This window comes from Arachis ipaensis, chromosome B2 (assembly GCF_059453495.1).
Source record: "Arachis ipaensis isolate K30076 ecotype BB chromosome B2, ASM5945349v1, whole genome shotgun sequence".
Lineage (NCBI taxonomy): Eukaryota > Viridiplantae > Streptophyta > Magnoliopsida > Fabales > Fabaceae > Arachis > Arachis ipaensis.
Genome location: NC_142437.1, coordinates 24038864 through 24163534, shown reverse-complemented (window position 1 = coordinate 24163534; position 124671 = coordinate 24038864). Strand labels below are relative to the sequence as shown.

Genomic DNA, 124671 nt, shown 5'->3' with positions numbered 1-124671 from the left:
ATGTTGTACATGGGTTACGTGGTGATCGTTATTAGGTCACTCGAATTGTAGAGGAGGTTTTAAATCGGGTTGGACTAAGTGTTGGTTTTATGAATCAACCACATTTTGTGTTCGCTTTTCTCCAAGTGGTTCAAATGGCTGAAGTGCCAAGAGGGGGTGAAAATCCCAAAATAACCACAAAATTTGCTGGTGAAGTTGGGGAATCAACTACTGAACATGTTGCTCGTTATTTGGTCGAGATGGGGAACTTGGCTAATGATGAAAATTTGAAAATTAAATTTTTTCCTTCGTCATTGATGAAGAATGCATTTACCTGGTTTTCGAATCTTAGACCAAATTCGATTACAACATAGAATCAGTTAGAAACTGCTTTCTACGCTCAGTTTTATCGAGGGAAAATGAACGTAGCAGTTACTGATTTAGTGGTTTTGAAACGTAAAGATGGTGAGACCATTGATGATTATTTAATACGTTTCAAAAATGCTAGAAGTAGATGCTATGTGTCATTACCTGAGAATGAGATAGTGAAGATAGCGATTATGGGCTTGGGATTTTATATGCGTAGAAAATTACTTAATGTGCATATTCCTGATTTGGCCCATCTGGCTGAAAAGGTTCGACAGACCAAACTTATGAAAAGAGAAAAAAGAGAAATACAGGAGTGACCAGAGATCGAAGAGTAAACCTTTTACTCGAAAAGAAAAGGTTGCTTATGTAACTATGAAATCCTCAGAAGAGGAATTCGATTTCGAAACAGAAGTCGATTTGGCTGAACTTAAGAAAGGCCCTCCGTATTTTTTCTCTTTACTGAAAAAACTCCCTGGTAATGAGAAGTTGAATGATTCAAAACTTAAAAGTGGAAAGAAGTATATTTTTGATATTTCGAAATCTGATCAGATTTTCGTGCTTAAAGATAAACAATTGGTTTTGCCTGAGGGTAGAACTTTACTTTCCATAAAAGATTTGAAAGGAAAGCTTTATTGTAAGTTTCATTAAGCAACAAGTCATTCGACTAATAGTTGTATCCGTTTCAGGGATTTGATTCAAGAAGCAATCATGGAAGGACGCTTGAAATTTGATGATGGCAAGAAGGAGATGAAGGTTGATGTAGATCCATTCGAAGTGGATGCCAGTTATGTTGAGCCTTACTTAGGGGTGAATATGGTTGGTGTATCTTATGATTTTGATGTGGCTCTTGATAATTTCGAGTCACAGGTGAGGTCTGTATATCCCAGAACAGGGGATGGCTTGCTGGATTTCTTGGTTCAGCAAAAGATTAAAGACCAGGACGTATCTCTGTGTCCGCGGTGCAATGCTGTCTTTGATGTTGAAGCAGCAGCAATCTTTGAAAAGGAGAGGATGAAGAAAGAACTGGCTCATAGGGAAGAGCAAGCACGTCAGAGGCAACCAATTCGACGTGTGGAAGGTTCTGGTTCAAAAATCCTTCAACATGATGTGACTGCACCTTTAAGTCGATCTCAGGTTGTAGGTGTTCAGTGGATTAGAAACTATCAAGAGTTCCAGAGACGTGATCACCTGCATTGACGCAATCCTCAATGGGACGTCGAGCACTGTCTCGAAATCAATATGCTTCCTATCGAGGAAGAGCCAGAGGATACCCACGTGGAAGAGGTGGAAGAAGAAGTTTCAATTAAAATAAGAAACTTCAAATTGAGACAAGTAAGGAAGCAAGCAAGGGGGCAACTCCCTCTGTCCATTCTCGAATTGTCTTTCCTTCTGATGGAGAGACTTATCCTAAGGAAATTCCATCACCAGCAAAGATGGAAAAAGGGAAGGCAGTTGTTCAATCCTCTGGGATCGATAAACATAAAGATGTTGATGTCGATGAGGAATACTTTGATGAAGGAGATGATGACATGGTAGGGACGATTTCAATAATTCCCATTGAGTACTTTGGAGAATGTGAAAGTAATCCAGATGAGGATTATGATCAATAAGATGAAGAGGCTTTCTCTTTCATTCGCATAGAAGATGAGCCAGGTTTCTTTCCTCGACCTACTGAGAGACAAATGTCTCATCTGTGTCCCTTTCATATTGTTGCTGTTGTGAATGGGTTCAAAATAAACAAGGTGCTAATTGATGGTGGGACAGCAATTAGCCTCTTACCTGAAAGGATGTTGGGAAAAGTAGGGAAACATGTTGATGAGTTCGTCCCTACAAACATTGCTGTGACTGATTTTAGTGGGAATTCTATGCCAGTGAGAGGGCTGGTTACCTTGACTGTGAAGGTGGGGTCTTCAGAGAGACACTCTGTGTTTGTGGTAATGCCATCGAAGGCTAGTTATAACGCCTTACTTGGGAGAGATTGGATTCATGGAGTAGGTGGTGTACCATCTACAGTGCATCAGAGCGTGCTTCTGTGGACTAATGAGGACAAACCTGAAATTGTCAAAGTAGATTCAAGTCTTTACGTCGAACAAATATATGTCGATTTTAGGATATATAATCGTAAATTGAAGCCTTTTAATGTTGATCGATCTCTGAATCCTTACAATTGTGAAAGGTGTTATTTGACTTCAGAAGGACTTTCGGCGAAGTTGCGTTACCCAGCGACTAGTTAGGATTGTCGTTCTTGAAGACCTCGAAGGCTGAACTATGGACCAGGTTGAGGAAGTATCCAACTACCTGGTAAATTTGCATAATTATTTAAATAATTTCCAAGTATTAGAAAATAAAGATGATTCTTCTGATGAAGTTAAATCTAATAGGATTAATAAGTCTACTAGTTGTAGTATGTTTGATTCGACACCTCCAGCCGAGTGTAGTTATGATTTTTCTATTACTTGTAATGAAATTAATAATGTGAGTTAGACTACCGATTTAATAGCAGAGGCTCATTGTGTGGAAAATAAATGTAGTAATGAATTAATCAAAGATCGAGTTTCTTTGATTCCTAAAAAATCCATTGATTTTACTTTCGATTGTATTTATGATTTGGAGCCTCTGGGGTTTGAAAAATATTCAGTCGAAGATGATTATTATAAGGGGTTCGAGTCTCAAGATCCTTTAGAAGAAATTAATTTGGGGACTCATGATGATGTTTGAATTACATATATTTGTAAAGATCTTGTTGATCCTTTTCGAACTAAGCTTTTTGATTTGTTACATGAGTTTAAGGATTGTTTTGCATGGGATTATCATGAAATGCCCGGTCTCGATCGTTCATTAGTAGAACATCGATTAGCATTGAAACCCAATGCTCGACCTGTGAAACAAACCCCAAGACGTTTTGCCCCTGAAATCAATGTGAAAATTAAAGAAGAAATAGAACGCTTGATCAAAGTAAAATTTATTCGAACTGCTTGTTATGTAGAGTGGGTGTCGAATATTGTTCTATTGATGAAGAAAAATAGAAAATTGAGGGTATGTATCGATTTTCGAGATTTAAATAATGCCACTCCAAAGGATAAATATTTTATGCCGATTGCAGACATGTTAATTGATTTTGCGGCGGGAAACAAAATTCTTAGTTTCATGGATGGTTATTCTGGATATAACCAAATTTTTATTGCGGAAGATGACGTGGCTAAAACTGCCTTTCGCTGTCCTGGGGCGTTAGGTACATACGAGTGGGTGGTTATGCCTTTTGGTTTGAAAAATGCTGGTGCAACGTATCCACGAGCAACGAATGCTATTTTCCATGAGTTTATTGGAAAATTTATGGAGGTGTACATTGATGATGTAATGGTAAAATCGATTTCTGTAAGTCAACATATAGACCATTTAAGAAAGGCATTCTTGACTATGAGAAAGAAAGGATTAAAAATGAATCCTTTGAAGTGTGCGTTTGGGGTATCAGCTGAAAATTTTTTAGGCTTTGTTGTTCATAAAAAGGGAATAGCCATTGATAAGAACAAAGCAGATGCAATATTAGCTTTGTCTGCTCCCAAATCGAAGAAGGAAGTGCAATCTTTTTGGGAAAAATAAATTATCTTCGAAGATTCATTTCGAATCTGTCGGATCGAACTAGGGCATTTGCACCTTTAGTGAAATCAAAGAATGGTTCGAAATTTGAATGGACCACAGAACATCAATTGGCGTTTGACTCGATTAAGTCATATTTATCAAAAGCTCCAATTATGGCAAATGTGCGTCCATCTGAACCTTTAAAGTTATATATTGCAGCATCTGAAAACACTATAGGGTGTATGTTAGCCCAAGATGATGAAAATGGGCGTGAACGGCCAGTTTATTACCTTAGTCGAGTTTTGACTGATATCGAAACAAGGTATTCCCCGATTGAAAAATTATGTTTGTCATTATATTATGCTTGTATGAAGTTAAAGTGTTATATGGTGGCTAAATCGGTGAAAGTTATAGCACAGACCGATCTTGTTAAATACATGCTAAGTTTTCCTATGTTAAGGGGACGTTTGGAGTAATGGATGTTGGCATTAATGGAATTCGATTTACAGTATGTCCCAACAAAGGCTGTTAAAGGACAGATCATTGCAGATTTTCTTGTAGACAATTCGAAAGATCTGAATGACCAGGGAGCAAATATAGTTGATGTAGAAGTCAACTATTGAAAATTGTATTTTGATGGATCTAAGCACAAAGATGGTGCGGGGGTTGGAATCCTCATTATCTCGCCAGAAGGTATTCCATCAAAATTCTTGTTTGAATTAAAGTATCCTTGCTCCAATAATGTAGCCGAATATGAGGCCTTGATTTTGGGTCTAGAAATTTTAATCGACAAAGGAGTTTTAGAAGTTCAAATTCTGGGGGATTCGCAGTTAGTTTTAAAGCAGTTGTCAAAGGAGTTTAAATGTAATAATGAGATGTTACAAAAATATTTCATAACTGCTTGGGAGTTATTGACGTCTTTTCGAAAAGTCTCTTTGGTGCATATCCCTCGAATTCATAATGAGATTGCTAATGAATTAGCCCAGATTGCTTCGAAGTATCGAATTGGTCCGGAAACTATTAAAAAATTATCTAGTATCCATCAAATTTTAATACCAGCAAATGAGAGAGGTGTTATGCATAGATGAATGGGAAGATTCTGATTGGAGGAAACCTATTGCTCGGTATTTGAAAGATCCCAATATTGCAGTTGATAGAAAACTAAAGTTGCAAGCAATGATGAACTTTGTTTTATTGGATGATGAGTTATACAAAAAGGGGATCGATGGAAGTTTGTTGAGATGTTTAAGTCGAGAAGATCAAAACATTGCTTTAGGTGAAGTTCATAATGGAATATGTGGTGCTCATTAGGCAGGAAGGAAAATGAGATGGGTGTTATATCGCAATCATGTATTTTGGCCATCTATGATAAAAGATTGTATTGATTATGCAAAGGCATGTCAAGAATGTCAGAAACATGGTTCGATACAATAGATTCATGCAGCTGAATTGCATTCGATAATAAAGTCGTGGCCATTTAGAGGTTGGACTTTAGATTTAATTGGATTGATTCATCCTCCTTCATCGAAGCAGCACAAATTTATTTTAGTGGCTATTGATTATTTCACGAAATGGGTTGAAGCAGTTCCTTTGGTAGAAGTTGGTCAAATGGAGATAATTGATTTTGTCGAGGAAAACATTATTCATCGATTTGGAATTCCTCAGACGTTAAGTACTGACCAAAGAACTATGTTTACTAGCCAGCGAACTAAAAATTTTGCGGCTTCAAGGAACATTAGTATGGTTACTTCAACTCCTTATTATGCACAGGCTAATGGGCAAGTGGAGGCAGCAAACAAGATATTGATTGGTTTGATTAAAAAGTATATCGGAAATAAGCCTCAAACATGGCATGAGACTTTAAGTCAAGTGTTATGGACTTATCGAAACTCACCAAGAGGATCGACAGAAACTTCACCTTATAAACTGGTATATGGCCATGATGCAGTATTACCATTGAAAATTAATTTGAATACTCTAAGAGTATCAAAACAAAATGAGTTGCCAGTCGATGACTATTGGAATGCCATGTTTGATGAATTGAATGAGTTAGATTCAGAGCGAGTTCTAGCACTTGATAATATAATTTGATAAAAATAAAGTATTGCTCGAAGTTATAATCGTCAAATTAAGGAGAAATCTTTCAAAATAGGTGAATTAGTTTTGGAAGTTATTTTACCAATGGAAAAGAAATCGAAATTTTTTGGTAAATGGTCCCACAATTGGGAAGGTCCTTTTCAAGTGATAGGGGTATTTTCTGGAAATGCCTATCAGATTAAAGACATCGAATAAGAGAAAATAGTTAATTCGATTAATGAAAAATATTTGAAATATTTATATTGATGGCAAATATAGAAATTCAACAGGCATAAATTCAGAAAGAAAATAGTCATTACAAAAGTAAAAAGAAGTTCAAGATGCCAATAACTTCGCCAAGTCGGAGCACAGCTTTGTCCTTTTATTTTCCAGAACCATAAGCATCTTAATTTGCTTGAACTTGTCAGTTTGAATCTTTTCGAGCTGTTTCTCATATTTTTCCCGCTCAGTGTCGATTGAGACAAGTTTCTGGATAAGGAGGTGTTGTTCCTGTTGGGCTGCAGCCAGAGATTTGGCTAAGGTGGTTCTATCTTGGCGTATGGTGGTAAGTTGTTGTTGAAGTTGAGCCAATTCTGCTTTGATTCTTGCTTCTTCTTGATCATAAAAATCCTGGATGGAGATAGCATGAGAGATTCTCGCATCAAACTCCTCACGAGAGGATTGGATTGGTTGATCAGTTGCAAGACAGCTTTCTATTTTTGATTTGGCTGTAGCCTCTTCATTTTCAGTTTCCTGAAGTTGAAACTGAGATGTAACGCTATCGTTAAGAAGTTGTTTGAATTCTTGGATTGAAGTAGAATATGGTATGTTGTTTGGGAATTCAAAAGAAGAATTCAAACAGTCCTCCAGGAGTTTGTTGAGGATTGGATCATTGATCCATGAAGTAGGTGGATGATCCAAAAGTTTGATGAGCAATCGAAGTTGTTTCCGAGTGTTAGGCTCTAATTCGATTGGAGGTCTTGGTGTGGTAGACCTTGAGATTTCTGGAATAGGGACTGGTACTTTCTTTTCTTGGATAATTTTGTTTAAAACTAAAATCAGATCATCCAAGGGGGCACTACCTGGGGTGGAAAGAATATTCGATGTTCCTGGTCTTGGTCCTGGAGGGATTTTTAAGTGAAGGATCATGTTGTAATTCTGGAGGGGTCTCAAAAACTTTGGAACGGGAAGAATCAGAATTGGTGGTGTCAGCTGCTTTAGAAGCAGAATCGAAGTCTGGAATCATTTGGTTCTCTTCAATTAGTGCAGCTTGATTGTTTGGTGAAGTTGATTCAAGTCTATGTGTCTCCTCTGGAGAATGATGCAGAGGATTTTCTATTAAATCGATCACTTGTGTTGTGTGAAAAAGAGGTGGATGAGTAGCAGGAATCGTTTGTAGGGACCCAGTGAATTGGATTGAGTTATGTGATGTGGAGTGCTCTAGGTCGATTTGTTGTTGAGGAATTAACTGATCGAGAGCTCCAATGAAAGAAGCCGCCTGAGCAACATTAATGGGCTAATATAAAAGGTACACAATTATAAGTTTAAGATCTATTTTGATTTAAACTAAGTGAGAGGTATATATTGATGAGTGTGTCCTGAGGAATTCTGGACCTAAGTATTAGCTGAGAGCCAGGATCAGAATCGGCCACATCTTCTGATTGAGAAGAAGCAGCGAGAGACTCCTTGGTGGTTGGTTCATTTTCATCATCACTTTCGCTTGATGATTGCAAGATTAGCTGTTGAAAGTTCAGGGTCGAATAAGTTTTTTAAATGTATAATAGTAATATTCGAAGAACATTTCGAATTTGAGAGTGGAGTTATGAATAAAAGAATTACTCTGCGAGAAACTCTAGTAGGAGTCCTTCTGAGCTTCTGTGGTGGTGGCCGAGCAGCTTCAACTTTTCTTTTGTGAGTGCAATCAAGTGAGGAGCATACAAGGTTATTTTAAACCTTTCCTTCTTGTATTGTGGCAATCCTATTGGTATCACTTGAACAGCCAGTAGGTGTGCCCAAGTTCGATTTGCAAGTTCACTTTCCTCATTAGTGTTTGGAAAGAGGAAACAATCAAGCCAGGCAGGGCCGCAGTTGCGACACAAGAAAGGAGTGAAATTGAGTTGATCATTATCAAAATTTTTGCAGGAATGGAAAAGAGAAAAGACAGCCTAAAATTTTTCTTCATCTGATTGAGTGTTTGGAAAATTGGGCTTGTAATCAGATAAGCGAAAACCCTTGATGTGCTGCTTATCAGTACTGCCCCCTACAGGCTTTATCATGTAGTTTTCAAAAATGGCATTTAGCCATAATTGAAGAAGCCAAAGTGGACTTCCTGTGTTGATTATTTTGTTGTCTCGGAGGTCACAGACAAGTAGGCTAAGTTCTTCGAAGATGTGTCCAAGGAGAAGCTTGGCCAGATTAAGAGCTTTTCCTTCATGCAAGAGAGCTGCTAGAGGAAGTAAAAGTTTTGACATTTGAACACTTCGAGATCAGAACAAAATTGCATTTAGCCAGTAGAATAAAAAGGCTACATGTTCATCATTAGTGATTTCTGTATCATCTTCGCCCATATTATGAGCGATGAAGTCACTATAAGGGGCACTGAAAGTGATGTTGTATTGATGCTGAGGTTGCATATCAGGAGTACAATCTGGAGATTTATCGGGAGTCCTGTGATAGCGGCTACATCAAGAAGGGACATTCCGATCATCCCACAAGGAAGGTGAAAATTATTGGTAGTTCTGTTCCAGAAACAGGTCACTGTCCCAATCATCCAAGGATGAGTAGTGAGTGAAAAGTGAGAAAGCCTTAACAGTTATTGTATTCCTAGGGCTCCTCAGGAAGCACCCTTTGTGGGTTAGTTCGAGGCATTGATACCAAGTTGTAAAGTCAGATCCTCGAAGTTTAATTTTTGGGTTGTTTCGAAAAGGTTTCTGGTTGATGAAGTGGGAAATGTTAAAAGCTTGATTTATTAGTAAATCTTCTCCTTCAGCGTTAGGGAAGAACGAAAGCTTTTTGTTTGCCCTTTCGAGAGTTTCAATCGGTCCAAAGAAGCAGTGTGTATCTGAACCGATTGTGAAAGGGATTAGAATTCTGGTGTCATTGGCTTGTAGATAGGGATCATCAATGATTTCATCATTGATTTGATTAAGGATGCGAACAGCTGGCGGAGATGGCGGTACTGTTGCATGGCCTTTGCCTTTATCTTGAGTAGTGGCACGAGAGGAGGAACCAGCCATTATCAAAGAGAATTGAAGGTTGGAGATTTTTGTGAGAAAAGTTTGGATGCGAAAGAAGTTCAGAGAGTAATGGATGCAAGAGATTCGAATAAAGAAAGATGAGTGAAATTTAAAAATATCACTGTAGCCGTTACTGTGGAAGAAATACAGATAGAGTTAACTTCATGTAGAAGGTGAAGTGGTAGAAAGAGAAAGCGTCAGTCTCAGAAGACGTGTCAAGTGGATCAATAATAATGAGGAGTTTGAATGATAATTATTATTGGTTTAAAAACTGACGTCTTTTGGATTAAGTGTTTTATTGATTCGATAATAGTATCGAATCCAACCACATTAATCCAATAGGGCAATTTGTTGATCGAAAAAAGTATTTTCGACAAAAGTGGGTCAGATTGAAATAAGCAAAGTATGGTGTTTTAAGAAGACGCGTGTGCGCGAGCTTGAAGTGAGGCAATCAGTGCTGGTGTGGAGTTCGATTATGTTGTCAATCGAATAAGCTAGAATCGAAGAGAGGATTTGATTCGAAGGATTGAAGAAGGTTTTCGAAAAATTGATCGAATAGTTATGGAAGCGGAAAAGTTTGTGGTTTTTATCACACGAGGAAAATATTGGAAATATCTACAATCACGTATTGGGAACAGTTATCAAGAGTGGTTGTGTTTCAAATTTATAATTCCTCATTTAATTGTAATTAATTGTAATCAAATTAACCATTATATAAGATAGTCTATAAATACTGTGAAGTGTTAGGGAATGGTTGGAACTTTTACTCAGAAAAACACTTTAGCACTCTCACATCCCAGCGTATCCCTGAGTTTGCGATCGAGTTTTCTTTTTTCTGTAAGGTTCCTTCCACCTTCTTCTTTCTTTTAATTTCAATTATGTTTGTAAACTTCATATTTTATCTAATTTTATTCACCAAGTGTTATTCATATTATTTACTTTCTCTGTTAAGTTTATCTTTCAGAATTTTATCATTTACTTCGAAGTTCTTTGATTTAATTTAAGGCATTTTACTGTTTTTTTTTTATTTTGATTCAAGTCTTTCCACTTACCATGTCTTTACTTTTTGAAAACTTTGATTCCCTAATTATATTTAATATTCTACAAATTTATTTTTTTGTTTGTCAAAATTTGTCTAATCGAAGACGTTTTGATGCACTTCTAAAAAACTGGTACTCGCACAGAGGAGTAGGTTTCGCTCCCAGATCACTAGATATTGAACTACCATCGATTTACTAAAAATCGACAAAACAATTGGTATGCTTTATTTAATAGAGGTTACATTAACACGTATGAGTAAGGTAACAATAAGTTAGAAAATTTGTCAGGATCTACACTTTAATTTGCGTCAACATAGGTTCAGGTTCACATTATTTTAAAAACCTAAATTTATTAATAGATTAATTTAAGCTCACAAATTAAATTACTCTAATTAGATTGTCTGGACTTATTAAAATATAAATAAGTATATATAAATATTTTTTTATTAAAAAGTTATTAGTTTTTTATATTTTATTATAAATATTTTTTCATAATTTAAATATTATAAGAATTTATATATTCTCCTAAATATTGAATTTAGTGTATTGTATATAAGTAATTTGAGATAATATTCAATTTGGTTCATGAATTTATACGCGAGTCTCAATTTAGTCTCTGAGGTTTTAATTGTCTCTATTTAGTCTCCAAAATTTATAAACGTGCTTCATATTAGTCTCTGAGATGATTTTTAGTATAAAAAGGTTAATGGAGCGCTGTTATAGACTATTAGATGTCACTTTAAAACTTGTAAAATGATGCAGTTTTGGTTTTGGCATTTAAATAGTTCAAAAACGTCATCGTATCACTTATTTTGTTAGGTAAAATTTTAATAAACACCTTTTACGATGCTGTTTTTGGGTTATTTGAGTGCCAAAACTAAAACGACATCATTTTACAAAGTTTAGCGTGGCATCCAGCTGTTCACGACAGTGTTCCGTTAACATTTATACGTTGAAAATTATTTTAAGGACTAACATGAGTTATATTCACAAAATTTGGGGACTAAATAAAGGCAATTGAAACTTTAGAGACTAAATTGAGGTTTGCATGCAAATTCAGGGACCAAATTAACTATTATCTCTAAGTAATTTATTAAAAAAATATTTTTAGATATTATTTTTTATATATTTCTTTTTTAAAATAAATAATAATTTTTTTAACAAATTTGACGTTAGGTCATATTTAATGACAAATTAGTTTTAGTATTTGGATGTAAAAAAGAAAATTTACTTGGAGGACGAAAACTCAAGTTAGTAGACTTGATAGAATATGTTTTGATCTCTCATGATTGCAAAAATTTTCAGAATCAAGAATAGAAGTGATAAAATGTTTAAAATGTGATTATGTACTGTTATATTTGTTGACAGATACACAAAATGGGGGACCAAAGTCGTTCTGATCTCTTGACCTTTGGCTCACTAATCCAAAATTTTTTACCAATGTTGGATGAAGAATATAAAAAATGATGTGTCTATGCATGAAAAATTGAAGCTGATTAAGAAAAACATCTCAAACTGGAATAGAGATGTCTTCGTCAACATAGATGATAAGATTAGGAGTCTTAAAGAAAAAAATACAAAAGTGGAATTACAATTACAAGAAAATCTGGAAGTGGATATAAATTTAAGTAGGAGGAAGGCATTGGCGACTCAACTTGAATTGTGGTATAAACGAAAAGGTGAGTATTAAAAACAAATGTCAAGAGAGAAGTACATTATGTAAGTGGATAAGAACTTTAAGAAATAAGGGAGACTGAGATTGGCAATCGAAGATTCAAGGAAAAAATAAAACAAATAAATTTTTCAAAAGATTTTACCATAAAAAAAGAATGCCGGAGATAAGAATTCAGGATGGGTTGGTGAATATATTTTTCATTAAGAATGCTTGGGGAATAATTGGAACTAAATTTTCTGAGTCAGTGCTGAATTTTTTCATATCAAGATTCCTTCCTTACTTCAAAGATTGATACTCCAGAAGAGATGAAGAATTCTAGACCGATAAGCATGATTGGGAGTATATATAAAATGATATCTATTTAGTTTTCAGAATAAAAAAGGTAATGAGTACATTGGTAGGAAAGGTACAATATGCGTTCATTCAAGATAGACAAATTTTAAATGATGCCTTAATTGCATGCAAAATAGTGGCTTACGAAAAGTAAGAGTGGAATTATTGTTAAAGTTGACTTAAAAGCAGCTTATAATATAATTAGATGGTCATTTGTGGATTAGGTACTAAAAACCATGGTTCTGAAAACCGGACCGGACCGACCGGTTCAACCGGGAACCGGACACCTAACCGGTCCGGGTAATGCTAATAACCGCCTGGCAAAAAATCGGCCAAAAAACCGGTCGAACCGGCAGTTAACCGGCGAATCGGAAGAACCGTCCGATTTTTTAGCGGTTCAATGGTTTGCAAATTCATATGCCAAACGACGTCGTTTTGGCATTTTAAAAAAAAAAAAAAAAAGGATTACGTTCGCGAAATGTATCCCTAACCCTAATCTGATACTCCCCCCCCTTTCTTCCCCTTTCTTCCCCAGTTCCCTTTCTTCCCCAGATTCGGCGCCAGCGTCCATAGCCACCGGCCACCCACAGCGCGCCAGCGTCCATCCCTTTCTTCCCCTTTCTTCCCCAGTTTCCTTTCTTCCCCAGATTCGGCGCCAGCGTCCATAGCCACCGGCCACCCACAGCGCGCCAGCGTCCATAGCCACCCACAGCCATCAAGGCCACCAAGGCCACCACAGCCGAGCCCGTGACCACCACTGGCCGAGCCCGCCTCCTCGTCGCCACCCACAACCATCGAGCGCAACAGCTACCACCACCGGCCGAGCCCGCCTCCTCGTCGCCACCTACAACCATCGAGAGCAACAGCGACCACCACCGGCCGAGCCCGCCTCCTCGTCGCCACCCACAACCATCGACAGCAGTCGACGACCACCGGCCGAGCTCGCCTCCTTCCGAATTAGGTAAGACTCTGTTCTTTCACCTATGCTTCTTGAGTTTGATTTTCTGAGGTTCTGATCTTGTTCTGTGCTCGCCTGTTCTATGCTTGATTTTGGATTTTGATTTTCTGAGCCCCCTTGATTTTCAGGATTGATGTTTTTTATTTTGAATATGTTTTGCATTGCTGCTTCTGTTAGCTCGCTGCTTCATGAATCATGATGAATATTTTTTGCTGCTTCTGGTAGCTGCTTCTGTTTTGCATTGCTGCTTCTGTTACCTGCTTCTGTTTTGCATTGCTGCTTCTGTTATGGGATTGATATTTTGAATTGCTGCTGCTTGTTTGAGTTAATTTTGTTGATGGTTAGTTTCTGAATTGCTGCTTTTTGTTTGAGTTAATTGTGTTTGAGTTAGTATAATACTATTGTTTGAGACTAATTGATTATGGAGGTTGATTTGGTTGAATTTGTGTAAATTGTGTTGTTTTGTTTTGTTTTGTTTGGATGGTGCAGGCTGAAATTCAAGGAGCATATGCAGTACTGGAGTAGATAAGCAAGCTTGCCAAGGTTCAGAAAAAGGTCTCTGAAGTTAAGGGTGTCATGATCTAGAATATTGAAAAGGCTGTAGAAACGTGAGAACTTTGTTTCAATTAGATATGCAATTTTATTTTTCCCATAGTATTTATTGATTTGCCAGATTTGGTTTTGAAACTTTAATCAAAATAAAACAGGAAATTTTAGTTTTGCATGTAGCTTAGCCAACTAATTTAGAAAAAAAGGAAGCCTTTGGAGGAACAGGGCCAGGTGGAGCAAGAAATATTGCAATTATTTATTGATGGTTAGTTTCTGAATTGCTGCTTTTTGTTTGAGTTAATTTTGTTTGAGTTAGTATAATACTATTGTTTGAGACTAATTGATATTATAGCTTAGCCAATCATTTTTTAGTATAATACTATTGTTTGAGTTAGTATAATACTATTGTTTGAGACTAATTTAGTATATTTAAAATTATATATTGAATTTTTATATAATTTTAGTGTATATTTAATTAAACCGGTTCGACCACGGTTCGACCCCGGTCGGACCATTGAACCATTGAACCAGTTGTTTGACCGGTTCAATGACCGGTCCGGTTTTCATAACCTTGCTAAAAACACATGAGTTTTGGAGAAACTTGAAATAAATGGATTAATAATTTGCTTAATACAGCAGCAACATTGGTTATTGTAAACGGATATCTCCTACAGAATCTTTTGCTGTGGAGAGAGGATTGCATCAACTTGATCCAATATCACCGTTCTTGTTTATATTGGTGGCTGATGATGAATGATGAATGTCGCTTTAGAAAATTCGTAAGTTTAAAAGCTTAAGTTTCATTGTAATTCTAAATTGAAATGTAATACTTTTTAAAGTTTAGTAAAAATATCACAAATTTAAAAAAACACCGAGAGTTTAATATCAGATCGTTCTCCTTTAGAATCACAATCAAATGCTCAATCATTGACTACGAAAAAAATTGGGAGATTTTGAGTGCTATAAACGAAAATTAAATTGACTAAAAATTAAAGAAGCAATTAAGAATTAATTGAAATTAGATTGAGACCTACGCCGATGTGCAGGGTGGTAAATTAATGATAGTATAAAATATATTTTAATAAATATTATATTATTTAAAAATTAATTAAAATGTATATAAATTAATATTAAATTTGATGTATTTTTTATTTAAAATATTTTATAATACAATTTTATTTTATACTGAGGTTGTACAAAGTTACATCTTTATTTGTTATTTTTATTTTTGCATTGTTTTAATTGACGGGCTTAGTCTTCTTATGTAGTATTTGTTCTTTTTTTTTTAGTTGTTGTTAGACTTGTTTCTTTTTTTCATATGTTTTTGAGAAGACATGTACTTTCTAAACTGTTAGCTTGTATACATTTTTTATTGTATTTTTTGTTCTATCTTTATATGTATGTTCTTCATCTGAAGATGTGCCTTGGATTCATTTACTTTTCTTTTTTATTAATTTCTTGATTGGTATGTCATCTAGATCTGATGATACTGGTGTTGGTGAAGTTGGTTCTTATAATCAATAAAAAAATATAAATGAGCAATATAAATGATGTTTTGAATAAATAAAATTTTTGTAGTATTATCTGTTAAATTTGTTGTAAAAAGAGTTGAGTTTTAGTATTTTTTATTGGGATAAATATCTTAGTAACAATATATTGTTGAGAACCTTTTTTGAAGTTAAAATCATTTACTTTAACTTCTAATATAAATGTGAGGTTGTATAAATTTCTTAATTAAAATGATGCTTCAGTGTCATTGGTGATTTGGAGTGTAATTAGATTTAAAACTGTTGTATTCAATAATTTTTTTTATTTTATTTTATCAAATAGTACAAAAGTTATTGTAGTACTTTGATTTGTAACTTTTAATTTAATTTTGAATATGTAATAATTATTGAGTTAGTAATTTATAATTTGATGAAAGTTTTTATGATAAGTATAATTTAATGGAATTTGATAGAATTTTTTATAATTTGAATTTGCAATAATTTTTTATGTTGTAGCACAAAACTTTATTTTTTGTATTTTTTTTGTAGATTTTTCTTTGACGTTTACTTATTTTTCTTATCCTAGTACGTACAGATTTTCAATAACATATAGTAATAAGAATAATAGAATTTTTTATAATTTGAATTTGTAATTATTTTTTTATGTTGTAGCACAAAAATTTTATTTTTCATAATTTTTGTAGATTTTTTTTTAACATTTACTTATTTTTTTTCTCCTAGTACATATAGGCTTTCAACGATATCTATAATAGTAAGAATAAAATATTTTAAAATATTTATTGGCATATATATATATATATATATATTTATTTATTTTGAATAAGTTATTTTTAATAAAAATAATTTAAATAGCATAAAATAAAAATACCTATTAATATTTTTTTTAAACTCATTCTATTAGACAATATTTCGAGTGATACAAATTCAAAATAATATTGAAAAATGATCAAAAATAAATTTTTAATTTAAATAACATATTAAAATAAATATAATTATAAGGATCTTCAAATATAATTATATGTAAAGTATTATAAAAACTTATAAAAAATGCAAATAGTAAAAGTAATAAGAACTTTTTTCGTAAATTTGTTTTAAAATATAATAAATATTTTTATTTTGTAATCATCTAATAAAATCATTTCTAAGTAGATAAGCTCCTCTTTATTTGTTGGTGTAAATATTTTTTTTAAGCGAATTACGAATTATATGAAATGAAGTAATAATATTAAAAGTCTTATATATGATATATAAGTAGGTCAAATAAGATGAAATTTGAATATTTTGTAACTTAAAATTTATTATGATAATATTATTATTATGATACTTTTAATGTAGATGTTTATTACATTTAATTTGAGTATATATATATATATATAATATACATATATATATTGAATAATTTATTTTTAATAAAAATAATTTAAATAGTATAAAGTAAAAATACCTATTAATATTTTTTTAAACCCACTTTAGTAGACAATATCTCGAGTGATACAAACTCAAAATAATATTAAAAAATGATCAAAATTAGTTTTTTAATTTAAATAACATATTAAAATAAATATAATTATAAGGATCTTCAAATATAACTATATGTAAAGTATTACAAAAACTTTAAAAAAAAATTATAAATAGTAAAAGTAATAAGAACTTTTTTTGTAAATTTGTTTTTAAAATATAATAAATATTTTTATTTTGTAATAATCTAATAGAATCATTTCTAAGTAGATAAGCTCCTCTTCATTTGTTCGTATAAATATTTTTTGTAGGCGAATTACGAATTATGAAATGAAGTAATTATATTAAAAGTTTTATGTTTGATATATAAGTAGGTCAAATAAGATGAAATTTGAATATTTTGTAACTTAAAATTTATTATGATAATATTATTATTATGATACTTTTAATGTAGATGTTTATTATATTTAATTAATGATTTATATTTCTATTGAATAATAATATGTAATAAATTAATTAATTAATTAATTATGCATGGGAGTTATGGTTTTAATTTTTTAATATTTTTTTAAAAATTGATTGGTTAATTTCTAAAATTTTGCTAAGTAATTAAAATTGATGACGTGACATTATTAGAAGAAAAAATATGGCTTAAATCTAATGTACAAATAGTTGGTATCAACTTTTATATGATAAGAATAAAAATGATAAGGCTAAGAGTAATTAATACCATTAACTAGTAAAAGAAAGTAAATTTAAGTGCTAAAAAGATATTGACAAAGGTTGAGAGTTAAGAATTGCTATCTTTGTCACTAACCACAATATGATAATTATAAGAGCAAACCCAATTCGTCAATCTCTACAAATTGAGGATTGTCAATTAGCCTTAATTAATCCTAATCCACAAGTTCTAGCTAACTTACTAATTTAATTAGTAAAATATTAGCTAGTGAAAACAAGATTAATAAATATCTCTAGATTATCAATCAACGTGGACATCAATGACTCAAATTCACCCAAGTTTTCCAACTCCAAGCCAAGAAGGAGAAAATCTACTCTATAACTAATTCAAGCATTTTATCAAACATTTGGTGTGCATAAAAATAAAGCATCATAAATTACAAGAATTAGTAAAATCTATAATTATCCAATTCAAGGAAGCAATAATAACAACTCAATTAAGCATGAATATGTTGTAAAATAAATAATTAAGGAAGATATAATATAAAATTAAAAAGTGTAAATAGAAATATAATTAGATCAATAAAGATGATTCGTATATGTGTTTACTTAATATTATATGAAGTAATGTTTTTATATATATATATATATATATATATATATAAAAGTGAGAGAGATATATATTATAGTAGAGAGAGATATTGCTCAGTAAAGAAAGAGAGAATTATTATTGCTTGCTTGTTGTACATCAATTCTTTCAGACTTCTTTATTTATAGAGAAAAAGTATTGACTATTCCAAACGTCATTTAATTACAGTTTAGCTTGGGAGGTTCATTTCTACATAGGGAAAATCAGCCGCCCGTATAATAAATGGGCATCCACATCCTTTGAACTTATCACAACACTCTCCATTGGATGACCATTTAGAATTATTGCCTCGTTAAGACCTTACTAAAGAAAAACCCAGTGGGAAAAAACCTTAGTGAAGGAAAAAGAGTACAATATCCTTTAGTGATAGGGATTGCCTCATTAAAAACCTTGTCAAGAAAAACCCAATGGGAAAAAACCTAACCAAGGAAAAAAGAGTACAGTCTCCCCCTCTTGTCGACATCAATTGATGTCTCGAAATCGGCACATCCCAATCTCATGTACCAATCTTTCAAAGGAGGATTTTGGGAGTGACTTTGTAAATAAATCTGCCAGATTGTCACTTGAGTGGATCTGTTGGATATCAATTGTCCCTTGATTTTGAAGATCATGAGTGAAGAAGAATTTGGGAGAAATATGCTTTGTTCTATCACCTTTGATATATCCGCCTTTAAGTTGAGCAATACATGCTACATTATCTTCAAACAGGATAGTTGGAGCTATCTTCTGATCAATCATCCACATGATGACAGAATATATTGGATCAAACTCCTCAGCCAAAAACACTCACGACTAGCTTCATGTATCGCTAGTATTTCAGCATGATTAGAGGATGTTGCTGCAATCGTCCGTTTCGTGGACTTCCATGATATAGCTGTACCACCATATGTGAATAGGTATCCTGTTTGAGATCTTCTTTATGTGGATCAGACAAGTATCCATCATCTGCATAGCCAACTAGTTGTGACTTGGATCCATAGGGATAAAACAATCCCATATCAACCGTTCCATGAAGATATCGAAAGATTTGTTTGATTCCACTCCAATGTCTTCTGGTTGGAGAGAAACTATATCTTGCTAGTAAATTCATAGCAAATGATATATTGGATCGTGTATTATTAGCAAGATACATTAGCGCTCCAATGGCACTAAGATATGGTGCTTCAGGACCAAGGATATCTTTATTTTCTTCTTTAGGATGGAATTGATCCTTTTTCACATCCAAAGATCTTATGATCATTGGGGTACTCAAGGGATGTGATTTATCCATATAAAATCTTTTCAAGATCTTCTCTGTATATGTTGTTTGATGAATAAAGATCCTATTTTTTATATGTTCGATCTGCAAGCCGAGACAAAATTGAGTCCTTCCAAGATCTTTCATCTCAAACTCTTCTTTTAGAGTTTTTATAATTGTTGGAATCTCTTCAGGAGTTCCAATGATATTTAAATCATCAACGTACACAGCAATTATAATGAATCCAGATGCAGATTTCTTTATGAAAACACATAGACAGATATCATCATTCTTGAATCCATTTTTGGCCAGATACTCAGTAAGACGATTATACCACATTCGTCCAGATTGCTTTAGACCATATAAAGATCTTTGCAATTTAACTGAGTATAACCCCTTCAAATATTCATTGGATGATTTAGATATCTTCAGTCCTTCAGGAACTTTCATATAGATATCACGATCTAATGAGCCGTATAAATAGGCTGTTACCACATCCATTAAATGCACATGCAGTTTATGATATGCAGATAAACTAACCAAATAACGCAATGTTATCGCATCTACTACAGGGGAATACGTTTCTTCATAATCTATACCGGGCCTTTGTGAAAAACCTTGTGCCACAAGTCAGGCTTTGTAGCACACAACTTCATTTTTCTCATTTCGTTTTCTCACAAATACCCATCGGTATCCAACAGGTTTTGCATCTTCTGGCGTACGGACTATAGGTCCAAAAACTTCACGTTTTACAAGTGAGTCTAGTTCAGCCTTCATGGCTTCTTCCCATTTTGGCCAATCATTTCTTTGTCGACATTCTTCGACTGATCTTGGCTCAAGATCCTTACTTTCATGCATGATATTTAATGCCACATTATATGCAAATATTTCATTGACAATTGTCTTATTTCGGTCCCATTTCTCTCTTGTAAAGACATAATTTATCGAGATCTCGTCATTTTCACAATTTTCAAGTACCTGAACGTCTTCTGGCGTTAAAACTATATCAGAATTTTGGACAACTGCAGGTGTCTTTACTATGTCTTTTTCAACAGGGATAGTATTTACCTCTTTTCTCTTTCGAGAATTTTTGTCTTTGGAACCGACAGGCCTGCCACGCTTCTGGCGTGAATTTGTTTCAGTGGCTATTTGTCCTACTAGGACATCAATTCGAATTGGGGCATTTTCCGCTAGTATATACGACTTGGTTATCCTCTTTGTATCGGAAAATGCATCAGGCAATTCATTTGCTATTCTTTGTAAATGTATAATCTTTTGAACTTCTAGTTCACATTGTCCTGATCAAGGATCTAAATGCATCAACGATGATGTATTCCAATTTAGTTTCTTTTCAGGAAGCTTATTCTCTCCCCCTAATGTTGGAAATTTTGATTCATCAAAATGACAATCCGCAAACCGGGCTTTAAATACATCTTCAGTTTGTATCTCAAGATACCTCACTATAGAGGGAGAATCATATCCAACATATATCCCCAATTTTCTTTGGGGTCACATTTTGGTGCGATTAGGTGGTGCAATGGGAATATATATCGCACACCCAAATATTCTTAAATGGAAAACATTTGGCTGCTGGCTAAAAGCTAATTGCATAGGAGAGAACTGATGGTAACTCGTTGGCCTCAAACGAATAAGTGCTGCGGCATGTAAAATAGCATGCCCCCAAACCGAGGTTGGGAGATTTGTTCTCATAAGTAAGGGTCTAGCAATTAATTGGAGGCGTTTAATAAGTGATTCTGCTAACCCATTTTGTGTGTGAACATAAGCTACTGGATGTTCAACACTTATTCCATTAGCCATACAATAAGCATCAAAAGCTTGGGAAGTAAATTCACCAACATTATCAAGACGAATTACTTTGATTGGATTTTCTGGAAATTGTGCTTTTAATCGAATAATTTGAGCCAGTAATATCGCAAACGCCAGGTTGCGAGAAGACAATAAGCACACATGTGACCATCTCGAAGATGCGTCTATCAGGACCATAAAATATCTAAAAGATCCACATGGTGGATGAATAGGTCCACATATATCACCTTGAATCCTTTCTAGGAATTCAGGGGACTCAAATCCAATCTTTACTGGTGATGGCATTAAAATTTAACTTCCCTTGAGAACATCCAGCACAACAAAATTCACTAGTTTTAAGAATCTTCTGGTTCCTTAGTGAATGTTCATGTGAGTTTTCAATAATTCTCCTCATCATGGTTGTTCCCGGATGACCCAATTTATCATGCCAAGTTATGAATTCATTTGGGCTAGTAAACTTCTGGTTTACAATGGCATGTGATTCAATTGCACTAATTTTGGTATAATACAACCCAGATGAAAGTGAAGGTAATTTTTCTAATATAACTTTCTTATTTGAATCATGAGTTGTGATACATAAATACTCATGATTTCCCTCATTCATTGTCTCAACATGATATCCATTTCGGCGAATATCTTTGAAACTCAACAAGTTCCTCAGGGACTTGGTAGATAATAGTGCATTATTTATTATAAATTTTGTTCCTCCAGGAAATAAAATTATAGCTCTTCCGGAGCCTTTTATTACATTGCCTGAACCAATAATAGTATTAACATATTCCTCTTTTGGCACAAGATGGGTAAAATATATATTACTTTTGAGAATGGTGTGCGAACTTGCACTATCCGCAAGGCATACATCTTCATTATATATCCTTGCCATTTTCTTCAAAGACAAATAATAATAATAAAATGAGTAGTATGCACAGTTAAATTGAATACTTGATCGGAATTATTTTTCTAAGAAACACTACATAAAAATAATGTCATATACTAAAATTTTATTTTAAAACTTGACACATTTAATGATTTCAAAATTCATAAACATTAATATTTCATTATTTATATACATCACATTTGAAACTTAAATACATAGAAAATAAAACTTAACAATAAGTTCTTTACATTATTTATTTACATAGATACTTAACAATCCCACATATTAAACTATTCCATCATTAATCAAATGACCAATATTTCCTTCAGGGTCCTCAAAGAAATCAGATACATCATAATGAGTGGTGGAGTTTTCAGCAACATCATTTGAAACGAAATTCGTCTCCTTTCCTTTGTCGTCTTTCTTCAAAGATGCCTGATAAAGATCGACTAGGTGCCTTGGAGTACGACAGGTACGTGACCAATGACCCTTTCCACCACAACGGAAACACTTATCCTCTGTTAATTTATTTTGTCCAATATTTCTTTCTTTATCCCACTTCTGGTGAGATCCTCTCTTTTGAATATAATTCCTTTTCCTTCCATAATTTTTCTTGTTATTAAAACCTTGCCATTTACCTCTTCTGGGATAATTTGCCGCATTTACTTCAGGAAATGGAGCGGCGCCAGCTGGGTGCGCTTCATGATTTTTCAAGAGCAATTCATTGTTGCGTTCAGCAATAAGAAGGCAAGAAATTAACTCAAAATATTTTTTAAACCCTTTTTCTCGATACTACTGTTGGAGGAGCACATTCAAGGCATGGAAGGTTGAGAAAGTTTTCTCCAACATATCATGATCAGTTATCTTTTCCCCACATAATTTCATTCGTGAAGTGATTCGAAACATTGCAGAATTATATTCATTTATGGATTTAAAATCCTGTAGATGCAAGTGCGTCTATTCATATCAAGCTTGAGGAAGTATCACCATTTTTTTATGATTGTCCCTTTCTTCAAGGTCTTTCCAAAGATCTACAGGATCTTTTAATGTGAGATATTCATTTTTCAATCCTTCATCAAGATGACGACAAAGAAAAATCATGGCTTTGGCTTTTTCCTTCTGGGATGCATTATTTTCAGCCGTAATGGTATCTCCAAGATCCATTGAATCAAGATGAATTTCAGCATCTAGTATCCATGATAAATAATTGTTTCTAGATATATCAAGAGCATTGAATTCAAGATGAGAGAGCTTCGACATAATAAAAATTTGTTACCTGAGTCTTCCTAAAAATTTGATTAGAGTCTCGTGCTGATAACGTGTTGTAAAATAAATAATTAAGGAAGATATAATATAAAATTAGAAAGTGTAAATAGAAATATAATTAGCTCAATAAAGATGATTCATATATGTGTTTACTTAATATTATATGAAGTAATGTGTATATATATATATATATATAAGTGAAAGAGATATATATTATAGTAGAGAGAGATATTTCTCAATAAAGAAAGAGAGAATTATTATTGCTTGCTTGTTGTACATCAATTCTTTTAGACTTCTCTATTTATAGAGAAAAAGTATTGACTATTCCAAACGTCATTTAATTTCAGTTTGGCTTGCGAGCTTCATTTCTACATAGGGAAAATCAGCCGCCCGTATAATAAATGGGCATCCACATCCTTTGAACTTATCACAACACTCCCCTTGGATGATCATTTAGGATTATTGCCTCGTTAAAACCTTACAAAAGAAAAACCCAGTAGAAAAAAATCTTAGTGAAGGAAAAAGAGTATAATATCCTTTAGTGATGGGGACTGCCTCATTAAAAACCTTGTCAAGAAAAATCCAATGGGAAAAAAATCTAACCAAGGAAAAAAGAGTACAGTAGTAGAATAAAACATAAAATATCATATTACATTAATAGAAAATTGAGAATTCAACAATGGTTCATAAACTAAAATGATAAAAATAAGAAAAACTAACAAGAGAATTCTATCAAATTAATATAGTAGAATGAGAAAAAGTAATTAAAACTAAACTAAAACAAGATTAAAAACTAAAATTAGAGAGAATTAAAGTAGAAAATCTAAGAATTCTAGAGAGAAGTTGGAGTTTCTCTCTAGAATTCACTAAAACATACTAAAAGAACTAAGCCTAAAAACTACTTAGTGTTTTCCTTACATTTTCTCCTTAAATACTTCAAAAATCTTATGCCTGGGGACTTTTTGGGCCCAAATCGTGAGCCTATGAGCATTTTTTTTAATGAATCATGTGAAGTTGTCTCGCGCCCACTAAAAAAGCTCACACGCGAGAATCTCGCGTATTCTCGTGTAGGCGAGGAAGCATTGCTTGCGCGAAAATCTCACTCATGCGAAGAAAATCCGCCCACGCGAGGAAGATTTGCTCACGCGAGCTGCCAGAAAGCTTCACTCCCGAATCGCTTCCCGAATTTGTTTCTTCGCTCCATTCTTTTTTATCCTTAAAGGCCATTGATGTACCTAAATTATGAAACACTTAAATAAATTTGATTATGGCATTGAATTGCATAAAAAGAGATTAAGAAATTAATGATTAAGGGCACAGAAAGTATATTTTTTACACAACTTAATCGAAAGTAAGATTTGAAAAATTCAATTAATTGAGTCGAAATTGTGTAAGATAATTGATAAATTCTATATTTTTTGATACAATTTAAAATGAAAAAATAGGATTTATTTGCTGAGACTTTGAATCAAATACAAATAAGAGCTAAGAAGATGGAGCACATCCCGGACCTAGATTGAGGATCAAGCAATTTCTCTAGCTGAAGTGTTGGGCTATCTGGTTGGTAAAATGTCAATCAAATATTTGGGGATATCATTAGAAGTGAATCCCAAGCAGGTGAAAATGAGAAATCTGGTCATTGAAAAGATAGAGAATAAACTTTCTACATGAAAGTAGGATTTGTTATCTAGAGCAGGGAGATTAACAATCATTAGGCCGGTCATAAACAATTAATGTACTATTTGAGTCTGTTCAAAATTTCCAAGGGTGTGGCAAAAAAGATAATCATCAATAAAAATGTTTTTGGGATCAAAGAATGGGAGAACAAAATTACCAACAGTTAGCTGGAGTACAATTTAGAAGCCTAAAGAGTATGGAGGATTAGGTGTTAAAGACATTATCATAAAAAATACAGGCTTATTATTTAAATAGTGGTGGAGGTACCCCTATGAAGATAAATCAATATGGAAGAGAATTGTAGCTTCATGGAATGGGGTCCCTTTAATCGATTCATTTCATGAACATAATACATCAAAGTCTGTTGGCCCATGGAAGGACATCATAAATAGAGATCGAAATAACTAGTTTCATAAGGAGTCACTACAACAAACAAGGCTTTTCGCAACGGTCAAAAACCGTTGCCATAGATTGAAAAACCGTTCCCTAAACTTTAGGCAACGTTTTGGCAACAGTTTTTGACCTGTGGTATATGCGGCCGTTGCCAATGCTCAAAGGCAACGGTTTTTTACCTAAGGCAACGGTAACCAAAAACCGTTGCCAAAGTTATTGGTATAGGCAACGGTTTTGAAACAAAATTTTAAACAACGGTTTCAAACCGTTACTCGAAATGCAACGGTTTTAAACCGTTCTTTTTCATGATACAACGGTTTAAAACCGTACATGAATAGGCAACGATTTTAAACTGTGGTAGTTTTGTTATCCACAACAGCAACGGTTTTAAAGCATTACCGTTGGTACCATTTTTTGGTAACGGTTTTTGAACCGTTGCCATTTTATAGTTGTCTAAGACAACGGTTTAAAAACGTTACCATTGGTGTCATTTTTTGGCAACGGTTTTAACACTATTGTCCTTTGTAACTTTTGACAACGGTTTTTTGTAATATATAATTTTTTTATTTCCAATAGTAGTTTTCTCGTGAATCAAATTAATTTCATTTTTTTAATTATTTAGAGTCAATAAATAATCTAAACTATTTGAATAAAGTCACTAAAGAAAAATAATTGAACATTTTCCATCAAATTTGACTTATAAAAATTGTTGTAAGATCCACAATCACATTCAAAATACCACAATATATATACTATCATGACAACCTCGAACTATATCATCTAATGCTGCAAAAAATATAACAAAGAAGAGTTGAACTAGCTAAGTAGCAAATAGATTTATCATCATGTCCGATCCACAAGTTCATGACTTTTACTCTGTAACATTTGCTCTTAAAAGTTTGACCTTAATGAAGTTCGATTTCCCCTTCAACATAGTTTTCCTGTAAAAAAAGAAAAAAAAAATCAAATATAAAACTACTAATAATGTCTACTAAAATTAGCATAATAAGGCCATCATCATCATTGCTCAACCAAAACAAGACATGAAATCAGCCATTAACAAGGATAAAACAGCACTCTACAATTTGAAACCGTTCATTCCAGGCATCAGCAGCAACCAAAAAGTTTAACCTAAATCCACTACAAATCAGATATAACTTCCTAATCACCTATAATCCACTAAGCATGTATAACTAAACTGACTAATTTAACAAAAACTTAACAAACTAATTAAACTAAGAAAATGTAAACAGGGAAATAAATTGAGAACCTGCAGAAGAAGCAGAAACAGAAAATGGCAAGAGGAGGGAGAATGGAGGCAGAGCAGTGTCGACCCAGAGGCGGCTACTGGTGGCGCACGGTGGAGGATGAGCGCAGAAACAGGGGAACAGTGGCGTTTTTGTTCTGTTTCCGAAGACAGGGGAGGGCAAAAATGGAAGAAGAAGAAAAGAGGAGAAAGGGAAAGAAGGAGGTGTTTTCTTCACTATTGTCTCTATACAAAGATACTAATTATATACCATCCCTATTATTGATTTAATTTATAAGATATTTAATTGAAAAAAAAAGAACAAATTAAAGTAACCTATTGAGTTGAATTTGGTCATGAAACAAAACTAAAGTAACAAATTACCAAATTCAATTCACAAATTGGAATTCAATTAACACAAATTTTTAGAAATTTCGGCAGCATTCTAGCAGTAAATAGGACATTTCTGAATTTAAACAAACAGCAAAATCAACCCATATGAACTCACTAGAATCAAATCAGCACTAATCAGCACTAAAATCAAACGGCAGCAAGCGAAAATGGCAATCAGTAGCAATATAAAAATTAGCATAATAAGGCCATCATCATCATTGCTCAATCAAAATAAGGCATGAAATCAGCCATTAACAAGGATAAAACAGTACTATGTCAACTAAAATAAAAGACATGGACATATATTTTAGACTAACTATAAATGATTTTTTTCAATCAAGAGCTTATTGCATCTAAAGAATTTCTAGAAGTCAACCACTGCACACATATTCAAAAGAGAACATCTCAACTAATCATGAGACTAACAATTTGTATCTAACAAACTATGCAAAGAAGCTTAGGCAATCAATTAATCAGTAAATTTTCTTCACTATTATCTCTTTTTCTAATTTTAAAGAGACAAACTAAAATAGCAACAAAGAATAAAAATATAAGTAATTCATAACCAGATTTTTTAACAAAAAATTCACTTTTAAAACCAATTTTTAGAAAAATGGATAAGCAGTTAAGCACAATAGAAAGAAGGAAACTATTACTAAATCCCCCTTTTAAGCACTAAAAAAATAGAAAGAAAAATCCCTTTAGTCCTTTACTACATGTTATCATGCATATTGCCACATCCTTTTAAATCCCTATTTTCTTTTTCTAGGTAGAATAATACTATTGAAACCACACAGAAATATAATGTAAGGAAATCAATCAAGTTTAGCAACACAGAAATCCAGAACACAATGCACTAACAAAACGTGTTCATCTTCAAATAGACAGCATCATCATATGTTTCTTCTACTACACTCTATCCCCAAGAAAAAATCTAAAACAATTAGTACAATGATGAGTTTTGCTAACTAGAACTCAAATTAATGAACAATGCACAAATAGTTTTGAACAATACAAATTTGAACAATGCACAAACGGCCAAATACAAATTTTCCTTTCTATCTAATTAGCCAAATAAAGCCTCAAAACAGTTTTTGAACAATGCACAAAATAGTCAATGCAATGAAATAATTAAAAAAATATCTTAACTCTTTTATTCAATATTTTTAGAACATTTTTTAGCTGAATCCATTAGTCAGGGTTAGTGTTAATCAACACAGTAATCAAGAAAGTGCTTGTGCTTGCTGGTGCCAGCACTGATAACCTTTTTTATTAAATGCAAAGTAAAAGGGATTATTAATTCTCACTAATGACATGGTTGACAAAATTCTTTGCTGTGTTTTGAATTAAATTGTTGATCTTTTGATTGAATGCATGCCACGTCATTGATATTATTTTCTTTATGTTAACACTTTAGACTTGTTGCCTAATCTATCATAATTGTTATTGTAGAACTAAACACTGTTTTAAAATTGTGCTTCTTGTTGTTGTTATTATTGTTATTTAGATAACCATTCTTCTAGAGGATTCATTGAAACATTCAGTTACTCTTTAGCATATGTTGGGTAATTTAGGCAGCACATACATATAATTAATTTTATTTCTTCTTGTGGTCTAAATAAAAATAAAGTGGAATTAGCCCCTGCTATATTTCTATCTAATCTTATAATCTTCATATACAGATACTGATATATTATAGTTTTAGATGGAAATAAATTTGCTACAGGGAATGCTAAATGTGGCAGAAGATTAGGCATTCATGATGAGTTTTGCTAACTTCATATCCCTAAGAAAAAATAAAAAACAATTGAAGGTCTTTTATATAAAATTTAGTTCTGATGAAGTTTCAGAACAGAACCCATGACCAAAATAAAAGTTTTGCTACCTTAAATAACAGATTAACCTAAGCCCCAGGTTCATTTCACAAGTACGCAGTCCAAATTCAAACCAGAGCAGAAACTCCGTCAATATTCAACACTCATCTTGCTCATGTTCACAAACATCACCACTTTCCACAGCCAACAAAAATACCCAACAGAATAAATGAAATTCTAAGATAAAGTTGTGCTGGAGGTACTTAAATTCAATGGAAGATGTAAAGCTCACTGCTCACCAAAGAATCAACAATCTGTTCCATTGTGTCATGGCAAAAGTATTTATCTACAATTTCAATCCTGAAGAAAAGGAAACGTAGAAAAAAGGGCTATCTTAAACTGTGAATCAGAATATAAGAAACAAAGTTAGTAAAGAGAGCATCTAAACAGCTATAGGAATTTTTCATTTTCAGAGAACCAGTTTCCAAATCAAAATCAGAACAACATTAGACATGTATCTTCTCAACACACTCTTGCAGACTACAGCATACACATATCAACATGTTCTACCTTACTATCGTAAAATCAAGAAGAGGCACAACCAGTCACACATTTAATCTACAACCAAAATCTATTACATATGAAGCATTCAACTATTCGTAACAATCCAGTAAACTTTTCAGGCATTCAAAGTTTAAAATATTTAATTTAATAAAATATTCCCTACCTCGATGTCACAACTCGTGAAAATCACTAAACACAGCAGCTCCATCAGTGGTTCTAATACCAGCTCCCATGAGAGCAGCAGTAGTGATTCTGGGCAGCTCCAGTGCTGGTTCCCGGCGGCTGAGGACTCTGGCAACTTGCAGAACCTAGAGGCGAGGCAGAACAGAGCCGTTTTCCTCAAATCCCAAGTAGCAGCTTCCCTGTTTCCTTTTCCATTCACGTTCCTCTCCTGCGGGGTTGGCGCGGCTTCTCTTCACCGTCCCTCACTCTCCCTTTGCGGACTCTCTTTCTCCTTCGAGCTTGGCAACGACGGCGACGGCGGCACCTAACCCGCCGACGCCGTCCTCTTCTCCTTCCTCCTCTCTTGTCTCTGTGTGTGTATGTGTTACGCTTATGAGTGGGGGGTTGTGTGCTCAGTGAGGGGGGTGTTTAGGATTTTGGAATTTGGAAATTAGGGTTTTTTATTTAATTTGGGAATTTAGAATTAGGAATGAGAGATTTTATAAAAGGATATAGATAAAATACATATTTTGATAAAAATGGGTGGATAGAAATATAGAATAATAATTTTAAAATCTAATATACTATATTAAAATTATTTAAAAATATTATTTATCAATTTATTGCTGAATTCAAATAATTATTTCTAACAAAAAATATATATTTGTTATAACAAAATAATTATTTATAATAAAAATATATAATATTTATTATAAATTTATTTTAATTTTATTTTTCCAAAAATAATATTTGCTATATATTTGCTATATAATAATCAATAATAGATATATAATATTTATTTTAAAATTATTTTAATTTTATTTCTTTATATTAATATTTATTATATATTTATAATAAAAATATATAATATTTATTATAAATTTATTTTAGCTTTATGTGTTCAAAATATAATATTTTTTATATATTTATAATAATATATAATATTTATAATAAATTTATTTTATTTTTATTTTTTTAAAATAATATTTGTTATTTATTTATAACAATAGTTTTTGAGTATTTTATAAACTCAGTATTTATAGAAAAAATAGTTTCAATTTATATAATTATTTGAAATTATTTTTATTAGTATTGTTTAATTTGTATAATTATTTAAATAATATTAGAAAATGGTTGTTTCATAAATAATTGTTGTAATGGTTGTAAAACCGTTCTTTAAAATAGTCAAAGAGAACGGTTTTATTTTGTTACTATAGCATAATGAAAAAATGAACTTCAACAACACTGTAAAAACCGTTGTCTAAGATCATCTAATGGAACGGTTTTAAAGTGTAGCATTTCGGCAACGGTTTTAAAGCGTTTCTTTTGTACAATTCTTTAAACAACAATAAAAAATCGTTGCTTAAAGCCAAATCATGGTAACGGTTATAAAACTGTTCTTTAAAATAGTCAAAGAGAACGGTTTTAATTTGTTGCTAGAAATTGATGAAAAACTGAATTCAACAGTAACACTTTAAAAAACCGTTGTCTAAACCTATCTAAGAGAACGGTTTTAAGGCGTTGCAAAATTTGGCATTGCTAAAGGCCATATTTGTTGTAGTGAGTTAAGCACGGAAGGGTTGAGATTATGTGTAGAAAATGGTGAAATAACCAGATTTTGGGAGGATAAGTGGTTGGGAGAAGTAAGCCTAAAAAAAAATTTACAAGACTCTACATTGTATTTACCCCAACATTCAGAATCTATTGCAAACTGTGGCTTTTTGAATGAATTTTGATTATTTTGGAACCTGATATCGAAAAGGTATTTTTTTTAAGGATTTGGCTCCTCTGAAGTTGTTTACTTACTTTAGAGAAAAAAGTAGCGTAATATGAATCCTTGATAATATAAATAGTTCTAATCATCTTAAATAAATAAATAGTAAATAAATGCATTAAAAGAGAATCAAAATGTCAACTATTAAAAAATTAAAAAGAAAAAAACGCGCCACTTTACAAAGATTATGCGCAGAGTTGAATTTTTGCAAAACTGAATGCGTACAACAATAAAATTTGTATTGGGTAAAAAATAATGAAGAGGACCATACAAACATTCAAGAAGACAGTGTCACTGAACAAAAAAAATGGTAGTTACAAAGATGACAGAATTACCAAGTGAAACGAGTATGCTGGTTCCATCTATGGACACTACGATGATGGTGTCTCCAATGGAGATGAGCATTGTGTTGTTATTAAACCATCAAGGTTCTAAAAACCGGACCGGTTCAACTAGAAACCGGTGACGCAAGCGGTCCGGTCCTCCTCCTATAACCGCTTGGGTCTTGGCTCCTGTTTTGCTGTTTTGTTAATGCTGAAAACTTACTCTTCTTGGGTCTTGGCTCCTGTTTTTAATTGCTGATGGCTCCTAACTTGTTATTATTCATTGTGTTGTGGGGTTGTTCTTAATTTCATATCTGTTTTTCATTGTGTTGTAGTTGCTAGTTTTGCTTTGATTTGTAGTTGCTGGTTGTGTTGGTTTTGCTAGCTTTGTTTGTAATTGCTGGGTGAAGGTTTAGTGTTTTGTAATTGCTGGCTTTGTTTTCTAATTGTTGGTTTTGCTGATGGCTCCTAATTTTTTTGTTCAAATTTGCTAATGGCTTTGATTTGTAGTTGCTGGTTGTGCTAGTTTTGTTGGCTTTGTTTGTAATTGCTGGGTAAAGATTTAGTGTTTTGAATATCTGATACTCTGATTTGTGATTTCTGAATCTGAAATTAATTAAATCATTGATTTTGTGTTGTTGAAATTGTTGATTAAAATGGATTTGTTATGCTGTTGTTGCCGTTTTTTAATTTTTAAGTATGATGTTTTTGAATTTTTGTTGAAATAGTTATTGATTTCAGGATTTAGAGTGATTATTTGTTGCTGGTATTTAACTTTTGTTGCTGTTAAGTTCTGTTAAGTTGCTACATTCAAACTTGTGCATTGGCCTATTCATCTTCACTTGCAATAACAAAAAGCTTTTCATTTGATGATCCATTAACTACCTCATTTTCTGGTACCATTCCTTTTGTTATGGCTTTAGCTGAAGAAATTAGAGGGGCTGGATGAGGAGACATTGATGCCTCAGAAGACACCACCACCATCAACATATCCTTGTTACTTGAAGGTTTCTTTAGCACAATAGTTGAAATCACAATCATAATTACATAATATGTTTAAATAATTATCCAAAAAAAAAAAAGAAACTCACAAGAACATCTTGAGGTTTTGATGATTGATAAATCTTTATGTTGACACTTAATATTTGAAATTTCTTTATACTATTTAACTTGAGTTTGTATATTAATAAGATTATATGAATTTGATTGATGACATTTAATGTAGTTTTTTTAAATTTAAAAACTATTTTAATATTTATATTATACTATAATTATATTTTAGGATGTTTATTTATAATTTATTTATTATTTTATTTTAAAACAGTTTTTCTGGTTGAACCACCGGTTAGACCGGTTGGACCAGTGAACCAGTGAACCAGTAGCTAGAGCGGTTTGATGACTGGTCCGGTTTTCCGAACCTTGTAAACCATTCTTCTACCTTACCATGACAACAATAAAGAAGTCTCACGGCCCACAAATTCAGCCCAACAATAATTTATCTTATCTTATCTTTATGTTACCTTCTTATCTCATCTTTGCTTTTATCTTTCGTAAGCAATACTCTATATATTTAGTTTTACTTTATAATTCAATCAATCAAGAAATACATAACAAAGCATTCTTTATCTTTGCGTACTCTTTATGTACTCTTTCAATTTTATTATGGTATCAGAGCCTGGTTGAGCTATGCTGACATCCATGGATAAACCAACTGATTCCGATCCTAAAACCCCTCTCCCCCTCCCACCATGAATAATCAACCTTCCAATTTAGCTCAGGATACAACCAATCCCTATTATATTCATCCAAGTGAAAATCTTACCTCAGTCTTGGTTACCCCTATTCTCACATGAAACAACTACCATTCATGGAATAAATCTTTCACTATAGCTATGATTTCCAAAAATAAATATGAATTTCTTACCGGTTCTATCTCCTCTCCTCTGTCTGATGATCCTCTTTTCTCGGCTTGGGAAGGTTGCAACAACTTGGTCATATCTTGGTTGTTCCATTCTTTAACCCCTTCTATAACCCAAAGTGTCATCCATTTTGCGACTACCTCCTCTGTCTGGACCGATTTAAAAGAACGATTTGCTCAGAGCGATCTTCTCCAAATTGTTGAGTTGCAAGAAGAAATCTATGCACTCAAGCAGGGCACTCTGTCTGTCACCAAGTTCAACATGTCATTGAAGTCTCTTTGGGAGGAACTTGTCAGTTCTCGCCCTCTCCCAGTCTGTTCATGTCCAGCAACATCACACAGATCACAAGATTTCATAATTCCCTTTCTTAAGGGATTGGATGAACGATTCTCGATGGTGCGATCTCAAGTACTTCTCCTAGACCCATTACCTCAAGTAACCAGAGTTTTTGCATTGATCATCCAACATGAACGACAGCTACAAGTCGCCACTGGAATTCTAGACAATCCACGTTCTATCACCTCCGCCGTCGATTCGCGGCACCCCTCACAAGGTCGCGGTCGCAGTGGTTTTTCCTCCGGCAAGGGTCGCGGTGGTTTTTCCTCCGGCGCGGAATGCGGTGGTTCTTCTAAGTTCTACACGCATTGCGGTCATAATGGCCACACGATTGAAGTCTGCTATTCGAAACACGGGTACCCACCAGGGCATCCACGTCATCTTGGTAGTCCACATCACTCTGCTGCCTCTGCCAATGCTGTCGTTGCCACTCCTCCTTTAATTGCCCTTCTAGTTCATGATGAGATGGCAGCCCTATGTCATGTTGAAGGGCATACCCAGCAGTCCAATTCAAACCCAATTTTGGACCTCTCACTAGCCTAACAACAAGCTTTTATAGCACTTCTCAAAAAGCCCGAGTTTCCCTCTCCAGAATATAGAGATAATGTTTCATCAAATCAAAATGAGTTTTTGCCTAGTCCGAGTACTCATTATCTTTGTTCTTTAAATACATTTTCTATTTTAAATAATTTTTCCAACAAAAATACATTTTTAAATTCTTGGATTATTGATTCTGGTACCACAGACCATATTGCATCAAATTTATATTGGTTGATTTCATATTACAAAGTCTCTCCCGTTATCATTCACTTACCAAATAACACTAAAGTCACTGCTTCCTATAAGGGTGTTGTGCAATTTTCTTCATCCTTAATCCTTCATGATGTTCTTTATCTGCCTTAATTCAATTTTAACATTATTTCCATATCTAAAATTACTTCTAATCTTCAATGTCAACTCACTTTTTCATCTTCTTCTTATACTTTACAGGCCAACACTTTGAGGACGATTGGTTTGGGTAGAATGAGAGAAGGCTAGTATGTTGTTGAAAGTACTCTCACTCACACTCCATCAACTTCACATTCCATTCATACTATCAAAACAAAATCAGTCATTACACCATCCGACCTATGGCATTTCCGTTTGGGTCATCTTTCTGAACAAAGACTTAATTATTTACATAAGCAATTTCCTTTTATTTCTATGCATCATGATAAAACTTATGATATTTGTCATTTTTCTAAATAGAAGAAACTTTCATTTTCCCAAAGCTTTAATAAAGCTAATGCAATTTTTTATTTATTATATTTTGTATTTGGGGCCCGTTTCGACAAAATTCTATTCATAATCATAAATATTTCTTAACTATCGTTGATGATTTTAGTCGCTTTACATGGGTTGTTTTGTTAAAATCAAAAGGAGAAGTGCAAAATCGTGTAAAGAATTTTATTGCTTTAGTTGAAACACAATTCAACTCTAAAGTCAAAACTGTCCATTCCGATAATGGACTAGAATTTATTTTACATGATTTTTATGCTTCAAAGGGCATTATTCATCAACGTAGTTGTGTTGAAACCCCTCAACAAAATAGACGGGTAGAATGCAAGCATCAACATATTTTAAATATAGCTCGTGCTCTTATGTTTCAATCTAATTTACCATTATCTTTTTGGTCTTATGCTGTTAAACATGCTGTTTATTTGCTTAATAGAGTTCCATCATCTGCAATTAATTTTCAAACACCATTTAAAATTTTATTTAATCATCCACCAAATTATCATGACCTTAAAGTTTTTGGATGTTTATGTTTTGTTTCTACCCTAATGACAAATAGATCAAAATTTGATCCAAGAGCCAAAAAGGGTATTTTCATTGGTTTTCAAAATGGTTTTAAAGGATATATCATTTATCTTTTGGATGACAAAAAGATTGAAATTTCTTGAAATGTTATATTTTATGAATTAGTCTTTCCTTTGGTCCACACAAATGGCCCAATTTCTCCTTCCAACCTAACAGCAAATGCTGAACCAAATAATTTTTCTGTCAACACACATAACCCAAAAATACCAATCCTTCCAATTGAACCCTCACCCATACCCATTGACCCAACTCCATCTAATTCTTTATTTTCTCCAACAACCTTTCCTTCTTCCTCACCGTCGTGTCCTAACCAACTTGAACCCATGACAACTGAATCTTTTTCGAGTCCCACACCCTCCTCTCCTTTCGCACTAGACACTAGTCTACCATCACCTCCTCATCCCCCGTCACCTTCCTCACCACCTGAGCAACCCCATCCTCGTCATTCTGACCGACCTCACCGACCTTCAGCATATCTCTCTGATTACTTGTGCAATTCCTCCTTCACCTCTACAAATCAATCTCCCTCAAAGTGCAGGTATCCTTTATCTTCAGTCATGTCTTTTTCTTCTCTTTCATCTTCACATAAAAGGTTTATTTTATCTCTACATTCTGACATTGAGCCAAAGTTCTTTAAGGATTCCAATCAACACCCTAATTGGTGTAGTGCTATGAAAGATGAGTTGGATGCTCTTGAGTTGAACAAAATTTGGCGTCTTGTTGATTGTCCTACAGGTGTTAAGCCGGTTGGCTGTAAATAGGTCTATCACATCAAACGCAAGCCTGATGGTTCAGTTGATCGATATAAGGCTCGCCTTGTGGCCAAAGAATTTACCTAGACTGAAGATGTTGATTTTTTGGAAACCTTCTCTCTTGTTGTCAAGCCTACCACCATCATATTAGTTTTAGCATTGGCCTCTATGAAGCATTGGCCCATACATCAGTTAGATGTCAATAATGCTTTCATACAAGCGGATCTTTTTGAAGATGTTTACATGACTCTGCCACCCGGGTTTACATCTCCTCGGCCAAATCAATGCTGCAAGATACTAAAGTCATTGTATGGTTTATGACTAGTGGTATGACAAACTTTCTCATCTCTTGCTATCTCATGGATATCAGTAGACCTTATTTGAGTATAGTCTATTTGTTAAATTTACTGGTGTTCAAATTTCTACACTTCTAGTCTATGTTGACGATATCGTTCTCACTGGTAATTCCATTTCTGAACTTACTGCCATTAAGTCTATTTTACACCAACACTTCCGAATTAAAGACTTGGGCCCATCAAAATATTTTTTGGTCATTGAAGTAGCTCAATCAGCAAAGGGAATTTGCTTATCTTAGAGAAAATATTGTCATGATCTTTTAGAGGATTCTGGTTTATTAGGTGCTAAACCTGTCTCTATTCCAATGGATAGTTCCACAAGACTATATCAACACAAAAGTCCCCTACTATCTGACCCTTCTGTGTATCGCCGTTTGGTTGGACGTCTTATCTACCTTACCACTACACATCATGTATGACACTCAACAATTAAGTCAATTAATGGAATCTCCTACTGAATCTCATCTTCAAGCTGCCAAGCATGTGTTACGATATCTGAAAACTAGCCCTGGCAAAGAACTTATTTTCCAAGAGAATCAGAAATTCAGCTCCTCGGCTTCAGTGACTCTGATTGGGCCAGATGTCCTGACACTCGGCGATCTTTAACAGGCTATTGTTTCTTCTTAGGCAACTCTTTAGTTTCTTGGAAGACCAAGAAACAAACCACCGTTGTCCACTCATCCACTGAAGCAGAATATCGTACACTTGCCAACACAACTTGTGAACTTCAATGGATACTAAATGTGTTACACTTTTTATGCATCTCTCCTATCCGCCCACTAGTTTTATATTGTGATAATCAAAGTGCTCTTCATATTGCTGCTAATACGGTTTTTCATGAACGGACCAAACATTTAGAGATTGATTGTCACTTGGTTTGACAAAAAACTCAAGCTGGAGTGATGGAACTTCTCCCCATTCCTTCTTCTGAGTAGTTATTAGCTGACATCTGCACCAAACCTTTGTCTCCTCAACCCTTCCTTCTTAATTTGAATAAGCTTGGTGTTCTTGACATCTTTCATCCTCCAGCTTGTGGGGCGTATTAAACCATTCTTCTACCTTAGCCCATGACAACAATAAAGAAGTCTCACGGTCCACAAATTCAGTCCAACAATAATTTATCTTATCTTGTTTTTATGTTAACTTCTTATCTTATCTTTACTTTTATCTTTTATAGGCAATACTCTATATATTTAGTTTTACTTTCATCATTCAATCAATCAAGAATACATAACAAAGCGTTCTTTATCTTTGCGTACTCTTTATGTACTCTTTCAATTTTATTAGTTGTCCCCTACTAGAGTTACGACCAAAGGATTGCCTAGCAAGCTAAACATGGAGGTGTTGCTTCGTGAAACTAAAATGGTAGATTTATCAGAAGAAATAAATGAGTTGATGATCACAATGATACCACCATGGAAAAGTAATTTTTTCATTGAATAATTTCAAATTTCACCGCAATATATTTGATCAAATTTACTCAATATATTATTTGTTTTATATTTGCAAAAGATTGTCAATTGATTTCTCAAAACATGAAAAAAACTCAAATTGCACAACACAATTCTACATTAATTACTTTTTTCAGGTATGTTTATAACAATTATATTTAGTACTCTTGTAACACCCTAAGTTCTTATACTATCGTGGAGGTTTTTAAAATAAGGTGCCACACTTGATCCAAGAAAAAGAATGACTTAATCGTTACGCGAGGCAGGAGTAAATACGTGTAGAGCGAAAAACGAGTAGCGCTAAAACGTTGGAATTTGAATTAGAGTGAAATAAACATCTTAACCATGAGTACGTTTCAAAATACTTATAGGGAACTAAAACAGGAAAAGAAGCTAACTACGTCCTAAACTAATCTCGTCGAAGAGGCTCCCCTACTTGCATCCTATCCTATCCTTGATCAGGAGTCTTTAGTTATTCACGAATCGAGGTACCAGGGGTCTCCCTCCAACACCCTTTTGCGCAGTGAAGACCTGGTTCCGTTGCGTGGGATGAACCAAAACTCGACGGGGTGCCGAAATGGGGGAGTAGGGCACGTATTCCACCTTTGGGCCTCCACAAGGGGTCAACTTCTCCTCTGGGTCCTCCTCCATGGTGTCTTCCTTCTGGCCAGGGTTGTCAGATTTCTCTTCTTCGGTCTCGGGGTCGGACTCAAGGTGTACCACCTTGGATGACCGCTTCATAGATGTTGAAGCATCCCTATCTAGGAAGGTTATGACGGGCAGCTGGGGTTCTTCTTCCACGAGTTCTCGACCTAAGTAGATAGTTTGGAGCACGGTAGTAGTGGTCGCAACTACCCACGCGTGCTTCGAGGGGTCATACTCAGAAGTTACCCTCGAGGGGGCACTGCGTCGTCTCTATCCGCTGTGCCATGTTCCTCTGGAGATAGTATGGGAAAAGAAAGGGAGTGAGAACCTAACGTCTCAGTAGGAGTGCTATGTAACACCTCCATATCCATCTCCAGCCCACGTGCGGGATTTTAAAAACAAGCGTATAACATGGCATGTAATATGCATCTTCTTTTTTTTTGTAAAACATGTGTGTAAAAGAAAGAGGAAACATATAGGAAAATAGAAGAATAACATCAACATAATCATAATTAAATCTAAGGAAAACATAGAACTCAAGCTTTCATTCGTGCCTTCTTTCTTTCTTAATTTATAACTTATATGGAAGGTATTGAGCTCAAACCGGTATAAGTGGGAGTCCCCTTCCCTTACCGAAGGTTCTTATCCCAAACGTTTTGGCGATCACCTTCCCTTACCGAAGGATCATATCGATATCTTGTCTTTGGGGGTCACCTTCCCTTACCGAAGGATCATTCCCTCAGTTTAATTTACAACCAAAGGTTATTTAGACATACACAAGAAGGGAGTCATATAAAAAGATATATTATTATATAAAATTGATGGGATAGTCCCCTTCCCTTACCGAAGGTTCTTATCCCAAACGTTTTGGCGATCACCTTCCCTTACCGAAGGATCATCTCGATCGATCACCCTCCCTTACCGAGGGATCATCTCGATATCTTGTCTTTGGGGGTCACCTTCCCTTACCGAAGGATCATCTCGATCGATCACCCTCCTTTACCGAGGGATCATCTCGATATCTTGTCTTTGGGGGTCACCTTCCCTTACCGAAGGATCATTCCCTCAGTTCTTTAACAAGTACGGTTATTTAGGCATATACAAGAATGAATCATGCGAGAGGAGAGGCATATATCATGATAAAATAAGCATGTTTGAATAAGATTTTATACGAAAGTAGGTACTCTCGTCCCTAGAGGGGTATAAAATAAATGTACATTATAAAAAAAAATAGGATATTAATTAGCTGAATAAAACAATTATAAGAAAACATGTACTCTTGACCCTAAGAAGATATTGATGATATAATGTAAAAAGTATAATCTAAGTGCATATAGTAAGAAAGTGAGTATTTGAAATACTTGGATTAGATATTATAAGAATTATGTACCCTTGATCTTTAAAATAAAGGAGCAATAATGATATAAGGGGTCTTTTAGTTGCATATAATAAAATATGGTTCCTTGAACAAGATATAAAAAGGAGCATGTACTCTCAATATTAAAGGAATAATAATAATGTAACGGTATCAAAGGTCATGTAAGGGCACATAGTAAAATTAGGGAATGTTAAATAATTTAATAAAACGTTATAAAGGGGCATGTACTCTCAACATAAAAGGAATAATAATAATGTAACGGTATCAAAGGTCATGTAAGGGCACATAGTAAAATTAGGAAATGTTAAACAATTTAATAAAACGTTATAAAGGGGCATGTACTCTCAACATAAAAGGAATAGTGATTAAAGGGTCATGTAAATGCACATAGAAAAGATATGGGATACATATTAATGGATTCAAGAGGGTATAATTGACAAAATAGATAATCATGCTCAATGTAGATGAGAGATAAGCAAAGAATAATTCATGCCATAAAATACATGAAAGGTGGTAGCCATGCATGGATGGAAGAAAACAAAATAAAGCATACTACATGCCAACATAAGTAAGAAAGGCATAATTCCCTATCTTCTTTTCTAACGCTTCTTTGAGCTTGCCTCTTGTGTTTGCCCACAGAATGTTATTTCTTTGTAGAGAGAGAAGGGAGAGGATAAGTGTCTGAGAGAAGTGATTTTCTACCTATGGGTGCTCCCCTATTTATATACATTTGGGGATGGGGTGGTTGCGATATTTTAAATTTCAAACTGAGGGTGGTTACCAGGTTCCTATCCAAAATTTCAAAATTCTAAACTTATCTCCTAACTGATTTTCAAACTTTAAATTTAATTTTGTTTCTAGAAGGGGCGGTTGTTACATTATCACCCCCATAAGAAAAGAATTTGTCCCCAAATTCCATGTCTGAACTTGGTCGATAAGGGTCGTTTAACTAACTTAGGGGTCCTACTGAAATTTCCTTACTGTTGGGGAGAAAAGGAGATTCTCACCACGATTGTTACCTGTAAATAAGTCCGGGAGCTTCTGTCTCATGTCTGCCTCTTTTTCCTATGTGTAGTTTCTGAAATTGCCGCTACCCCATGCCACCTTTACCAGTCGTATCGTCTTGCTCCTTAGTTGCTTCGTACTTCTGTCTACAATCTCTATGGCTGGTAGTTCAAAAGTCAGGTCGTCCTTGAGTGTTACATCTTCTTGCTGCAACACATGGCTTGGATCGTGCTGGTATTTTCGGAGTTGGGACACATGGAACACGTCATGTAGTCTTGATAGATTTGGTGGTAGGGCAAGATGGTATGCCGACTTTCCTATACGTCGGAGGATTTGGAATGGACCCAGGTACCGGGGGCTTAGTTTTTGTACCTTAAGAGCCCTCCCTACCCCGGTGGTGGGGGTGATTTTTAGGAATACGTGATCGCCTTCCTGAAATTCGAGGGGTTTCCTTCGTTGATCTGCATAACTCTTTTGTTGACTTTGGGCAGTGCGCATTCTTTCTCTTATCCTCTTGATATCTTCCGTGGTCTGTCTTACTAACTCCGGTCCTAAGTAGCCTTTCTCTTCTGGCCCGTACCAGCATAAAGGAGATTGGCATCTTTGCCCGTACAGTGCCTCATATGGTGCCATCCCGATGCTACCATGGTAACTGTTGTTATAAGCAAACTCGATCAGTGGTAGGTGACTCTCCCACTTTCCTGGTCTGTCTAGGACACAAGCTCGTAACATGTCTTCCAACGTCTGGATGGTCCTCTCCGTTTGTCCATCTGTTTGCGGGTGGTATGACGTGCTTAGGCACAATTTCGTCCCGAATGCCTTCTGCAATGCGTTCCAAAACCTCGAGGTGAATCTTGGGTCTCTATCCGAGACTATGGTCGTTGGTACCCCATGTAACCTCACGATCTCTCTGATATATAGCGTGGCTAGTCTTTCCAATGAGTCGGTCGCCTTAACTGGTAGAAAATGGGCAGTCTTTGTAAGCCGGTCCACGATGACCCATATAGCGTCACGCCTTGCTTGAGTACGGGGTAGTCCCATGATGAAATCCATCGATATGTCTTCCCATTTCCACTTCGGGATGCCAAGGGGTTGCAATACCCCTGATGGTTTCTGATGTTCGATTTTTACCTTCTGACAAACCAGGCATTTATTCACGATCGTGGCTAAATCCTTTTTCATCCCTGGCCACCAGAACATCTTCTTCAAATCATGGTACATCTTCGTCATGCCAGGATGAATGGTAAAATCTCCTCTGTGGGCTTCTTCCGCAATCTTGCTTTGAAGGTCTCCTTCCCTTGGGACACAGATTCGACCTTGGTATCTCCATACCTTGTCCTCTCCTTCGGTGAAGCCCTTCAATCTTCCTTCTTTGACAAGGTGCAGGGTTTCTTGAAAGTTGGGATCGGAACTCTGTGCCTTAGTTATTTGTTCTTTGAATTGACTTGCCACTGTTAGGTGGTTCATACGTATGCTTTTTGGAGCGAGGGTGACTTGTAAGTTCATGTCTCTGAAATTCCTTATCAACTCTGCCTCTTTTATCATCAGCCATGATGCCTTGAGTACCTTCCGACTCAGAGCGTCAGCCACCAAGTTAGCCTTTCCTGGGTGGTAATTTAGAACAAAGTCATAATCTTTAAGAAACTCCATCCACCTCCTTTGTCGCATGTTGAGTTCCTTCTGGTCGAACAGGTACTTTAAGCTCTTATGATCGGAGAATACTTGAAACCCTAACTCCGTACAAATGATGCCTCCATGTCTTCAGGGCAAATACTATCGCGGCTAGTTCGAGGTCGTGAGTTGGATAGTTGGCTTCGTGGGTCTTCAGTTGTCTTGATGCATACGCCACTACCTTTTTGCATTGCATTAGTACGCAACCCAATCCTTGTCCTGAGGCGTCACAGTAAACTTCGAAGGCCATGTCGGGGTTAGGTAAGGCTAGTACTGGGGCGGATGTCAAGCGACACTTTAACTCTTGGAAGCTTCTTTCGCAGTCTGGCGTCCAAGCAAACGGGGTATCCTTCATGGTTAAACGGGTTAACGGCAGGGCTAGTTGAGAAAACCCTCTTATGAACCTTCTATAGTAGCCCGCCAATCCTAAAAAAACTCCTTATTTCTGTGACTGACGTCGGCCTTTCCCAGTTTAGTACCGAGTCTATCTTACTGGGATCCACTGATATTCCGTCGCCGGAAACCATGTGTCTAAGAAATTGTACCTCCTTCATCCAAAACTTACACTTGGATAGTTTTGCGTACAACTTTTTCTCTCGAAGGGTTCCCAGTATTACACGCAAGTGCTCCCTGTGTTCTTCTTCTGTCTTGGAGAAAATCAAAATATCATCTATGAATACCACCACGAAACTGTCGAGGTAAGGTCGAAAAATTCTATTCATGTAGTCCATAAAGACGGCGGGGGCATTGGTCAACCCAAAAGACATTACTGTGAACTCGTAGTGTCCGTATCTCGTTCGAAATGCTGTCTTTGGAATGTCTTCCTCTCTTACCCTTATTTGATGATACTTTGATCTCAGGTCGATTTTTGAGAACACTGTTGCACCTTGTAGTTGGTCCATTAAGTCCTCTATTCTTGGGAGGGGATACTTGTTCTTCACCGTGATTTTGTTGAGTTGCCTATAGTCCACGCAGAGACGCATTCTGCCGTCCTTTTTCCTTCACAAACAATACTGGAGCTCCCCAGGGAGAGACGCTTGGTCTGATGCATCCTTTTTGCAGCAGCTCCTCTAGTTGGTTCTTTAGTTCAGTGAGCTCCACTGGAGTCATCCGGTAAGGGGCTCTGGAGATTGGCCCTGTCCCAGGTATCAATTCTATGGAGAACTCAACCTCTCGTGTTGGGGGAAACGAGGGTATATCTTCGGGAAAGACATCTGAAAAGTCGTGTACTACTGGTATCTCACAGAACTCCTGATGGGAGTCTGCTTTTACCGAATTTAGCAAGGCATATTCTTGCCTCGTACTGGTGTCTTCGGAGGATCTTGGAAGGTCACGTGTGTCTCGTATGGATTGAGAAGGGAAGATGGATTTTCTCTTAAAACAATCTAACAAGACTCGGTTTTCGTTGAGCCAGTCCATTCCTAGGATGATGTCTAATCCTACTAAAGGGAGGCACACTAGGTTAGCAAGGTATGATCTACCTGAAATGAGGATGCACACCCTCTGACAGACCTGCTGAGGGCAAAGACTCGTCCTTGACGTTGGGGTGCATCGGCAGAGGGTGGGGGAACTGCTGGACATTCCCTATTTATGGATAACCATAGGAAGAGGCTTCATTAGTCATATCTCCTAGGATCGACTTTGCTCTGATACCAATAATGTAACACCCTAAGTTCTTATACTATCGTGGAGGTTTTTAAAATAAGGTGCCACACTTGATCCAAGAAAAAGAATGACTTAATTGTTACGCGAGGCAGGAGTAAATACGTGTAGAGCGAAAAACGAGTAGCGCTAAAACGTTGGAATTTGAATTAGAGTGAAATAAACATCTTAACCATGAGTACGTTTCAAAATACTTATAGGGAACTAAAACAGGAAAAGAAGCTAACTACGTCCTAAACTAATCTCGTCGAAGAGGCTCCCCTACTTGCATCCTATCCTATCCTTGATCAGGAGTCTTTAGTTATTCACGAATCGAGGTACCAGGGGTCTCCCTCCAACACCCTTTCGTGCAGTGAAGACCTGGTTCCGTTGCGTGGGATGAACCAAAACTCGACGGGGTGCCAAAATGGGGGAGTAGGGCACGTATTCCACCTTTGGGCCTCCACAAGGGTTCAACTTCTCCTCTGGGTCCTCCTCCATGGTGTCTTCCTTCTGGCCAGGGTTGTCGGATTTCTCTTCTTCGGTCTCGGAGTCGGACTCAAGGTGTACCACCTTGGATGACCGCTTCATAGATGTTGAAGCATCCCTATCTAGGAAGGTTATGACGGGCAGCTGGGGTTCTTCTTCCACGAGTTCTCGACCTAAGTAGATAGTTTGGAGCACGGTAGTAGTGGTCGCAACTACCCACGCGTGCTTCGAGGGGTCATACTCAGAAGTTACCCTCGAGGGGGCACTGCGTCGTCTCTATCCGCTGTGCCATGTTCCTCTGGAGATAGTATGGGAAAAGAAAGGGAGTGAGAACCTAACGTCTCAGTAGGAGTGCTATGTAACACCTCCATATCCATCTCCAGCCCACGTGCAGGATTTTAAAAACAAGCGTATAACATGGCATGTAATATGCATCTTCTTTTTTTTTGTAAAACATGTGTGTAAAAGAAAGAGGAAACATATAGGAAAATAGAAGAATAACATCAACATAATCATAATTAAATCTAAGGAAAACATAGAACTCAAGCTTTCATTCGTGCCTTCTTTCTTTCTTAATTTATAACTTATATGGAAGGTATTGAGCTCAAACCGGTATAAGTGGGAGTCCCCTTCCCTTACCGAAGGTTCTTATCCCAAACGTTTTGGCGATCACCTTCCCTTACCGAAGGATCATCTCGATCGATCACCTTCCCTTATCGAAGGATCATATCGATATCTTGTCTTTGGGGGTCACTTTCCCTTACCGAAGGATCATTCCCTCAGTTTAATTTACAACCAAAGGTTATTTAGACATACACAAGAAGGGAGTCATATAAAAAGATATATTATTATATAAAATTGATGGGATAGTCCCCTTCCCTTACCGAAGGTTCTTATCCCAAACGTTTTGGCGATCACCTTCCCTTACCGAAGGATCATCTCGATCGATCACCCTCCCTTACCGAGGGATCATCTCGATATCTTGTCTTTGGGGGTCACCTTCCCTTACCGAAGGATCATCTCGATCGATCACCCTCCTTTACCGAGGGATCATTTCGATATCTTGTCTTTGGGGGTCACCTTCCCTTACCGAAGGATCATTCCCTCAGTTCTTTAACAAGTACGGTTATTTAGGCATATACAAGAATGAATCATGCGAGAGGAGAGGCATATATCATGATAAAATAAGCATGTTTGAATAAGATTTTATACGAAAGTAGGTACTCTCGTCCCTAGAGGGGTATAAAATAAATGTACATTATAAAAAAAAATAGGATATTAATTAGCTGAATAAAACAATTATAAGAAAACATGTACTCTTGACCCTAAGAAGATATTGATGATATAATGTAAAAAGTATAATCTAAGTGCATATAGTAAGAAAGTGAGTATTTGAAATACTTGGATTAGATATTATAAGAATTATGTACCCTTGATCTTTAAAATAAAGGAGCAATAATGATATAAGGGGTCTTTTAGTTGCATATAATAAAATATGGTTCCTTGAACAAGATATAAAAAGGAGCATGTACTCTCAATATTAAAGGAATAATAATAATGTAACGGTATCAAAGGTCATGTAAGGGCACATAGTAAAATTAGGGAATGTTAAATAATTTAATAAAACGTTATAAAGGGGCATGTACTCTCAACATAAAAGGAATAATAATAATGTAACGGTATCAAAGGTCATGTAAGGGCACATAGTAAAATTAGGAAATGTTAAACAATTTAATAAAACGTTATAAAGGGGCATGTACTCTCAACATAAAAGGAATAGTGATTAAAGGGTCATGTAAATGCACATAGAAAAGATATGGGATACATATTAATGGATTCAAGAGGGTATAATTGACAAAATAGATAATCATGCTCAATGTAGATGAGAGATAAGCAAAGAATAATTCATGCCATAAAATACATGAAAGGTGGTAGCCATGCATGGATGGAAGAAAACAAAATAAAGCATACTACATGCCAACATAAGTAAGAAAGGCATAATTCCCTACCTTCTTTTCTAACGCTTCTTTGAGCTTGCCTCTTGTGTTTGCCCACAGAATGTTATTTCTTTGTAGAGAGAGAAGGGAGAGGATAAGTGTTTGAGAGAAGTGATTTTCTACCTATGGGTGCTCCCCTATTTATATACATTTGGGGATGGGGTGGTTGGGATATTTTAAATTTCAAACTGAGGGTGGTTACCAGGTTCCTATCCAAAATTTCAAAATTCTAAACTTATCTCCTAACTGATTTTCAAACTTTAAATTTAATTTTGTTTCTAGAAGGGGCGGTTGTTACAACTCTTATTTTAGTACTCTTATTTTTGTATGTTTATAATAATTATATTTAGAATTTTATTATTTATTTTGTTCAGGCCAATTATAGCAAAAAAAATACCAAAATTAGGCATGAAATTTGACACGGTACTAGAAGCTAAAGACTTCTAACAAAATTATGGTAGAATGATTGGTTTTGATGTTTGATAATTGTATGAAAATAAATGCAAGGTTGATAATTCTGTGAATAGTTTTAGACTTGTTTGTGCAAAGGAAGGCCAACGAAGATCAGATAAATGAGATCATTTAACAAAGCAACATCACGCCGAGACTAGAATAAGTTGCCAAATAAGAATGTCACTCAAGTCTAGTTGAGATATAAAAAAATATGTAATTTGTGACCTTGAGTTAAATCACCATATTTTGCAAATTTTGAAAATTAGTCATATGATGCCATCACAAAGAAAGATTTCAGAAGTACAAGCATTGCAAATAGATTTGGCAGATGAAGTTGATATAAGACCAAAGGAAACACATGAACTAACAAGTTTATAAGCTGGTGGTAAAGATGTTCTTGGATATACCAAACAAGACCAAAAGAACTATCTTCGAAGCAAACAAAAGTGAGACTTGGCCTATGATGAAGCAGGTAGTTTATTAAAGTATTTTCATCGACAACTACTTGATAATCCCTCGTTTTAATATGCTATACAGTTAGATAATAAAGAGAAAATAACAAATATTTTTTGGGCTGATGCAAGAATGGTTATTGATTATGCTATCTTTGGTGATATAATCATATTTGACACTACATACTGCACAAACAAAGAAAATAGACCATTGGATATTTTTTGTGGATTCAATCACTATTGAGAAATAGTAATATTTGGGGCTGCTCTTTTGTATGACGAATCAAAAGAATCTTTTATGTGGTTATTTAAATCATTTTTGGAAGCTCACATGCAAAAAAAAAGCCTAAAACTATTTTCAAATCCTGTTTGATAGAAAAAATGCATGAAACATATCATGAATTATGTGTCTGGCATATTATGCAAAATGCTATTAGATATTTAGGAAATAAATTGAAAGATGGTTCTTTTATCGTGAAAGATTTCAAAACTTGTATGTATAATTCTGAAGATCAGTTTCAATTTTAAGAGGCATGGAATGCATTGCTTCAAAGATACAAAGTGAAAGACAATCCTTGGTTGAAGAGTATTTATAAAGTGAAGAAAAATTGGCTCATTGCTACATTAAGAAGGTATATACTATTGAATGCGAAGTATTCAACTTAGTAAAAGTTTTAATAGTGATTTGAAAGATTTTATACAATCAAGTTTAGACATAATACATTTTCTCAAACAATTTGAGCGAGTTGTTGGTGGTAAGCGATATAAGGAGCTACAAGCTGAATACAATGCAAGACAAAAGTTTTGTGAACTTAAATGATTCACTCGCCATCATTAAAGTATGATGCACAAGTATATACTCCTAGTGCATTTGATTTATTTCAAAATGAGTTTGATTGGAGTTTTGTTGCTTATATTGTTTCTTGTAAAGAGAATAATCAAATGTCTGAATATCAAGTTGCCATTTTATGAAAAAGATGGAGAATACACCGTATCTGGCAATGTGAAAGATATGATAATTACTTATAGTTGTAGAATGTTTGAAACAATGGGATTCTTATGTTGTCATAGTTTAAAAGTTTTAAATGTTTGGGATGTGAAACAAATTCCGGATCAATACATTATGAAGAGATGGACCAGAGAAACAAGAGAGATGATTGTTCATTATTCATATGAAAAAGTTGTTCAAAGTGATACTAGAGTGGATGCTACAACACGGTATAAGAATATAGGTTCTAAAGCAATCAAATTAGCTGCTCGATCATCAGATTTTGAAGTAACATCTAATTTTGTTGAGCAAGTTATAGACGAAGCATATAAGAAGATAGATTCTTTTTGTAGACACAATCAAGATGATGATGTTTTAAATATTTTGAATGCAAAAGAAATCGTTAATAGCTATTCAGATGGAGATGCGTTAGAAAGATTACTTAAAAATATGAAAGGATTGAAAAAAGGAAGGACGAAAAAGCAGAAAAAGACTCAAGAATTGGGTTGAAAAACAATCAAATAAGAGAATGACATTAACAAAGAAGCATTCCACCCAAAATTGTCAGGTTGTAATATTTTTTATTCCTTACTATTATTTTTTTAACATTTTTAAAACTTATTGAAGGTCTTCTATATTATTATTTTTTTAATAGTGTTTATATTGCAGGCTGAAATTTTCACTTCAAATCTTGAAAATCAAGCTGTTTTGCCACTTTATTCATGCCAACACATTACTAATCAATCATGGAATCAAGTTACAGAACCAAATGGAGTCAAGTTACAACACCAAATTTAAATAACTAAATGATAGAATGAAAAGTTATTTATTTGAACTTTGCAATTTTTCTTTTCGAATTTATAATGAATGACTTTAAGGAATTTGAGATGATTGTTTTGTTTATATTTTTTATTATTTGTCTATTCTGATCATAATATAATTTCTTTAACCTTATCATATTTATCGTTCTATATCAATATAATGAGAATGATAAGTATAGGATACTTAAATTAGGATTAACAAGTCACACATTCAAGCTTAAACTACAACATTAGATATGAAACAAGCATCATAAACACATAAAATCACATAAAAATATAAATAAATTAATTTAATTTATATCAATATAAATTTAGTAGAGATCTATTAAACCAGCATCACATCATTAGTTACTCTAAACACCCTTTAATTTGTTCTCAGTTACATTCGTATTTCAAGTATAAACAAAAAAAATTTGAGTACATTTATCTAAAAGAGATTGAGTACATTTATATGAGTATTTTTTTATATTAAAATAAAAAATAAAAAAAATATTTCTTGACCCATTTTAAATTAATTTATTTTGTTTTTTTACCAGACTTTTCAAAAAATGTTAAGGATTTAAAAAAGATGAAAAATCACTAGTGGTCACCATTAATATCTTTCATGATAAAACTTTAAATGTGAGTTACAAGACAAAAATAAAGAAGAATAACAAAGAGAACAACAATATTATGGAAGAACATGATTATAAAACATAAAAAGAGAAAAAAATGTGAAAAATAGAACCGAAAATAATTTTTTTCTTGAAGAAAAAGAAAGAAAAAACAAAATAAAAGAGAAAGAAGATGCAATAAAAAGAAGAAATCATGCGGTCTTGGAAGCTACTGCAGTTGTCGCACGATCTCCAAGAAACCCTATTAAAAAATCTTCTTTTAACTTCTTTTAATGTATTTATTTACTGTTTATTTATTTAAGATTATCAGAACCATTAATATTATCAAGAGTTTAGATTAGGTTACTTTTTCTATAAAATAAATGAACAAAAATCTTTTTTTAAGTGAGAGTGTAAACACAACAAAAAACTATACATTTTATTACAAAATATTATTTTAAATGCAAGGACTCAAGATAAGCTTATATGGAGCTATTCAGTGGATGGAAGCTCTTTGGTCAAATCGTTTATAGAGTCTATGGCATCAAAATTATTGGGTTTTCCAGAATCATATCATTCCTTTAAAAGTATCCGAAGAGGAGCAGTACTATCGAGAGTTGAGATGATAAGTTGGGCAAGCTTAATAACATAAAGAGGCTAGCTTGAGTCAACATCTTAGTCGCAAATGAAGTAACTTGTATTATGTTCAATATGCCACAAAAAAAAAGGAGTATAGCTACTTCAACAATTAGGTGAAAATTACAAATGACAAAACTACTAATAGAGTCATTTGGTATTAATTAATCTTTGAGGTTGTTTTAGATGGTGAGTTATAGCATGCACCTGTCCAATTGAGGAGATTGGTGCACCATGTCCTTTCTGTATTGGTGTCCAGCTTGAGAGAGTGCCATGCGAACATGAGGTACAGTGAGGTGGCATGTGTCAGGTGGAAAGTTCACCGGTGAAGGGAGGGAGGGGTTAATGGGTGGAGTTTCAATTTGGCCTCCATTGGGACTGCTTTGTAAATGGCAAAAAATTATGGGGTGAGACTGAAACCTATTTTTTGGTTGGCTGGTGAAATTGTTTGGTCCAGCTTGGGCCTATATTGTGTTAAAATTTGTGGGCTTACATTTTTTTATTCCAAAAATAAAACAAACTTCAAGGGAACGGCAAAAAAAAATTCTAGGGAGGAATTGAACTTCATAAATCTGACAAAACATTAATAATCATGTGTGACAAAAAAAAAAAGGTTAACAACGAAGCACCTAACTTCGAATGGAGAATAAATGTTTATATATAGGTGCAACTTCAGTATGAAGGATAGGAGAGGGTAGGAGAGATGGAGGAGAATATGCAACGATTCTTGTTCATTGCCGTTACGAAGGGGCACAAGCCCGGGGTATACACCAGTTGGGAGGAGGCGAACCAGCAAGTTCTGGATTATACGTTTCCTGAGTTTCACGGATTCAATATCTTTGAACACGCATGCTCGTGCTTCAAAGCGAGGATGTCGTTGATTTGTGCTGAGAAAGGTCGTAGTGGTGAAACTGGTCGAGTGACGCCGGATGGAGGTGGCGGCAAGAAATTGGCTATCTCTGGCGGAGGCTATCCTTGCCGGCCAATTGTTTCATGTAAGACTTGTGAAACGACATTCGCTTTTTAAAAGTTAGTGTATTTATGAAGCTCTGCTTTGCAGTGATGAAATGTGATTTTATTCGATTTGGAGTTTGGTTAGTGCTGTTTATTCTGGTCATTTTATGTCCGGTTATTAAAATTATTAATTTATGCGATTTTTGTTGTTCGATGACTGTGAAAAAGGGCTTCCTGTAATTCCGACGGAGGAGCTTAACGCAAATTTCGCAGTTGTGAGCAGCATGGAGGAGTGGTTGCTGAAAGTTTCCCTGGAGGCAGAGATCCCTTGCCCCTGTTTTTTCAAGGTGGAACGATTTGTCGGAGAGCAAGGCCCGTTCTTTGGCTTCACGGTTGTTATTCCTGGGCATCCATTTGAGATAGAGCTATTTGTCAATGGTCATTTCTCGATGGTTGAAAAAGCTGCAAGAGAGGATGTTGCTTATGAGATGTTGTGCGTGTTGCTTGATGTAACTGGAAAAGAGATTCGGGATTATAACTACAAAAAGGCGAAGCTTCTTGGCGACTCAAATAACGCGCTTCGAGCCAGGGTAGGTCAACTGGAAGAATCTTACGAGAAGCTGAAGGCCAGTTACGATTCCCTTGTAAGACGCCATGTCGAAGGAGAAAGAGTTTGATGTGTGTGTTCTGAATGTGTCGTTGGTGTTTGGTTATGTTGTATTTGTTCAGTTATTGTTGTATGTCGTTTATTTTTGGTGATTAAACTGCAAAGTAGTATGTAATGTGTTTTAGTTTGTTGTTGAATCAGAAGGCTTAGTAGATAATGTGGGAAAAATTGTGTTAATTAGTGATGATCATGTTATGATTAACGACGTTACCTTATAATACAACGAAGTACGATTCGGGTGGAATCCCGTTTGTATACCCTCAAATTTGTTTTGTCGTTATTGTGCAGTGGTTGTTTTAAATGTTGGCAGAGATATCCCAGCAAAACAGACCTTTCTCCACAAAGGCCCTTACTTTCGAGCGAGCACTCTTGGACCAATGATCCAGAACAAGACTGTCTGGTATGTCAGTCATCTCCAAATGTACCAGCACTGCTACAATGGGATCACACGGTATACCAAGGGACTCCATTCGCAAGCAAGAGCACTTGAAATTGTTACTGTCACCATAGTGACACACTTGCCACTCCCTACGCGCATTAGCTGACCTAGACAAAGTGAATGTATCAGAAGTCTGGCTCCATGTGTGTGTTCGTACCTTCAATGTGCAAGCGCGGAAAAGCATCGGCCTGAAGTTGAAGAAAATTGCCCTTGTGAGCTTCTTTGCAGCTGACCTCTCCAAATCATGAAATGGACTCTGTAGCACTGGTTCCCCAACCATGGATAACAGATCAGAGTGTGCTTCCCTGGACCTCATTTGGGATATGCAACGCATAAACTGCTCAACAAAGTCCCTCAAATTATGACGAGACTGGACAAATTTACCCAGCATTGAGTGCAATCCTTCACACCTTGACATTGTACGAAAACCCCCAAAGAAGTTGCCCCTTATATGTGCAGTTGCCCACATCCTTCTCCTAGAGTAAAGGTCAGAAACCCATTGATTATCAGACAGACCAAGCGCATCCACCATATAATGCCAATGATCTTCAAACTCCCACACCTTATAATCGAACAGCATGCATTTCTTAAATTCAGAAGTAAATCTGGGGTTGCTTAGGTTAGAAGTGGCATTCCTCAGCAGATGCCACGCACACAAACGGTGATAGGCCCCAGGAGACACCGCTTCGATTGCCTTTTTCATCGCTCTATGCCCATCTGTTATCACACACCCAGGTGCTTTACCCTTCATGGCGTCCAGGAACTGTTGCAGCAACCAGGTGTAAGTCTGCTCATTCTCATTTGCAACTAGCGCAGCGGCAAACACAATTGTTTGGTTATGATTCACTCCAGAAAACACAAACCAGTGGACACATATACTTATTCTTCCGATATGTCGCATCAAATGCCATGACATCCCCAAACAAACCATAATCCAGCTGACTGCAATTATCCGACCAAAACAGGTGCACCAAACGACCATCCTTGTCCGCCAAATAACGCACAAACATTCCAGGATTAGCCTGCGTCGTTGATTCCAGGAACTTAAGGCAAGCCGTCGCATCCCCACCAATGAGCCTCCAATACTTCCCTATCTGGTTATACATATCCCTCTTTAGAAACGAAAGGTTTTGGAATCCCCTGGCAGTCTGCACAAAAGATGAATAAATCTGTGGCGTTTTAATCCCAACTCTAGGCATCATGTTCATTTGTTCCAGGGTGGCTGCATCCATTTTCCTATGGCCCGATAGCATGAAAGTCAGTCTATCGTCCAGCAACTTGTGGTTGTGAACGTCTTGAAAGTATGATATTATCCATCTACCACTTTCGAAGTGCACGTGGACGCACATCTCTACCTCACAGCCGCATCTGGTCTCCGCCTTTGGCTCACGTTTCCGTTGCATGCCGTCGTTAACGGACCCCATTCCTCTGAACCCCTACCGAAAACATACAAATTCTTGTTGAGTAACCTCATTCCTCACATTTCGCCAAATCTTATTCTTCCTCACAGCGAAACCATTCATCTTCGCATACAAACTGTAAAACAAGAATGCCACCGATCGATCCAGAAAATGACACATTAAAATCTCCTTTGCAGTTATTTCCTTGAAATTTATACACCCCAGCTCTGCAATGCTGTCCACTGCTCTCTCTTCCCACTTGTCAAAGAAGCTATCCCCGAAATTATCCTCTGCATCCGACTCCACCCCTAATTCCCCATCCTCAAATTCGTCACCGAATTCGTCGCCACCTGGGCCGAAGGCATCGCTTCCATCGCCTCCCTCTTCTTCAGCAGACAACGGCCGGTAACATTCGTCCGCCACGGATTCTTCCTCCATGCAGTCCTGCGCAGAAAATGGCGTTCACGGATTAACATCACATTACATCAGACAGAATACTCTATAACCAAAAATTGCCAAAACTCTACCGTGCTATGTCCCACCAAGTTTGCCAAAACTCTAGGGCGTCGCCGTCACTTGAGCTGTGGAGTTAATGACAGCCCCTCTTCATCTCCTCGCTCTACCAAATGGGCTAAAACTCAGTCAACAGCCCATTCATACAGGGGGGTTCGAATGCAAACATGTATGAATTAAGGGGTCATAACACAATATACAAAACTATATAGCCAATCTTGTAAAATACAAAAAGACCTGCCACCAAAGCAGAAACTTGTGTCAGAGGTGACAGGTGCACCAATCTCCTCATTTGGACCGGTGCAGGCTATAACTCGCCGTTTTAGATATAGTTTTGTTAATTGAGTCTTTTTTTGTTTATAGACAAATTAGGCGCTCCTTGATGGCAAAAAAGAAAGAAACATGAAGAAAAATACATAATTCACGTATTCGTTATGTGAGTTATTTTTGTTGAGTTTGGGTCACCTTAGTTTGACTTAATTGATAAAAACACTTAAATGTGTAACGACCAAGGTTCAGAAAACCGGACCGGTCATCAAACCGCTCTAGTTACTGGTTCACTGGTTTATTGGTCTAACCGGTTCAACCGGTGGTCCAACCGGAAAAACCGTTTTAGAGTAAAATAATAAATAAATTATAAATACACATCCTAAAATATAATTATAGTCTGATACAAATCTTAAAATATCTTCGAAATTAAAAACACTACATAAAATATCATCAACCAAATACATATGATCTTATCAAAATCTAAACTCAAAAGTTAAATAGTAATAAAAGCATATCTAAATGTTAAATCCCAACATCATGGTTTATCAATTATCAAAATCTACAAGAACTTGTTGCAAATCTGCTTCGGTGGGATGATCTTCACCTTCATTCCCACCCTGATCAGCAGAAGAAAGAGATGCAGCATAAAGACCACTACTACCACCGCCACTTGGATAACTGAAATTAGTAAAACATGTATGAAATTAAACAACACAAGACAACACAACACAATGAACATACCCAGAAATTGAACAGTTCACAGATGAAGTTCCAGAAATTGAACAGTTCACTGAGCAAGTTCACAAAGCAAGTTCACAGAAATTGAACAGTTCACAAATGAAGTTAAGCTGCAAAATAGAAGACCAGCCAGCTTAACATTCAGATTTTGACCAAACACAAATTGACCAACAAATAGAAATTGTGCAACAAAGAGGAATTAAGCTGCAAAATAGAGCAGAAATTGAGCAAAGGACCAAACACAGCCACTTACATTGAACAGTTCACAAATGAAATTGACAGAAAATTAGAAGACCATCCAGCTTAACATTCAGATTTTTTATTTCTTATGCTCAGCAGCAAACAGAAATTGAGGTAAGATAAGGAAAATGTCAAAGCAGCATATACATATACCTAAAAATGAGGTAAGATCCTAATCTCCTTTCATCCCATTTTCTCAACTACAGAGACAGAAACATAGTTCAGAATGGAAAAACACACCTGATCAAATCTCTCTCTTCGTCTTTTAGATGACCGGTAAAATTGTGACTCCACTTCACGCCGATATGCCTGCACAGCAGCTCGAAGTGCTGGTCAGGGCAGTCAGCAGTTCAGCACAGGACCCACAAGAAATCAAGGAACAAAATTAGGATTGTTAAAAAGGATATCACTAGTTATAAACTTATAATACATTTATTTGTCTTCACAAAATGAAGGTATCGTATATCCAGTATTTTGCATTTTCAATATATAAACATTTTACATGAAAGGTTTGCTTAGATTTTGCTTAGTAAATGAAAGCATTGAGAGAAGGGGAGTGTGTGTAATTAGCAACTTAGCACACTGCAAATACAGAAAGGAAGGTTTAGAAATCCTTTCAACTCTTCCTAGCCCATTTTCATTATAGTACTTTTCCTTTTTGTGTACATTACATACAAGCAACATGAAAGCAAAAATAAAGGAGAAATTGAGCAGAGGACCAAACACAGCCACGTACATTTCAGATTATTAATTTCTGATGCTAATTGCTAACCAACAAACAGCCAAACAGAAATTGATCATATTCATATTTCTTATGCTAATTGCTAACCAACAAACAGCCAAACAAAAATAGATGAGCACTGAAATTCACAAATGAAGTTCACAGAAAATTAAGCCTAGGTCTAAGTTCAGTTCACATTGAGGACAAAGAGAAACAGAACATGAGCAGAGGTCTAAGTTCAATTCAGTTCACAGAAAATTAAGCCGAGGTCTAAGTGCACAGAAATTGAACAGTTCACATCCATGGAAGAACATGAGCAGAGGCGAAGGACAAAGAGAAATGAGCAGAGGACGAGTCACTCACCTGGGGTCGATGGAGGCTACCGGTGTTGACTGTTGAGGACCGCCGATGAGAGGCTACTGCGTGCTGGTGTTGAGACTTGAGAAGATGAAGACGATGGAGCTGAGGATGGCGACACCACGGGCGTGAAGGATGGCGACACCACGGGCGCGAAGGGTGGCGACAGGGGGCTATGGTTCAGGCAGCGCGGCTAGGGTTCTCCTCCATTGATGATTCAGATGATGATTGATGAATGAATGGGGTCGGGGCTCGGGGGAAGGAAGGGGGGGTGCTCCACGGGCGGGTCGGGTCGGGTGTATTTTTTTATTTTTTCTAAAACGTTAAACGACGCCGTTTTAGCGTAACCGGCCGGTCACCGGTTCGGTCCAACCGGCCGGTTTTTGACCGGTTCGCCGGTTCTTGACCGGTTATTCTCCCAGCGGTTTTCATATAAGGACCGGACCGTTTGAAGCGCCGGTTCGCGGTTAAACCGGTCGAACCGGCCGGTCCGGTCCGGTTTTCAGAACCTTGGTAACGACTAGCGAGACCATTTTAAATATATGAGAAAAAAAGATTTGAGACGTAATATCTAAAAATAATTATTACAATTAATTTATAGATAATGACAGATTAAAAGATGAATGATGATAGATACCTAATTACACAAAATTCATTACCTTATCCAAATATAATTACAATATTTTTTTTAGTTGAAGTATGCTCTTAGTTAATGAATTTCCAACCAAGAAGGAATTTCTAAAATTAGAATTTCAAACATAGATTTTTCATTTTTTAAGTTGAAATCTATTAAGAAATAAAAGATAAAAAGAAGATAAAAATTCAAACTGAATATATTACAATTGAAATAAAATAAAAGGGATAGATTGAAAATGAATACAAAGAGTATCACTCTAATTTCTATCTAATTTTTAGACTAACAAGAAAGGGACTCCTCAACCTAACTTGTCCACGTCATAATTTGGGAATTGAATTGAAATGACTTCTCAACCTTCTATCCATTTTTGCGATACAACAAGAGAGGGACTCTCTCAACCTCACTTGTCCATACTATGGTTTCATTACGAAACCAAAAAGTGCTTTGGTACCTCTAATCACTCAATACTGCGATTACAATAATTAGAGAGGCATTTATAACCTCTTATTAGATTAAAATAAAGAAAATCCTAAAGCACACAAACATAAAGCTTAATCTAGTAACTAAATAAATAGTTGGTTTCCCAAGTGACCGGAGGGTTATTAGAATTGCTCTTAACCATAAGGTCCTTGGATCAAAACTGAAAGAAGCAAAAAAAAAAAAAGTACCTAAATAAATAAAAATTAAAATATATCAAAATAAACTAATAACTTATAAATAATATTTGATCTCTTCATATTACGAACATTTGAAACATGTATTATTTTCTTGCTCTTTACAAAAAATTCGTCCTCGAATCTTGTAGTTGAAAAAATAGTATATGAAAAGGAATAAATATAAAGAAGATAATTTCTTTTTTTTCCCTTTGTTTTTTTGCACTGTATGCTTTTTTATTTTTTTAAATATAAAATTAACAACAACAAGATATTAATGAAATACAAATAAGAAAGATAAGAATATAAAGGACGTGAAAGACACTGAAATTTTTTTTATATATAAGAAAAATAGACATAGATTAATAAGAATTAATCTAATACCTGAGCTCTGGTACTGAATGATAAGAAATAAAAGATACAGGAAGATAAGAATTCAAATTGAATAAAAAGATATATCAAAATTGAAATAGAAATAAAAGGGATAAATTGAAATTGAATCCAAAGAGTATCACTCTATTTCTTATCCAATTTCTTGACGCAACAAGAAAGAAACTCCTCAATTTAACTTGTCAACGCCGGGAATTGAATCGAATGAACTCTTCAACCTTCTACTCAATTTCTCGATACAACAAAAGAGGGACTCACTCAACCTCACTTGTCCACACCATGGTTTCATCACGAAACCAAAAAGTGCTTTGGCACCTCTAATCACTCAATACTACAACTACAATAGCTAAAGAGATATTTATAACCTCTTATTAGGTTAAAACAAAAAAAAAAAATCTTAAAGCCCACAAACATAAAACCCAATGTAGTAACTAAATAAATAAAAATTAAATATATCAAAATAAACTAATAACTTTTAAATAATATTTCATCTCTTCATATCACGAACATTTGAAGCACGTAGTCCTATCTTGTAGGATAAGCATGCATCCACGTGTTGTTTTTGTAAAATAATCTCATCATTCCAAGTGTGCAGAGTTTGTGTCAGCATAGGCATACATTTTCCTCAACAAATTAACAAATGAAAAACTTATTGTTGTTCCTTTTTCTAACCTTCATCAGTTCATCCATCTCTACAATTTGTTTCTTACTTTATGAACCAATAGAGTGCAGCACTTCAAATGCTTCAGACCATTTTGAATTTGTTCCTGGAAAGGCAGTATATGGAAACATAATATAATAATTTAAAATCATATTTAATTAACTAAAATGCTCAGACTAGTCAGAATGCACTGCATTTTGATGTATCTTGGTAGTGCTATTTTGCTTCATAATTTTGCAGGTCAGAGGCAAGAGTTTGCTACATACATGACTATATATAAAGCTGAATAATATTTTAGAAATGTTCTAATATGTGTTAAATAGATATATCTTCAGACTTCAAAAGGCTATCTTCAAGCTGAAGGACTAAAAACTTAGATGATGATGATGATGTCTGTATTCCTTCAAAAGGCTATTTACAATTTCCTTTTAAAATTTCCTCATCAAATTAACAACATAGGTTTCCTTCTTATTTCGCAAAGTGTCCGGAAAATGCTTTTGGCTGCTTCCATGTGCTGCAGTCCCATTTGCCTCATTTCTTTCTTCTCAAATTGTCATGTTCCTTCAACATTTAGAATGAAAACGTTTAACGTTTAATATAATAATCTTTTGTTATCTTCAATATGTGTGTGTGTGTGTGTGTGTGTGTGTGTGCAGTCACAATGGAATGTACACAATTTGGATTTATCATGGAGCTTGAACCACTTCAAGAACATGCTGCATTTGCAAATTTACAGTCAACATGTCATGTCTTAAAATCCTTCAGCATTATTCTCCTTGCTTGTCCAAATTACTCTGCTCCTTCATTTCCAACTTGGATGATAAAGTGAAAACTCTTCTAAGAACCTATTTATGTAAACTTGGGCTGAATTTCATTTGGATTATCAAATTGATATAAGTGCTTAGCCAATAACCAGCAGATTTCAGCGACTTTTACATCCCTGAACGCAACAAAACAAAACCTCGGGCACATAGTTATCTCTTTGCTTCCTATGAAAAAACCATAAAAAGAAGGCATACCATGCGTACAAGCAATGATATAGGACCCCAGCAGTAAGAACATACCTATAATAGTCGAGTTTGATGCTCCATTTGTGAGTTCAGCAATAAATCAAGCCCATGGTTGAACTGGGAAATTCAAGTTACTCTGGTTGAATATAAGGATAGGTTCGATGAAATCCAAGAGTACTGTAACATCAACAAATAACTCTGGCAATAAGTATAGTGTGACTTTCAGTAAGGTAACAAATAACACCTCATTTTATCAACAAAGTAGTGTCTAAACTAATCATCACAATTCAGTTGCATTCTCAGGCCTTAAAAATTACAAATTAGAGAACAAAAAAATATATTTGGACAACATGCAATAAATTTAGGAGAGACTGAAACACATTACCTGTTGAAGATGATGGACAGAAAAAAGCAATTGTACTTTCTTGAGTCATGAAATCCAAAGTCCGTCATCATTGATGTTGCGGACGTGGGACATTTTGGACAAAATCAGCGGATCCTTCATCTGCCAGCATTTCTTCAGCAAAGAATCTCCATATAATTTGAGAATTGACAGAGAGGCAGGAAAGCTTTTCCCTGCGACATCCTGCAGGTTGGGACAATGATCTATCCATAGCTCCTGGAGATGGTAAAGTCCCTTGCAGTCTAAGATTTCTAGACTTGGAAAGCATCGCAAATAGAGAGTCTCAAGGGAGGACGGCAGGCAACCGTCCATGGGGAAGGAATTGATGTTATCATAAGGATGTTCAATGTCAAGATGTGTAAGACAGTGATCACGCAAGTCCATGGATGCTAGGTACGTGACCAGCTTCTTGCAACTTTGGATGTCAAGCATTTTCAGGTTTGGTGGCAAACCCCCTTCAGGAAATGACTCAATTTCTGAGCAATCGCTTAGGAAGAGATCCTCTAGATGGGGTGCAACCATCTTGAAAGACACAAGACTAGGACAGCTCTTGATGCTTAAAGAGCGGAGACTTGAAGTTGAAGCAGCAGTAGGATATGATTCCTCCAGAGACCTCATATTTTTACAGGATGAAATTGTGAGTGCAGTGAGATTCGGAAAGCTTCCCAAAGGGAAGGACACGAGTGAAAAACAACTGTCGAATATTGATACCGACTGTAATGACTCATGCGGCTTCTGCGACATTGGGAACTCTAGATATGGGCAACCGAGAATTTCCAAGTTTTGCAATGAAGAAGGCAAACATGCTCCAGGAAATGATATGGATGAATAACATCTTGAGATTCTTAAAGATTGTAGACAGTTTAGTTGTTTGCGAGCAATGGCCTCAAAGACGGCCTCCACTTGGTGGGGTCCTTCAACAGATAACTTGAGCATTGCATCTGCTCTTGGGAGAGTAAAGGCAAGTTGAGCACATTGGCTAATGCGAAGGCTTTTCAAAGCAGGTAGTTGGCTGGGTAAATCTCCCCTTAACAAAGGACAATTTCGCATTGTAAGCACCCTAAGCCGAGGAAAAGCATCCAACTCAAACTCAGATGAAACTGAAAGCCACTCCTCCCAGCAATACATATCAGAAAAACACAGAGTTTCAAGCATTGGAAAGGGTGTCCCACAAGAAGAAGATTCAACATGTTTGTTAAACTCGGCACCCACGCGCGTTAATTTGTTAAACTCGCTGAGCTGCAAGTGCTTCAAAGAGGGTAGCTGTCCAAGTGAAGGAATCTCAATACAATTGCTGCAGCATTTCAAGTAGATTTTGGTCATATTTCTGAAGGAAGAATGTCCTAACCAATTTGGAAATGTTTGACCCATGTACTCATTGATTGATAGCTCTCTCAAGTTTGTGTGAGGCCTTAGATTGTTGATTATATCTTGAGAATCAGCCGTATGGTTGTCCGATGACCAAGTCAAATATAGACTCCTAATGTTCTTCTTCTCAGCCATTCTTGCCTCCAAAGCTTGATCACCATCAATGACATTCTCTAATTGGCAAATGTGAAGCGTCTCGTGAATATTTGCAAGAGCTCCCAATTCTTTAATTCCATTATTCTCTGCATGCTTGCCGACAACAAAGTCACTTAAAAACTGCAAATCCCTCATTTTGCTTATTCCTTTTGGCATCTCTTCAAGACCAGCTCCTTCAATATCAAGATGACGTAAATTTACAAGATCTTGCATATTGTTGGGTAGCTTCATTAGCCAACGACATTTCTTCAACTTCAATGTTTGGAGATTGTACAAATTACACAATTCCTCAGGCAATGTCTGTATACATGTATACGAGAGATCCAAATAACGCAGATGAATCAATTCACCTATTGAATTGGGTAATGAATAAAGAGGAAATGTATTAAATGACAAAATTCTTAAGCACTTCAACTGTGATGAAAAGATATGAGGAGCATTTTCCATATTGAAAGGATGATCATCATCATCCAAATTTATTTCAAGAAATGTCCTCACGTCTTTTACCCTACCACAAGCTGCAACAAGTTGCGAAAAGGGATAGTTTCCTCTTGAGTTATGCAATAAATGGCGAGTTTTATTGCTGATCCTGTTATTTTCCTCAAATTTTTCAGCTCTAAAATAGAATTCTCCAGCATAAATTGTTGCCAAATCATGCATGATATCATGAATCACATAGAAGCTGTTATCAGTACTAGAGGACTGAAAAAAGGACCTTGCAACCAATTGATCGAAATATTCACAACCAAGTTCTTCCAAAGACTTTTTTCCTTTTGGCTGTAAAAGTTCCTCTGCCATCCATAGCAAGACCAGCTCACCTTTATCAAATTCATAATCTTTTGGAAACAAAGAACAATAAACAAAGCATCACTTTAGATTTGAAGGAAGATAATGATAGCTAATTCTTAATGCAGGAATAATCTCGTCATTCTGATCTTCAAAAACTTCCCATAGTTCTCTTTTCAATACACTATCCCAATCCCTTCCATCATAATTTATTGTACGTAATAAGGAACCAAGGGCCTCTACTGCCAAAGGTAGCCCTTTGCACTTTTTGACAAGTTCTCGACCAACCGATTCTAGAGTTGAATACTCCTTCGATGCAGTAGAAAGAAATACACGTTTCACAAAAAATGACCAACAATCTTTCTCTGACAATAAACCAAGCTTATATGCTGAAATAGTTTTCACTACATCGGCAACATTATCATTTCGAGTTGTTACAAGAACCTTGCTTCCCTTTTTCCCATATTGAAAAGGTTTTTGAAGACTTTTCCAGCTTCTGGAATTATCAATCCACACATCATCCAAAACAATTAAGAATTTCTTCCCCATTAACTTATCCTTCAATCCAGTTTGAAGTAAACTTAAATCATCCTCGTTACAAGAACTAGCACCTGCAGCTTTTATTAAGGTTTTTGTAACATTAACAATGTCGAATTGGTCGGAAACACACACCCATGCTCTAATGTCAAATTCCCCCTCCACTCTGGCATCATTGTAAACCAGCTGAGCCAAGGTAGTTTTTCCAACTCCTCCCATACCAACAATGGGGATAACAGATATGTTAGCATCACAAGTATCATCTAACAACAATTCTATTATGGCTTTCTTGTCATTATCCCTTCCATATATCTCAGAAGTTTCAACCAGAGATGATTGAATTCTCCATGACATGTCCTCCTCATCTTTGACAAACTCTTGTTTTAGACCAAGATCATCTTTCTCTTCAACAAGAGACTCCAATTTATGAACTATGTCTTGCATGCTATTTACTATCCCCATCTCAGCATCATCACTATCTTCTAAGATTGAATCAACATAGTGAGTCCAGGAAGAAGAGTTACCTGGATCCGTTTGAATGGGAGTGGCAATAGCAGCTTTAGTGGAGAGTTCATCAAGCAAGTCATCAGCCATATAGAGAGAATCTTGGAGGTCAACAAGCCATTTCTTAACTTCTTGGTCTTTGATCTGCTTCTGCTCAGCATTATCAAGCACACATCGAACGGCACGGAGACTTGCCTTCATCCTTTGAAGCAACTTCTGGTCAGCTAGCTTGCTTGCTATTGGGGTTGAGTTGACCGAAGACAGCCTGTTCAAAACGGCATCAACAAAGGAAGAGAGGTATGCTCCACCCTCAAATTTTGCAGCCATGATTCAGTCTCAAGTTCAGCAGATGATGAGATCTAAGAGAAGAAGGGTAGGCACTAGGCAGGTAGCTACAGTGTATGCACTCGCACACAATCAAAATTAATATATATATATATATAAAAGAATATTTTAATTATTTTTTCTAATAAAAATATTGTAGTCAATTTTTATAAAAAAATATTGATTTTAACTGGTTCAAAATTTAATTTATTAGTTTTTGAGTTAAATTAATTTGTTCGATTTAATTTTAATTAAAATAACATATTTTAATTGGTTATATATGTTAAATTTTAATGATTAAAAATATCTTTTAAAAAAATATTTTTGACATCTTTATCTGAGTAACTCTCTACGATAAGACAAAAATTTTAATTATTTTCTGATTATATATTAATATTATAACATAGATTTTATAATATTCAATTCTGCTATATGAATTCTGCTATATGCCAACGAACTATAGTTCAAATGACATAATAATGATGATGATTTTTAGTATGCATTTTAATACTAATTGTAAGTAAATAATTTTTTATTTTAAAATATTTATCCAAAAAAAATTCAGAATAATTGTCGATCTATTTCTAACGTCAATTTGTCATTAATTATTTATTTTAATAATAACTATTCTAAGAACAAAATTTTAATTAGGGGATGTATTATTATGTATATGAGTCCAGTAAAATTGGATGTATTTATCTCGTTACTTGACTTTTAAATATTTAATGGGTCTATTTGTTAGATTTTTATTTAATCTTAAATTTAGTTAGACGTTATTACTTTTGAATCACAATAAAATCAAATCTAAATTAGATGAAAAAAATAGATAAAAATTAATTATTAAATTATTTTAAATTTAAAAAATTCGTTATATAATTAAAACTCAAACATTAACATATCTTAAGTTACGGTAACAAATTTAACTTACAAATTACAAGTTCATAAATAAATATTAAACTAAATCTTTAAAGATTTTAGAGTACAGATTTAGGAACAATAAATGATTGATTTTTTTAATTGAATATACAATCTTAATTTAATTTATTTTATTATATTATTATAGAACTAGAAAAATTAAAAGATAAACAATAACTTAATATGTTCATATAGTATGTGCCATATTATTAATCTTAGGGGTAAGTGTGTAACACAACTCAAACTCTATTGACCGATAAAGTGGTAGGTAAAAGAAACAATCGTTGCATTTAAAAATTTAAAAAGAATAAAAGAAGAATGTCTGAATCAAAGAGCTTTTTATGGTGGTGAAAGTATTTCAAGACCTTAAAAGATTTGAGTATAAAAAAAAAATTAGAAAAAATTAGGAAATTAATTTATAGATATGCTATTTTTATAAGAGTCCAAAATTTGAAAATAATACCATACAAAAAATCTTATTTATTATTATATCGATATATCTTATTATTATTTATCTATTTTTTAGTTATATTATTATTATTATTATTATTATTATTATTATTATTATTATTATTATTATTATTATTATCTTCAGGGCTTACCTAAAACCGGATGATTAGGCTTGAATGAGAGGCCCAAACGTTCAAGGAAGGTGGTCTACGACTTGTCCTACGTCAGGGAGCCGCCGTCCGAGTTGTGTGTGAGAAGGTGGGGGGTGGTACTTACAAAACACTTCGATGCCTAACTCAGCAAAGGGTTAAGCATATTTAAGTGTATTGAAACTTAAATTTACCTGAGTGTATTTATAGGAGGTGAACCAATAACCACCGTTGAAGTAGTTCAACTTCTGATGATGGATAACTATCCATTTATCTTAGGGTTGTTGAGGTCTCTCTTCTAAAAGTGGGAGAGAGATTCACGGAGGCAGTTATTCACTTAGATGTGCTTACGTCGTGCCCGACTTCTTGAAGGAGGTCGAATAAGCGGTGAAGGCCAATCTGTGTGGATTGGGCCTTTTAACTTGAGTTGGGCCCGGCTTTGTGTTTTAGGCCAGGGTATGAACAGTGCCCCTACTCGAATCCTATCTCTTTAATGCGAGTTGGGTTCGAGTATTGTTTGAACTCGGAGATACTTAGGTTGAAGTGTTCCTTTTTAAGTCGGAAAACCGACGTGGTTTTGATTCAGAAACCGATGTGATTTCAAATTATCAATCGTCGTGTCTTGTCAACCGTCGCGTCCGTTGAGATTTTCATATTTATGCGTGGGGACAGTTACATTGGTAACGATGCACTCTTTTAATGATTGAACCGTTTTACCCCAGGTATTTTATAAATACCTTTCCCTCCTTCTTCTTTCTTATCTTTCGTTTTCGACACTTCCTTTCTCTGTTCTTACCCAATTCCCTTGCGCTTTCACCCGTTGGTGTTTGCCTCTTTATCTTCTTCTTCACAAAGGTTAGTTCTTTGTATCTCCCTTTCGCTTTTTATAGTATTTTCTGTTTCTTCTGTATGCTTTGAGAATGAGATTCCTTTATGATATCTTTACTGTTCGTAGTAGGAAGATTTTTTGAGATTTTGGGTTTTCTTTTTTGCGAAAGTCTTTTTGGCTGTGATTATTGGCTGCTCTTGACTTTTGTTTGAAAAGAACTGCTTTGCTGCGGACTGGCTTTTGATGATTTCTTTTTGCATAATGTAGGTGTTATCTTTTACGTACATTTTCCATTTTCTGAAAAAATGTCTTCCCATGTCCCTGAACTCTTATTGAGATGGATAGATTCCTCTGTGCTATCTGAACACCTTTATTTGAAAATGGATGGTTGAGCAGTTTCGGGAGAGCTACCAGGACTTGGAGGACTCCATTGTTGAGGATACTGAAGAGGTGTTTAGGATGCTGAAGCAACAAGTCGGAGTTATTGCTCCCGACTTGGACCTATCCCCTTTTCATCCTAACAAGGTTGTTGTTAATGGAGAGATAGTTTCTCCTCCTCGTCCCCAAACTGATTCCGAACTGAAGACAACGGGGCAACGCATCATTGAATCCCCTTTCCGTGGGGGTAGATATGCCGACTTCTTCTGCAGCTCCCGAGGTGATTTCAACTCCTGATGCTGAAGAGATCCCACCGACCCCTCCAACTTCTGCGACCGAGCCAACCTCTTCCCTTGCCAATGACTCAAATCCCCTTTTTGGTCCCATGTGATGATATCGTTAAAGGCCTGACTTGTGGGTCCTTTTTATGAACTCTTTATATTTGTTTATATGTTTTGCTGGTGGTTCCTTGACATTCGATCCTTTTTATAGGATCTTTAACAATTTTTGTTTCGTTTGATCCTTTTTGGATAGGACCTTTAATAAAGTCGTCGTTTTATTATGCATGTGATGTTTTTGGTTTTGATGAAAACCTTTTTGAAGGCTTTTTAGTGTACTAGGTTTCTTTGTGAAAACCTTTAGTGTACTTGCTGTTTTCTTTGTGAAAACCTTTAGTGTACTTGCTGTTTCAAGCTTTATAAAGCTTTTTGAGAAAAACTTTTCATCAAATGAAAAAAAATTATCTGAATTAGATAATTTTTCTACTGCCCAACGTGATTAGAGGAAAACTCTTCGTTGAGTAATCCTTTTGTTTTGGCAAGGTCTTTATGAATAGTCCTTACCCTTAGTCCCTTTAAGGGGTTTTCGCGTCTCTTTGTTTTTCATTCGCTGAATTTCTTACATTCAATTTTGTTTATTGAATCGTTACTGTAATTTAGGTTATTCTTGCAATGCATTTTATACTACTCGGGATAACCGACTTTTAAGTCGTTAGATACATTATCTCCGAGACATTATGATCGACTTTTATAACCTCTTTACACTGACTTGTACCTCGTCGCTTTATCTTGCCGACTATGTAGGTCGGTCAATGGATTTTTGCGCTTTTCCGAGCTTAAATCAGTGCGTATCATAGTAATAATAAATGAAAATTTTAAAGAAAGAGATAAAGAGATATAAAGAGAGATATTATTACTAATGTAATGTGACTTTACAAGGGTTCTCTTGCTACTAAGGGATTGAAATTTCTGCCCCTTAGCCCTCGCTGTGATGCCTCATTAAAACCCCCTTCAGGAAAACCCTTTTTGGAAAAAAACCATGATGTCGGAAAAAAGAGTACATCAAGGAGCGAGGTTCGCTTCTAGCTGTAATATCTCTTCATATTACAAGCGTGCCATGACCTTGGAACTCGGATCCTCCTTGGTCATTTCTTCCTCAGCGGGGAAGCTTATGCGGCAGAAAACACTGGCCTTCTGTTTGCGGTCTGCAGCTGCAGATGATGGTGCAGTTGAGGAGGTTTTAGTGGTTCAGATGACATCCGGGAAGAGGATTCTGACCAGTGGTGGCGACGGTGGTGATGGCCTCTTTCTCGATCACGGTGGTCTCTCTGGTCGCGATTATGATCATGGTCACGTTCACATTCCCGATTACAATCCACATGGTAGTCAGCTTTTCTCTTGAGCAGTTTGTGTTTGTTTTTGTTTGGCGCACAAGGTGACACACTCATCCTTGTTACCCTTGTTACAACTTCTAGACCCTGCATAATATAGACTAGAAGTTTAACTCTCAAAAGGCAGATCTATGACATGACAAGAATGACAAATAAAACATTTAACTGCCACAAAACAGACTAACAATATACTGATCCAAGCTTGTTTGTTTTATGTTCGAAAAATAAATAATGCAGTACGGACCATATATTAGTTATTAAAACCATATAGACAAAAATTAGAAATGTTAAATTTTAATCACTATACCCTGTCCTCATTAGTGGACAACAATTATGAACAGAACCCTTGCAACCAGGATAAAAGGCATAAATCTAAAGGTATCATAGGTCAAAGAATATCGAAAAACAATAGTCCATAAATGATCGCTAAAGAGACTCTGATTCTCTGAACTCAGAGAGAGCATATAAATTTAATCACATTACTGTTACCATCCAAGTGCAGCAATGCAACTCTAATCTAGTTATACCAATTCCCTTTTAATCAACTTTAAACCAACCGGTGGTTGTTGATTAGAGATATATGGTTCTGAGTGGGCACTGCTCCCTCAACCATTTATGACCAACAAGAATAGTACTCTGTAAAATAAGCAAGACTAACTGCTAAGACTACTATCCTCATTTAAGAAGCCAAAACAGTGAATGGTATCATCTAAAGCAATTACTGTTCAAGCTCAAGGTTCAAGTTTCTACCAAAATTTAGTGGGAAAAACCTAGAAAGGTAAATGATGCATACAAGTCCACAGATAAATAAAGGCAAAATAAGAGAACAAAAAGCACATACAGTTTTTGATTTCATAGGAACATCCCCAATACTGCTCGCTTCCCTACCAAAATCTCGATCTTTGGAGAAATCCCTATTTCATTAAAGAAACACTCATTAACAATGATAAACAAAACAGAAATACCTCGAAAATAACCCACATAAAATTACAAGCAACAAGAACCACAATAACATTGGAAAATTTGGCAACAAAAAATTCATTAGACAACGTCAATAAAGAATAGATTATCTTGTAAACCAAAGCTTTTGCTAAGATTAACATGCGACCCTTGTCCTTTATTAACCCCGGAAAAAGGATAGCCGTACCCGCTACAAATCATAACTATTAGAAAGTAAAATTATGTTAAATCGTAAACAAAACAGAGTCAAAATACAGAAGAAATATGCAAAAGATCACATAGACGAGCAATCATGTCTAAAACAGATATAACTCAGTGGTAACAGACATTTCACTGTTAAGTTTAAATTCCATATATATTTATGGGATGACATAGGTGTCAGTTTAAATAAAATTACAGTGATCATAATCTAATTCATTTTTTGGAATATATCCAATGGCATAAATCCCTTATCTAGAAGTTCTGCCCTATTTAGAATATCATTGCTTCGGTTTTTCCCCTTCATTTTAAGAGTTCCAACAATTATTGAATTCATCATAGAAGATTTTTTCTCTTGTTAAAGAGTCTATTCTTTTTCCATCATTTTTAGAGAAGTCGACAAATTGGGTGGCGCTCATAACTATTTATAGGATATATATTTTTCAATCCAACTATTGGATCACACTAACAAATAATAAAGATCATCTATAACACATTTTACCAAGATCAAACATTAACAAACATGTAATTGAAGACCTCTTTATCTATGTATATTTTGAACAAACATATTACATTATTTTCAAGTGCATAAAAGATATAACAAATGATTTTAGATTGACAAAATATTTTTAAGATGATCTATAATATATAAGTTTCTAATCCAACCGTTGATTTTTTAAAAAATTACACGAATAAAAAGTTGAACAATGAATATTTACTTAGATCGACACTAGTGTCAATTGATTATATATATATATATAAAATAAAATGAATCGCCATCCAGGAGTAATTCTGTTTTACCTATCAATCAGTTTCTCATTTTCACGCTTTCTACAACGATCAGCTTTCCGAGCTTCAAACTCCTCTCTACTCATAACTGGAGGTGGAACATTCATCCCTATGCCATACTCAGCAGCAAGATCCCTAAACAATAATTTAGCTTTCTAAAATAGTAATTATCTAAATATGCAAGACAAATTTTGATAATAAAAAAAGGTATATACCTATGAGGTGGAACAACAGGCATCATGTAACCCTGCATGCCAAATGGATCATGAAGCAGACCACCTGCAAATGGCATGTCCAAGGGGCCCAGGCCATAACCCATCATTTGCATCGGGCCACCATATGGTCCCATAAATCCTTCCATACAAGGTTGCATGCCATTCCAGTATGAATTGTAACCAGGTGCTGGGCCCATTGGCATCATGTAGGTCTCAGCCCCAAGGTCGTGTGGGGTTTTCCACTGAAAATCTGCAAGAGATAAAAATAATTTGACATTGTTACAAATAACATAAATAGAGGTAAAAAAAAAAAAAAGACCTCTGTATTGTACTCCTCCCCCGAATGTTCAAGCAGCAATCCGGTTTGCAAAGTTTAATATAAAGGAAAAGTTACAGATACATGTCCAGATTTGAACATAAATATATAGATTCGAATGCAGGAGAGTAGATTTACCATTTGCAGGCAAATGGACTTTCTTCCTTTTTTTCTTCTTTCCTGCAAAGTTTAAAGTTGAAACTACAAATGAGATTGTGATCAAAGAAAATAAATTATTACATGTCTTACACAGGGTGAGATGAGCAATCTACATTACCTGCCTCAGCAGGAACCATTTTTTGCTGGACTTCCTCCTCAACCAACTGAGCACTCCCTTGTGAGGCTGGTTCCTTTACACTCATCGACTCATGTGTAGCTTCACTTACATCAGGCATTCTGGGCTTCACTTGCTCTGATGTTTGCAATGGAGCTGGAGCAGAAACTGTTTTTCTATCATCAACAGTTTCTGGTACATGTGTCATTCCTTCATGAACAAGTGAAACCTTTGGTTCTCCCTTAGATGCAGCCGATGAGGTTGGAGATGGAAGCTTCAGTTGTGGACAACGAGCAGACTCCATATCTAGAAAGGAGGAGAAAACAATTGCAATTTGCATGTTAGTTTCAATAAATTTTTAACCAAATAAAGTCCACGTAAGAGTCACATGATAAATAGTTTCAATAACCTTGAACTTGAAAGGTGCTCCCAGCGTTTTCAGCACTGCTATTGCCTGACTCCAATATACGATTAATAGTATCTCTTAGGGTCTTATTTGGTAAAAGATCATCTGCAAGAATATTTGTTGCACCACATATGCACATGGACTTGGAGATAACATAGTCCCTAATACCTGAAAAGAATTTTCAGAATGATATTTACAAAACTTCATCTGAGATGTTTGTACATTGGGAAGAAATGCTGAGGAGAGATTATATCATCTAAAGCATTCTTTACTTGCTTAATGAAGAATTATAAGCTTAAAAGCGTAAGTATTTACTCAAATTCTAAGAACCAGGACTTCTTCAGGAAGACAAAGAAACATACATTTGTCACAAAAGCTTTTAAAACAGCACTTGCTTGTCAGCACAGCATCTTTCATCACATCATTGCACAAGGGGCAGTGGAGCTCAGGTGGTAGATCCCCAACAGAACGTGTGGCGGAAGGTAAACCTTCTATTTCTTTCTCAAAAGCAGCCCTGTTTAGCAGGATTATGTGAGAAATACAATATTAGTCCTACATATGACAGAATGGAGACAAAGAACCAACATGTACTCACTCATTTGGCTTCAATACAGCTACTGAACCATTTGGTAGAGCATAGGAACCTTGTGGGTTCACCATCAGCATGGATCTCGGAATACCAGTAGGTTGTTTAACTCTCTTGATGTCATAATTTGGATCACCGTTTGTAGGGCAGTGCTGAATAAAATGGCCTACAAAAAAAGTTTAATAAGTAAGCTAAGCATAACCGACAATGCCATCCAACAATTTAAGCAGATTTAGCGCCCCTTTTTCTCCCTGATAATAATAAGAGTCTAGGAAATACCAGGAACCTTGCACCTGTGACATACATAGCCTTGAGGAGGTGTTTTCCGCTCCAGCCCTGCTCAGTAAGTGAATAAGCATTAGAACAGTAATATCAAAATCTGTATTCAAAGCAGGCAGTGACTCAAACTTGTATAGAATAGGAAAAGGAGACTCACCAAAACCACGACCACCCCCCATCCGTCCACCCATACCTCTTCCAAAACCTCTACCAGCACCAAAGTCCGATCCTTGACTGCATGCCAAAAGGAAACTTTAGAATTTAGATATGGCGAAGTCTAGAGTGACAATGATTTCACCAAAACAAAGCACATTTGGTATGTGAAATGAAATTTTCTGCAGAAATCCTTATGCAGGAATGATGGTAAATAAGAAACAACTGCTCCTCTAGTACAGGTGCTGATTCCAGAATGAGCAATCCCTTCCACCAGAGATTATTGACCATATTATTGCAGGTGAAAAAGAATACAAAGTTACTTATTAGTAATTCATATTCATATTTACAGTCATCATCCCTTTTTATGCTGATTCCAAGAATAAAGAAAGACAACTGAAGGAAAGTGGATACTCACCGTTGCCAATCCAAGGCAGGAGTATCAATCAAAGCCTTTATCTTACTTTCTTCATCAGCTTTGTTGGTTGGAGGAGCTTCAGGAATTAAGTTGCTTGATTGAATGGGTGGTACATCAGGAATCGCATACAAATCATTTCCAAATTCATCCCAATCTGAATCTTCTGGCTGTCATGTTATGAGAAGGTAAATAAAATAGGAATGAAGTGGAATTGTTTATTAAATAAAACGCATGGAAAGCAAAAAGGGACTTACATATTTTACAGCAGATGCATCTTCAGCTGGTAAGCTGCTGTTTTCAGGTTCGACTTCCATAGCCGTATTTTCCACCTTTTTTTGCCTGCAAAAGCCAAGGAAAGTAGCAACTCAACGCAGAATTTTTCTCACAAATCAAAAGGGTAGTTTCTTGGGAAAACTGTTTGACTACAACGTGAAGTATCAAGATGAGAATAGCAAGCCCATGACTACCCATTTCAAGAACCAACATGCATGATGCATGACAATAGTCCAAAAACCAACAACAGTAATAAGATTAAAGGTTAGAGATAATACTCTAGTTCAATAACAATTGGTAAACGTGGCCGACCAGGAACCCGACGAATTAACACCGAGGTATTTTTAGGAATCAGCATTGCTTCATCAAGATATTCTGAAATTCCAAAGAGACAGAGCAGCTATAAAACACTGAATATGCCATTCATCAAGGCAATTATATATATTAACTACCATGCTGCAAATCCTTCAAGGTTTGGGCGCTTGTAATTCCTACAACTAGCTTACAACCTCACTGGAACTCAAATTCTCAACACCCTGGCCTACATTCTAAGCATTTTAACTTTGAGGATTTCCTATTTTCTCGTTGTCTTTTCGTTTGATTTTTGCAATAGAAGAGGTGGAGGCCAATGTTAGTCAAATAAAAAACACTACAAAAACCAAGAATTTCATAGTAAAGTGATTCTCGTGTACTGACAGTGTAATCTTATATATTTATTAACCAATAGAATTGATGAGAATTGCCTATTTAACTGTCAATCACAACACAACAATTCCCTGATTTTTATTGGACATCAGTGTAAAACAACACTGTCAGTGCATGAAAATAAAACATCAAACTCAACTTCAACACCATGAACTCCTGAAAGCCAAGACTAGCAAAAATGTTTACTTTGAGAGGAACATGATAAACACCGAGAGTTTAACCACGAAAGCAATAGTTCCATATTTTAATTTTACAATTAACCCCCCAAACTCAGGGTATCGCCACCCAAACAACAGCTATCTTAATGAGAATTCAATAGTTTTAATTAAAAAGTCTCAGAACCAACCTTCATTGGTCTGGGCGTTGGTTACCACGAGATCAAAATCAGTACCCCTCCCTAAATGCTTGGATTCAAATATTTTTTCTTTCAATGTTCCAACAGAGATGAAAGGACCGTCCATGGGAATTGAATCATAATCTCTTGTACTCTTAAATTTATAATACACCGCCATCGTATATTTATTCTTTCTATTTAAAAAAAAAAGATTAAGATCAATGATAACAAAAATAAACGAATTAAAAGGGCCTATGAAATTCCAAAACTAGAATGGCCCTTGACATTAAATAAATCAAAACAAAACAAACAGTAGTACAGTACAATACAATATCCAAAGCTCTATTTCTTTTTTCTTCTTTTCTCTGTTTTTGTCCTCCACTTGCAAATTACTAGGGTTAAGATCGATCAAATCGAACCCACAAGCCGAGGCTGAGGCTGAGAGCACGAACACTACTAGAATTCTCTTCTGCCAGCAAAAATCAACGCGGAATCTTGAACTTCTTCACAAAATTCCGTTACGCATTCAGAATATACGATCCAAGAGAAGAATCTCCGTCGAAGCCCCTCTGTGGAAACAGAAACTGCTGTGAGCGATGCAATCGTCGAATCGATAGCAGGAAGAACAGCAACAATTTCCGACGGTCGCGCTTCGACAACCGACCCAACTCAGGAAGAACGTGAAGGAGGCGAAACTGCGAACTCGGAGCCTCTGCGATCGAAACTCTCGAATGAGAGAATCACGAACAACTCCGCGTGCGGTTGAAGGAGAAGGGGAGAATGATTAATTAGGGTTAGGGCTAGAGTTCGGAAATGTTTGGCTTTGAGGCGTGGAAAGAGAAGAGCATAATCAAGTGTAGAACGAATGCAAGGAGATGAAAGAAAAGTAATTTGGGATGGAAATTTTGGGGATTTCTGAGACAAAGGCCGAGAAATCACGTTGCTTGATTTTGAGGATAGAGAAAATTGTTTTATTATTATAGTATATATAGACCCTTCTATCCCGTGTTCTCAGGTACGCGTTCTTTTGACGCTCAGCTCTAGCATGGACTAACGTCTTTTACTCTTTTTAATTAATTTTTTTTAGAAAGATTAAAAAATTTTTTTAATATTACAAAAACAATAATATTTTTGGTATTAGTATTGAAAAACAAAAATACAATTTTATTTTTAAAATTATTTAATTATATTAAAAATTAAAATTTGATGTTTATTTTAAAATATTAAAATTTCAGAAAGAGTTTAATATAGTTTGATAAATATAGGTCGATAAATTTTTGTTAATAATAATTTTTTTAATAAATTAATTGAAGTAATTATTTGTTTAGATATTTTTTGAAATATTCACATTTTTTATTTTATTAATACACATCTTTTTAAAATTTAAAATATTTTAAGAATTATATATCAATAATTTATTTATTTATTTATTACAATAATTTAAATTAAAATGGATGGAAAAATAATTTAAATTGATGTAATATAAATTTTATTATTTTAAATAAAATTAATTGGTCTAATAGAGAAGAAACAAAAGAAATATAAAAAAAATACTTAATTGATTTTTGGTTATAAAAATAATTTGATCGTATAATATTTTTTTTATTATTTATTTTATTAGAAATGATAATGATATAAATAATAAAAAATATAAATATTTTTTAAACTATATATCAATAAATAAATTATTTATTTAAAAAATATCTAAAATAAAAGAAGCATAAAAATGAAAAATGACAAGAACATGTGATAAATTTGTAACTATTATATTAATATATTTGTAATTTTACTATAAATTTATTTTAAATTTTTCTAAACATCCTGATCTTTTAAAGACCGTTAGATACTTTCACCATATTAGATTCCCTGAATTAAAGGAAGAAAGAGAGAAACAAAATTTATTGGAGTGTTGATACTCTATCTAGACTTTCCTTATCTGGAGCACCATTTTATGCCCGTTTGAATATGATTAATTTATAATAGAGTAATTTCTCAAATAAGTTATGACAATTTTAAAAGTGGATATTTTAATTTTTTAAAAAAATTAATATATAGATTAATTTTTAAAGTTTTATTTTGATAGAAAAAATTAGTTTTCAGTTTATTTTTTGGCAGAATAATTATCTAAAAAAAGTCACTCAGATAAAGATGTTGAAAACGTCATTTTATAAAGATGTTTTTTAATAATTAAGATTTAATACATATAATCGATTAAATCGTGTTATTTTTGTCAAAATTATGCTAGATAAATTGATCTGACCGAAAAATGGTGAATCAAATTTTGAATTAATCTAAATTAATATTATTTTTTTTATAGAAAATGACTACAATGCCCTATTATAGAAAATGACTAAAATACTTCTATTATATATATTAATTTTGAGAATCCTAAATTTTAGTCCTTTATTTTTCTATGGTATGGTTAGGATTTAGAATTTTTAAAATTAAAATTAATATATATATATATATATATATATATATATATATATATATATATATATATATATATATATAATAAGAGTATTTTAATCATTCTCTATAATAAGGGTATTGTAGTCATTTTTTATAAAAAAATAATATTAATTTAGACTAGTTCAAGATTTGATTCATCATTTTTTCGATTAAATCAATTTGTCTAGCCTAATTTTGACAAAAATAACATGATTCAATCGATTATATATATATTAAATTTTAATTACTAAAAATCATCTTTAAAAAAAGACGTTTTAGGCGTCTTTATCTGAGTGACTCCCTTATCTAAATTAGTCTCCAAGAATTTTAAAAGCTACCATTTTAGTCATAAAAAAATTACAAATTAGAGAACCAGAAAATATATTTGGACAACATGCAATAAATTTAGGAGAGACGGAAACACATTACTTGTTGAATATGATGGACAGAAAAAGCAATTGTACTTTCTTGAGTCATGAAATCCAAAGTCCGTCATCATTGATATTGCGGACGTGGGACATTTTGGACAAAATCAGTGGGTCCTTCATCTGCCAGCATTTCTTCAGCAAAGAATCTCCATATAATTTGAGAATTGACTGAGAGGCAGGAAAGCTTTTCCCTGAGACATCCTGCAGGTTGGGACAATGATGTATCAATAGCTCCTGGAGATGGTCAAGTACCTTGCAGTCTGTTTCGAGGGTTATCTGAAACTGTAGGTCGATCTCGGATGAGATCTTCTGTGCTGATCGGAGATGACGTGTCCGGCTGTAAGTGGAGGCCGGAGCTATCGTGTCCGACTTGTTGAGCTTGGCTGCACTGCTGATCCTTCACCATCGGAGGGTGGGGGGTACCTGCAAGGGACTCCGATGCTTAAGTTAGCAAGGGTATTAAGTAGGTTTTTAGTAGAATCAGAGTATGAGTTATACCTGGGTGCTCCAGCGTATTTATAGTGGTTGTAGAGTGACCTTTTAGATAAGATAAGTTAGTTATCTTATCTTATCTTATCTTTTTGAGTTGAGGCAGCTTATCTTCAAGGGAACCGCCCTTATCCCAGTAGGCTTGGACTGTCTTTGGATTTGGGTCGCATTTCTCTATTTGGGCCCTTTATTAGGCTTTTCTGGTAATTTGGCCGAGCTCTTTGAGAAGAGATCGGATGATCTGACCTGAGAAGGTCGGTCGCTTTGCCGCTAACCATCCCGGGTCAGACAGCTTGACCCAGGGTATGAACAGTGCCCCTGCTCGAGCTCGGTCTTTCTTTTCTGTCGAGTCTTAGTTTTTAGGACTTCGATCCTTCTCCGTTTGAAAGTCGAACTCGAGCATTTTGTCGATTTTGTAGAGCTTTTTCTTCCTTTGAATACGGAACGTTTCCTTTGCTTCTTAAAAAAGCGCGTGCTTTTTTATTAGCGCTCCTGGCTTTGGGAATATGCGGGGCTTTTAATACCTTCATTAATTGGTTTTTAATTGCCCCGTTTCCCTTAACTTCTTTATTTTTGAATTTTACACTCAGGAAACGGTTTCTCTTCTTCGTAACCTCCCTGTTCTTTCTCTCTTTCTGTTTTCGCCTGGAGTTTATAGTTTCTCCTTGCGATATTGTTAGGTTATTGCTTCTTTTGTGGGTGACTCTGGATTTTGCCTTCTGTTTCTTACTTCCGTGAGGCTTTCTGTTCGAGGGGTGGCTCTTCTATTGCTTCTGCTCTCAACTTTTCTTCAGGGTTTTCTCCTGTTCCTCCAGGTTTGATTTTTCTTCCTTTTGCCACTTTTTTCCTTCTTTGCCTTTAGTTCCTGGTGAAGTTTTGGTTTTGCTTAAATGCATGTTTGAAAGCTTGAATCTTTATGCTTCATTGTGCTTGCTCGTCGCTATACTGTATGTTTTTTTTGGCTTTTATGAACCTGTTTGCTTCGCCCAAAAGATTGCTCCTTTTGATGACTTTCGCTATGTTTGATAATTTTGCCGATGAACCTTCGTAGAAAGTTGGTACCTTTTTTATCTTCGTAAATCGTCTTTGTTTAGGGTGTTTTTTCTCTAGAAAAGGTGGCGTTTTTGATGACTCCCTCTTGACTTCCTCTTGACTTCCTCTTGACGCTTTTGTTACTTGGTAGTTTCGTCCGAAACTGTGAATTTGGGAGGTAATTATTTCGATGGCTTTTCTTCATGGTTTTCCTCTCGGAGTGTTGTCTTCCTGTTAGGTCGTGTAGAGATGTAACTTGTAGGTTTCCTTGAGTCCTCGCTCCCTATCTTGCCCCCAAAGGATGCCCCTGGATCTTTAGCGTCGGTCCTTGGGTTTTCTTTTGTTGCTTGCATTGCTCTATGTCATGCCTGTCTGAGCTGTTCTGTTTTTTATCCGAGATGTTTTTTGGGTTAGTAATCTGCTTTCTTTTCTTCTTGCTGTAGGACTAGTTGACCTCATGTCTTCTCGCAAGAACATTGTTGAGACGTCTTCCCAGGTTCCTGAGGGCATGGCTAATTGGGTGGATGATAAACCACTATTTTATGGTTTATCTTGTGCTCAATTGAGTGATTTTTTTCTACTCTTTACCCACTTATAATTGCTAATATTAATCCTCTCTTATTACCATAAGATGCCTTGATATGTGTGTTAAGTGATTTCAGAGATTATAGGGCAGGAATGGCTCAGAGGATGGAAAGGAAGCATGCAAAAATGGAAGGAATACAAGAAGTTGGAGAAACTGCTAAGCTGTCCAGCCTGACCTCTTCGCACTCAAACGGCTATAACTTTAGCTACAGAGGTCCAAATGACACGGTTTCAGTTGTGTTGGAATGCTAACGTCCGGGGCTTCGATTTGATATATAATATGCTATAGTTTCCTTGACGCTAGGCGACGCGACCGCGTGATCCATGCGGCCGCGTCGCAGTGACGGAAACCAGCGCATTTGAATTCGCAACCAGCGAATTCTGGGCTATTTCTGACCCGTTTTGCGGCCCAAAAAATACAGATTAGAGGCTATAAAGTGGGGGAATGCATCCATTCATCATCAGGCTTTCATATTCACAATTTTAGGAGTAGATGTAGTTTTTAGAGAAAGAGGTTCTCTCCTCTCTCTTAGGATTTAGAATTAGGATTCTTTTCACTTCATGATTATTTCATCTTTTGCGATCACAGGTTCAATGTTCCTTTTATTTATTTTTCCAATTTAATTTATAAACTCTTCCATGTTACATTTGATGTCTTTATTAGTGCTAATTTGAGGTATTTTCAGATCTATGATTGCTTTCCTTTATTTAAATATTTTAGATTTTTCCCTTTTGGCTTTGGTTGATTTATTGGTAACGCTTGAGCTGTCAAATAAAGCAGTGGTTGAAATTGGGAGTTGCTCCAATAACTCTAGTCTTTCCATAGGAATTGACTAGAACATGAGGATTAAGCTAATTAATCCTCTTGATTTACCTTCATAGTTAGAGGTTAACAAAGTGGGATTAAAACCCAATTCTCATCGCAATTGATAAGGATAAGACTTCCAGTTCTCCATACCTTGCCAAGAGATTTTATTGTTATTATTTTATTTTACTTGTCATTCAATATATTCCCGCCTTACCTCCTAATAAACCCCAATTTACAACTCATAACCAATAATAAGAACATACCTCCCTGCAATTCCTTGAAAAGACGACCCGAGGTTTAAATACTCGGTTATCAATTTCAAAGGGGTTTGTTACTTGTGACACCCAACACGTTTGTATGAAAGGACTTTTGTTGGTTTAGAAGCTATACTTGCAACGAGGATTTATCTGCAAATTTCTAGACCACGCAAAAGTTCTCTCATCAAAATGGCGCCGTTGCCGGGGAATTGCAAACGTGTGCCTTATTATTGGTTATTGTAAATATTTTTTATTTTTGCTTGTTTATTTATTTTTATTTTTGTTTTTATTTTTGCTTTTTCATAAATTAAGAGGTTATTGGTTTTTATTTAGTTATTACAAAATTTTTCAAAAATTTGTTATTAGTGTTCATCTTGATCTTCGAGTTGTTCTTCGCGTTCATCTTGACCTTCAAGCTGTTCTTAGTTGTTTTCTTCGTTTTGATCTAAAAATTTGAAATTTGGTGTCATTTTATTATTTTTCTCTTTCTTCATTAAATTCAAAAATATTTTTAATTAATTTTTTCGAAAAAAAAATTTCAGATTTTTATTTTTAAAATTTTTATCTTATCTTATCTTATTTCAAAAATCAAATTTCAAAATTCAAATTTAAAAATTTTCAAAATTTAATTTTTAAATTCAAAATTTAAATAACCTTTTAATTAAAATTTATTTTTATTTTCATTTTTAATTTTTATTTACTATTATGAACTCTCACCCCTTTGGCTATGAGTTTGGTTACAATTATGTTGCAGGAAGAAGAAATTACAATGAGAACATGCATCAAGGTTGGAACAATCAAAGATGGGAGGAGCCACAAGGATTTGATCAACCCTCATGGCAACAACCACCTCCAGTGAACTATCAACAACCACCACCATATGCCTATGAACCCTTTCCTCAACATGACTTTGGACCACCATACTCATAAGCCTCTTTCCGCCATTTACCTCCATATGACCCTAACCCTCAACCACCATACCAACCACCTTATGAGCCATATGAACCATATATAGAACCACCCCAATTCCAATCCAATCACTTCCAATCACCACCACTTTCCTATGTATCATATCCAAGTCCGGCAACCCGAGAAGCAGAGGTTCGCCTAAAGGAAATAATAAATAAATTTCAAACAACCGTTCGACAACTGGAGCAAGTAGTAATTCAATGGGTTTCTAGGCGCTCAAATACACAAGGATCAGCCACAGCCCCATGTGAACAGTCTAACGAAGAGCGTAGCAGGAAGGAGACACTAGAGGCTCCAGTGGACAAGACAGAGCATGAATTCATACTTGAACAAGTAGAAGAAGCTGTCATCGTTCAAGAAGAAGAGTTGGTTGAAGACTTAGGAGATGCAGAACCTCCATGGGAAAGTTCAGTTATAGAACCCCCTTCCAAGACGTTTGAAATTGATGCTGAGAAGGGTGTACAACCTCCAAGGCATATCATAGTTGAAGACTTGGAAGAGGTTGATCAAGAGATGGAGATTCAAGAAGAAGAAGCACAACCTCCCATGCCCTTGGAAAGCAATGAAGAGAAGATTGAATTGGAAGAAAGCTACCAAGAGGAAGAGGTTGAAATTGAAGAAGCTCGCAAAGAGGTGGTAATTATCAGAGAAGAGCACAAGGGAGTGGAGCTTGCAATTTCATTAAAAACACCTCCCCCTAAGTTGCCATCATCCTTCACAACATTCAAGTGTGTAAAATTCATATCCCATAGCTTTCTAATCCCACTTGAATATGGGCTACTGGAGACGGATGGTCAACTTAGAGCTCTTTGTGGCATTAAGAGTAAGAAAAAGATGACCAGTGGTAAGAATTGTCCTGCAAGGTTCATTATGGTTGGAAGCTTTAAGTTTAAACGCAACGGTTGGTGTAGAGCTCAATTGAATGGGTCTAGGAAGTTGTTTGGAAGCTTCAGTGAGAATTCTAAAGCTGAACCACCCGGATGGAATCATGATAATCATCAAGAAGACGGGTGCAACAGCAAGATCTGGGACCCCGGAATCCATTCTATCAATAACCACTATTGGGGCCTGGTCACTTGCTTTAACTTACTTGAAGGCTTTCTGCGCCTAGTTTGGGATCCCGGAGGTTACTGGAGATACAAACATTGGTGGAGATTCCTGGATGAATTCAAGCACAAGCCACCATAACAGGAAACTCACCAAATGTCCAACTTAAGGACTCTAACTAAAAGTGCTAGGTGGGAGACAACCCACCATGGTATGATCGTTCATTTTTCATTTTTATTTAGTTTTATTTGTTTTCGAGTTTTATTTTATTTTATTATATTGAACCTGGAGTTTTGCATCACATTCATATTAACACTGCATTCTGCATCTTTTTTTCAGATTATCAAAAAAAAAAAAACAGCGAGCACGCGACGCGTCCGCGTCGCAAGGAGATGGGAGACAATATTAATATGAACAGAGAGTTACGCAGGAGCAGCGCTGGAGGCGTGCCAATGGCACAAATTACCCCACGCGACCGCGTCATATGGGAATAATGACCTCCCACGCGACCGCGTCACCCACGCGACCGCGTGACCTGAAATCGGCGTAAAAAGGGTGTATGGCAGAAAGTTGAGCTGGAGTTGGGCTGGACTTGTGCTGGAAGCCCAAGCCCTACCACGCGAACGCGTGCCCCACGCGTCCGCGTCATTTTTAAAAGAAAGGCCACTCACGCAATCGCGTCGACCACGCGATCGCGTCACCCAGAATTTTGGTAAAAAGAGTTTCGAACAGAGAGTTGTGCGACCGCGAGGCTGCACTCGCGCCACTAGCACAAATCAAGTCACGCGATCGCGTGCCCACGCGTCCGCGTCACCTGACCTTATTGCGCACCACGCGACCGCGTCACCCACGCGATCGCGTCGCCAACGTCGCACAACCTATCCAGATTAGTGCCAAATTTCTTATCTTTTCTCTTCTAATCCTAATTTCTTCCTTCTCTCTCCTTTCTCACTTTCTTTTTCTACTTCTCATTCTTTTTCACTTTCATTTTATTTTATTTAATTTAATTGCATACTTTCATTCATTGCATATTTTATTTTTCTAAAGTTATTATTGGTGTTCAAATATTCTTATTCAACTGTTACATCTTTTCTGGTATTTTCCTGGTGCTTAGTGACTTGTTTAATTCTGATTGGGTAATATTATTTAAATCAATGCTAATTTTTATAATACTGATATTCCTTTTGCATTGACATGAACTCACATTGTCTTTCATTACCCACTCTCTTCCCCATTGTTGCAAATTTTGCACCACTGGCATGCCATGGCTTCTATTGTTTTCTCACTTACATGTTGAAGCTTCCATGTAAATGAGACCCTTATCATTTGGCATTAACCCACCCATACTTCTTTTATTTTCTTATCTCTATTTCTGGGTTACTCTTCTCCCTTTTTCTTTCAGGATGGCCACCCGGAAGGGAAGCGGAAGACATTTTACATGGGGAGACAGACAAGTCCATCTGCACAATCCTTAGAGAAAAGCAACAGTTGAAACAACCCATCCACTTGCAAATCTCAGCATGCACCGAGGACGGTGCAATCTTTAAGTGTGGGGAGGTCGATACCGATCTCCATGGGTTAGTTATTTCCTGACTCAACACCAAAATTTTTATTTTATTTGTTTGTTCATTGTTGCATTTGCATGTTTGATTGCATATTTGTTTAATTTTGTGCATATTTTACCACTTGGTTGAAGTAATATTTTCTTTTTCAAAAAAACCTTTTAAGAGCATTTCACTAATTTGAATAAAATTTAATGTTACACTTGTTTGAAGAGATATTATACTGGAACATGGTTTAGAGCTCGAACACACAAAACCAGTGAGATTTTGAGCTTATTTAAATTGGTTGCATTTTATCAACCAATATTCTGTTTTGGTGTGTATTTTTCTCTCTAAAATTGTGATCTTTGTCTTGCTTAATTCTATATTTCCATGGTTTAATGTATGCATGCACTTACATGATTGAGGCCTTTGTTTCACTGAGCTTACATACCCATATGGCCTTACCTTTCATTATCCTTTGCAAACCAATTTGAGCCTATTATACCCCTTTGTTCCTTACTTTAGCACATCATTAACTCTAAGCGGAAAATAATAATGTCCTTAATTTGAATCCTTAGTTAGCTTAGACTAGTGAGAGTGCTCATAAATTAAGTGTAGGGAAGCGAATTTGGAAACAATTGGTTTGAGAATTGAGTATGTTAGAATTTTCTGAAAATGTGAAAAAAATGTTTAGGACATGATTCATGCATCCAATAATTTAATCATATGCATTGAAAAAAATAAAAGAAAAAGAAAAATTATGTATTAAAAAAAAAAAGAAAAGAGGAAAAAGAGCAAATAAGAAAAAGGGGACAAAATGCCCCAAAGTAAATGTTGAAAACAATGCATATGAATTGTACTTGAAATTAGAATGCATGAATATGTGGAAAACATGGTTGATGGATAGTTAGATTTTGTACTATGATTATATGGATTGTTTAAGTTAGGTGGAAAGTTTAAGTTAATTAAGGATTCAGATTTTAGTCCACTTGGCCAAATACAATCCTACCTTAACCCTAACCCCATTACAACCCTTAAAAGACCTCTTGATATGTGTATTTGTGCATTAAAATTATGTTGATTGTTAGATGAAGAGCAAGCCTTAGAAAGCAAGGTTAGTAGAGAATTGAGAGAATCGAACCTTAAACACTTGAGTGACTAGAGTGTATACACTACCAGTGAGGGTTCGATGCTCAATTCCTTGTTCCCTGCTTTCATGAGCTATTTTCTTCTACAAGTCTATTTGTACTTCATTTTTTATGATTTGAATTAGTGAAATCCAGTTCATATTTATTCTTGGAGAACTTATTTACTCTTAACCAAGTAAGTAAAAGCATTTAGCATGTAGTTGCATTCATAGGTTGCATTTCATGCATTCTACCATTCCTCTTCATTTCTTTATAGCTTCTCTTGAGCTTAGCATGAGGACATGCTAATGTTTAAATGTGGGGAGGTTGATAAACCACTATTTTATGGTTTATTTTGTGCTCAATTGAGTGATTTTTATCTACTCTTTACCCACTTATTCATACTATTTGCATGGTTTTACATTTACCTTCCTAATTATGTGCTTTGATTGAAAACATGCTTCTTTGGACTTATAATTGCTAATATTAATCCTCTCTTATTACCATAAGATGCCTTGATATGTGTGTTAAGTGATTTCAGAGATTATAGGGCAGGAATGGCTCAGAGGATGGAAAGGAAGCATGCAAAAATGGAAGGAATACAAGAAGTTAGAGAAACTGCTAAGCTGTCCAACCTGACCTCTTCGCACTCAAACGGCTATAACTTTAGCTACAGAGGTCCAAATGACACGGTTTCAGTTGCGTTGGAATGCTAACGTCCGGGACTTCGATTTGATATATAATATTCTATAGTTCTCCTAACGCTAGGCGACGCGATCGCGTGATCCATGCGGCCACGTCGCAGTGACGGAAACCAGCGCATTTGAATTCGCAACCAGCGAATTCTGGGCTATTTCTGACCCAGTTTGCGGCCCAGAAAATACAGATTAGAGGCTATAAAGTGGGGAAATGCATCCATTCATCATCAGGCTTTCATATTCACAATTTTAGGAGTAGATGTAGTTTTTAAAGAGAGAGGTTCTCTCCTCTCTCTTAGGATTTAGAATTAGGATTCTTTTCACTTCATGATTATTTCATCTTTTGCGATCACAGGTTCAATGTTTCTTTTATTTATTTTTCTAATTTAATTTATGAACTCTTCCATGTTACATTTGATGTCTTTATTAGTGCTAATTTGAGGTATTTTTAGATCTATGATTGCTTTCCTTTATTTAAATAATTTAGATTTTTTCCTTTTGGCTTTGGTTGATTTATTGGTAACGCTTGAGCTGTCAAATAAAGCAGTGGTTGAAATTGAGAGTTGCTCCAATAACTCTAGTCTTTCCATAGGAATTGACTAGGACCTGAGGATTAAGCTAATTAATCCACTTGATTTACCTTCATAGTTAGAGGTTAACAAAGTGGGATTAAAACCCAATTCTCATCGCAATTGATAAGGATAGGACTTCCAGTTCTCCATACCTTGCCAAGAGATTTTATTGTTATTATTTTATTTTACTTGTCATTTAATATATTCCCGCCTTACCTCCTAATAAACCCCAATTTACAACTCATAACCAATAATAAGAACATACCTCCCTGCAATTTCTTGAAAAGACGACTCGAGGTTTAAATACTCGGTTATCAATTTCAAAGGGGTTTGTTACTTATGACACCCAACACGTTTGTATGAAAGGACTTTTGTTGGTTTAGAAGCTATACTTGCAACGAGGATTTATCCGCAAATTTCTAGACCACGCAAAAGTTCTCTCATTAGTGGATTCAATGGTTCTTTTGTGTGTTTCTTTGGTTGATTCCAAGTTTTGTCAGCAGCTTAGGCAGTTTCATAGGGTTTGTAGTAGTGTTGGTGAGGAAAACAATTACGAACTTGTACCTCCTACTTCTGAAGAGAGAGTTTGTTTCTCTACTCGGGTTGCTGGAGATCGCCATTTTTTCTATGCTTACGATTTCTTTTTTGGTCAGATGAGTATCACCCTTCCTTTTACTGATTTGAAACCAACCTGTTATGGTCCTGTAATGTTGCTCCTTCCCAACTTCACCCCAATTCCTGGGGTTTCATAAAAATCTTTCAATTGTTGTGTGATGGATTCGGTATTCCTGCTTCGCAATCTCTATTCTTCTATCTCTTTGTTTTGACGAAGCCTGGGGTAGTAAAGAAGAAAGCAGCTTGGGTTTCTTTCCGAGCTTCCCAGGGAAAGAAGGTCTTCCCCATATTTGATGAATCCTTTCGTGATTTTAAAAATTACTTTTTTAAGGTCCGAGCTGTTGAAGGAGCTTGGCCCTTTTTTCTGGATGAAAATAACGAGCCCGCCTTTCCTTTGGAATGGCAAAAAGATGTGAGAGTATCTAGATATACATGAGAAATGTTGGATGAGGCTGAGCAAGCTTTTGTGACTGTCTTGGAAGAGTACTGGGGTCAGCCTCCTCATCTCGACACAAAGAAATTTTTAACCAATCCCTCTCTCCTCCAAACTGAGCTGGGTAGTTTATATTTTTGATTTTCCTCTATTTGTTCTGTTCCTATGTAAATTCTTTTCCGATTTGTGACTTGATTCCTTACTGTTGTGTTTGCTTGCAGAGATGATTAAGAATAACAAATCCATGAAGGCCTTCAAACGGGCAAGGAAAGCTACCGCGGCCCAAAACGTCTCGGCCAGGGCGGCCGGGGAGGGATCATCCCAATCTCAGTCGAAGCCGGCCGTGCCGAGCTCTCCTGGGACGAGGAAGGTAATCCCGACTCCCCGGGTTCGTTTGGTTGATCCTCCCCCAGCCTCTGTTGCCACTTCTGGTGCTCCTCCCAACAAGAAGCAGAAGACAATAGAGCCTTTCAACCTTGATGCCCCTGATTTCGATGCGGTCGAGTTCGTAGATCAGCAGATCGGTCCCTACGCTGCCCTCCCCATGGATGATGTATCACTCCTTCGCCATTTGGACTTTATAACTCGGAGTAGTGTAAAAATGGCACATATGGGAGCTGCCTTGTACCGAACTGCTCAAAATCTTCCTCTCCATGCCACCAAAGCCTTCATGGAGGAGGCTAAACAAGAGTTTGATCGGATGAAGAGTTTGAAGGAGGAACTTGAGGTGAAAGTGCCCAAACTGGAGAATGAGCTGAAGAATGAGAAGGCTAGCTCCCTTGCTTTGGCGGCTTCTTTGAAATTGGCCGAGGATACGGCATTGAGGCATAAAGACAGCTACGTCACCACTTATCGGGAAGTGATGCATCTTAGGGAGGAGTTAGCGTCGGTCCGAGTTGACTATTCCGAACTCCAGGATCACCTTGTAGGCAGCGTAAATGCTGCTTATGAGAACCTGAAGGAGCAGGTTCAGGTTCTTGCTCCTGAAGTCGACCTTGCTCTCTTCAGCCTGGACAATGTTGTGAGGGATGGTAATATTGTCCCTGACGACCAAGATGATGATGATGTCGAGCCTCCTCCTGCGCCTGCTGCCAAAGTGTCAACTCTTACAGTTTCTCCAGTTGAGGTCGATCATCCCGTATCCGATCCAGACTATCAAATCCTGAATCGAGATTATGGGACTGTGGATGTTGTGCCTATTCAGGCTCGCCCTCCTTTACCCCGTACTGATGCTACTAAGAAGGCTTCTGATGTTTAGCTGTTTTTTCTCTTGATTGTGTAGACAGCTCGGCTTGTGGGCTTTTAAACTCTTTATTTTGTAACTTTTATTTTGCTAACTGTTGTAACTTTTTAGTTGCTTGTTTAGCAACTTTTATTTCGAAAAACAAAGGTAGTTTCCAAGCCTTTGGGGCAGACTTTGGCGGCCTCTGAAGCTTGTTAAAACTTTTGTATTTTCATGCTTATTTGCACTTGACTTGGTATCTTTCTGGGTTTTAAGAATCTCGGAGCTTTGCTGTTTGACCTCCTTTGTGCTTGTGGCTTTGACTCCTTTTGAGGCGACCAAAAGGATAAAAAGAAAATCCTGTTTTGTATGGACCTTTGTGAGGTCTCTGCCAAGCGTAGTTTTCGCACTTCAATGTGGGTCGACTTCGTCATGTCGGGTCAAGATATTTTTGTAATCCTCTTTCTTGGACCTTGTTCAGGTCTCTTTCAGGGATTACTTCTATAACTTTTATGTTTTGGGCCGACTTCGTCACGTCGGGCCCTTCTAAGTTATTTTTGTAATCCTCTTTCTTGGACCTTGTTCAGGTCTCTTTCAAGGATTACTTTTATAACTTTTATGTTTTGGGCCAACTTCGTCACGTCGGGCCCTTCTAAGTTATTTTTGTAATCCTCTTTCTTGGACCTTGTTCAGGTCTCTTTCAGGGATTACTTTTATAACTTTTATGTTTTGGGCCGACTTCGTCACGTCGGGCCCTTCTAAGTTATTTTTGTAATCCTCTTTCTTGGACCTTGTTCAGGTCTCTTTCAGGGATTACTTTTATAACTTTTATATTTTTGGGCCAACTTCGTCGCGTCGAGCCCTTCTAAGTTAAAGTAATCCTCTTTTATAGGGTTGGCCAGACCTCTTTCCAGGGTTTACTTATAACTTAGTTTGACTTGGTCCGACTTCTTAACGTCGACCAGTCTTTTTTAAGTTATTATTTAGCAATCCATCAAGACCTCGTCAGGTCCTTTCTCTGGATCACTTTCGATAACTTCTTGCATTATTCTGTTTTCATCTTTGCCGATTTGTAGAAGGTGGTTTAACTTCCTCGTTTAGTCGACCTTTAGATGAATCTGGTTTTCATCTCTGTTGGTCTTTTATCGTGATCGTGCAGTGAATTCGTTTTTCACTTTCTGCCGATCAGTTGCTTTATAATCGGACGATGAATGTTCAGATTAATGCGTCTCGAAAACTTGTAGAATTGTCTCATATATTTTATTTAAAAGAAAATGAAAATATGTACATATATATTTTTTATCCTTTTGAAGCAGATATTTTCTGGATCTCATCATGGTGCCTCATTAAAAAACCTTTTCAGGAAAAAGAGTGCTTCCTATGATGAGATCTTTTACCTTCTTTAGCTATAGTACCTTCTTAGGTTGCAGGCGTACCACGATCTGGGAAGCTCTCGCCCGTCGAGTTCGGATAGTCTGTAGTAGCCCTTCCCAAGTACCTCTACAACTCGGTAGGGTCCTTTCCAGTTTGCTGCCAACTTTCCTTCTCCGGGTCGAGTTGTTTCTATATCATTTCGGATTAGAATGAGATCATTCTCAGCGAAACCACTTGGCACTACCTTTTGATTATATTTGGAAGCCATTCGTCGTTTTAGTACTTCTTCCCTGATCCGAGCTCTTTCTTGGATTTCAGGAAGTAGGTCGAGCTCTTCCCTTCGAAGTTGGGAGTTGGCTTCTTCATTGTAATGGACTACTCTAGGCGACCCTTCCTCGATCTCTACTGGGATCATAGCCTCCGTTCCGTATGCTAATCGGAAGGGTGACTCCTTTGTGGTGGAATGTGGCATTGTTCGATATGCCCATAGGACTTGTGGAAGTTCTTCGGCCCAAGCTCCCTTTGCGTCCTGTAATCTTCGTTTTAGTCCAGCCAATATGACCTTGTTGGCAGCTTCGGCTTGTCCATTAGCTTGGGGATGTTCTACGGAAGTGAACTGGTGTTTTATATTCAAGTCGGCTACTAATTTTCTGAAGCCTGCATCTGTGAATTTAGTGCCATTGTCTGTGGTGATGGAGTATGAAACCCCGAACCTTGTGACAATATTTCTATATAGGAATTTCCGGCTTCTTTGAGCAGTGGCGTTGGCTAGGGGCTCTGCCTCGATCCATTTTGTGAAATAGTCTACCCCTACTATGAGGAATTTAACTTGCACCGATCCCTGGAAAAAGGGTCCGAGAAGATCAAGTCCCCATTTTGCAAATGGCCAAGGTGAAGTTACGCTGATGAGCTCTTCCGGCGGGGCGATGTGGAAGTTGGAATGTTTCTGGCATGGTGGACATGTCTTTACAAACTCTGTAGCTTCCTTTTGTAGAGTTGTTCAATAAAACCCCGCCCGGAGTACTTTTTTGGTGAGAGCTTGTGCTCCAAGATGATTGCCACAAATGCCACTGTGTACTTCCTCTAAAACTTTCCTTGTGTTGGAGGTCGGCACACATTTTAATAATGGTATTGAAATCCCTCTTTTGTATAGGGTATTGTCTATGATAGTGTAGTATTGTGCCTCCCATTTTAATTTCTTTGCCTCCTTTTCATCTGTGAGGAGTGTTTCTGTTTTGAGGTAGCTAATTATGGGGGTCATCCATCCTTGATCCTGACATGTTATGGCCAGGATTTTTTCCTCTTCCGAGACTGACGGGCTCTGTAGCATTTCCTAGATGAGGCTTCTGTTGTTGCCCCCTGGTTTGGTGCTGGCTAACTTTGAGAGTGCGTCAGCTCAGGCATTTTGTTCGTGGGGTATGTGGTGGATCTTATATTCCCCGAGCTGTCCGAGCTGTTCCCTGGTCTTATCCAAATATTTTTTCATGGTGGGATTTTTGGCTTAGTAGCTTCCTGTTATTTGTGAGGTGACTACTTGTGAATCGCTGAAGATGTTGAGTTTTTGAGCTCCCACCTCCTTAGCTAGCTTCAAACCAGCTAGTAACGCTTCATATTCCGCCTGGTTGTTTGAGGCCGGGAACCCAAATTTGAGGGAGAGCTCAACTTGGGTTCCTTGGTTGCTTTCTATTATCACACCTGCGCCGCTTCCAGTCTTATTCGAGGAACCGTCCACGTAGAAATTCCATTCTGTGGGGGTTTTCAGGGTGTCTGTGAATTCTGCAATGAAGTCGGCTAAGTACTGTGATTTGATGGCTGTCTGAGCTTCATATTGGAGGTCGAACTCGGATAACTCGACTGCCCATTGTAAAATTCTACCTGCTAGATCCGTTTTCTACAATATCCTTCTTATGGGTTGGTTGGTCTGAACCTTAATGGTATGAGCCTGGAAGTACGGGCGAAGTTGTCGAGACGTCAGTATGAGAGCATAGGCAAACTTTTCTATTTTTTGGTAGTTCAGCTCGGATCCTTGCAGCGCTTTACTAATGAAGTATATAGGTTGTTGCCCTTTGTCGTCCTCTCGAACCAGTGCCGAGGCTACTGCCCGACTTTCTACCGCGAGGTATAATACGAGTGGCTCTTCCTCTCGTGGTCGAGTTAGATAGGTGGTCATCCCAGGAAACTTTTGAAATCCTGGAAGGCTTGCGCGCACTCCATTGTCTATTCGAACTTCTTTCCTTTCCTTAAAGTGGCATAGAAGGGGAGAGATCTTATCGCTGATCCTGCTAAGAATCTGGATAAGGCTGCCAATCTCCCGTTGAGTTGGTGTACCTCTCTGACACAAGTTGGGCTCTTTATGTTGAGTATGGCCTGGAATTTGTCCGGATTTGCCTCAATTCCTCTTTGTGTGAGCATGAAACCTAAGAATTTGCCTGCTTCTACTGCAAAGGTGCATTTTGCAGGATTGAGTCGCATGTTATGCTTCCTTATAGTGTCGAACACTTGGGCCAGGTCGGACAATAATGTCTCTTCACTTTGTGTCTTTATTAACATGTCGTCCACGTAGACTTCCATGATTTTTCCAATATGATCTGAAAAGACTTTATTCATTAGCCTTTGATAAGTAGCTCCCGTATTCTTGAGACCGAAAGGCATCACAATGTAGCAGTAATTTGCTTTTGGTGTTAAAAACATGGTCTTTTCTTGATCTGGTGGATACATAGGGATTTGATTGTATCCGGAATATGCATCCATAAACGAGAGGTATTTATATCCGGATGAGGCATCTACCAGAGCGTCGATACTTAGGAGTGGGTAAGGATCTTTTGGGCAGGCTTTGTTGAGATCGGTGTAGTCGGTGCACATTCGCCACTTCCCATTTGATTTTTTCACCAAGACGACGTTAGCTAGCCATAGTGGGTACTTGACTTCTCTTATGAATCCTGCCTCCAGTAGTGCTTGTACCTGTTCTTCCACAACTTGGGATTGTTCTGTCCCAAGTTTTCTTCGTCTCTGCTATACCGGCCGAGATCCTAGATAGACCGCCAACTTGTGACACATTAGTTTGGGGTCTATGCCTGGCATGTCTGCAGCTTTCCATGCGAAGAGATCGACATTATCTCGTAAGAACTGTACTAGTAATTCTTTTGCGTCTCCTTTTAGGATCGTGCCAATATTAGTTGTTTTGTCCGAGGTGTCTCCGATCTAAACTTTCTCTACTTCACCTTCGGGCTGTGGTCGTAGTTCTTCTCGTCTCTGAACTCCACCAAGCTCAATTGTATGGAATTCTTCTCCTCTGCCTTTGAGATTTAGACTTTCGTTGTAGCAGCGGCGTGCCATCTTTTGATCTGCTTTTATCGTAGCTATCCCTTCTGTGGTTGGAAATTTCATGCATAGATGTGGAGTTGAGACTATTGCACCGAGTTGATTTAGTGTTGTCCGACCTATTAAGGCATTGTAGGCTGAACTTACGTCGACCACGATGTAGTCTATTTTAAGTGTTCTGGATTGGTTTCCTTTTCCGAAAGTTGTATGTAGTGACACGTATCCCAGGGGTTGTACTGGGGTATCTCCCAGTCCGAACAGGCTGTTTGGGTATGCTCTAAGCTCTTTTTCTTCTAAGCCGAGCTTGTCGAAGGCAGTTTTAAATAAGATGTCGGCGGAGCTCCCTTGGTCTATTAGTGTGCGGTGGAGATTGGCGTTTGCCAGTATGATGGTGATGACCATGGGATCGTCGTGTCCTGGGATGATACTGGACGCGTCTTCCTTGGTGAACGTAATTGCAGGAATGCCGGGTGCTTCCTCCTTTCCTTCGACATGATATACTTCTTTAAGATGTCTTTTGCGGGATGACTTGGAGATTCCTCCTCCTGCAAATCCTCCGTGTATCATATGAACATGTCTTTCTGGCGTACGAGGTGATCGCTCGGTTTGTCCGACCTCCTCGTCCCTTCTCCTTTTTCTTTGCTCATCGTCTCGGGTGGCCAAATACCGATCTAGTTTTCCTTCTCTCATTAACTTTTCTATGATATTTTTTAGATCGAAGCATTCGTTGGTGGAATGTCCATGGACACGATGGTATTCACAATACTCGTTTCGGTTTCCCCCTCCTCTTTTGCCTTTGAGGGGTCGAGCTGGGGGTATTTTCTCCGTATGGCAGACTTCTTTGTAGACATCTACCAGCGATACTCTAAGTGGAGTATAATTATGATACTTTTTTATTTTCTCCCCTTGTCAATCTTCCTTCTTTTTGGACTCTTTAACTTTGTCTCGGTAGGGAAATCCGGACTTTGAGATTTCTCCTAACCGAGAGTTTTCTTCCATGTTGATGTATTTCTCCGCTCGCTCTTGCACTTCATCTAGAGATGTGGGATATTTCTTTGATATAGATTGGCTAAAAGGTCCCTCTCGTAGGCCATTGATGAGGCCCATGATGGCGGCCTCTGTTGGCAAGCTTTGTATATCTAGGCATATTTTGTTGAATCTTTTCATGTACTTGCGAAGACTTTCCCGAACTCCTTGCTTGATTCCTAGTAGACTGGGGGCGTGCTTAGCCTTGTCTTTTTGGATGGAGAATCTGGCCAGGAATTTTTTGGCTAGGTCATCAAAGCTTAAGATGGACTTTGGAGGTAGGTTGTCGAACCATCTGATTGCTGTCTTCGTGAGAGTCGTGGGAAAAGCTTTGCAGCGAACGGCGTCTGAGGCGTCAGTGAGGTACATTCTGCTTCTGAAGTTGCTGAGATGATGGTTGGGATCTGTAGTGCCATTATACAAAGTCATATCCGGGAGCTTGAAGTCCTTAGGAATTTTAGTTTTCATGATTTTCCTAGTGAATGGATCTTGATCTTTGCGTGAATTGTCCTCAGGGGTGGTCCGGGTAGCTTTTGCTTTGAGATCAGCGTCGAGTTGTAGGAGTTTATCTTTTAATTCGCGACGTCGTCTTAGCTCTCTTTGTAGATCCTTGCCAACTTCTCATTGATGCTGGCTTTCTTTTTCAAGTTGCTTTAAACGATCTTGAAGTGCTTCTATTACTCCCGGATTTGATGAGTTTTTGTCTCCGTTAGATTCCGGAGTATCTTTCGGCGTAGTGTCTGCGTTTTTGTGTGGTGTTCTATCCTCTAGATCTGAATCGTGGTCATTGTCATGGTCGTCCGCCATGGTGATGGGATGACTTCCAGGTTCCCCAGCAACGGCGCCAATGTTTCGAGGGTTATCTGAAACTGTAGGTCGATCTCGGACGAGATCTTTTATGCTGATCGGAGATGACGTGTCCGGTTGTAAGAGGAGGCCGGAGCTGTCGTGTCCGACTTATTGAGCTTGGCTGCACTACTGATCCTTCACCACCGGAGGGTGGGGGTACCTGCAAGGGACTCCGATGCTTAACTTAGCAAGGGTATTAAGCAGGTTTTTAGTAGAATCAGAGTATGAGTTATACCTGGGTGCTCCAGTGTATTTATAGTGGTTGTAGAGTGACCTTTTAGATAAGATAAGTTAGTTATCTTATCTTATCTTATCTTTTTGAGTTGAGGTCAGCTTATCTTCAAGGGAACCGCCCTTATCCCAGTAGGCTTGGACTGTCTTTGGATTTGGATCGTGTTTCTCTATTTGGGCCCTTTATTGGGCTTTTCTGGTAATTTGGCCGAGCTCTTTGAGAAGAGGTCGGATGATCTGACCTGAGAAGGTCGGTCGCTTTGCCGCTAACCATCCCGGGTCGGACAGCTTGACCCAGGGTGTGAACACAGTCTGAGATTTCTAGACTTGGAAAGCATCGCAAATAGAGAGTCTCAAGGGAGGACGGCAGGCAACCGTCCATGGGGAAGGAATTGATGTTATCATAAGGATGTTCAATGTCAAGATGTGTAAGATAGTGATTACGCAAGTCCATGGATGCTAGGTACGTGACCAGCTTCTTGCAACTTCGGATGTCAAGCATTCTCAGGTTTGGTGGCAAACCCCCTTCAGGAAATGACTCAATTTCTGAGCAATCGCTTAGGAAGAGATCCTCTAGATGGGGTGCAACCATCTCAAAAGACACAAGACTAGGACAGCTGTTGATGCTTAAAGAGCAGAGACTTGAAGTTGAAGCAGCAGTAGGATATGATTCCTCCAGAGACCTCATATTTTTAATTACAGGATGAAATTCTGAGTGCAGTGAGATTTGGAAAGCTTGCCAAAGGGAAGGACACGAGTGAAAAACAACTGTCAAATATTGATACCGACTGTAATGACTCACGCAGCTTCTGCGACATTGGGAACTCTAGATATGGGCAACCGAGAATTTCCAAGTTTTGCAATGAAAAAGGCAAACATGCTCCAGGAAATGATATGGACGAATAACATCTTGAGATTCTTAAAGATTGTAGACAGTTTAGTTGGTTGCGAGCAATGGCCTCAAAGACGGCCTCCACTTGGTGGGGTCCTTCAACAGATAACTTGAGCATTGCATCTACTCTTGGGAGAGTAAAAGCAAGTTGAGCACATTGACTAATGCGAATGCTTTTCAAAGCAGGTAGTTGGCTGGGTAAATCTCCCCTTAACAAAGGACAATTTCGCATTGTAAGCACCCTAAGCCAAGGAAAAGCATCCAACTCAAACTCAGATGAAACTGAAAGCCACTCCTCCCAACAATACATATCAGAAAAACACAGAGTTTTAAGCATTGGAAAGGGTGTCCCGCAAAAAGAAGATTCATCATCTTTGTTAAACTTGGCACCGACGCGCGTTAATTTGTTAAACTCGTTAAGCTGCAAGTGCTTCAAAGAGGGTAGCTGTCCAACAGAAGGAAGCTCAAAACAATTGCTGCAGCATTTCAAGTAGATTTTGGTCATATTTCTGAAGGAAGAATGTCCTAACCAATTTGGAAATGTTTGACCCATGTACTCATTGATTGATAGCTCTCTCAAGTTTGTGTGAGGCCTTAGATTGTTGATTATATCTTGAGAATCAGCCGTATCGTTGTCCGATGACCAAGTCAAATATAGACTCCTAATGTTCTTCTTCTCAGCCATTCTTGCCTCCAAAGCTTGATCACCATCAATGACATTCTCTAATGGGCAAATGCGAAGCATCTCGTGAATATTTGCAAGAGCTCCCAATTCTTTATTCCATTATTCTCTGCAAGTTTGCCGACAACAAAGTCACTTAGTGCATGTTTGGGTGCCATTATTTTGTTAAAAAAATCCAAAAAAAGATTTTTTTTTATTTTTTAACGTGTTTGGCAAATTTCTAGTAGTAAAAATAAAAGCACTAGTAAAATCAAAAAAAGATCTTTTTTGAGAAGCTATAATTTACATCTTTTTTTTAAAAGATCTTTTTTCCTTAAAACAAGATGTTTTTCATGTAATAAATAAACAAAAAAGTACTTTTATATTGTTATACACAAACATAATAGATAGATAAAAAGACTTTTTTACATGAGATATCCAAACATAAAATTACTTTTACTTCTCTATAAGATCTTTTAAAAAAAGATAACTCGAAAAAAAAATCTTTTCTTAAAAGCTCACCCAAACAAGCCCTTAAAAACTGCAAATCCCTCATTTTGCTTATTCCTTTTGGCATCTCTTCAAGACCAGCTCCTTCAATATCAATATGACGTAAATTTACAAGATCTTGCATATTGTTGGGTAGCTTCATTAGCCAACGACATTTATTCAACTTTAATGTTTGGAGATTGTACAAAGTACACAATTCCTCAGGCAATGTCTGTATACATGTATACAAGAGATCCAAATAACGCAGATGAATCAATTTACCTATTGAATTGGGTAATGAATAAAGAGGAAATGTATTAAATGACAAAATTCTTAAGCACTTCAGCTGTGATGAAAAGATATGAGGAGCGTTTTCCATATTGAAAGGATGATCATCATCATTCAAATTTATTTCAATAAATGTCCTCACATCCTTTACCCTACCACAAGCTACAACAAGTTGCGAGCAGGGATAGTTTCCTCTTGAGTTATGCAATAAATGACGAGTTTTATTGCTGATCCTGTTATTTTTCTCAAGTTTTTTAGCTCTAAAATAGAATTCTCCAGCATAAATTGTTGCCAAATCATGCATGATATCATGAATCACATAGAAGCTGTTATCAGTACTAGAGGACTGAAAAAAGGACCTTGCAACCAATTGATCGAAATATTCACAACCAAGTTCTTCCAAAGACTTTTTTCCTTTTGGCTGTAAAAGTTCCTCTGCCATCCATAGCAAGACCAGCTCACCTTTATCAAATTCATAATCTTTTGGAAACAAAGAACAATAAACAAAGCATCGCTTTAGATTTGAAGGAAGATAATGATAGCTAATTCTTAATGCAGGAATAATCTCGTCATTTTGATCTTCAAAAACTTCCCGTAGTTCACTTTTCAATACACTATCCCAATCCCTTTCATCATAGTTTATTGTACGTAATAAGGAACCTGTGAGATATATTTTCAAAATATGTAAAAAGCTATTTTGAAGAGTTACATCTCTTCATAGAGTTGTGACTTATTCAAAAGTTATACCTGTTAAAAGGTTGCAACTATTTGAATAGTTATGTCTGCTAAAAGGTTGTAACTATTTGAAAAGTTGTGTCTATTGAGTATGTAGCTGCATGTTGCATGTACTCTGTTTCTATAAATTTCCCTCATTTCATTATTGCTGAAGAATCCATCTCAATACTTTCTTTATGCGCTAAAAAAGAATAGAAAATATTATTTTGTAAATTATCATATATCGTAAGGCTTGACTGTGTGAGTGCATAAACAAGTCAAGTGTTCTTCATCGTATCCTACAAGAAATTCGCCAGTAACCCATTTTGCACACCATTGTATATTGGTGGGGGCGAATTAAGCCTAAAGAAAAATGTGTGTAACACACGCTTTGAAGAATTGCGCTATTTGATTCACTATCTCCTTTTCTCATAACTCACAATCTTTAGGCTTAATTATTCACCAATAAAACAAAAATGGCCGCTGCATCAATTAAGGAGATGATGTCGAATTTTGTCAAGTTAGAAAGATTTGAGGGTGGAAATTTCATACGATGACAAAAGAAAATGCACTTCCTTCTCACAACACTAAAAGTGGCATATGTTCTTACCATACCAAGACCACCAGAAGTTGAAGGGGAGACCATTGCAGAAACACGAGCCAGGCAAAAATAGGACAACGATGACTATATATGCACCGGGCACATACTCAATGGCATGGCTGATGCACTGTTTGATGTCTACCAAAATGTTGGGAGCGCAAAAGAACTATGTGACAAATTAGAGGCAAAATATATGGCCGAGGACGCAACAAGTAAGAAATTTCTTGTCACTCGCTTTAATAATTATAAGATGATTGATGGTAGATCTGTCATGGAACAACTGCATGAAATTGAGCGTATTTTAAATAATTTTAAGCAACATAACATGCACATGGATGATACCATCATTGTATCTTCAATTATTAACAAACTCCCTCCATCATGGAAAGAATTCAAAAGAACTATGAAACATAGAAAGGATGAGTCTCTCTTGAGCAATTAAGTAATCACCTTCATCTTGAAGAAGAGTATCATAAACAAGACGATACTAAAGAGCAAAGTGCTCCTGCTAATCTTCACGTAATGGAAGATGGAAAATCCAACAAGCCCAACAAGAAGAGATACCGAGATTTTAATAAATCTCAAGGTAACAATGGTGACTTCAGAAAGAATAAAAAGAAAGAAAATTATTTTCATTGTGAAAAACTAGGACATTTTAAGAAAGAATGTCGTTTCTTAAAAAATAAGAAAGAAAAGAACGACACAGCAATAAAAGATAATCTTATTGCTGTTATTTCTGAGATCAACATGATTGAAGACATTGGATCATGGTGGATAGATTCTGGTGTAGCTCGACATGTATGCAAGAATAGGGATTTTTTCAAGACATTCAAGGAAGGGAATGGGACTATTCTATACATGGAAAATGCATCAACTGTTCAAGTAATGGGCAAAGGAATGGTGGAACTTGAATTCACTTCTGGACTCTTACTGATGTATATTATGTACTCGAAGTCAAAAAAAATTTAGTTTCTGTCCCTCTACTTAACAAGTATGGGTTTAAGTCTGTATTTGAAGGAGACAAATTTATTCTGTCTAAGGGTGGAGTGTTTGTGGGTAAAGGATATCTATGTGAGAATATGTTTAAATTGAATATTGTAAATAATAATAATAATAATAATAATAATAATAATAATAATAATAATAATAATAATAATAACAATAATAATAATAATGTTTCTGTTTATATTGCTGAATCCTTTGATTTATGGCATAATCGTTTAGGACATGTTAATTTTCATAAATTAAATGATATGATAAAATATGATCTTATTCCAAAATCAATTAAAAATTCAGATGTATGTACAACTTGTATGTTAATCAAGATAACAAGACTTTCTTTTCAAAGAGTACAAAGAAATTCAAAGTTATTAGAATTAGTACATTCTGATGTATGTGATTTGCATGGTTGGCCTACTTTTGGTGGAAAGAAATATTTTGTAACTTTTATTGATGATTTCAGTAGATATTGTTACATATATTTGATGCATTCTAAAGATGAAGTCTTGGATAAATTTAAGATTTTTAAAACTGAAGTTGAATTACAATATGAAACCTTTATTAAGTGCTTAAGGTCTGACCGTGGAGGAGAATATTATAATCCTAGTTATTTTGAGTCCACTGGTATTATTCATCAAACCACTACACCATATTCTCCATAACAGAATGGTGTTGCTGAAAGAAAAATAGGGTGCTGGAAGAAATGGTTAATGCTATGCTATCTTATTCTGGTCTAGCAAAAGGTTATTAGGGTGAGGCTATGTTAACTGCCTGTTATATTTTAAATAGAATTCTTAATAAAAGGAATAAAATAACTCCATATGAACTTTGGAAGAATAAAAAGCCTAATCTTAAATATCTTAAAGTTTGGGGTTGTAGAGCAATAGTAAAAATTTCTGAACCTAAAAGAAAGAAATTAGGAGAAAGAGGTATAGAATGTATTTTCTTAGGATATGCTAAGAACAGTAAAGCTTATAGGTTTGTAGTTATTGAATCTAATGAATCATACTCTGCTAATACAATTATTGAATCAAGAGATGCAATTTTCTTAGAAGATAGATTTAATTCAACTCCAAGACCTGAAAGTAAAATTCACTTAGAAATAGAAAAAAATGTAGAAAATAAGCCCGTTGAAAATATTGAACCTAGAAAAAGTAAAAGAATAAGAAAAGCAAAGACTTATGGACCATATTTCTTTATGTTCTTTGTGGAAGGGACAGGAGAATCAATAGATAGCATTGCACCTATATGCCTTCATATGGAAGGTGATCCTGAGACCTATGAAGAGGCTATAAGGTCTCGAGATTCAGATTTTTAGAAAGAAGTAATACAAGGTGAGATGGACTCAATAATGAGAAATAATACTTGGAAATTAATGGATCTTCCTCGTGGGTCAAAAGCCATTGGTTCTAAATGGATTTTCAAAAAGAAAATGAAAGTAGATAGAACTGTTGATAAGTTCAAAACATGGTTAGTTGCTAAGGGGTTTGCACAAAAAGAAGGAATTGATTACTTTGATACATATGCACCAGTAGCAAGAATTGCTACAATTAGAGTGCTTATAGCACTTGCTTCAATTTTTAATTTTGTCATTCACCAAATGGATATTAAAACAGCTTTCTTAAATGGTGAACTAGACGAAGAGGTGTATATGAAGCAACCCGAAGGATTTATAGTTGCTGGTCAAGAAAATAAAGTGTGCAAATTAGTTAAGTCTTTATATGGACTGAAACAAGCTCCTAAACAATGGCATAAAAAATTTGATGAAAATGTTTGTACTAATGGATATAAAATAAATGAATTTGATAAATGTGTGTATAGTAAAGTTAAAAATGGTAAAGGTGTTATGATTTGTTTATATATTGATGATATGCTTATTTTTTGTACTGATTTAGAAGAGGTAGAAAAAATTAAACATTTTTTGTCTAGTAATTTTGATATGAAAGATATGGGAGTTGCAGATATAATTTTAGGAATTAAAATTGTTAGAGATGGTCATAATTTAGGATTATCTCAATCTCATTATATAGAAAAAATATTAAAAAGGTTTGATGAGTTTAAAGGATATTCAGTGAGTGATTTGATCCAAGTATTAAATTAGTACCTAATACAGGTTCGTCTGTTTTACAAATTGAGTATGCAAAAATAATTGGATGCTTAATGTATGCTATGACCTGTACTAGACCAGATATAGCATATGCTGTAGGTCGCTTAAGTCGGTATACAAGCAATCCAAGTAAAGACCATTGGCATGCTGTCCAAAGAATATTAAAATATTTGAAAGATACAATAAACTATACTTTGTTGTATAGTGGTGAACCTTCTGTTTTAGAAGGATATACAGATGCCAGTTGGATAAGCTATACAGAGGATCATGCATCAATAAGTGGTTGGATCTTTACCCTTGGTAGGGGTGCTGTTTCTTGGGGATCCAAGAAACAAACTTGCATAACGGACTCTAACATGGCTGCAGAATTTGTTGCTTTGGCAGCAGCAAGCAAGGAAGCTGAATGGCTTAGAGATTTATTACATGAAATTTCAGTTTGGCCAAAACCAATGGCACCAATCTCTATACATTGTGATAGCCAAGCAACATTATCAAAGGCTTATAGCCAAGTTTATAATAGAAAATCTATGCACATTGGAGTAAGACATAGCAATATTAAAAACCTTATTGGTAATGGAGTTATATCTATAAATTTTATAAGGTCAGAACAAAATCTTGCAGATCCTTTGACGAAAGGATTGACAAGGGATTTGGTGTTTAAAACATCAAAAGGGATGGGACTAAAATCCGTATTTTAAATAATTACCAATGATGGAAACCCAACTCACACTTGAGTAACATCAAATCTTGAGTTCAATATGGTAAAGTACACTATTAGAGTAATTGCAAGTACTCATAATTATTTCTTTCATCCCAAGGTAAAAAGTATTTGGAACCATAATGCTATAAAGGAACAGGATGAGCTTTGCTCTTAATAGACCTATAGCAAGTATATTATTGCTGAAGTATTTAATTATCGGATACTTTTGATAGAGTCTACCTATATGAGTGTGAATTGAGGCCAATTCTTAGAGTTAAGATTTTACTCTTAAAACACTCACGAAAGGATACAAGACACAAGGCCATGTAATATACTAAATGTGTCATACTAAATATAACATTTAAATGATACCGAAACTTTATGTGTCATCAGTGCACGCTTGTTCATATGAGTTAAATGGTTCAAAACTTGTCTACCATTTTAAATTCGGATGAGTGAATATCACTGGTTACTAGGTAAAGGTTCAAATCGCAAGATACCTCTACTGAAAGCATAAAACTTTCAGAATGATAGGATTGAAAAGAAATTTTGAAAATGGTGGGGGATTGTGAGATATATTTTCAAAATATGTGAAAAGCTATTTTGAAGAGTTACATCTCTTCATAGAGTTGTGACTTATTCAAAAGTTATGCATGTTAAAAGGTTGCAACTATTTGAATAGTTATGTCTGTTAAAAGGTTGTAACTATTTGAAAAGTTGTGTCTATTGAGTATGTAGTTGCATGTTGCATGTACTCCGTCTCTATAAATTTTCCTCATTTCATTATTGCTGAAGAATCCATCTCAATACTTTCTTTATGCGCAAAAGAAAGAATTGAGAATATTATTCTGTAAATTATCATTTAGTGTAAGGCTTGACTGTGTGAGTGCATAAACAAGTCAAGTGTTCTTCATTGTATCCTATAAAAAATTCGCCAGTAACCCATTTTGCACACCATTGTATATTGGTGGAGGCGAATTAAGCCTAAAGCAAAGTGTGTGTAACACACGCCTTAAAGAATTGCGCTATTTGATTCACTATCCCCTTTCTCATAACTCACAGAACCAAGGGCCTCTACTGCCAAAGGTAGCTGTTCTTGCTTGCGAAATAGAGGTATTAACCGAGCTTATATGCTTTGAGGCTGATCGTCCGATCCTTGAATTCTGAGCTTTTCTTTCTGGTGTGACGTGAATAGCGCGAACAAATGAGGGGGGAGTGTACCTGCAAAGGCACTCCAAAGCTTAAGTCAGTATATTGTGTTATATCTTACTTGCCGAAGAAAATACTTTACCTGGCTTTTATATGGTCGACTGCTCGGCTGTTACGTCTCTAGTATTTAAAGTCGGTTACAAAAAGATAGGTAACGTCCCTTGATTACGTTACCGTTTTATCATCGGTTATGACGGAGCATTTATCTGACCGAGTTATGGCTCATGAATGGAGGAGCTATAACGGACCGTGCCGAGTTATAGCTCGTTTATGACGACCATATCATAGCCCCCAAGCTTGGCCTGTGGAGAGTTTTTAATGAAGCAGGTTGAGCTTCTTTAAGGAGTTATAACTCGGTTGGATAGGGTATCGAGTGAGCCCCCAGTTCAACTTACTTCATTAAAAAGGTATTGTTTGATATGACATGGGGAATCATGGCGTTGTTTTGGGGAGGAGAGAGAGAGTTTAATGGGAGCATTAAAGGCTTGTTGCCTTTCCAATGTAGTTTGTGGTTTTAGATTTTAATGGGAAACAGTTTTAGTATTCGAACCGTTTGGGTTACTGGTAGAAGTTAACTCTAGTTTCTTTTGGTGCTTGGGTTTTTCGATTTTGGTAACAGAATGAGCAAAAGAGGTATGTGCATGTTGTCTCTTTGCTTCTGAATTATTTTCTCTTTCTCTTTTCTCTTCTTCTGTTCTTGTTCCCTTCTGTTGTTCTTGTTGTTGTGTTCTAATGGGGTTGGGGAAAGATAAAAAAGGTGAGATTGATTGGTCTTATGACTGGGTTGGTGAGGATGTGAAATTTCGAGTCTCTCTGTTTCGTGATGAATCTGCAGTGAAGGAGGTGAACTTAGCAAGAGTCGTTAGGGCTGGTTCTGGGGTTCAGATTGAGTTGCTTTCATGTAGTAACGATGATAGGGTGTATCATCGAGGGCAGGGTTTCGAGTTCTTCTACATGCACAGCTGTGTGCTTGAGGAGTTGAGGGTGAAATCGCCATTTACAGAGTTTGAGTGCCAAGTTTTGAAACAGTTGAACTGTGCTCCGTCTCAAATTCATCCTAAAGACTGGGCGTTTCTGCGTTCCTTTGAGGTTTTGATGGAATATCTTGAGGAGACGCCAATGGTTGATTTGTTTTTTTCTTTATTTCAAGCAAATGGGGTGTAGAAGGGGGGTTGGATAAATTTCAATAGCACCCCTGGGTTTGCTATTTTTAGGTTGTATAAATCCTCGTTCAAGGATTTTAAAGAAATGTATCTTAAGGTTAGGAGTGTAGAAAATGAATTTTCTTTTTATGCTGATGAAAATCTGGCCGAGAAGTTTTCTTTGTGGTGGTGTTCAGAACCGCAAAATATACTCAGTCCTGAAGTCATTTCGCCGAGGAATGTGTGTTTGATTGAGTTTTTGGTTGAGGGTATTGATCGTAAGGATCTAATATCTATGTATGAGTTACTCAAATGGGAAGATGATAAGGAGGCAGTGATAAATTACCTGGGTGAGTTTGGGATATTTGTTGTTTTTGTATTGACTTTGTATGGGTTTTTGATGTGTTCTTGTTTTTATATTGCAGGTGGGAAGTACCCTGGGGTCTCGGCTGCTTCTTTGAGGTCACGCTTCAAAAGTAAGAATTTGGAAAAGGAGGTTTCATCGTCGAACTGTGAGAAAGTGGCAACGCCTGGGGAGGTAGTTCAGCCTCGTCAGGGGCGTAGGAAGGTAATTGCGAGGAAGAGGAAGTCAGGGGGTGGTGGATTTGTCCGATGAGTCTAGTGGGAAGGAGGAAAGAGTGTCTCTGGATGAGATTCGGGCTTTTGTTGGGAATCAGAAAAAACTTCATGAGATGTCCGAGCTCAGTGAGGGTGTTTCTGTGTGGGGGAAATAGTATCCTTACATGGCTGTTGTAGACGAACATTGTCAATCTGAGGCTGATGTTTCTCTTGCAAAAGAGGTTGGTGAAGTAGCTATTGGGCAATATATGCAGGTAAGGTCTTCCCTTTGGTTTAGGCTTTTTCCTGGTTAGTTGGGTTTTATGTATTTTCTTTCCTTATTGTTGTTATGTTTTGTAGGTTGTTGGGTTGAGGTTGGCCAGCTTGGGGCGGAGTCAGGAGCTGAGGCATAAGAAAGTGGTAGAGGAGAAGGATGAACTTCTGGTGATGAAAGAAGAGTTAAGTAAGAGGAAGAGTGTTGTTTCTGAGCTACAGAGTAAGTTGGCTGAAAGTGAAAAGTCGCTAAAGGAGACTAAGGATAGTTATGCTAAGGATGTTGAAGACTTGATGAAAAAGGAAGCTGATTTGGCGAGTATGGAAACTCGGCTGATTGATGTTACTGCTCGGCTGAAGGAGATGGAGAAGAAGAAAAGTGATGAAATTTTGGATTCGTTTGTAGAGGGTTTTGAAAGGGCGGCCTTACAAGCGAAGTTTATTGCTCCAGGTGTTGATTTTTCTGAGTTTGATCCTGGTAAGATCGTTCGAGATGGGAAGATGGTTGAGGATGATGGTGTTGCCGAAGATGAGGCAGAGAATATTTAGTATTTTAATGGAGTTTTGTTTTGGTGAAATATTTTTATGTTTTGATGGATAATGTAATTGATGATACATTATTGACAGTAACTGTTTTGGAGGTCATTAATAGAGTTTGTTTGACCTTATCTATATTCGTTTTTGATTTGTGCTGAGTGGTTTGATCAGCATTTTGTGCGATTGATAGGAATTTAGTTAAGAGCATTCCATGTAGTGTTTGCCGAGTATGCTTGATTTGAATGTTAGACGAAGACGTATGTCATTTTGAGGTTTGACCATAGATGAAATCGTGTCAAGCATTGTTGATTGTAAAAGCAAATGTGATAATGTGACACAGTTTGTATAAAATGAGATAGATTCATTACATATAATAGAATTGGTAGTCCTTTGGTTACAAAGGCTCAGGTAGGCTAGCCTCGTTAAAACCTCTCCAAGCAAAACCCATTGGGAAAAAACTTGGTAGTAGGAAAAAGAGTACAAGCCTGTCCTGATGTTTAACTGTAAAATTTCTTTAATGAGGAAATGTTCCAGGTGTTAGGTAGTATTGTACCATTCATGGATGCTAACCTATATGCTCCGTTGCCGAGGACTTTTATAACTCGGTAGGGGCCGTCCCAGTTTGCCGCGAGCTTTCCATGGGATGGAGGTTGGCGCGCTGTTTCCGTCTTTCGAAGAACTAAGTCGCCGATTTGGAATGATCGATTTCTGACCGATTTGTTATGTCGTTGGGTGATTGCTTGCTGAGCCACGCGTTGTCGCAGTGTGGATGTTTCCCTTATTTCTTCGATGAGATCTAGCTCGGCTCGCCGGGCTTCATCCTGATTGCCGAGTTGAGTTCAGACCGAGCTGTGTGAGACTTCTAAGGATATCATAGATTCAGAGCCATATACTAGGCGAAATGGAGTCTCTTTTGTTGATGACTGGGGTGTTGTGTTGTAACCCCAAAGGATTTCTGGTATTAGTTCGGTCCAAAGTCCTTGGGAATCATCTAACTTTTTCTTTAAAGCATGTAGTATGATCTTGTTCGCTGCTTCTGCTAGCCCGTTTGTCTGAGGATGTTCAACGGAGGAGAAATGCTATTTGACCTTAACGTTCTGCAAAAAGGATTGGAATTTATGGTCAGCAAACTGGAGACCATTGTTAGTGATGATATGATGGGGAATGCCGAAACGACAAATAATATTCTTCCAAGTAAAGGAAATTACTTGTTGTGATGTGATTCTGGCTAAAGGTTGGGCTTCCAACCACTTTGAGAAATAATCAATTGCAACCAATAAAAATTTTACCTGCCCCGGTGCCGTTGGGAATGGACCGAGGATGTCTAGCCCCCATTGATAGAAAGGCCAACTTACGTCGGAATAATGTAGTTGTTCAGCAGGGAGATGTATGAGTGGTGCATGTTTCTGACAGTTTTCACAAGTCTGAACTTTAGTCTTGCTGTCATGTTGTAAGGTTGGCCAAAAGAAACCTGTGCGGAATATTTTTGAGGCTAGGCTCCGAGCTCCTGTATGTGTTTCACAAATGCCCTCATGTGCTTCCGACAGGGCTAGGTCGGCTTCTTCTTTGTTGAGACATTTTAGTAGCGGCCGAGTATATCCTCGATGGTATAAGGTTTCGTTGATCAATGTGAAGAACGATGCTTGTCTTCGGAATCTTTTTGTGCTGTCGACCTTATTTGGTATTTGACCTGTTTTTAGATATTGTATGTAATCGTCTTGCCAACCCTGTTCCTGTGTGACACTTAGTACATCTGTTAGACTTACACTTGGTGATGTAATAGTGGATTGGTGCAGTGTGGATAAGTCGGATTGTGTGCTTCCGAGTTTAGATAAGATATCGGCTCTTTGATTTTGTTCTCGTGGGATGTGTTGAATTTCAAAATTTGAAAACTTTGAGATCAAATCTTTAACTAATAATAAATATTTAGAAAGGAGAGGATCCCTTACTTGGAAGTGGTCGTTTACCTATTGTACGACCAATAAGGAGTCACAGTATACCTTTAGAGTTGAAATGTGGAGGTCCAAGCAAAGGCGGAGTCCTGCAATGAGGGCCTCATATTCGGATTGATTGTTGCTAGCTTTGAATGTTAGGTGCAATGAATGTTCTAGAGTAAAGCCATCGTCGGACTGGAGACGTATTTCGGCGCCACAGCCCTCGGTGTTAGATGAGCCGTCGACGTATAAGCTCTATTGTTTTGTATGATCATCTTCTGAAGGAGTAGTTAGTTCTGCAATGAAGGCTACTAAAAATTGGGACTTAATTGGTCTTCTTGATTGGTACCTTATGTCGAATTCTGACAATTCTATTGACCATTTAATAAGTCGTCCGGCGATTTCTGGTTTGTGTAACACTTGGCGTAATGGGTGATCGGTCTTGACATGGACAACATGATATTGGAAATAAGGTCGGAGTCTTCTTGCTGAGAAAACTAGTGCTAAAGCCAGCTTTTCAATTCCCGGGTAATTGAGCTTGGCATGCTGAAGAGTCTTGCTGACAAAGTATACTAGATGTTGAGTTTTGTTCCTTTCTGTAACAAGAGCAGAGCTTATAGCCCAATCAGTCACTGATAAATACAGGAATAAGTCTTCCCCTTGATGGGGGGTTTTTGTAAGATCGGCGGTTGGGAGAGATTAGTTTTTAGTTTTTGAAAAGCTCTCTCGCAATCGTCATTCCAGTGAAATTTGTTTTTCTTTTTTATCGTTTGGAAAAAAGGAGTGGATTTTGAAGCTAGGCATGGAACAAATTTGGATAGTGCAGCGAGTCTGCCGGTGAGGCGTTGGACTTCCTTTACGGTTTTTGGGCTTGTCATTTCCAGGACTTCTCGGCATTTGTCTGGATTCGCCTCAATGCCCCTGTTCATCAATAAGAAACCTAAAAATTTACCTCCCTGAACTGCAAAGGTGCACTTTTCTGGGTTTAGACGCATGTTGTAGTGACGAATTTGCTCGAAAATCTCTGATAAGTCGTCGATATGGTTTTTTCTGAGCTGTGTCTTGGCGACCATGTCGTCGACATATACTTCGATGTTTCTGCCGATTTGTTTTGTGAAGACTTTGTCCGTAAGTCGCTGGTAGGTTGCTTCTGCATTCTTTAGTCCAAAGGGCATAACTTTATAGCAGTAGTTACCAAATTTAGTGATAAATGCCGTTTTGTTTTGATTAGAGGGATGCATGAGGATTTGATTATAACCCGAATAAGCATCCATGAAACTCAAGGTATCATAACCGGAAGCGTTATCTACCAAAGAATCTATGGATGGTAAAGGGTAAGAATCTTTCGGGCAGACTTTGTTTAAATCAATAAAGTCGACGCACATGCGCCACTTACCGTTTTGTTTCCTTACCATTACCACATTTGCTAGCAAGGTAGTAAATCTGATTTCCTTGATGAACTCTGCATTGATCAGCTTTTGAGTTTCTTCTAATGATGCTTTTTTCTTTTCTTCGCCGAGGTTCCGTTTCTTCTGTTGTACCGGTCGTGCAGATGGGTTTATTGCTAATTTGTGGCTGATTATCTGTGGATCGATGCCGGGCATGTCGGAAGGTGTCCACGCGAAGAGGTCGGCTTGTGTTTGTAAAAAGGTGGTGATGGCTTGTAGTTCACCATCATCGAGGGATGTACCTACATAAGTGAATTTGTTAGGATTATTATGAAAATATACTTTCTGTAAGTCTCCGGATGGTGTTGGTCGTTCCGAAAAGTCGGCTCGCGGATCAAGGTCGGCTAATGCCGAGTTGTTTGATGCGTGGTGTAGGTTGTTGACTTGTTGTTTGAAACGGGTTGGTAGCTTCATGCTGATGTTGTAGCATTGGCGCGCCTCTTTATGATCTCCATGGATTGTTACAACCTGGTTATGCTGCGAAGGGAACTTGACACACAGGTGAACTGTAGATACAATGGCGCCGAACTTATTCAAAAAAGGTCGGCCTAGTATGAGGTTGTATGGGCTAAAGCAATCAACAACTAAATATTGAATATCACATGTTTTGGAAAGAGGATGCTCACCCAGTGTGGTTTGTAACCACACTGACCCCAATATTGGTACTTGCTCACCCGAGAATCCGACGAGGTCTCCTCCTGTTTGCTGGAGTGTGTTGTCGCTGAGCTTCATTTTTTGGAATGTTGTGTAGAATAGAACGTCGGCGCGGCTTCCTGGATCCAGAAGTACTTTCCTTACCAATAGATCGCCTAATTGAAGGGTGATGACTACAGGGTCGTCCAAGTTGTTTATGTTTGAATTGAAGTCGGCGTGTGTGAATGTCACTTGGGGAAGTTGTGTTGTGAGAGTTGCTTCAGGAGGGGACCCATCTATCGAGCATATAGCTCGGTATGATCGTTTTCTTGCCGAGCTTGATGATCCTCCGCCGGCGTATCCAGCTGAAATACAATTGATTATACCTCGGGGCTTTTCATATTGATTTGGTGTTGTCCTTTCTTTTCCTCGGTGCTGTTGTTCTGATGAATCTTCGTTCCTTGAAGGTGTGGAACGTTTTTGAATGTGGCCGCCGATGTACTTGTCGATGTGACCTTGCCGAGCTAAACATTCTAAAAGATCCTTTGCTACCACACAGTCATCAGTGGTGTGGCCGTGCTTCTAGTGGAAGGCACAATATTTAGATTTGTCTACGTTCTTACTGTCTTGGTAGGTGCCGGCTTTTCTTGGTGGCTTGATGAGTTTGGAATTTAAAATTTCTTTGATGATGTCCTCTCGTTTAGTATTAAACTGCGTGTAAGAATCAAAGCGAGGTGTTAGTTTAAAACCTTTCTTACTGTTCGGAGTTCTGTCATCGTCTCTGTAGTTCGGTTTGTCGGATTTCTGAGCTTATCTGAGCTCCTCGATATCTATTTGGCCCTTGGCTTTCTCCCGGAACTCGGCAAGGGTTTTGGGCTTGGCTACCGCAATTATTTCCTGGAACTTCCCGTCTGAGGCCGCTCTTGATTGCATGTAAATGGACTTCGGGATAGAGGTCGGATATGCTGATGGCGACTTTTGTGAAGCGGGTCATGTAATCCTTCAGACTTTCATTTTGCCCTTGCTTGATTGTATTCAGATAGTCAGAATCATGCAGGTATTTTGCTGATCCGGCGAAGTGATTCTCAAAGAGCTTGGCCAGTTGCTGAAATTGCGAGATAGAACCTGCAGGCAAAGCACACAACCAATCAAGTGCAGGACCATCTAAATAATTCGGAAAACAGCGACATAGAACAATATCTGATGCGCCGTTGACGATCATTATTGATCGAAACTTTTTGAGAAACTTCTTTGGGTCTCCGAGCCCATCATAAGGTGTGAGGGTTAGTGGCAAGGTGAATCTCTTTGGCAATTCGAAGTTCATCACTTCTTCTGTGAAGGGTCCCACAAGTTCGTCGGACTCTCCTTTGTCATCGTCGGGTTGAACTTTGTTGGCTCGGATAGTCTCCGAGACGTGTGATGGTTGAGAATGATGTTCATTATCCTCTGGTTGTTGATGATGAGTCTCGTCATGTTCTATCCGAACATGATTCAACTCGGCGATTTGAGCAGCCATTATTTGATTTTCATCGGCCATCCGTTGATTGGCTTGTTGTAGCTCAGCTATCATCCGCATAAGTTCCGATAGCGAAGGAGGTGGTACGTCAGCCATGGGCGTAAGCAGGGGTAATAGGACCAAAAGAAAAATTTGATTTCCTCGGCCCCACGGTGGGCGCCAATTGTTCTTGCTTGCGAAATAGAGGTATTAACCGAGCTTATACGCTTTGAGGCTGATCGTCCGATCCTTGAATTTCGAGCTTTTCTTTCTGGTGTGACGTGAATAGCGCGAACAAATGAGGGGGGAGTGTACCTGCAAAGGCACTCCAAAACTTAAGTCAGTATATTGTGTTATATCTTACTTGCCGAAGAAAATACTTTACCTGGCTTTTATATGGTCGACTGCTCGGCTGTTACGTCTCTAGTATTTAAAGTCGGTTACAAAAAGATAGGTAACGTCCCTTGATCATGTTACCGTTTTATCGTCGGTTATGACAGAGCATTTATCTGACCGAGTTATAGCTCATGAATGAAGGAGCTATAACGGACCGTGCCGAGTTATAGCTCGTTTATGACGACCATATCAGTAGCCCTTTGCACTTTTTGACATGTTGTTGACCAACCGATCCTAGAGTTGAATACTCCTTCGATGCAGTAGAAAAAAATACACGTTTCACAAAAAGTGACCAACAATCTTTATCTGACAATAAACCAAGCTTATATGCTGAAATAGTTTTCACTACATCGGCAACATTATCATTTCGAGTTGTTACAAGAACCTTGCTTCCCTTTTTCCCACGTTAAAAAGGTTTTTGAAGACTTTTCCAGCTTTTGGAATTATCAATCCACACATCATCCAAAACAATTAAGAATTTCTTCCTCATTAACTTATCCTTCAATCTAGTTTGAAGTAACTTAAATCATCCTCGTTACAAGAACTAGCACCTGCAGCTTTTATTAAGGTTTTTGTAACATTAACAATGTCAAATTGGTCGAAAACACATATCCATGCTCTAATGTCAAATTTATTTATTGTTATATCGATATATGTTATTATTATTTATCTATTTTTCAGTTATATTGGTGTTATTATTATTATTATTATTATTATTATTATTATTATTATTATTATTATTATTATTATTATTATTAATTAATTAATTAATTAATTAACTCTTTTCCTTGTATGCTAAGAAAATTATCCCACCAACTTTTTAATTGTCCTGTAAATCATTGGGTTAACATAATTGCTGCTTCTTTATTAGAAGCTTTTCTCATCTTATAAGCAGTTGCAGCCATAGTCATATTACACATTTGATCCAAAATGGCTTGTTCACTTAATCCATCTATATTCCATTTTACTAAGTCTGATCCTGTGAAACTGTTTTGTACTAATTGTATTCTTTCTTCTAAACCTACATATACTGGTGATGGTCTAGAATAATAATTTCTTGTTTTAGGATAATCTCTTTTATGAGATATTTTATTTATTTCTAATTCTTCTTCCTTTTTTAATATATTAATCGTCATTTTTCCCAAACTAATACTTCTAAATTTTTCTTTTAATTCTTCAACTTCTGCTTCTACTTTAGATTTTAAATTAATGTTATCTAAGCTTTGTAATTTATATATAGGTTTTTATATAGGTTTTTCTACTTTAATGGTTTTTTCATATTTTCTATTCTTTCTAATTGATTTTTCATTATATCTAACATGATATTAGTAAAGTTTAATTGTTGATGTAATTTCTTAATATCTCTTTTTTCTATGTTTTCTTCTGCATTGCTATCCTTATAGAGTGTTGCTTCTACTTCTAAATATTTTTCAACTGGTATTTTAATAGTTTCTTTAGGAGGATATTCAGATTCTATTATTGATCCTGAACTAGTTTTCCATACAATAGTCGATTTTCTTAAATGACATAATTTTTTATTGCCTTTAAAGTAATAATTAGCGTACCAGTTAAAGAAGTATAAATTAATTCTATTTTCTTTCATAAAATCATAGAATAGTCCTCTTAATCTAATAATTCCATTTTCGGAATAATTGGTAAAATACCAATCCCTTAATGGTTTATTATAATCAGCATTAAAATCTTGTCTTATCCATTCCTTATCAATCTCAAATGGTTCTTCCTTGATAATTACTGATAATACTTGTGATTCTATTGGATTGAATTCCGAAGGTGATTTATATACAGGAGTGGCTATATGAGGCCTTGTATTATTAATTCCTATAATATTATCCATATTTCCTATTGATGAATCTATAGAATTTCTATGACTAATAGTTTCAACATTATCGGGAGTTCTTAATGATTGGGATCTATTCATCCTAATTCTAATATCCGGTCATTCTCTTATTATTTCTCTTAATCTAGTGTTTTCTATTTGTGGTTCTTCAATAATATCAGGTATTACCCATTCTTCAGGCATTTTGCTTATTAATTGCTCATGTCTTAGCTTTCTAGGTGTTTGTATATTAAATCTTTTTAGATTGGTATTCATAATTATTGTTTCTTCTTTTGAAGATTGTCTTAATGCTTTAAAGTTATAATTAACCTTAGTAATTTTATAATATATTCTATAGATTATTTCAAATGGATCATATTTTTCATTTATGATTTTTTCATCAGATTGGACATGCAATTTTAAGGCTTGCCAAGTATATTCATTTTTCAGATTCATAGCATAAATCGGATAATAATTGAAGAAAACTGGTCCATCATGACAATTACTTTCTAATATTCCTAGTAGCGAATCATTAAAATTTTGAAATCTTGTATCTCTTAATGTCAATAATATAGGAACATTTATTTCTATTCTAAAATTTGGCTTTACTGCTACTTGTATTAATGCTATATGGATGAAGTTGTATCCTTTGTTACTATGTTCTTTTAGTTTATCTTCTTCTAAGATGGTAATAGTCCTATTATTACTTGTTCCCAATTTACAGTATTCTAACATATAAATTTTATAATCTCTTCCTTCCCAGAAATTTCTCTTTTTGTATACTTCATTTTTATCTATTATAGGTATATTCCAATTATGAAAACTTTCCTCTAACTTAGCTATTTCTAATTCATTTTTAGTTCCGGAGGTTGATGCTTCATCATTATCTGTTTTTACTACTAAAGAATTATTTTTTCCTAGATTTAAACTACTCATCGTTCTCAATAAACTAGCCATTTTATGGTTAGAACTTTGTGAGTTACGGGACCACCCTCGTTAACCAACGGATTCACTGCCTCACTAGGACTTACAACCGGGACCACGATCTGGGCTGACCAGCGTATTAACAGTTTTTACTGCTACTTCAAAGTTTTAACTATAAAACTTTTTAGTTTATCAAGAAGACTTGTCACCAGATGCTACATGTAAGATCCGGTTAATTAACGGCTAATTAACCCATAAATGAGAATTTATTATAGAAAGCCAAAAATGTTATTTTTATGGCTTAATATGATAGAGGAAATTGAGACGAGAATTTCGGTACCAATTTTATAGAAATCGGACCAAGATTGGACCGAACGGGCCAAACCGGGCCAACCGGACCCAAAGTGGGCCCTTGACCCAACTAAACTAAACCAAAACCCTAGTTTTCAGCACTCTCTCTCCTCATTTGAGACACTAAACACGCTGAAATGGAGGCCATGGAGGGAAGAACACTCTCTCAAGTTCTATCTCTCACTTGATCTTCAAACCACCATAACTTTTGATCTAGAGCTCCGATTGCCGCTCCGTTTGCGGCCACGCGTTCACCGCGGAGAGCTCTACAAAACCCATACAATTAATCTTGAGGTAAGCCACGTTTTACTGTTCGAAATTCCAGCCCTTGATTTCGAGTTTCATGAGTAAAAATGTTGAGATTTTGGGTTCTTTGATGTTATAGGACCCAACTCTCTTGAAGGAGAAGGTTAATCTTGTCTCTTTGGACCTTGGGTGTGGTAAGATTCTCAACCCTAGTGTAATTTATTGTTCTATGATGTTTTGATATTGAGATGTTGTGTATGGATATGATGATTGTGGCTTAGGTTGTGTATATGTGAATATTGGAGCTTGATTGGTGATTTTTGAAAGCTTGGAAAAGGGTTTTGTGTGATAAAATCTGTTCTTGGAGGTGTTGATATCTTGAGAGCTTGTGGACAAGTGGTTTGGAAGTGCTCCGGTTGAGCGTGGGAAATCGGCTAAGGTATGGTTTCGGTTTCCCGTATCTAATATGTAATGTGGAAGGAAATACTTAGGCTAGAGGCCCTAAGATAGGCATTGAATTGATGATGTTGTTGAATGATTGAGATATATGATGTGATCATATATGTGATTATGAATATTGATGCCTTGATTGTGTGATATATGAGAAAATGCATGTTGTGATATATGCTTGATGGATGATTGAGGTTGAATTGATGGGTGGTACCATGTTGATGGTGAGTATGATGTTGATCATGTATAATGATGGTTGATTGGAAATGGTATTATTGGAAATTGGGATGAGGAAGGATGTATGACATGATATTGTGTTTGTCCTTTAGCCATTTGATTGAGAAGTGTTAAAATGGTTAGATGGTGATTTTGGAAATTTTGGGTAAAGAGTCAATGTGTGAGTTGAGGATGGCTTGTTGTTGATTTTGGTACATTTTGAATGATTTCTAAGAGAAGGGTTGAAATTGGCATGTTTTGAATGTTTTTGAAAAGAGTTGAAAGTGGCTTGTTTTGAAAATGGCACTTTGTGGTTTTGTATGAAAATATGGTTTTTGGGCATACTTTGACGGGACATAACTTGGACTACGGATCTCTGATTTGTGCCAAATCTGTTTAGAAATGAAATTGGATCCGGGATGTCCATGCCGTTCGAAGAACGGGTGAAAAACGATTTAAAATGAGGAAGTTATGTTCGTCGGAAGATTGGGGGTTGAATCTGTAAATTCTGCAGCTTTTTAACTTAGAAAATTTTTAGCAGAATGACACTCTGCGCGTAGGCGCACTTGGCGCGTACGTGCCGTTCTTCGAGAAAACGCCATCCACGCGTACGCGTGGTGTGCGCGGGCGCGTCGATGCGCTGCACCAAATGCCCAGCCATTTTCCCGAGAGTTGTGCCTAAGTTGTGCCAGTTTTGTGCCTGGAACGCAACAGCACCCACGCGTACGCGTGGCTGACGCTTGCGCGTCGTTTGGCTAATTTTCAATCCACGCGTTCGCGCGTATGACGCTTGCGCGTCGATGAAGTTTTAAGGCCATCCACGCGTGCGCGTGGAGTGCGCGTACGCGTGAACCTGTTTTCATCCCAAAGTTGATTTTTGAGTTTTAAAAGCCAAATTTCATACTTCTAAGCCTCCGATCTCACCACGTATGTCTTAAATCATTATGATATGCCTAGCATGAGAAAAAGGGCTAGTGAATGTGGTAACTTGCGAGTGAAGCAAGGGGAAAAATGAATGATCATTGAGGATCAAAGATGATTATGTGAGATGCGGAGGATGGCGGTGGAAGTGCTTGTTGTGCCATGGGCCGAAGGGCCGTAATTGTTAATGAATTGGCTGGTTATGGATTTAACCGTGAGCTGGATGGCTAGATTATTGCCGTGTTACGGCGGAGTCATGATTATGGCTAAGTATAAATGCATATATGCTGTTGAATGAATTGTGAATGTTTGCACTTCCACCATCGGAGATGAGGGTTTCCCTGGGTAGTATCAGTGGCTAGCCACCACGTGCTCCAGGTTGAGACTCGAAGCTCTGTTAACCCAATGTCGTAAGTGTGGCCGGGCACTGTGAAAGGCTCGGATGAGCTCGCCCCCATAAATATTCACCAGTGATGGTGATGGATAAATATTCACCAGTAAGGGTGATGGATATGGATCATGATTATGATCAAGTTTATGATGAGTATAACTCGAGTTGGGGATGCACGACAGAGGGACAGTCCAATGGCTAGCTACCAGGACTTGTCGGGTTGGCTCTATAACCGACAGATGATATCATCAGCCACTAGGGACAGGCATGCATCATAAGCATACTACATGAATTGTTTGAGATTGCCTATTTGACTGCATATTACTTGCTAATTGCCTAAATGCCTTATCTGTTCCTATTTGTAAATCTCTTGTCTGATATAACTGTGTTTGCTATATTATACTCCTGCTGGTGGTTGGGAGGTCTGAAGAAATTGGAAAGGGAAGTATTAGTTAGACTGAAGAATCTTTAGTCAGTTGCCACTTACGGTTTAGCTTGTTTATAAGCTTTGATATTATCTGGAGGAAGTTCTAGGATTGCCTTCGGCTTTCCTCTATTATTATGTATTATATATGTGGAAGCTGTTACCGTGCTGGGGACCTCTGGTTCTCACCCATGCGGATTTTGTGGTTTTCAGATGCAGGACGCGAGGCTTCTCGTTGAGGCATGCTGGAGACTTCTGGATTAGCGAAGATCCTTTGTTATCGGGAATCTATTTTGGGTTATATATCTTGTTTAGATACTTTTATCTCCATTAAATAATACAAACTGTGATGACTCCTTCTAGAGGGGATTTTTGGAGAATAGGTTTTTTGTATTTGTGTCCCTTTGGGTTTCCTTTGGGGTTTCCCTTATTTTATTATATGTATATATTGCTATGCTCGAACCGGTTATCTTCGCCGCCGGATTTTGAGTCTTGATATTTCTGTTTTTGATACTCTTTATATATACGATCTTGCGTTAGCTTATCCTTTGCTCGTTGTGTTATCGATCGGAGTGTTGCGCGTTCGAGTTACGATTTTTGTTTACCCCTTTTTCTACAAAGGCTCCTAGTTATAATCAATTATTCATACTACTATACGTACTAAATTTTTGTTTTAGAGGTCGTAATACCTTGCCATCTCTGAATTATGACTTAAGCATAAGACTCTGTATGGTAGGGTGTTACATTATGGTATCAGAGCAGTTCGTTCCTGTAGAGCCTGAGGAATGGACTGACTATGCTTCTGTGCATTCTCTGTATGTGTGTTATGTGCTGTTAGTATATCTACTTGATATAGTTGGCATAAATGTTCATGAGCATGCATTTGGTACTTTGAAGCACTAAACTTCGGATATTGAGACTGATCAACTTAATATCGATTGTTTGGTGTGTATAGGAACCAGATGGCACCTCGTGGATGCGGTAGAGGTCGTGGGAGGAGTCGTAATAATACTCGTGCGCCGGAGACTAACCCTAATGATCCGATGAACTTTATGACTGTGTTGGAGAATATGGCTGCTGCTATGCAAGCCACTACTGAGGCTCTTGGTCAACAGATGAATAACCATGGTAATGATGGAGGTGGAGTTCAGGGCCCGATGACACTGGCAAACTTTTTGAAGGTTAATCCACCTAAGTTCAAGGGAACTACTAGCCTGACTGAAGCCGATACGTGGTTTCAGGCTATGGAACGAGCACTGCAAGCACAGGTGGTACCTGAAGGGCAGCGTGTGGAGTTCGCTACCTATTTGCTCACTGGTGAAGCGTCGCATTGGTGGCAGGGTATCCGACGCCTCCTGCAGCAGGGTGATGATTATATCACCTGGGATGTCTTCCAAGAGGAGTTCTATAAGAAGTACTTTCCGACTTCTGCTAGGACGGCCAAGGAGCTTGAATTGTTGCAGCTGAAGCAGGGTACTATGTCCGTATCTGAGCATACTGACAAGTTTGAGGAGCTGTTCAAATTCTCTCGTATGTGTCAAGGGACTCCGGTGGAATATGAGGAATGGAAGTGTGTTAAGTACGAAGGAGGACTCCGGAGCGATATTTTCAGTTCAGTGGGACCAATGGAGATTAGGACTTTCTCCGAGTTGGTGAACAAGTGTAGGGTTGCTGAAGAGTGTGTGAAGAGGGCAACCGCTGAGAAAGGAAGTCACAAAGGATCATTTTTACAGAACCGAGGGAAGAGCTTTGCACCTAGAGGTCCGCCCTTCAAGAGGGGAGGTTCTTTTAGGAGGCCCAACAACAACAACTCCCAAGGAAAAAGGTTTGGGAAGCAGCCTCAGAATGATCAAGCTTGTACTAGGTGTGGGAGTCACCATCCGGGAGTACCATGCAAGGCCGGATGGGGTTTGTGCTACAATTGTGGAAAGGCGGGACATAAAGCCGCAAGTTGTCCAGAGAAGCAAAAGCAAGGTGCTGGGAAAGCACAACAGACTGGTCGGGTGTTCACCACCTCAGCTGTGGGTGCAGAGGGATTCGAGACACTCATTCGAGGTAACTGTGAAATGGCTGGTCAAACTTTAAATGCTTTATTTGATTCGGGAGCATCGCATTCATTCATTGCATTTGAGAAAGCCCATGAGTTAGGGTTGAAGATCGTAACCTTAGGTTATGACTTAAAAGTGTATAATGCTACCCATGAAGCCATGGTAACTAGACTAGGATGCCCGAAAGTTTCGTTTAGGTTCAAGCAGCGTGATTTTGTCCATAATCTAATCTGCTTACCGATGATCGGTCTTGATCTTATCTTGGGATTGGACTGGTTATCCGAAAACCATGTCCTGCTTGATTGTTCTACCAAGTCGGTGTACTTTATGCCGGAGGATACAGAAGGACCGGTTGTGGTGAATAATTATTACTTGAATTCAATGATGGTGAACTGTTCTGGAACCGAATGTCAGGGTATCCTGTTGTTAACCGCGGGTGTTTCGGGTGATGATCAAAGGTTGGATCAGATTCCAGTAGTGTGTGAGTTTCCAGAAGTGTTTCCCGATGATATTGAGGAATTTCCACCTAACCGAGAGGTCGAGTTTGCTATTGAGTTGGTGCCTGGGGCGGGACCAATCTCAAGTGCTCCTTATAGAATGTCACCATTAGAGATGGCCGAGCTAAAGTCTCAGTTAGAGGAATTGTTGGGTAAGAACTTTATTCGACCAAGTGTTTCCCCGTGGGGTGCTCCAGTGTTACTGGTGAAGAAGAAAGATGGAAGTATGCGGCTCTGTGTGGATTACAGGCAGCTGAACAAGGTTACAATAAAGAATAAGTACCCATTGCCGAGGATTGATGATCTCATGGATCAGTTACAAGGAGCTGGGGTTTTCTCTAAGATCGATTTGCGATCCGGTTATCACCAGATAAGGGTGAGGGGTGAGGATATCCCTAAGACCGCTTTCAGGACTCGTTATGGTCATTACGAGTACACTGTAATGTCCTTTGGGTTGACGAACGCTCCTGCAGTATTCATGGATTACATGAATAGAGTATTCCGTCCGTTTTTGGATAAATTCGTTGTTGTCTTCATTGACGACATACTGATTTACTCCAAGACTGAAGAAGAGCATGCGGAACACCTGAGGACCGTGTTGCAGATTCTAAAGGAGAAGAAACTCTATGCGAAACTGTCTAAGTGTGAGTTTTGAAAGGATGAGGTGAAGTTTTTGGGTCACGTGGTGAGTAAGAAGGGAATAGCCGTAGATCCAACTAAGGTAGAAGCTGTGATGGATTGGAAGCAACCAACCATAGTAACTGAGATAAGGAGTTTTCTGGGTTTAGCTGGCTACTATCGAAGGTTCATCAAAGGCTTTTCGCAATTAGCTTTGCCGTTGACAAAGTTAACTCGCAAAGACACTCCGTTTGTTTGGACTCCTAAGTGCGAGGAGAGCTTTCAGACATTGAAGAAAAAGTTGACCACTGCACCTGTGTTAGTGTTACCTGAGCCGAACGAGCCTTTTGAGGTGTACTGTGATGCATCGTTAAAGGGCCTAGGGTGCGTGCTGATGCAGCATCATAATGTGGTGGCGTATGCCTCACGACAGTTGAGACCTCATGAAGTTAGTTATCCTACGCACGATTTGGAACTCGCTGCGGTTGTGTTTGCCTTGAAGGTGTGGAGGCATTATCTCTATGGGGTTAAGTTCCAAGTCTTCTCCGATCACAAGAGCTTGAAATACCTCTTTGATCAGAAAGAGCTTAATATGAGGCAAAGGAGGTGGATGGAATTGTTGAAAGACTATGACTTTGAGTTAAATTACCATCCTGGAAAAGCGAATATAGTGGCGGATGCGTTAAGTCGGAAGTCGTTATATGCGGCTTGGATGATGCTTCAAGAGGAGAAGTTGCTCAAGGAATTCGAGAGTCTAAAAATTGGTGCTCGAGAAGTATCTGGAACCTTGTGTTTGAGCCGATTAGAAATCTCGAGTGACTTTAAGTCCGAACTCCTAAAGGCTCATGAAAATGATGAAGCGTTATGGAAGGTGTTACCGGCTATCGAGCAAGGAAAACAGTGGAGAGTGTGGAAGAAAAAGATGGGTTATGGAGATTCAAGGGTAGGATCATTGTGCCGGATGTTGGCACTTTGAGGCAAGATATCTTAAAGGAGGCACACAAAAGCGGATTCTCCATTCACCCGGGGAGTACTAAGATGTACCATGATTTAAAGGCGATGTTTTGGTGGCCGGGTATGAAGAATGATGTGGCGGAATATGTTTCAAAGTGCTTAACTTGTCAAAAGGTAAAGATTGAACATCAAAGACCTTCCGGGATGTTGCAACCCTTAGAGGTTCCGCAATGGAAGTGGGAAAGTATTGCAATGGACTTTGTGTCGGGATTGCCAAGGACTAGGACTGGTTTTGATGCTATCTGGGTGATTGTGGACCGACTGACGAAGTCAGCTCACTTTTTTCCCATTCGGATGACTTACACCCTTGAGGAGCTAGCTCGGTTATACATAAAGGAGATTGTGAGACTCCATGGTGTACCTGCTACTATAATCTCTGATAGAGATCCTCGTTTCACTTCGAGGTTCTGGGGTGCATTTCAGAAAGCTTTTGGAACTCGATTAAGTTTGAGTACAGCGTACCATCCTCAAACAGATGGTCAATTCGAGAGGACGATCCAAACACTAGAGGATATGTTGAGAGCTTGTGTTTTGGACCAACCGGCGAGTTGGGATCGGTATATGCCATTAGTAGAGTTTGCATACAATAATAGTTACCATGCGAGCATCGGAATGGCTCCGTATGAGGCTTTGTATGGGAGAAAATGTCAATCTCCACTATGTTGGTATGAAGCTGGAGAGAAAGGCTTGTTGGGGCCAGAAATGATAGCTGAGACCACTGAACAAGTCAAGAAAATCCGAGATAGGATGCTTACGGCGCAGAGTCGTCAAAAGAGTTACGCCGATCAAAGGCGGAAGCCCTTAGAATTTGAGGCAGGAGATCATGTTTTCCTGAAAGTTACTCCGACCACAGGAGTAGGTAGAGCGATTAAAGCAAAGAAGTTGAATCCTCGATACATTGGTCCATTTCAGATCTTGGAGAGGATTGGGCCGGTGGCGTATCGGGTGGCTCTACCACCCCATCTTTCAAACCTGCACGACGTATTTCACGTGTCGCAGCTTCGAAAGTACACTCCTGATGCTAGCCATGTGTTAGAACCCGAATCGGTTCAGTTAAGAGAAGATTTGACGCTTCCAGTGGCTCTAGTCAGAATTGATGATACTAGTATCAAACGGTTGCGTGGAAAAGAGGTTTCATTAGTCAAAGTGGCTTGGAGTCGAGGCGGTGTTGAGGAACACACTTGGGAACTTGAGTCGGAGATGCGAACGGATTATCCGCACTTATTCTCAGGTAATTGAATTTGAATTTGAATTTTGTGGGCAAAATTCCCAATTAGGTGGGTAGAATGTAAGATCCGGTTAATTAACGGCTAATTAACCCATAAATGAGAATTTATTCTAGAAAGCCAAAAATGTTATTTTTATGGCTTAATATGATAGAGGAAATTGAGACGAGAATTTCGGTACCAATTTTATAGAAATCGGACCATGATTGGACCGAACGGGCCAAACCGGGCCAACTGGACCCAA

General features: G+C 36.8%; 5 protein-coding genes and 3 pseudogenes across 11 annotated transcripts; 3 read left to right on the top strand and 5 right to left on the bottom strand.

The window, feature by feature from the left end:
- Window positions 1-22316: 22316 nt before the first annotated feature.
- On the bottom strand, window positions 22317-23291 carry LOC148573320 (uncharacterized; annotated as a pseudogene).
- A 22272-nt stretch (window positions 23292-45563) lies between these two features.
- Window positions 45564-49546, top strand: LOC148573319 (protein FAR1-RELATED SEQUENCE 5-like; annotated as a pseudogene).
- Window positions 49547-51789: 2243 nt separating this feature from the next.
- On the top strand, window positions 51790-52717 carry LOC148573318 (uncharacterized). Its single transcript, XM_088505731.1, has 2 exons — window positions 51790-52081; window positions 52269-52717. Exons 1-2 carry the CDS (start codon window positions 51790-51792, stop codon window positions 52715-52717), a joined length of 741 nt encoding a protein of 246 aa, XP_088361857.1.
- A 286-nt stretch (window positions 52718-53003) lies between these two features.
- Window positions 53004-54984, bottom strand: LOC107627027 (protein FAR1-RELATED SEQUENCE 5-like; annotated as a pseudogene).
- Window positions 54985-59127: 4143 nt separating this feature from the next.
- On the bottom strand, window positions 59128-64905 carry LOC107625115 (putative disease resistance RPP13-like protein 1). 7 transcript variants are annotated; one of them, XR_015905365.1, is made up of 4 exons: window positions 64511-64905; window positions 61122-62963; window positions 60787-60913; window positions 59904-60341 (listed from the first exon to the last, which is right to left on the bottom strand). XR_015905365.1 is itself a non-coding variant. In XM_088505795.1 (3 exons), the coding sequence occupies exons 1-2, from the start codon at window positions 64649-64651 to the stop codon at window positions 61167-61169; spliced, it is 1938 nt and encodes a 645-aa protein (XP_088361921.1). In that variant the 5' UTR covers window positions 64652-64905; the 3' UTR covers window positions 59904-60913; window positions 61122-61166. The 7 variants fall into 7 exon arrangements, 2 of the variants coding, with proteins under 2 accessions (XP_088361921.1, XP_016183179.1); XR_001617082.3 differs by lacking the exon at window positions 59904-60341 and adding an exon at window positions 59128-59832 and having other exon boundaries at window positions 60791-60913; window positions 61122-64884; XR_015905364.1 differs by having other exon boundaries at window positions 61122-64884.
- A 3802-nt stretch (window positions 64906-68707) lies between these two features.
- LOC107625114 (E3 ubiquitin ligase PQT3-like) lies at window positions 68708-76063 on the bottom strand. Its single transcript, XM_088505053.1, has 15 exons — window positions 75123-76063; window positions 74350-74446; window positions 74053-74137; window positions 73799-73965; window positions 73385-73461; window positions 73228-73284; window positions 72958-73114; window positions 72725-72876; window positions 72366-72530; window positions 71960-72262; window positions 71821-71862; window positions 71367-71616; window positions 71164-71286; window positions 70046-70118; window positions 68708-69291 (listed from the first exon to the last, which is right to left on the bottom strand). The coding sequence occupies exons 1-15, from the start codon at window positions 75286-75288 to the stop codon at window positions 68983-68985; spliced, it is 2223 nt and encodes a 740-aa protein (XP_088361179.1). The 5' UTR covers window positions 75289-76063; the 3' UTR covers window positions 68708-68982.
- Window positions 76064-96083: 20020 nt separating this feature from the next.
- LOC107627024 (putative disease resistance protein At3g14460) lies at window positions 96084-99878 on the bottom strand. Its single transcript, XM_016329903.1, has 6 exons — window positions 99848-99878; window positions 98670-99178; window positions 98264-98462; window positions 96974-97803; window positions 96431-96861; window positions 96084-96117 (listed from the first exon to the last, which is right to left on the bottom strand). Exons 1-6 carry the CDS (start codon window positions 99876-99878, stop codon window positions 96084-96086), a joined length of 2034 nt encoding a protein of 677 aa, XP_016185389.1.
- Window positions 99879-106805: 6927 nt separating this feature from the next.
- LOC148573317 (uncharacterized) lies at window positions 106806-107370 on the top strand. Its single transcript, XM_088504455.1, has 2 exons — window positions 106806-106823; window positions 106909-107370. The coding sequence occupies exons 1-2, from the start codon at window positions 106818-106820 to the stop codon at window positions 107368-107370; spliced, it is 468 nt and encodes a 155-aa protein (XP_088360581.1). The 5' UTR covers window positions 106806-106817.
- Window positions 107371-124671: the final 17301 nt, after the last annotated feature.

Coding starts and splice junctions, on each gene's coding strand:
- LOC148573318 (XM_088505731.1), top strand. CDS start 51,790: ATGGAGGAGAATATGCAACGATTCTTGTTCATTGCCGTTACGAAGGGG. Junction 52,082..52,268: donor TTGCCGGCCAATTGTTTCAT/GTAAGACTTGTG, acceptor ACTGTGAAAAAG/GGCTTCCTGTAATTCCGACG.
- LOC107625115 (XM_016327693.3), bottom strand. CDS start 63,461: ATGGCAGAGGAACTTTTACAGCCAAAAGGAAAAAAGTCTTTGGAAGAA.
- LOC107625114 (XM_088505053.1), bottom strand. CDS start 75,288: ATGGCGGTGTATTATAAATTTAAGAGTACAAGAGATTATGATTCAATT. Junction 74,138..74,349: donor CCAATTGTTATTGAACTAGA/GTATTATCTCTA, acceptor TGGCTTTTGCAG/GCAAAAAAAGGTGGAAAATA. Junction 71,287..71,366: donor CCTGTTGTTCCACCTCATAG/GTATATACCTTT, acceptor ATTATTGTTTAG/GGATCTTGCTGCTGAGTATG.
- LOC107627024 (XM_016329903.1), bottom strand. CDS start 99,878: ATGGTCTCCCCTTCAACTTCTGGTGGTCTTG. Junction 98,463..98,669: donor TTGTTGTAGCTTGTGGTAGG/GTAAAGGATGTG, acceptor ACATGTATACAG/ACATTGCCTGAGGAATTGTG. Junction 97,804..98,263: donor GTTTTTAAGGGCTTGTTTGG/GTGAGCTTTTAA, acceptor TTTGCCCATTAG/AGAATGTCATTGATGGTGAT.